Source organism: Neodiprion pinetum, chromosome 1 (assembly GCF_021155775.2).
Source record: "Neodiprion pinetum isolate iyNeoPine1 chromosome 1, iyNeoPine1.2, whole genome shotgun sequence".
NCBI lineage: Eukaryota > Metazoa > Arthropoda > Insecta > Hymenoptera > Diprionidae > Neodiprion > Neodiprion pinetum.
This window is the reverse complement of record NC_060232.1, coordinates 20,278,587-20,388,961: the sequence shown is the minus strand read 5'-3', so window position 1 is coordinate 20,388,961 and position 110,375 is coordinate 20,278,587. Positions and strand designations below refer to the sequence as shown.

The window sequence follows — 110,375 nt, the reverse complement described above, 5'->3', positions numbered from 1 at the left end:
CAAGTAGAGTAACGTGACACTTTTTCGTGCGTGCAGCCGGTGTTCATCGATTTATAAGACGTGACGTTATCACGTCAAAAATTACAGGATTTGGCGAACTATAGAAGTTTATTTCAAAACGATTGTACCCATGGAACCGCTCAATTTTAATTTCCTCTCAACATACGCCTGATGCTTTATACTTTCATTTCTGCATTATAATTATGTAGATAACCATACAATACCTGCATTCACAAAACTGAGCTTGTATGAATTTTGTGAGGCGTTGACGAATTTTGTATGCAGCCCGACAGTGCTATCAACTTAACCCTCCGCCGGCTATCCATGACGATATCGTCATATCTGACTTGGGCACGTCCTGGTATCTCGGGAGGGGGAAGTGGTTACGGCTTCGGACCCGCACCTAAAAAAACTTCATGGTGGTATACGCTCACACGCACAAACACGTTAGTATGCGTCAGGACCTTGCGAAGTTACGACCGTTCGAAGTTTGAAAATGAACGAAATCGTCACCGATAGCCGGCGGCGTCAGTTTTTTCGACTTTTGAGATACGTCTAAAATCCACATTTTCTCGTTGAAAATCAAAGTTTCTGACCCTATTTATCAAGTTTACCTAAATAGTATGTTATGACACTGTTGTGGGAACCGTTTTTTTACCTTGCTCGAGGTTGTTCGCACGAGCAAAGCGAGTCTGAACTTTCATATAACATGTCAACATTCATTTTTTCACCAATAAATTACATATTTTTGCGATAAAAACATTGTGTTTACATGAATACTTAAATTTTATGTGAAATTTCTCCTTTCGCAATAGCCCGTTTTCAGGTTTTCAAAGTTTTTTTGAAAGACCATAGATTCAAGAATAAATCCCTACATTTTTTTTTCTTAATAGAAATTTGGGTTCAAGATATCGATTTTTTAGTGAAATCGTCGAATTTCTATTTGTTAATGGGTAAAACATTTTGAAATGAAAACTGTTGGAATATTGAGATGAGACCCAAAACTGGTTCCCTGAATTTTTTGAGAATTTTCTGATACTCCTAAGTGGGTTAAAAATAGCCGATGCCGATATCGTCATGGATAGCCGGCGGCGTAGTCAAAAAAAGAGATAGTCGGCGGAGGGTTAATTTGCGGCCGAAAAAATTCAAACGCGAAATAGCCGGCCTTCTAACTACACTCGAAATAGCCGGTTATTCAAGCCGTCACATTGAATACAGCACGCAGTCGCACCGGAAATCTGAGGGTGTCGCACGCGTGCGGCGACCACCTTGGCCGCCGGCTTGAGTGGCGCCCTCAGCTGTCCCCGCGGCACCTATTTAAACCGGACCGGAGCCGAGCGCAAACTCACCAGTATTGCCAGTCTTGTACAATTGTACAAGATCTAGTAGGATCCAGGGGAATCTAGTACACTGATACGACTTTCTCCTAACTCGTACGTTTTCGTAATTGCGTTAAAAATTTTTTTTTTTTTTTTTTTTAACTGGGTTAGCCCACTAGGCATTTAAATGCGTCCTTTCCAACTAGAGTATAGTGTAACACAGTCATGGACGTTGTTCGTCTATGGTTGTACTCATGGAGACTAGAGTAAAGTCTCCATGGTTGTACTCCATATGGGTTAACCTGTAAACTCATAGGTGGCACGTACCTCTGTATCATATATTGAATTGATTTATGTTTTGGAGAACATAAAAGATATTATTGACAAGTATGGGTATCAATATGATCGATAATTATTAGTATTCTATTCACATAATCATAATTAAATTTCTTGTACGAAATTTTCCATTCTGGTACGTTTTGTGGCGCCATCTAATACGGCGAAGAATTTCAGTCTGGCAACACTGAAACTAATGATAAAGCCATATTTGTCGGGCTATAGAGAGTAAAAGGGGGTAGAGGGAACGTCTAGTCACGTGACTGGCTCGAGACGCCAGAGCATTAGGCAAAGTAGCGAGAGAAAACGGCAGTTGATAACGAGAGAGAGAAGTGATCGGTCGGCCGAGCGAGCGAGACCGTGGAAGTAAAATATTTGTAAGAGTAAAGTAACGCGAGAATTTATATTACGTCGTATTGTGAAATTATAAGTCAATACTTTGTAGGTCTGTAATAATAAGCCTCCCTCAATTTAAATAAATAAAGATTGAAATATTATTTTGTTTAAAAACTTCAGAAGTGGGATTACCGCGTTCCTTATAGTTAAAAATTAACAAAAAAAAAAAACGTTTATGAAACGATTCGCGGCGCCTCGTGGTCGCGATTTTGTCGGTGTGATCTCAAAAGATGGCCCATGATTGACGAAGAGGAATTTGAGCAGTTTGCGGCGGAGGAAATTCGGAAAATGGCCACGGATCGAACACCGTCATGGAGTCGTGGGAGAGGACAACGAGTGCGAGGTCCACCAGGAACTTGGGCTCTCGACGACGAGATCGCTAGAGCGCAAAATGGCGGCAGAGAAAACGCGACCGTTACCGGTCCTCCTCCGGAATTCGCGCCAAATAATCAGTTATTACGCACGCAGTCGCGTAATGATATCGGTGCGCAAGAGCCTCCATTTCAAAACGTCAATGATGTGCGAGCGGACGATTCGGGTTCGTCGGGACAGCCTCGAGTTCCCCCACCGGGTCAGTCGACGCCGGCAGCGAACGCGTCTCTAGTCAACGCGGTTCGAGATATATTAGCAAATCAAAACAGAGAAGAAGCCATGGCCCATCTATTCGCGGGATTAATGCTCAACCAGCCAAGGTCGATGTCGAATCAACAACTTGGACCTTCGATTCCGTCGTATCACGTGATTCCCGACTTATCGAGAAACATCGAAACATTCTCAGGTGAAAACGATGGTATTCGAGCCAAAGAGTGGTTGCAGAATCTGGAATCGATGCAACAGTTACATCAGTGGCCAAGAGACTATCTGCTTGAAGCTACGCGCATGCATTTGAGTGATGGCGCGAAAGATTGGTTTCGTTGTCGTGCGCGAGAATTGAAAACGTGGGACGCTTTTCGTGAGGCGTTTCGGCAAGAATTCATATTTCAGGACGATCTGACCACGCGTTTCGATAGAATGAGAGCGAGAGTGCAAGGTAAAGGCGAATCTTTAGTAAAATATTTTCATGCAAAGGCAAAAATGTGTTCCAAACTAAGTTTAACGTATCGCGAGTTGAAAGCGCAAGTGCTCATCGGGTTGTGGTCGCGAGAATTGGCGAATGCAGTCGTGCCATCAATGCAATATACGACCACCGAGTTGTTGCACGAATTATTGTATTTCGATAGTATTTTCGCACAACGCGCTGAGCGAATAAGATCGTCACGCGAGACGACAAGCGCGAGACCGCGACGTCAAGTGGAAAGACCGAGCGGAGACGAGTCGAAAAGAACCGATGTGAGTGCGGGGCGCAGGGACACGAGAAATGTGCCAACCGAGCGTGGAACAAGCACGGATGTGCGTAAGTGTTATAATTGTAATAAGGACGGACATATCGCGCGGGATTGTCCGAGCCCAAAGCGTGTGCTTACGTGTTATAAATGTGGTGGTCAGGGCCATATCAGTACACGGTGTACCGGTAATAAAGAACGCACTGTTCAGGCTGTCGGTAAAACAGGTGATACGTCTGCGCAAAAATATTTCAAAAACGCGACAATTAACGGTAGAGACATGGCAGTGTTTATAGATTCCGGAAGTTCCGACTGTACGATGCGAATATCGCGAGTTTTACGAGAACAATTTGAAGTGAAATGGATTTCGATGCCGCTCCAAGGTTTCGGACCACCGGGACATGTGACGACTAGCCCAGGCTTCGTCGAAGCTACCATTATCATCGATGGAGTTGACGTCCCTGGAGTGCCAATAAGGGTTGTGCCCGACGATGTTCAAGGAGTCGACGCGCTCATCGGCCGTACCGTTACGGAAGCGGACAGCGTCGACTGTCACAAAGTTGGTTCCACTCTAACTTTCAGTCGCAATGCTGAATTACCGAGAGATGTCAACGAATTACCGACCCATTTCGTCACCGCGGAAGCAGCGACGCTTCCACCACATACGGTTGGCTTCATAAACGTCGTGAACGATCAACACGATTATGTTTTGCCTGTGTCGAATTTTGGAAACGTTGAGAAAAACGTCGGAGCAAACGATGGAAGATGGGTACGAGGAGGAGTCTCACGAGTGTGGGCAATCGATCGAGCCAACATCAAGACAAGCCCCATCAACGAGGAAGACATCGACGTCGGTCCGGAACAGCCCAAGGAAGTCGTGCAAGAGTTGTGTGAATTGATAAATGAGTATCGAGATTGCGTCTCAACGAATTTGTTCGATTTGGCATTTGCGAACAATGTAGAGATGGAGATTCAGGTAAACGAGGGATCAAAACCCGTGTGTAGCAAACCGTATAGAACGTCTGAAAAGGAGCGATGTGAGACGAAAGAAATGTTACGCGAGTGGAGAGAAGCGGGAATAATTACCGACACTCAGTCCCCGTATGCTAGTCCGGTGCTGCTAGTTAAAAAGAAGTCAGGCGAGTCTCGTTTATGTGTAGATTTTCGGAAGCTCAACGAACAAACAAAACGCGTACATTTTCCGCTACCAAATATCGATGACCATTTAGCACAGGTTCGAAACGGTTCGATATTTATTGTGTTGGATTTGACTCACGGTTATTTGCAAATACCTTTGAGTAAGGATGCGCGCGAGAAGACCGCAATTATAACGTCCGAAGAAACCGCCGAGTTCACGCGTATGGTCTTTGGCCTCATGAATGGGCCCGCTTTTTTTTCAAAGGCCATGCACCGTGCGCTTGGTCCGTTAAGAGACAAGGTCGTGTTATTCTATTTAGATGACATTTTAGTACCGGGGTCAGATTGGGTAGAGTTGAAAGCTAAATTGCGAATGGTCTTGGAATCCCTTCGAAACGGAGGACTTACCATAAAGCTAGAAAAATGTAAATTTTTGTATAAAAAGGTCTCGTATTTAGGGTATGAACTTTCGGGAAACGGAATCGAACCAGGTGTTCATAAAGTCGCGGCAATTCGGGAGTTTCCGGCTCCGACAAACGTGCACGAAGTGCGAAGGTATTTAGGTCTCACCGGGTATTTTCGGAAGTTTGTACCGCGTTATGCTCATATTGCCGAGCCACTTACCGATTTACTAAAAAAGGATAACGAATTCGTGTGGGGAGACGAACAAAATCGAGCGTTCGAAAGTTTGAGGGCGAAACTGACCGAACAACCTGTCCTTCAGACATTTGATCCGAAAGCCATAACGGAATTGCATACTGATGCGAGCGCTGTTGGTTTGGCGGCGATGTTGATGCAAAGAGATGCGGCAGATAAACTTCGATTAGTTTATGCGTTGAGTCGTCGAACGAGCGAACCCGAGCGAAGATATCATAGCAGCAAATTAGAATTACTAGCGATCGTTTGGGCTGTTACGCGTTTGCGAACGATGCTAGCAAATATCTCGTTCACCGTAGTATCAGATTGCCAAGCGTTAAGTTATTTAAACACGCAAAAGACGCTAAACCCGCAAATTATTAGATGGAACGACACGCTAAGTGAATACGATTATCAAATAGTCCATCGGGCAGGAGTAAGGTTAGCCCATGTAGATGCGCTGAGTCGAGCGCCCGTCGAACCGTCTGATAGCGAAACGAACGCAACGATAATGACCGTTGTAAACGAAGAGGATGCGATCCGAATGTATCAGTACAGCGATGAGGATTTAAAAGAAAAGAAGACAATTTTGCAAAAGAAAGAGAATTTGCGCACAGGGCATGAGAAAAGTCGAGTGACCGACTTAGAATTAGAAAACGGAGTGTTGTATAAACGTGTGAAAGATAAATTGTTGTATATTATTCACGATCTCAAAAGTCATCCCGGGGTGGAGCGTACTGTTTCACGAATTCGAGCGCATTATCACTTCCCTCGGATGAAGGCTTATGTTAGACGTCATGTAAGAGCGTGTATTCAGTGTGTTGCGTGGAAAGGTCAACCAGGAAAACAGGCGGGCGAATTGCACCCGATTCCACCGGGACATTGTCCTTTCGAAATCGTACACATGGACCATATGGGTCTATTTGTAACAAGTGCTCGTGGTAATAAATACGTGTTTGTAATTGTTGACAATTTAACGAAATTCGCGATCGTGCGTGCGGTCAAGGACACAAAGGCAGTGAACGTTTTGCGTATACTCGAAGAGTTTGTACGAGAGTATGGCGCCCCGGAACGTATTATTTCCGATCGAGGAACTTGTTTTACGTCCAAACAATTTGAAGAATTCTGCAGACGCCACGGAATCAAGCACACCGTCAATTCACCTAGGCATCTACAAGCGAATGGGCAAGTCGAGCGGTGGAATGCCACCTTTCTTCCTGCGATTCAAAGCAACTTGAGTAACAACGATGGAAAAACGTGGGATCGAGAATTGAGACGAGTGCAGAGTGATATCAACGAGATGAAGCACGCGTATACCGGTAAAAGTCCTTTCGAGTTAGTCTACGGATACTTGCCACGACGAGACGAGGGCGAAATACGAAAGGTAACGATCGACAACGATAGCACGTACCAGAAACCTGAAAAGTTGCGAGGGGAAGCGCGACAAAAATTAGTAGATGCACAGGCGAAATATAAACAACGTCATGATGCCAACCGATTGAGAAATGTAGATTTCGACGTAGGAAGCATCGTATACATGAAGACCGCCCCCAGTGCTACCGGAGAATCAACTAAGTTGCACGTCAAGTATCGAGGACCGCTACTTGTGGTTGAAAAGCTCCTGGGCGACACGTATCGAGTTTGTGATCTCATTGACGACGAAAAAGGACGACGTTATGCGTCTACCGCACACGTAAGTCAGATGAAACTTTGGCGACCGGAAGAGCTTGAGTTCGAAGAGGAAACGGAGTCGGACCACGATTCCGAGGGCTCAGAGGAACATACGAGTGATTCGTGCGAGAAGAAAAATAAATCGAAGATTCCAAACCCTAGAACGGAAAGTGAAAAAGACAAAGTGAACGAACCAAGTGAGAATCAGTGTAACGAGCGTGCAAGGCCGAGCCAAGAGGGAACTAGACGTAAATCAGCGCGAATTACGCAGCGTCCCCGGCACTTGCAAGATTACGAGTGAAACGACTGTAAAGCAGAGAAAAGCGTGTAATGTAAAGTGTGAATGTGTACTGTTAAGAACATTGTTGTCGTGAGTGTGTGTGAACAAGTAACGCTCGAGGACGAGCTTAAATAGCGTGGCCGAATGATAAAGCCATATTTGTCGGGCTATAGAGAGTAAAAGGGGGTAGAGGGAACGTCTAGTCACGTGACTGGCTCGAGACGCCAGAGCATTAGGCAAAGTAGCGAGAGAAAACGGCAGTTGATAACGAGAGAGAGAAGTGATCGGTCGGCCGAGCGAGCGAGACCGTGGAAGTAAAATATTTGTAAGAGTAAAGTAACGCGAGAATTTATATTACGTCGTATTGTGAAATTATAAGTCAATACTTTGTAGGTCTGTAATAATAAGCCTCCCTCAATTTAAATAAATAAAGATTGAAATATTATTTTGTTTAAAACTCACTTGCTCATGGTTCTCCAAGCTGATTAGAGTGAGAAGACTCGTGGACAGTGTATTCGACATATTTGCCGACCAAGCCTTTATCGTCCTCTATTGTATCTAACTTTCCATAATACGTCATCTGAATACATACCGTCTCAATGCTTACACTAGCTCTTCCGCTCCGGCGTCCCTCAATTCACTAACTAATAAAAATTTGCGTTAACCCAAGCCTAATTCGAGATAGCCGGTTTTGCAAGCGAAATTCAACATAGCCGGTTTTCCAAGCGAATCTCGAAATAGCCGATTTTTCAAGCCTGACTCGAAATAGCCGGTTAATCTACGCAACCGTCGGTTTGATGGCCGCTGCTCAACCGCTGTACTCAGTGAGCCAAGTCTCTCCCAGTGTGAGACATGTGTGTGACCGCACACTCATTTCTCCTTACAAAATCTGTCTACTAGTATAATTCTAGTTATTTCGCCGTTTTCTTTCTTTTCGTACTGCGCGATATGAAGTCACAACGAGAACTGCGCAGGGACATGCACGAGTATGAAAACAACGTGAGACGATATCTTTATTTCTCTTTCTTTCAGTTCGAACTGGCTTTATATGTACAGATACTATTCAATTAGATTAGAATAGTGTAAATTCAAACACAAAACACTGCAAATTCTGAATTTTGAATACAAAAAAAGCATATCGTGTAATATAAACGTTACAGCAAAAAATGGAAAGCACATATAAATTCGACACATTAAAGCCTTCATATCTGTAATATTTTTTTAAAGGAGGATTTCGTTGCAGGTCTGTGTATTCTTTCCGTCCGTTCATTTGCATCATGTGTCACATAACTGACGGTTTGTTTACTTAATCGCATAGCGCACTACCAGCTTACATTATTGTCGACCGAGCGCAAGCGATCGACATGCGCTCTCTTGTGCTGTCTCGTAAAAATTCTCGGGTGGAGCCATTTTTAGCATACTTGTGTTTCATATTTACAGTTCAGGCGTATGTTATGTGTATATCTGGTCATAAAGTCGAAAAAGCGACGAAAATTCTTGACGAACTGACGATGTTGACGATGTTGGAAATATTATAACTGGTATATCTCGGCTCTCCGAGCACCAATTACATTGATATAGATTAGAGCTTAAATAAAAGCTTCTTGAAAACTACGTTCTTAATAAAATTGTCAAATGTCGAATTTCATCGTGAGAGGGGAGAAATATATGAAGTAAACATTTTTGAAGAGGACTGGCTCAGCCAGAAAACCATGAGGGATCGGTTATCGGATGTTTACGCTACGGAACAACTCGACTCGAGACCCTGAGGAATGCTCTCGGACGAAGGCGGTCCTGGAGGCATTCGACTATTAGCCAGGACACGAGACGGATCAAGCAAAAGAACTATATTCTCAACAAATTTACATCTGTAAAAATAAAGTACCTTTCTACATGTATGATAGTATTTTTGCCAGCCAGGTTAACGGATTTTCTTTGCGGTGTCATGGAAAATTCCATACGAACAACATGAGGCTTTTCATGATCGTTACCTCAGACGCTCCACCGCTGATAACGTGGAATGGGAGTCGCCTGCATGAGTTGCTTTGTCGTACGCATCGTACGCGTGATTCTTCACCAGGCAATCTTTATCTTACAGCCTTAGCAAACGGTCACGCGGACGCTTACGTTATATTTCCTGCGTGTACACTCCTTAATATTTACTTTACTTTACTTATAATAAGTAAAAGACGATCTGACCATCAATCCACTTGATTCTATAACTTATTGCGTGGTAACCCTCGAAATTCTGTAAGCTTACCTGGTGATCCTAGACACAAAAACGAGGCAGTAAGCCAGTACCAATCGCGTGGTAACACAGATAGATTTCCATATAACAGCGGCAAAAGATAGTGTGTCGGCTCCCGCGCCTTCATTTTTTTTTTTTTTTTTTTTTTAACGACTTTGGCGCAATCGGCGACTGCTGATCTTGATGAATAATAAATTTAGGAACTTTTGATCTCCGTTATCATGTTCAATAATGTCATGTTTCCTTTTGCCTTTTAGCGAAATTTACGTTTTTTTAGAAAGTTTGGCTAATTTTCAGTCACGTATAAGTGGATGGAATTCGTCTAGTGCAAAGAAGTAGGACTAATACATACCTGTTTCACGATATCTATTCCCAATTATTAGAATAATCATGAAAACTTACTTTTTCACCTTCTAGAATAGATTCAAGACGTTCCATAAGCACGGGGTACATACGACGAGATTGTTACCCTTCAATTCAATTCTACAAACTTTTATGGGCTTCAGTGAATTACTCTAAAGTTGTATTCATGTACCCGTAAATGCATAAAAATTTCTAGAAGGTTCTCCATTTTGCTAAATAGTATTTATATGTAAGCAATGCAACATCACATAACAATTAATTCCATGTTTCAGGCTGTCCCAATCATTATTTACTCAGATGTAGAATACAATACTTCTCGACATGGCTATAATTTAAAACTTTCCTTACATTACCATTATTTTCCAATCCAGTTTGAACCGGATACCGGCTTTCAGAGTTAAATAGCGCCACAAGTGCGGTAAGGTAAACGCCTGAGTCTCTGACCCTATCTGCGTTCCTGAAGTGTACTTACACACAATGTTTCTGCCCCCCATCAACTGGTGAACATCTCATTCCCAAAGTCCCAATCGAAAACTGAGATACTAGAACTCTTCTGGTTTATTTATATGAATGTCCACGAGCGAAGTAAAGGCCAATGCATACTGTCGCGGAACCGGACAGGACAGGCACGGCGCATTGACTAACTATATTGCTCGTTTGAATTATCATTTTACGCCTAGCGATCTTATTACGGCTTTACACCAACAGTTTCGTACCGTTCGTCACCGGGCGCAGGAGTGAACGATGGCAGACAGCGTCGGATAGCGCTGCGGAGCGGATCTGTCCGATTCTGCCCTGTCTTGTCCTGTCTTGTCCTGTTCCGCGACAGTGGGCGTTGGACTTAAGATGGTTGCCTCAGAAGATGAGTAACTGAAGCATTTATCTTAGTGCATAAGGCCAGCTTTTAATAATTTTTTTCACTTTATTTCGTTCAAGTACAGCAAATTCAATGTACACTTGAGGACAATGAATCTGACACGGCTAATTTTTTACACTAGACAGTTATGTTGGCAACAAAGAGAAACCTACAGCGCCATAGTCGGCCGAGCGCAAAATAAACTCAATCTCAATAAATATAACATAATCCATGACCGTCGAATCTTAAAACCTTAGAATACCGTTAGGATGCATAATGACTTGTTCAATCCAACATCCAAATTCGCGCACGGCTGACTATGGCACTGTAGGTTTTTCTGTGTTGCCAATATAACTATCTTGTGCAAAAAATTAGCCGTCTCAGATTCATTGACCCCAAGTGTACAATATTTGATTTTCTCAATAAATAAAAATATTTATGTATAGTGCAAATAAATACCTATACGCGCCCACTCCATGTGATTGCTGCAAATCATTTCAAGTACATTACATTGAACCATAAAGTACGGGGCATATTCTCTCTGTGTAAATATGTGTAACGCTTTTTAAATATATATTCATCTTCCTTTAATAACTCTTACAAAAACGGTCGCACGTAGGTATTGATGTATTTTTGCAACTACACGCATGCTCCATCACTTATTCTGAAGAACTTTTGGTGTTAAATTAGAGTGAAATCTTTAAAACTCTCGCGTCCTGAATAATTTATCGTAATCCTCAATACTCCAATACACACATCTGGTTTTATCAAGAAGTCACGCCTTATTATTCCCAATAGCCAGCTATGAGAATTCGCGCTGGGCGGCGAAGGGGCCCAAACTCAATATCCTAACACACATATACGTGATCCGCTCAGTATTACACAGTATCTTTGATTTTGACCAACATTAGAATGTATGGGGAGATAATTCGTCGATGCTGGTCAAGGTGTGATACAGTTTATTGATTTTACAGCGTTTCGGCCGTGCCCGGCCAACCATCTTCAGGAAAATTTGACAACCAGTGTCTGTCTACGTGTTGTAGCAGTGAAATCAATAAACAGTATCACACCTTCTCCTACGAAAATCTGACGGCTCTCCTATTCATCGCATCTCATCGGCTGCCGCTCTGGCTGCTTTCGAGGCTCGATTCCCCGTAGCTACCTCCACTGCCTGTCTCGCCTTTCCGGCCGCTGCTAGCTGTGACTGAAACCTGGCTCCGTTCGCAGATCTCGGACTCCGTTGTCTTGCTACCAGGCCATCACACGGACTGAACTCAGGTCTATCTTGACGCTTGATGTCTTAAACGTGCACTCTATCAGCATCTCTTCCGGATAAAAGAGACTTACTCCTGTTGGCGATTCTTCATTTCGATTTTAGATTTCTCTACTTCCTGCTTCTCATGTTTTTATGTTTCTACTTTATTCTATTTTTATTCTATTTGTTTTTTTTTCTAACATTGTCTTTGCCGTCTTTCACTCTTCCAATTTTTGTATCCTTCTATCTCTATATTTCTACTCCTGTCTATGTCGTAGTTCTCTGTCCTTATTCTGTGCTCCTCTTTACACTAGATTTCAAACTAGACTAAGTTTTTGGATTTGAGGCTCTGAATATAGCTCAACTTTGTATACCTTTCTTGTTATTTCCCAACATTGCCATGGGAAAGATCTCAATAAACCATCAAACCATCAAACCTTGACCAGCATCAACGAATTATCTCCCTATCTATTCCCCTAGTCACGAATTCATCACAAATTAGAATGTATGTTAGAAACACCTCCATACCGTAAATTTCATGAAAGTAATAACATATTGGTAGCTTGCACGTATACATATGTATATTACGGCAGTCCTAGTTTAGGCTGTTGGTGAATTTTTCCCGGGCCGCACCTTAAATCAGCTCGAAATAATTTTTAACAAATACCCTAATTTTTTCAGATTTTCATCTCAACATTGACTAAATCTGACTTTTTTCATTTAGAGTGCTGAGACTGCCTGGTACGATGATTTGAACTTTTTTTCAGATAGTAGCGCTAGTGCCCTCTAAAATCTCATAGTTACAGATTTTTTTTGCATTTTTACTCTGAAAATAGCATATAATAAGCAACTTCATTCATCGTCTACCTATAATTATTGTCACCCTTTCTTATACCTTACTCATAAAATGTTCCTTGTCTTATATACAAAGTTAATGCAACCGTATTGATCAATTTTTTTCCATCACAAATATTGCTTCCGTAATAATAGTTTGAATACAAACGCAGCAATTTTTTCGTAAGCCGAGAACATCAGAGCAGCTGTCAGGACGGTTTGCAAAATCTTCGCCTCCATTCCTTTGTATAAGCCGCTAATTCCGTTTCTCCTAGAAGAAAGACAAAAGGGTACATGCAGCGTTTAGATACATAAACTTATTCACACTGTATTCATACGTATTGCATGGTAATTCAAATTATATTATTGGGGCCAATTGGGCTAACCTAACATAACGATTACTGTCACAATGTATAGTTGATTACCATAAATATACTTACTTGAAAATATGAAGGAGAATTTGTAGGGTACCAGCCTTAGGCGATAAATCAGAATACTTGTGGCCATGCTTAAAACAAAGAAGAAGACATTGTTTCGTTCAATCAGCTTTAACATAAAAGAAGTTCAACGACATCCAGTTACTTGGTCTAAGAATTTGATGAAATCTAAGAGTATCGGAAGGGAATATACCCAAGAATGAAATCCCACAGTTTATATTTATTGAATACTAGCTTTCCAACCTGTGAAAAAGTTACACTTTTTCTGATTATTGATCAAATTATAATTTAGTCAACGGCAAAGCAATGGATTATGGATTGGAATACTCAATAAACTAAACTGCAAGGTGTCTCATCAAGCTTGTCAAATTCACAACTTTCCGATTACTATGTTACATCAATATATAATTTTGGTTAGAGAACTCGATGCTCTTTTATCTTAACTACTGTCTCTTTGACGTTTATTCACTCGCACTCCTTATCATCTTATCTTTCAGCATAAATGGCATTAAAATACTGTGCAAACGATATCACTGATCATCCTAAAGACGATCATTGAATTTAAATAACTTTAACAATAAGTATACTTATTTTACATCCCGAATTGATGTCTTCCATCATTTTATACTAATCGGCATTATATTGTACATTTATATACTATTATGTAAATAGGGCATTCCAGCTCATTTCAACAAGCCAACGAAATTTAAGTCTTAAATTTTTGTAAAAATGAGTATGTTTGATTGATTGATGGATATTTAATGGTTTATGCCGTAGCTCAAATGAGCCATGAGACAAAAACTAGTGGGTTACATAGATGTTCGAGCGCACAATTAATAAAAATTAGTAAACAAGACCTATTGAACAATAGCATTCACGCGCAAGCGCAGAGAGACAAAAAAGTAAGTAGCATAATAAAAATGATAATAACAAAAGTATGACTAAAAGATATGAAAGAATATAGATTAGAACCAAGTAAGAAAAGGAACTAAAAGATAGAAAGAGAATGAAAGAAAAAATAGTAAAATAAAATAGAGAGTGTAAGAACAAAGATAATTTATACTAAAGTAGGTAACAGTGACAATAATTAGGGTAAAAAAAAAAAAGAATATTAATAGAGACGGTGTGAAGATAAATAAAAACAAAGTAGGTAAAAATAAGAGAAAATAAAAGTAATATAACTAATCTATATATGAACAGCTACCTAAAATAATAGCCTTTGATTTATTGACATGCATCTTTAGGCCATTCTTCCAGTCCCAATTCGCCACTGAGTGATTTTGTTAGCCCAACGTCGTTAATAAATATCTCGAAAAGCGTTGGTGTTATGTCGTAGTATTATCGGAACGAGGATACTTCTGTGAATATAAGCTCTCAATTCACAAAACTGCAAAAGACTTGACTAAAAAAATTGTAATTTTTACCGACCGTAGTGGTAGTTACTGTTTCATTATTTTATGTTGAGTGTTAATATTTAATTAATCGAATTGTCGATTATTATGGATGATAAATAACGACACAGTTTTACTTTGTTTATATATATTTTTATTCCGCTGCTTTCTAGACAAGACTAAGGGTACGGCCAGACCAACCTAACACCTAGATGTTAGACCTAACATCATATAGTTAGATTAAATTCCCAGCGCGTCGATGTTGACTTGAGCAACAAATTGCAAAAATTGTAACATGGGTCACGTCCTTCAGGCGCCGAATCGGCAAGCTGTGGTTTGACCTCAGACTCACTACAGCAGGGCAAAGCCATTTGCAGTTTTTCTTGTTTATTGTGTGGATACGGGAGATTCTATTAAACATCTTAAAGTGACTGCAGATGCATAATGATAGTCACTAACCAATCGCTCACCCCGCACGAGCTATCAGCTATCAGGGGCACATTATCAAAATAGTATGGCGGAATTGTAGTGATCATTGATATTATTGTTATGAATTTCGTACTTTTACAATATTCGTAAAAAAATGAGAATACTTAATTTTTTGTGCTGAGGAAGAAGAAGAGTCCTAAAATACGGTCGAATTTTTATCTAAGATTCTACATTATAAAACAAACTTTTTAAGGCCAGAACGAATATTTTTGGAATTATAGTTTTCGATTGATGAAAGTAGAAAATTATAAATTAATTCAAATATTTATTTCGTTAGGACATTTTTTTTCATTATATTCTTTCTTACGTCCTCCAGACCTTAGATTCTTTTTCCACACTTCTAAAGCTACTCTATATCATGTATCCTCTTCTTATCACCTCACTGTCTCAGATCCCATACCGCATCAGTAGAATGCTCCCGCTACTCCTGCACTGCAAGTAGACAGTCTTTCGCATCCTTCCCCCGTATACGCTACTCTCAAATCATCATTCATTCGGACGACATCTAAAAGACCTCTCTTCCTTTTTTTCTCCCTCGCGTCTTCTCATTGCACTTTCCATATCTTTGACAATAAATCAATTGTACACTCAACCATTCAACTCCTTAACATAACTTCTCTTCACTTCCTCTGATTCTCTGTACGTGCGCGTAGTCGACGGGTTATGAACCCGAAATAGGCCGCGATAACATCGCGGCTGGGTGTGGATGCGGTCATCAATAGCCGTTCATTGTGATCACTATCATCCACCCCGTAACATCATATTCAAACTACCAGCGAATATGGATGTTTTCATAATCAATTCATCACACTTACATTTCATGTTCATTAGTGACGAGTATGTAAAAAGTTAGGATAATAATAAGAATTATCATTTTTTTTTTGTAATCTTTCAGAAGAAGGACCGTTCCGACACAAAAATTATTAATATAAATTCAGAATTATTCGTCCAAAAAATGAATTTGTGGCACTTTGACGGTCAGAATAAGTTAGGCATATCCGATACCACAACTCGCAATCCCCGGATAAGAACGCAGAAGGTGACTGTATCAGCCCGTATATGAGGCTTCACGTCCCGTAGAAACAAACTCTGTGAAACCGAGAATCGTGGGATTATTCTTTTGTAGAATCGAACTCTATACCTATAGCGATCTCTATAGAAACGAAACCTGCAGGAACGGTTCTTTCCACCCTCGAGAGCTAAAGTAAGTTTAGCCTCACTTTCTGTAGAAATGAACTCCGTAAAACTGAACTCTGTTAACTCGAATTCTATAAAAATTATACCCTCTCATCTTTTGCAGTCTAGTGAATCAAGAGCTGATATTAATAGAATTAACTTCGCTTTACTAACCTACGACATATTAATTTTGGGAAAAAATTGTCAACGTAAGGTTTGTTGACAGGGTGAGATGAGCTGGAATACCCCAAATGTACAATGCATACGATAGATGTAGTACCTAGTCATTTATGAATAGAATCGACTCATTGAAGAATGTATTGAAAGTTGAGTTACCCTTAATTTGGTTTGAGCCAGTTGTAATGGATAAGTCACAGTAGTGGCGACAGTTTTTGCAATGGCTCCAATTACGAAGAACACAACAGCTGGTGGAGGCACTGTACCGAAATTTTTCGCAATTCGTCTCTTAATAGCCTCGTAGGTCATGAATTGTATAGCGGGATTCGAGACCAAAAGTAAACTCGGTAACGTCCCAGCCCACAGTTTTTGGATACCTTCCGTTTTCCAAATGTAGATGAGACCCTCTAAGATCCAAAATAAATGTTATTTCCCATTGGATTATTTCGTTGCTTTGTCGTATTGGAGAATATTGTATTCTTAAATGAACACGTCTTTAAAAAAAGGAATACAGAGGAGGGGAGGTTTACACATTGTGGTTCTAGCTGTTAATTGTGACGTACGAATGCGGGAGGAAAGTCTTGTGGTCATACCTCGCTCTTCTTCAAATCTGTTCAACCCAAATTTACGTTTGTCAGATTTCAAAATGTTTTGATTCGGTGAACCGTCACAGCTTACTTACAATCTGGAAATTTGAAGAAAAAAAAATTGTCGCGAACTTCTGGTTGATAGGAAAACTATGCTTCTCATATGTGAGAAATCACGATACTGTCAGAGAAAAAAAAATGTCCACATGTCATTCAATTACTTTCTTAGGAGTGCACTGATATGCTGCAAAATCAAATAAATTCAATTGTACGTAGCATTCGGCAAAATACAAGCTGGTTACTTCAGGCTTGCTTGCTTTGAGCACTTATGAGACTTCAAAATTTTTTATAACAAAGAGTTTGTATCCGAAAATTCGATTTCAAAATTTTTATTTGTCTATGATGCTTGCCAATCTCATGTAATATGCAAACTGGTAATTTATGAAATATCAGCTCTGCATCTGCATAAGCCATCATGAAGAATATCATTCTTTTGTTTCTATGTATTGTACTGAAAACTTCTCAGGCCTGTATAAATCATGAATTGAACATTATGATTCATGACTTGAAGGGACCTGCAAGAATTTCTGATATAAGGTAGTCTAAGCTTCTCGAAAGACATTTTTTTTTTGCAACTCTAACGTAAAAATAGACGATTTTGGCCGCCTGCTTCAAATGAACAAACGACGCTATTTCTCAATGAATGACTCAATGACTGAATGGTCTCTCTGCCAGTGGACAAAAACTGTTTTTGCCCACTCGTGGGAAAAATGGTTCGCCATTTCCCAACATGCAAGACAATCATTGTGAAATACCGTCTTTTGTGTATTATTGAGGTAAGCCTTGCTGTTTTGAGAAGAAAGTGTCGAGGAGTGCACAATGATTGTCAGTTTAACGTTAATATTAAATTCTTTATTCTTGACTAGCTCTTAGGTTGGATCCAGAGCGACTGACGCGCGATCGCCACCTAAGTCAGTTTGCCACACAAATCGTCTATTCTTAGATTTTTGTTGTGAAAAATGTCATGTGCAACTCGTGGAAAATGACGAGTCTGAGTGAGCGTGATAATGCACTCACTCACAATCGGGAATAAAATTTTCGAGGGTATAAACAGATTGTTTATTACAGTGGCTAACGTTTGGTTGTGACAAGGTCGACCTTCCTCTGAGCCTTTCTCTGAGGGTATATACTCTTTTATGTAAATATTGGGATATTTGTCCCACATAGCATCTGTCACATTCTGTACAGTCTATATGATACGCCACATTAGCTCAATCTTTGGTTGGTATTTTATCTTTAAGAATCGAGAACAGTTTAGAATTAGTATTTAGATTTTACATACAACCCTTACACCTTGTTTATAAGTATTTTTTGAAGTTGTTCAGTTAATCCTTTAATGTAAGGGAGCACCGAAAAGGATTTAAAATTAGGCAGACTGTTAGTTTTAGCTTCCTCAGATTTAATTGCATTATAAAGTTTATCTACTCTGATTTTCGGTATATTTCTGATGATTTGTGATAGATAACCATTGTTCTTCAATGTGTCAAAAATCAAATCTAGCTTTTTCTACCTAAGGCAAAGTTCAAACAATCTCAATGCTCTATCCACTAATCCAGACGCCACACTTTTCTTATAAATAATTAGTTGATGAGATGAGAAATATAGGTCCCTACCAGACCATGTAGGTTTTCTATTCCAATCGATGACTAAAATGTTATTGCGTTTGATTACTAAGGTATCTAAGAAACTAAGTGCATTATTTACCTCTCGTTCAAAAGTGAATTTGAATTCATGGTGGACATTGTTAAAGTTTTTAACTAAGTTGCCTATGTTCGAAATTTGTACTGCAGTCATAATATCGTGAACATATCTTTTGAAAAAAGTAATGGAGACTCAAACGTGGGTATAGCAGCTTTTTTCAATTTTTCCATTACTAGGTTGGCTACATTTGAACTAATAGGCGAGTCCATCGCTATACTCTCTATTTGTTAGTAAGCCTTCTTATTGAAAATGAGAAAGGTTGAATCGAGGCGTAACTTCACACCTTTTATGAACTCTTCCTTAGGTAAACATATGTTTCGTTCAATTTCATTCCACCTGTCATTGATACAGTCTAAGTCTAAAGTGACAGGTACGTTAGTAAAAAGCGATGCCACATCCAATGATATCAATATGTGGTTGTCAGGCAACTTTTTGTTTCAGATGAATTCCGCAAATGATCAAGAATCCGTAGTGTGGAACTCAGACTTTCCCAAGATCTGTATTAAAGGTGATGCACAAGATTTTACTAATTTATAGGTAGACCCGCCAATGTTAGAAATAATCGGTCGATATGGTATGTTAACTTTATGAATTGTAGGTGAGAAATATATGTTTAGTGATATCGAACTCAATGTCTTTAAGCTTTTTTCTTGTATGTTAGATAGATATTTACATTTCACCTAATGATTGACTAAATCATTGTTTAATCTCTGGAAACTTTTTGTTCGATCTTTTTTCAAAAGTTTATCTGTACTTCTGTCTCTTAACATCGTAGTCACCTCGTTGAGATATACGTCAGTTTCGACCAAAACTGTTTTGTTACCTTGTCTGGTTTTGTATCCATTATTTCAGGATGTTGTTTCAAGAATTGTTTAGTTACGTTGAATTCATGTAAAGCTTTGTTTTGGTCTAAATTTAGTTGTGTATTATTCTGATGTGCTATGATTTTATCAGTCAATTTATTTAAAAATGTAAAATAATAGCAATATAAAATTTTCACTGCATAAAGATGTCATATCAGTTTAGCTGGTTTGACATCAGATATGCCATGCTCTCATCATGGCCACATAATTTCAGTTAAATTCAAAAATTTAGAAATTTTGAACAGATCAAATAAAGCTAAACTTGATATATAAAAACAAGAATATATAACTCGGTGAGTGATAGTAGTTATTTTTTCATCGTAGATTATAAATTACATGTATATGATTTTGTCGCAGGCATATTTTGTTGATTTATGATAAAACAAAGTCACTGTGTATATAATTGAGCTGCTTTTGTAATATTCGTTTTGAGAAAGTCTTGTTAAAAAATCTTATTTGTTATTTAAATCACTATAAATTGATTAGCTTTAATTATTTGTAATAATTCAACTCGATATTATAGACTACTTGACTCAGAACTGTTAGTTTTGTTTATTTCGATACGGGCGTCTCGACATCTGATGGGCCTGCCCATTAGTTAATAGCGTCTTAACTCGTAATTAAGCTCGACCATAGTTTCGCATTATCGTTTTAACCCTAGTTTGAACTTGACACAAATAGTTTCAATAATTATTACCCACCTGAATCGTCTTTTTGCCTTTTTTTTTACGGTCAAGACTTTTTTTGTAGTAACTTTAGTTTACGGTCCAAATTGCATAATTCCTTGTCCTCCTCGATCGAACGTCTTCTTTTCAATATCTCGAACTAACAATAAGTAAGAGCATATATATCATCCGTATACACAACTCTCAAAAACCGACGCCTACGGCCGTCGAGACCCGTAATGAAGACGAGAAGTTATGACGCAGGAGACGAGCTCTGAACGTGACATCATATGGTGGCAAGTAGCGGTACTGCACTGTTAATCTCGAGAACGAGGAGCGAAATATAACAAACCACACACTCTGCATTGTTGAATCGCTGATTACAAATTTAGGGTGAAAATGCCAATATTCTTGCAATGAAGCACGAAAAATCCAATGGATTACCAGAACCAACAGAAGAGTTGGAAAATTTTTATCGTGACGTATTACTTTTTTTTTTATTTTCCTCAAGAGAGTGAAACAATGGATTTAATAAAAATCGCTATTACACAGAAAACTCGGAACGTCGTTTCTCTATACCATCAAGGTGCACCTTGAAAATTTGGGGAAACCTTTAATAATAAAAAATACTTCATCACAAAATGGCAAAATTATTTTCAAGTTCTCATTTGTCCTTCATGTTCAATATACATAGACGGCAATTGAATAAGACAGTAGTAGAAAAATATATTTTCATCTGTTTTCTATCATTTTTTCACAAATAAGGAAACAGAAGTGATGGGGATCCAATAAATTTTATTTCACGTTCCGTCGCGATCAAGATTGAAATGTTATCAAAGTTCTTGATTGAGGACAGAATTCACGTATACCCATCTTGACTCGCATGAGGCTCTTAGAGGAGATATTTCTTTTTAAGAATGTAAAATTCTCACCGTAAAGTGTATCGAAGTTAGTCCTGTTGTGTTCGTGGTGAGATTCAATTCCTTTCATCTTTAGCCTTGTGTTGACGACCCACAGTGGAGTTGTCGTTAAAACGTTAATTATACCTGAGAGCAGGGTCAATTACAACATTAATTGGGAATTAGCATTTACGTCAAATTTATATTCTGTCAAAGAACTATTTCTTTGGAAGTTGTTCGTGACCAGGTAGTTTTGTAGAATGAAAAATTCGTCGAATGAATTCGTCGTACTTCCATCCATCATGGCATTTAATTAACATCTAAGCCAAAAAGGTTGTCTCTTATTTCCGGAAGATGGTCGGCGGGGCCCAACCGAATGGTTGATTTTACACGTTATATAAATTAAATTGTTTGACCTTCATTCGACGAATTTTTCATGCTACCAAAGAACTATTTCCACAGCACTGTCCTTACGGGAAAAACCTTCAAGTGTGGTGTGAATTCGCACCCTCAACTTTGTTCTTATTTGAATTTAGCATTATCTACGAGTTGGGGGTACTAATTTATACGCAAGTTGAGGGTTTTTTCCATGAGGATGGGGCCATTCGCCAGGACCTTTTTGATGTTTAGCTTTATATGCAATTTTTAATTTAACGACTGCATTCCAGGAGGATTCTTTAAATGTCAACGATTTGAACGACGATTTTCCGGCAGATAGGAAACCGAAGTTACTTCATACATGCAGTAAGTACCCTAGATGTAATTTCGGTTGCCTGTCTGCCGGCGACGCATGTTCGTATCGTCAACTTTCAAGGAATCTTTCTGCTATACATTATTCATTGGTCATTTTTTCTACTTTTATTAGGCCTGCTTGCCTATAGTTCTCGATTGCATCGTAATTTTAGCGATTGCACAGCTATTGAACGTAACCGAACATCATAGACTTTTTCGTATTCAAATCCCAGTACTAAATAAATCCCACATTGATGGTCGAGTCTTGTACACTCCCGAGATGGATTCTGACCGATGCAAGCCGACCAGTGTTGTCTGCTACCATCTATTTGACTTTTAGTCAAGTTTTAGTCGAGAAAGGTCAAGAAGGACTAGCAATTTTTTTTGAAACGTCGTAATAAACCAAAATTGGTAGTCCTTCTTGACTCTACCCGACGAAAACGCTACTAACAGTCCTTTTGGGTCGCCAATCGTCAATTATTTATTTAACCTGCACATCCCGTGACATTGATAACCTGGAATCGGTCAGAATCAAATTCGGGAGATCTGCACTAAATCATTCTCTAGTTGTCGCTAAAATGTTCCTCTGTAACTGCAATATTGATTCAATCCTATTGTTGTTACAATTTTGTAACCATGCGTTGAACATATATAATTGGAATTAGCATCTTTGTAGAAAGATTGCGAAGACACAGATACAGACAAACCTCAACTGCCGTAAGGCACCAACGGTCAAGGTTAGAGAGTAAGGTACACACGATATTCTACATTATATGCTCAAAAATTTCAACCACGATTCTAGACCCCAAGTTCACGTTTTTGGATTTTTAGTGTATGTTTGTACTCATCATTTTTTCTCGTTTCATTCGTTTTAGATAAATTAAGATCTGGAAAAGCCCCAAACTTTTGATTTAAATGTTGTAACTATAGTCAAAGTCATTTCAAGAAATCCCCGCGCATACATTATAGACAGTCGAGGCTACTTCACATGGGAAAGTATTATTGGTAGATCATAAAATTATTCTGTTATCGGAATTCAATGTGATGAAAACTATTATTATTATGATTATACGTATTTTGAAACATTAACGTTGCCCTCGTATAAAATTTTTGGGTCAAGGAGCATAAGAAATAAATTCGGCCGGCTCAAGTCTTGAAACATTTATTAACGATGTGGCAGTTATTTCGGAAGATTGGATCAGTCGTCAGCATTTTTAAAACTGTAATTTGGAACCATCATTAGAAATTGGCATCACAATTAATGATTTTCAAAGAGTGGTTAAAAATACTACTTTACCAGCGATTGAGGCCATAAGCAGGTCATTTCCAGCATTCTGACCCCTAGAGCTTCGCAAGATCTTGAGGCCGTGGAAAGTGTAAAAGTAGACAAAGTTACTGGCGCAGAGACTCTGAAGTACCGGTATCATTCCTCTGTACAATGTCGAGCTGTAAAGAACGTCCAGAATTTTTATAATCCACAATTTAGTACGAGTCTCAACCTGCGGAACAAACATCGTGGTGAAAAGAACTGCGAAGACTTTGGTGAGATTCCAAAAGTCTATCTGTTGACATTTCGCCTTCGTGACATACATACTATACGTATGCGCGTATGTACATTCTATAAGGTACACTGTAAGCATAACATTAGCGACTGAAACACGCTGCCTATGGAAAATAAGTCGCATAATACAAGATTTATTTATCAAAACTATTCGTTGCGATTTAGCACCTAACGTTGCTCAATCTTTACTCTTTACTCGTTACTCTTTGTCAATATTCGAAACTCACACACTGAGTTTACCCATCTGGTGATTTATTGTGCGGAAGAGTGTTGTACCTTGGATGTTTTCAAATCGTTACACTTTTTTTTGCGGTGAACAGACCCTCACGAAAAACGTGTCAAGTATTCATATGTTTTCACAAATATTACTCACTTGAGGTTATACTTTTCTATTTTGAAAAATGATAAACAGTCTATGGTTCCTGTATCTTGGACCGTCTGCATTTTTTAGTAAAACGCAGATTTCGATAGGCGGAATTTTTTTTCGTATTTTAGAAATTATTTTAAACTAATAATTGGTAGACGTAGATAAAAAGTTTATTTTGTAAAATTTCATAGTGGCACTATCATAATTATGACTATAACAATACAGGAGACTTTGCCGCATGTGAATGGTATACTTGACGAAAAAATAAATAAACTTTATTATCTCTTATAACATTATAAACAATCGTAAAATCTTGAACATGTTATAGAATAATTACTACGTCAGCAGTCGACAAACTTTCAGCCTACAGAAGAACACTGTGCTTATATCAGAATACTCATTTCCGAACTACAAATTCAAAAAATGTGATTTCAAAAGTCATTCAAAATCACAATTAACATCAACTAACAGATCAATGAAGGTTCACATTTACAACCTGTCGAATTCTTGATAGATGACACTTTTTCAATGGCTATATCACGGTTTAAGTAATCAGGTGTACTATAGCGTAGCTTTTTGGATGAACCAACAGAAATATTCCGTCAGTTGATGTCACAACAAGTGGTCGATTTTAAACCGTTCAAATATCTCGAAATCGGTTAGACGTTATAAGAATACACATGGAACGCACATGACGTCGACTGATACATGCGTGATTATTTATTCTAATCGTATCTAAGATTTGATAATAATTATAGCCTTATACTTGAATTGGAACATTTTATTATTCTTGCGAAATTTTAACCACCCACAATAACTTGACGGTCTTCGGTGATTCGAAAATACGGAATATTTATATATAGATCAAAATGTTCCACCACGATTCGTAACGTGTAGTTCTGGTTATGTTATATTGTGTAGGCACTGAACTTTAATGTACCTGGAACGTGCGTTTGCTATTCTAAGGTGTAGACAGGCAGCGAGCCGAGGGAAATAGCGTCATGATGCAGTTTTGTCTCTGCCTTATGGCGTCGCGCATGCGTTCGTCGCTGTATCGTAAAGCATCTGCAAAAAATTAAGCCATCACCACGGTCAAAATATCTACGGTTCAGAAATACAGTGAATTTTTGTTTACTGGAATTACTTCATGACGCCATCTCTCTCGGCTCGCGTCGAAGCATCGGAGCACGTCCAGTTATATTATAGTTCAGTGTGTGTACTCACCGTGTATGCATGCAAGCGTAGGTCACGCGGCGGCGCCGTAGGCTTACTGTGCTTGGCCGGGACGTTAACTAGCGAAATGCACAAAAATGTACAAAATTGTACGAAAATCGGTCCTCTATCAAGCACATCTGGCTCCTTACACTGTGGGTTATACTATGCCCGGAGGTCGGCCTAGGTACGTAATGCGATAATACGAAGAAAAAACTACACATGGCGCAATATCTGTCGATACGCTTCCTCTCTATTATGGTAGCGTGTTCAGTGCAGTTGACCACGGTGAAACACTGTTTTCTATACATACGTAATCTTTCTTGTTGTGATAGATAAAGTACAAAAATATTCCAAGAATTGTTTTGCAATATGTGCTCAATAGATACCTGCTTTCACATTTGCGACCAAAAAACTAATCTGAAAACATCCTGGGTTTGTATTATTACCATTGTATTTTGTAACAAACATAACGAATATTTTTTAGTATCTTGAATGATATTGTAAGGACTTGTAATCGCTTTGAGATTAGGATATGTACACCTATCTATTATTTCAAAAATAACGTAGGTTTAAGGGAACTTACAATCCTTCCTTTCTAATCAGCTCCCGAATAATGGTCACCGTGTTCTTAGCTTCACGGCCTTCTTCAACTGTAAACAAAAAAGAGATAAAGTACGCATTTTTCGGTAAGTCTCAAATGGATAAATTTTGTGATTTTTATCACAGAGTATGATAACATTCCGTAGGTTCGATTTTCAGATTTTTAGTATGCATGGCTAAAAATTTCTCTTAAGAATCGGAGTTATATTTCTTGCTGTCAAAGACATGGTAAGTTTTATTAATCAAGCATTAGTACTACTGTCCAAGTGCACTTGTCTTTAGTAAACATATAGAAGATGCCACTGATAGTGCGCGCACCTGGTGTCAGGTAACTTACGCTTAATGACACAGTGCGTGAAATTGAGTAGTCTGAAAGTGCGCACGCACCAAAGAAAGCTTTAGTGTGTGAAATATCGCATTTCAATTATGCGTATGCACCAACGTTGAAATACAGTACTGTCCAGAAATGAGACACTTGGCACTTTTTACAGGCTTCGAAAATCCAATTTTCCTACCAAGTGTTGAAAAAAGTAGTTTATAAAGTGATATAACAGTAGGTATATTACGAGGGGGTAACCACTCGTGAAATTGTTGGAACAGTCGACTATGAAATACAATGAAATGCTTTTGAAATGCTGTGGAATACTGTGAAATGCTGTGAAATGCGTATGATATGCTGTGAAGTGCGTATGAAATATGTGTGAAATGCTGTGAAATGCGTCTGAACAGCTTTTGAAATGGTACGAAATTCGTGTGATCCTGATCAAAATATTCTGAAAAAATTACTAATATTATCTTTCGATTGTAGAACACGGCCCCGTTTCAACTTTGGCGTAGCGCGGCTTCATTGATTATTAATTAATTCATTTTATTATTTAATCTAATTAATAGTGTAATTAATAATTTAAGTAATTATAATATCAACCGTCGGCGGCCAGAGGGAAAAGTCAAACGCATGATCCAAAAATTCTGAAAAAAATCACCAACGTTGACTTTCGATTGTAGAACACCATTCAGGTTGAATTTTGGCGTAGCATGGCCGATTGTTTATTTATTAAATAAGTAAAATTAATAATTAAAGAAAAATTAATAATTTGATTAAATAAATAAAAAAATAATTAAATAAATAATCGGACCGTGCTACGCCAAAATTTAACCTGCATAGTGTTCTACAACCGAAAGACAATATTTTTCTAATGAACAATATATTTCGTGAACTAAATTGTGTTTTTTTTTCTTTGAGTTTTCCTTCTTCAAATTGAGATCATATCACCAATATCAATTGTGGATGACGAAAAATCGCGTGAAACTGTATGCGGTGACATGAAATGCATGTGAAATTCTATGAAATGCCTGTGAAATTCCATGAAATACCATGAAATTCTATGAAATACCATGAAATACTTGTGAAATGTGAAATGCTTGGGACACCATATTTTCGAGTAGTTACCCCCTCGGTGTATTATGTTTCAATCGCGAAACTGAGCTGATATTTGAACGACTGTGATCAGATATCGCCCATTCGCACGAGCAACACATAATATTTTTCTGTAATAACTTTACGAAAACTTCGATTTGAGAAGCACCTTTGCCAATTAACTGTTTTGTTGTGTTTCTTGTAATTTCGTCACTATCAAAGATTAGCAGTTTCCTAATATTGAATGAGCTAATTGCTAACTAGCAAACAAAAATGATTCAATTGTGAAGTTTTTAATTTTTGCCTGATCACTTTTACTGATTTTTTTCTGCACGACAAAGTTTTGTACAAAATATTATTAGAACTCGAATTTGTCGTTATGTGGGAATAATTTCACGAAGTATGCGGGAATACAAATTTTGCACTTCACGGGCCTTTCATGTCATTTGACTCATATGTACGTACACTTGGGGACAATAAATCTGAGACGGCTAATTTTTTACACTAGACAGTTACATTGGCAATACCAAGGGACTGGTCACTTAAGGAATCATTGAACCATCTCATCCGAAATCAGACAGGGAATCGCTAGAAGTCGCTAGAAATCGCTTGAATCGCATGATTCCTGATTTCCTCGCGATTTCTCAAAATGTATAAGAAATCATGGGAAATCACCAAAAAAATCATGTGATTTCGGGAATCACTGGGAATCACTCATCCACTTTCCAACTAAGCAAGCATTTGTATGCATTTATCCAACGTCTATGTATATACATACATTTTGACTATGTAAAACTGAAAACCCGTTCAAACGTGGCTCGGGCAGAGATCAGAGACTTCGTTCGTAAAACACCAGTTGACGTTTGCTCGTGACAGCGAGCGTTTCGGCGAGCGCAACAGAGTTACGCGGGTGTTTCTTTATAGCTCGTAAATCGTAACCTATCTCCTTTATATTATACGCATTTTGACGTATATTTGTATTATAAGAACAGTTTTGAGTCAATATTATTGGTAAGTTTTTAAATATTTCTACTTTGTTATAAAATTAAATATTGCATAATAAGTAAATTCAAAGGATATTAGGTTTATAAGTTTAAAATATTTAACAATAAAATTCTCGTGAGAAATTCCAATTATTCAATTTACGTTTTGTTTCGGTGAATTTTTTTCTTTTTAGATTAATTATGGAAATTGAATAATAATTCGAAAAAATTTATCCTCGTGGATAATTTTTCTTCCGGTTAAGCTGTTTATAGTACTCGTAGCAATTTTTTTTATAAATCACAATTGAGTACGGAAATCATATTTTGTTTGTCAAAAGTACTTTTTTCAATTGGTTCTCAGAGAATTGAAGCCCTTAGTGTAATAAAAAAATGGAAGACGAGGAAAAGCGAGAAGAAAAGAGGAACCGCGATAGCGCTTCATTTCAAGACAACACAGAGCAACTTTCCCGCTCAGATTACTTTTCGAAATTATTAGAAGCTGAATAGTTGTCAGTGATTCCTCCTTACGTTGAAAATATTCTACGCTTGAATAATTTTCTCATCCCAATGGCATTTTCTCACATTTCTGAGGATAGAATCAGGGATACGGAAAATTCTGCTCGAGATGATATGCAATTGTTCTTGAAACAAGTGGACCAACGAGAAAATTTGTATCACAGCTACCACACTTGTCCATCAAAGTATCGATTCGTCATGGGAGACAAGCATTTACTTCTGGAACTCGCCAAAATTGTGGAATAGAAACCCATGGAATTTTGGAAAATACCGGAAAGTCCTATTGCTCCGCAACAAAAACGTCCTATTTAAAAATTATTTGCTTCGTCAACGACATCCAGCTTGAATTCTCGAGCGAATTCTTCAGAGCAGAAAGAAAAAGGTGATACTGAGAAAGAGCGGAAAACTTTATCGAAAGTGGTGAAAAAAATTTTGGAGAATGGCGATAGAGAAAATATCGAGAACAATACTGAGGAAATTTCTGTACAAGATCTTGATATTCGAGTCTCAGTGAGTGAGAATTATGGAGAAGATGGCTTTCTAAAGTCGTACACTTACCAGGCAAAGATCAAATATCCTGAGTGTTCATTTGTACGAAATTCACAAAATGTGGACACATTGGAGGACAGGGATCAAATCGGGTTCTATCATATTTTCGGAGACATGTGAAAACTCATAGAAACGTTGCAACTGAGAGATCCAGAAAACGAAAAAACATTTCTATCGTAGAGATCCTTCGAGCATCCAAATGCAATACATCAAAAGAATCAAACACTGTCGACGTTGTATCAAATCCAACTGAGGAAAGACCGCAAAACCACAAAATGTCTGAGTTCATCCTAATCTCACATTCACCAGAAAAAGGCGAGGAAAAAGGTCAAGAAGGAATGGACGCCATCGAAACATCCGAGGAAACGTCGGAAATACTATCATTTACAATTAGTGATGCATCTGGGAATAAATCAGGTAAATTGTTTTATTTATTCAACGGTTTTTCGTTTTTATTATATAACTATTCAATTATTTTTTAAATTTAGGAGATGAAATGTATGAATCGACCATCATCGCAGGTACAGCTTAGGGGACGAATTTGACGTCGTTAGATTCTCCATCAACTTCAGCAGAATTCATTTCCAGTTCTTTCAATATTCTCTATGATCAGAAGAAATTGTAGAAGTCTTAAGACGAGATAGTCATCGGACGGACTGTCTCGACAAAAACATCTCAATAAAAGTTCGTAAAGGAAAGTATTCAAGGATTTATCGTAATATTAAAAAATTGCATTCATCAGTAGACTCGACTCAAACTCGAATAACTGCTTTTTATCCAGTTTTGACTCAAGTTCAATTACTAATCGAAAAAAACAAAAATTTAAGTGACACGTTTTTGACCGGATTTTGTCAAATCACAAAAGGTGTTGACAACGAGCAAATAAATACTGAATTTCTTACGAAATTATTTGAGAGTGCTGAAAAACAATGCAAGACAAAAGTTCAAGGTAGAAGACATGATGAAATATTGAACCTTTTCTGTACTTACGTATTCACTATAGGTGGTAGAATGTTATATGAAACACTTGACGCTAATTTACCGATACCATCTCTGTGAACAATCACTAGAGTAATGTCTAAAAATAGATGTAATATTATAGAAGGTGCGGTGCGAGCGAAAGAGTTGAAGGAATTTCTAATTTCAAGAAATTTAACATTGACCGTTTAGTTGAGCGAAGATGCGACTCGCATCACAGGACGTATATAATATGGCAGTATTTCCAATCAGTTTGTCGGTTTTGTATTACCGTTAAATAAACGAGGGCTACCGATTTCAGGTGTTTACGAAGCCACCTCTACTCGGAAGATACAAGAAAGCTTTGAGATTGGTACTATATCTAGTTTAGCATATGTAATAATTGCTCAATCTCTAACACATAGTGCCCCAACTTTTTTTCTTTGTTTATTCGGCATAAACAATAAGTTCTTTTACGATGATGTCTCGAAACGATGGGCATATATTGTTGAATGTTTGCAAAAAGAGGGGATCACAGTACTTGGCTTACCTTATGATGGTGATCCAAGGTTGTTGAAGGGAATGCGTATAAAAAGTCAGTTACTCAGCTGGAATGAGTAAGAATCGAGAAAATGAGGGGTGCTTGTTACCGAAGTAATACAGATGATATCAGGAAGATAGAAAACGCCAAAAAGAATGCATTTTTAAAAGTTATATCTGTAGACATGAACGTGAATTCCGAGGCTGGTGATGAAATATCTCCTAAATTATTAGAAATCGTCTGTGATGATTTTGAGGATATCGATACTGACGATTAAGTGATAGATGACGATATAAAAACAGATCAAGAGAATGATCAACAAGAACTATGTGAGGATTTAAGCACTCTCTCAAATGTACAAGGTGGTCTGGATTTGAAAACTTACGAAAAATCTCGAGAAAAATCCAACTTCATTCGAGGAGTCCTTTCGTTGTAGTCAGAGATCAGAGAAAGAATGAGTTAGCAGTAAGAAAATCGTCCCTTTGTTGGTTATTTAATACAAATTCATTTAGTTTAAGCAGTGATCGATTACAGAGAGTTCGAGATTCTGAGTCAACAAAAAATTGTATAAAGAAACGAACGAATAGTAATGTTAATGATGAAAGTATTGTTTTCATCAAAGTTAGTGATGAAATTCATATCGGTGACTGGTGTCTATTTAAGAAGTAAAATAGTTTTAAGTGTTTTGTTGGATTCATTTTAAGTTTTACTTATTCAGAAGGAAAGACATTGAAGAGTCACGAGTACTCTAGTTCCTATGTTATATTTCACAAGATTTTTTTGAATTTTTTCAGCTTTTAGAAAGCGGGGGTTGTTGGCAGTTTCTAGTGTTTAAATCATACTTCAGATATGCTGGTTCGAAAAATTCTGAAAAAATGCTATTGCGTATTTCGTCATGTACTTTTACAAAAAATCTTGATTGATACTCTAATTGACCATGCCGATGAGTTGTCCAGAATTTACTATTTTCATGTTTTCGAATTTCACTCTTGCCTCTTGCATTAACTTTCCGCGTACCTATAATCCGAATCTGTTCCGACGCGAGTGAGGTAGATTTTGTTTGCTGTAGTTGTGTTTCCGAGTTTAACTTTGCATTATTTGTCAACCTTGACATAATTATAGTAGGAATTATTTCGCGTCGCGTGTTAAACTGTAGATACGTAAGTTGAGTTGTCAGAAACTAGGTCCTCTTTCTGAGTAATCTCGGGAAACGAAGTGACGCAAGGTATAAACTGGTATTGTGTTATCATGCCGGCTCGCGCCCGCGCGTATCCCTCACCCACACCGGTCGTCCAGCGTGCGTTGTTTGCTAGGTCGCCCACGTATTCTATGAGGCTATTATCTGTTTGATTTATCGATTATTTTGTGGTAAGCTCATGTCGCACACCTTACCTAGATTTTAATCAGCTACTAAGTCTTCTTGTTACCGATTTTAAGAAATAATCAGAGCTCACGTCGCTCTGCGCCTCATACACCGCGTTCGATATTCCTATCGGTTATTTCTCTTCTCTTCCGTGTTTAGATTGGGTTCAGGGTTCAATCGTTATTCTGTATCGCATCGAGTTATTCGGCCTGGTATATAGCTGTCTATCCGTGTCCTTATATGTGATGCCTCGCTAGGTGTTAGATTCTCGTAGCTTTAAGGGTGATGTCGCAAATCGTCAATTATGATTTAACCCCTTCCCCTATTTAGCATATACTCTATGTTTGTTATTGCAAGAAATTCCCTCGGACCTAGGTATGTCGCGTTGTAGAGTCTAATATTATTACAGTATTCCTTTTGTGTTAAGCGTTTCGTTCATGTAGAGTTTACGGCGAACCGTTTGTATCGCTTCTAATACTCTAGCCATGGAGACTAGAGGTAAGGAGGCCGAACGCAATGCTGGCAAAATGGACTGGGGAAGTGATGAAAAATCCGCGGATTTTACCCGCCTGGCAGCGCTACCAAAACCGATCTCACGTATGTATCCTATTCGTAACCAGGCGCTGGTATCGCTTGCGGATACATCCCGAACTACAAGATCTTTCATCGCTTTCACGTTCCACTTTTCGACGATTCCGCCATATGCGTTCGGCCTTCTTACCTCTAGTCTCTATGACTCTAGCGTTGCGTTTGTTTCTGTTTGAAATTAATTACTGTTGAGAGGTTTTTGTAAGAGCCGAGAAACTTCGAGACCCCGTTCTATTTCCTCCGAAAAAATCGAGTAATATTTGTCGCCCCTCCCCATTTGGGATTTATAAAAGCGTGGCTAAACCTTTCCCTCCCGGCCTACCTACGTTCTCCTCTGCCAAATACTGAGCTACCGGGTCACCTTTCCCTTCCTATATTGCTTACTTCCTTTTCCGTTAGTTACCTGGCGCTTAACCTCAATTCTCTTTAGTATTCGAATGTTATCGTTACACAAATAGTGATTGGGGGTTACAAAATACAGATCATATTACATGTTGCGTACGCCATCAGTCGTCATTCTGCCTATATAGTTAGCAAACCTGTAATAACCACACTCAATAGAGAACCCTCGTTCAGTCGTCTCATTAATATAATTGCAACTTTTCTCACAGTTCTGGTTTGTGGAGACATTTCTAAATTTGAAAACTAAAAACTAGTATGCGGACAAACGTCAACGATTTTTTGTCTATTCTATCATACGTTGATAAACAGTTGTGCAATCATTTATCATGCCACAGAAATGAAAACTGATGTACGACTGTACAAAAATCTATGGTTCAATTACTGATAACATTGAAAATTCATCAAATTTTCTTATTCTGGAATGGCAATGATGAAATTTACAAGCTAAATAACGAAACATTTTGAAAAATGAAGAACAAAGAAAAAATACATTATGCAGGAGGATCCATTAAAGTTGACACAGCACAATATCCTAAGAACAACATATTTTAGAAAAAAATGTATGGAATAAAAGTCTCCTAGTTCAAAAGGGGAAACGTACTTTTTATTTGGTGGTGGTTTGCAAGGTCATTTGGAGGTCAGGATTGTTGTTTTTTTTTTTTTTTTTTATTACTAAGAACGTATACTTTTGTTTACAGATTTGCATTTTATAGGAAAAAATAAAAAACTTTAATTGCATATTATTTTTTCTTTCTCTACAATTAATTTAAAAAAAAATAATAATGAATCTGAAATTAATCTAAAATTAATAAAATCGGTACAGTATAAAACAGTAAACGATGAAAAAATTATAATTCAATACATGCTCATAAGTATGCCCGATAATTTGAATACACTTTTTAAGACGAATTATAAAAGATGCATGACAGCGTATTAAATGTCCTCTGGAGTAGTTAGTGTCGTAGTATCAACTCTTTTCGGAAGTAGCCTCATAAAAAAATCACGACATGTAAGATCTGGTGACCTAACAGTCTAATGTACCGGTACGCTCTGCCACTCCAGTGATTGTTATTAATCATGATTCAATATCTGTCTATATAACTTTGAATACTGATTGTGAGCCGGAAAAGTATCGTTCTGAAACCACATACTTCAACTTGTTTCAAAATCCAAATCTTTAGTCAGTCCCGGCAATTGTTGATCTGAAAAACGTCAGTATGTTTGTTCTCCATCCAATGTATCATTGATGAAGAAAGCGCCAATTGATTTCTCATCAATAATTCCGCACCATAAGTTTACATACTTACTACCTATTGTAATTATTTTCAAATATCGTGGAAAATTAATGTCGTAGAAAATAGAATTTGGGATATAAGTTTTTTTCTTTATTTTTATGTGTTCCGTCCTCCAGACCGCAAATTTTTTTTCCACAGCCTTATAGTCACTTTACATCCTGCGTCCTCTTCTCATCTTCACCGAGTCAGCAGATACATCTCTGAGCTGCAACTAACGAGTCTCCTACATTCTCTACACCCGTCACTTTCATCCTTGCTTTCGCACAAGTCACTCATAAGTATGTCTTGCCATGCCAATCCAAGTTCCTTCCCTCCAATCGACTCCTTCACATTGATCACTGTTACAATTCAACTACTATACCTTCAACAACAAATCAACTGTACCATTCAGATCGTCTACCTCCCTTAAAACCGATACTTCCCTTCTGCTACCCTTTCTTGCATTGGGAGTAGTGACACGTAAGTGCATAAACGACGTGTATAAACCCTAAAGTAGCCAAATAACACCTTGGCTGGACGTAGAGTAGGTTTCGGTAGCCTCTCACTAAATCCTACGGCTGTCACCATTTTTCCTGACATATAATTCACTTGAAATTTTGCATGCACGGGCTTTTGGGATCGCTTATTACGAATCTGAACTTGAAATTTGAAAATTCAAATTGGTGGATCCAATATGGCGAACAAAAAAGAAGAAAAATTTTGAAAATAATCTATAAAATTTTTTGGTGTGTATTAAGTTTGTGTAAAAATTAGCATTCGGATGTTCTTGGTAAATTAGGAGAACATGCTTTTTTTAGGGAATAAATACGAATTTCGACTATTTGGTTACATGTGCCATTTTTTCAGTATATAAATAAATAAATTAGATTCTTTTCTTAGGCTTGGAAATATTTCAGGGACCATGTGGAACTAAAAAACTCGGCAGTTGTTACCAAAAAATCAAGTATAATAAATAAAAAGATGCAAAACAAAAGGGTGGATTAAAGGGTTCAGTGAAAATGGTCAATTATAGCAAACCAAGGGGTGATTAGCTAATCAGCAGACGAATACACGAAGATTTTCGATATAGATCCGATGTATTTGGGATGTACGCGAGATTTTTAAATTAGTAGACACTATGACTATTCCACTTGTTGCGGTGCCGGATTTAGGGAGCAGGGGGCCCTGGGCAGCACAGTTGTGGAGGCCCACAATCCTGTGTAATTTCCATCGTACCTGACTAAATTTTTCTCTATATCTACAAATATTAAACCTACGAAAATGGGACTTCACCAAAATTCATTTTTAAGATCTCAATACCAATATTAGCGAAAATGGTTGAAATTGAAAACAGATTTTTTCACTTATAATTATTACATTACACACATAATATACATATATAGGCATATAATACTTTTATAGAGAATGGTTGCAGGTCTCAGGGACCAGGCACCTTTCATGATTCGCGATAAGCAAAATTGTCTATCAACTGGTGAAAGTCCATTTCCTGCAAAATATCGTTTTCGATACTCATAATAGTCAAATTGTTCAGTCGGTCCTGTGTCATGGTGGTACGAAGTCTATTCTTTATATATTTCAGTTTAGAAAATGAACGCTCTCCACTACAGTTTGCTACCACAAGAACTAGAAACATTCGCAATGCAATTTCAACGTTAGGAAACGTATCTTTGATCCCCTTATCGAGTAACAATCCATATGGGTACTGTTCGTTACTTATATTATCCCCTCTCTCATCTTTGTAGAATTTACTAAACTCAACGAATTGAATAAGTTGGTTGCCGAGGCATTGGTCCAGATCATCCTCGTGAATATTTACGGTGCGCATCGCCGCATCTTGGATCTCTTCGTGGCTAAGACAGTACAGCTGACTGAAGAATCCAAATCGAGAAGTCACTTGCTCATAGGCAGAGATTCGCTGCGTCAAGGCAGTAAGAAATTTGTCGATGAGCGGTATGAAATTTTCAATCCGAAATTTTTCTGAAACCGTTAGCTCAACTCCCGACGCTTGGCCATAATCCAGTGAATTAAGGCGTACATTAATGCGACGTTGACGAGCTTGAATGTATGTTGCTATTCCAGATAGGCTGACACCGCGCTGCTCGTATTCATTGAAGCGCTCACGTTTGGCCTGAACAAAACTCTTTAGCGATTTCATACACGCAACGGCCGTATTCAAATCAAGTTTTGGGTCTTGTAGGACTAAACTTGTGCCATTCACCCCATCCAGACGCTCATATCAGAAAATTGAGTATATAGCATTCGCTAATGTACACATCCGCTCGTGTAGACTGTTTGCATTAGAAAGCGATCTAGACGTTTGTTACGGATCGTGAGCAATTTTAGCCAGGGTATCCCGATTTTGAGGAAAGCCTTTCACAAATGCTTTTATGGCATCAGCCCTGCACGACCAGCGTGTTGTCGTTATCCGTTTCGGCACGTGGGTCTGAATGCTAGTTGACTGAAGGGAAGCAACCAATACCTGATATCGGTTGGTTGATGCAGTGAAAAATGCATAAATCTACTCAAGAAAATCAAAAAAGGTGACTGTTGCTAAACAGCATTCAGCAGCTGCTAGCCCGGCCAAGTTCAATGAGTGCCCTGCACAAGGTATCTATGCCGCTAAACGATTCTCTGACATTACTAACGCTTGCAAGCTGTTATATCTTCCACTCATGGCTGATGCATTGTCGTAGGATTGCCCACGACAATCTTTTTTCGTCAATTCCATGCTCCTTATAAAATCTTACTAAACTGTTGAACATATCCTGTGCTTTATGGCCTTGATTAGGCATGAACTCAACAAACCGTTCAACTGGAGTTGCAGTTTTGATACATGAAATAATTTCATTGAACACTTGGTCTCCCATAAGTTGTATAAGTTCTTCACAAATTGTTGGTGACAAATAATTTGTGCGGCCACATCCTGGATTACCGTGTTTTTGCATATGTTGTCTAAGAAAATCGTCGTACTCGGCTGGAAGCTCCAATAAACCGGAGATAATTTCCATTATAGGCGGATCCAAGTTTCCCATTCTCTCCACGGAACGCTAGTCCACGTTCAGATGAAAATTTAATTACACTACGCCGGTATTTCGGTGCCTGTTCCGCTTGTTGTGTAACCTCGAAGTTTATCCGCCCTGTGTCTTTTGAACGTTGTACAAAAGCTATGACAGCATTGAAGTGATTCTTAGATTGTTCGTGATCTTCCAGCCGACTACCAGTATGCTTCCAATCGCAGAAACCACCGTGGGTGAATTTTGAGTGCGTTGAAGCTACAAGCTTACACACGAAGCAGTAAATCCTTCCATTCGCAGGCGAAAAACATAACCATGATCGCTTGATAGTTTCTCCATTATGAGTCTTTCGCTCAAGCATACCCAGTTGGCATCTACGAACACGATCGCCTTCAATCTTCTGTTCCACAGAGCGTGATTTTAATGAGTCATCATCATAGTGTTGGTGTTGTAAACATGAACAATCACTTTCAGCCCAGGAATTGACCATTTCTGCCGATGTATGTTCAGGCCACAGGTCATCCGCCTCGGTACCGTTTGGTTTTGGCACAATAACTCTCGCACCTGCTTGCAAATCGATCAAGTCACACTCGTAGGCGTCTTCAGCAACGGAGTCTTTATCCGCAGGAATTGTTTGGTCATTTTGTAGCATTCGCTCACAACGATTTTCTCGAACGGTACGAAGCCGGACAGTTACAAACTCCGATATGCTACGTGTTTTTGCAAGCACTTGTTCTGTCTTTTAGTCTTGCTCTTTGGCTAACTTCCATTTTTGTGCGCCACTTTTGAATGCACGAGGGGTCTTATACCGATCTGTGCTGGTGCTAATTGTGAATACTTCTTGCGAAAAAAGTAACGTAACAAAATATACGAAATTGATTTTGGTTATTGGCAATCAAAAATGTATCGAAATTGCAACTTTGTTGACGAGGTCAGCTCCTACTTAGACATCATGACATGCGTGTTGGCACAATTTTTCTTCATCCCAATATAATTTTTTTTGTACATAGGGTAATCTACACTATTACTATCACAAAGTAGAATACATCTTCTTAAGCTTGCACGATGCTGGCTGCGCGCTTTGCATACTTTATAAACAATCTTGAATAATAGGTGTGGTGTCAACATGACACATGTAATGAACTGGTTCGAATTAGGCACTGCTGCGTTACCTTAAAGTCACGCTAGACAGCGCTATGAATATACGTTCTAGGTCTCCATGTTAGCTCCGCCGACCGTACGTAGTGATGGAGTAACAATATGTTTTGGGTCACGGGTGGCCTCGGTGGAGTACATGCAAATGTGCGTCGTGAGAATTCACTAAATCGTAGTCCATTGTGTTCATGTATATTTATGCAATTTATCTGCGTTTCAAGCAGATGGAAAAATATGTATTTATCAGATGAATACGCAAATCTTATGTACAATTTGATCGGTAGTACATTATGTTGTGAAAGAATTCCAATCTCATTATTATATTTTTCAATTCCAAAAACGTGAAAACCCGAATTTTGTGGCGGCCGCATTTCTGTGGGGGCCCCTGGGCAGCTGCCCCGCCTACCCGTACCTAAATCCGGGACTGTGTGGGAACTGTTTTTGTACCTTGCTCGAGGTTGTTCGCACGAGCAAAGCGAGTCTGAACTGTCATATAAGATGTTAACATTCATTTTTTCACTAATAAATTACGTATTTTTGTAATAAAAACATTGTGTTCTCATGAATACTTTAATTTTATGCGAAATTTCTCCATTCGCAATAGCCCATTTTCAGGTGGTGAAATAAATAGGTTTTTTGGAACCGAGCCCAATGTGAGTAGGTTTTTTTGAAAGACCACAATATCAAGAATAAATCCCTAGAATATTTTTTCTTAATAGAAATTCGGGTTCAAGATATCGATTTTTCAGTGAAATGGTCGAATTTACCCGTTTTGCGTTGTTAATAAATATCTATTTGTTAATTGGTCAAATATTTTGGACTGAAAATTGTTGAAATATTGAGATGAGACCCAAAACTGGTTCCCCGAATTTTTTGGGAATTATCGGATACTCTCAAGTGGGTTAAAAATAGCCGATGACGATATCGTCATGGATAGCCGGCGGAGGATTAAATATTTGACTGTCAGTGACACACGTATGGGTAGAACAAAGTTGCGCCACTTTTACGTCATGACACATATGTGGACGTTTGAAAAAAACATGTTTTTTCTACATCGATTTAACTGTAATTTGGTAAATCATCGTTTTTGAGGTAGCTAAATTATAGGATAAATGTGTGACATTTTTTTTCCAACACAAAAGTGGTACAAAAATTTCAATATTGTCTGACCCCTTTGAAAACTCGCCAATTCATGCACGTTAAACTTGCGCGAAGTAGCGCGTTTCAGGCCAATTCGGAAGCGGGCAGACTTTCCGTCCGGCTCTAGCTAAAATTCTCCTTTCCGCCCTTGCTATACAATATACTGTTTCGCCTAACGGCTAAGGGGTTAATTCGGAATTTTTTTTTTTATTTTTCAAATTATTTTTTGTTAAAAATTTACTTTTCTTATTTCAAATTTTGTTCTTTATTTCACATTATTTCATTTAATTCAACTTATTTATTTTTATTTCAAATTTATTCATGCATTTCGATATAATTTTTTTATTTAAAATTAATTTTTTTATTTTGATTTACTTTTTGTAATTCAGATAAATTTTTTCGATTCAACTCAATTTTTGTCGGGTATTTTCTATTGATTGAACACAATTCACGATAATTTGTTTGCTCTCTAATTAATTTAAGTGTAAAAGCTCGCGAATTTGTTATACATTCCACAGCGAGTTCCACAATTGACAGACTACGCAAGTAGTAAATGACTTTCTATAATGTGGTGGAAAGTGTCATTTGATGTGCCGTTATTTCATTTATTTCTGATTATTTCAGTTATACCCTGGGTCATCTCTCATTATTTCAGTAATTCCCTGGGTTATTTCTCAACATTTCACGAGCTACTGACACGTTATTTCAACGAGTTATATCCCCCTTGGTTTATAACTACGTCGAAAGACCGAGTTGTATATCATATAAGTCAGACAGGAGGTGTAACATTTTCATAATTTACGAAATAAGAGTACATGTTTATACACTCACGTTGTAGTCTGCTGCGCACCGTGTCGAGCGGGAAAAACGTCGTCATTGCCACAACACTTCCCTATAAATAATATCAGCCAACAAATTCGTTTTTAATTCCAAGTATTCGGGCAACAGCAAAAATATACTCACCGCTGCCCCCGAGAGAGCATGAACCAACGTCTCGTATGTAAACACATTCTCGCTGTTAACGCGTCCCGGCATTTTCAAAATCGATGTTCTCCGAATGAGCAAAAAAACAACCGTTGGCAGGATTTGATATACTGTTTACTGACAAGTAACAAGAACTAGTATTCATGAAATATACAACTCACTTCAACTTTAAGAGATCATACAGCATTGAGAGAAAAATAATCATCGATTATTGCACTATTTTATAATTTGCACTGTTCATTATCAACATAATCTTATGCCAAGTTTGGTTCGAAAGTAAAAGTGAATGAAGCGTGATAGATGCAGATCTGACACGATACTATTACATTGTACATTGTCGGAATTTTGACCAAAATCATTGCGATACCCTCGGAGTTTTGCCAATAATTATCACCAAATTAGTACCTTGGCTGTCTTGATAGTAAGTATAAGTCTGCTGATGCGCGTCCACGAACTGGCAATCAATGACGGTCAGAAACAACATTAAAACCGCTTCTCACTACCCATTACGTAATATCACAGTGGCGTTTGCCATGACCCGGCAGTGGCCTGCACGTCAAGAGCCTATAGATACGTCGCCTTTACAACACTGTACTGTCGACTTTCACTAGCTGATTGACAAGATACAGCATAGATACTTCCCCACACTACGTGTCACATTTCCTTGCTCTCATCTTCTCGTGGTATACCTAACTAATTATAATCGACGAACCTCACTATTCAATATATACTCTGCTAGTGCAGCACGATATCAGGCGTATTGTTTTATTGTAGAGTTATCACATTGCGCATGCGTCTAGCACCCGCTTTCTATGTAGGCATACTTGCTTGCGGCAGCAATACGTGTGATTCAGGCATGTACACAACGCGCGGGCGAATTTAGGCACGTGTATGACGTGTACATGAATATGCTTGTGTGTCCCACCGTAGGTGTAAGATGACAAAAAAGATGCCTAAGTTATTCGGAAATTCTGTTCTTCTATTTATTGGAAATGGGAAAATATATAATATAAAAACGCACCGAATTTGCTTTAAGTTTGAACTTTTATTTAAATGCTACAGAAGAGTCCGTCTTTACTATTCTAATGTCGCCAAGAGACTAAAAGCTGTTAGGTCCCACTGGCGCCTTGGAGGATCTAAAAGCCTCGGGTTTCGACGCTGGGTGGCAAAAGCAGCGAGTAACTTGAGAAAGAGCAGACAACCGTATATCATGTAGAGGCTCTCTGTTTATATTTATATTGCCTGCCCGGCACTCTTCACGTCAGTTCGCTTTTGTACCTATGGTCTTATAGTTATTTTCGTGGTAATTAAGACTTCGAACTTTACCAATTCTCTGTTTGAAAGGTTTACTTTCGTTATATACACTCACAATTGATAAGTATTTATTTAATGTATAAGAAAATTATATTTATATGCAACAAGATCGTGAAAAAGCGACGCACTGCTCATTGTGCGAGTTAAATCGTCGATCTCATTTTTCCCACCAAGTTGCCAGACTTTACCTCGGAACCTTTCAGCTGAAAGTAAAGATGGCTTTTACATACAATGTGTTTACGTAGTCTTAAATTTAGAGGTAATTATATTCGATATATTTACTTACAAAATAAACAATTAGGCTATTTAATAGAAATGTTTCATTACTATGTCGTGAAGTAGCAACGTTGTATTTCATTTAATATGGGTGGCACAATGCCCGAGTCGAAAATTTAGAGCTTCGTGTACGCCTGCAAGTCCTACGTTTAGTAGGACGTAGTAGGACCTGGGGAGGACTAACTTTGTATTGAAAACAGAACCTACTCTAAACCTAAGCTTTGTCGATATTTCCGTTTCTTCCACGTTTAAATTCGAAGTAGGACATCTTTAAAATCTCTACATGTCCTCTACAGCTTTAGGACCTCTATGGGTCCTCTATATCCTCTATACCCTGAAGGCTTCTGCAGGTCCTTAACCATAGAATGTGCAATTTCAGTCATCGAACATTAAGATCAATACTTCCAAAAATTCGATGCAAGAAATACTCATCACTTTGGTGATAATTAATGTTTTACTAAATTAATACTTTTGATTGATAAACTAACCGTAAAGCTACAAATAATTATTTGAGCTGAATCGTGGAATCTGGAAGAATTTTTTAATTCAATTGGTCGCAATATTCACTATAATGGTAGTACAATTAACAGAGCTGGCGGCGTACTAGTTTATATTAAGGAAGAAATTTCGAATGAAGCGGGGATAATTGAATATGGAAATTTAAAAATTAACAACTCCAGAATTAAATTAGAAAATTATAATAAACTGGAAATATTATCCTTATATAGATGTTACGATTTCCCTAAGGCTAAATTTTAGCATACTTTGAATAAATTTTTAGACTTTCTTCGTAAGATGAACGTCAAAAATCACTTAGTAATTGACGACTTTAATATAGATAGCTTACTATCAAATAGTGTTAACGAAGAAACATGCACCAATAACATTTTTATGGGCAGATTCATTACTTTTTGACAAAAGCATGCGCACTTGGGTCCGCGATTTTGATACTGATTTTTTCTTCGAAAGTAGGGTAGAAAAGGAGTCGCTCCTGAAAATTTCAGCTCGATACGATGAAATTTGGCAGCTGAAGAAATTTTAAAAATTTAAAAAATGTCGATTTTTTGTAATTTTTAAAAACGTGTATCTTACAATTAGGTTCTAATTAACTTAAAGACTCGTTCGAAACGGCATTCTTCAGTGTTGACCTTATATTTTCAAGAATGGAATAGATTTCTAGTTGAAACTCAAATCCGGCTTGGCGGGGAGCTGCCAATTGAGTCTCTGTTTCAGCGAAATTTTACCTGTTTTTGAAAGGCTCTAAAATCTACAGCTTTCAATGTAGAGGGTTGACTAACTGGTGATATTTTTCATTGAGGTTTGTTCTGTCGATATATGCCTCATATTTCATTAATTGGTTCTATTTCTTTAATATATAGCCACAGAAAGCCAATCGATTTTTGAAAAATCGCTACTTTCAGGTAGCTGTAACTTTTTTCTTAAAACTCCGATTTGCTTCAAATTTTCAGGAAAGTCGGTCTATTATGTCTCCAACAAGCCCTGAAACTTTCAACTTTGGAATCGAACCAGGATAAGACCTATGAATTTTCAAAGTACCCGAAAATTGCATTGAAACCGATAAGCATTTTACTCACGTATTCACGTGAAAAACAAGTAACAACTCCATTCAAATTGTACGAGTATGTTTCAAGTGAAATAAAAAACATAAGGTACATGGATAAAGTTAAAATTTTCAAAGAATCCTTGTTAATAATATTATAAAATAAAAATAATATATCATTTTTTTGGAGCCATATGGGTAGCCCATGCCGATGTTCAGAAACATCAATAGAAATTAAAAAAACGATTCGAAGCAGTAAAAACAATTAAGGACATTCGGATTCACCATTCTTTTACACCTATCAATAATAATGCTCTAGAAGTCAGAGTTACTTCTTTCGAAAAAGATTGTAAAGTATTCAACTGAACTTATAAACAAATATTTTTTAAATATTCTAAAAAGTCGCTAACATCATACTTCATTACAACGTTATAACGTGAAATAAAAATAATTTAAAATTAAGTTGTTATATTACTTAGAATTTTGCTCTAAAATTATTATTATATATGTTTGAAACGGCGTCCCACTTGATGTACGCGAATAAAATGCTTATCGGTTTCAATGCGATTTTCGGGTACTTTAAAAATTCATAGCTCTTATCCTGGCTCGATTCCAAAGTTGAAATTTTCAGGGCTTGTTAGGGACATAATAGACCCACTTTCCTGAAAATTTGAAGCAAATCGGAGTTTAAAGAAAAAAAGTTACAGTTATCTGAAAATAGCGATTTTTCAAAAATCGATTGGCTTTCTGTGGCTTGTGACGTGGTATTTCGTACCCCGTCACATGGTTCAATTATCGCACTTCCCTACGTACGGAATATCGCTAAAAATAACGAAAGCACGTCTGAGGCCAATACTCCAAAACTAACGACTAGTTATCTTTAAGTGAAATTCTCTTTATTAAGCTAATTCTATTCTGTTTTCTAATTTTGTGACGCTCTACGAGAACCATCTACAAGACTTCCGCTTCAAGATACCATGACACTGCCTGACAGGGGTCACGTACCAGCTCAACACCGACCACCACCGACTACAGACGAACGAATACCGCTGAAACCACTCCCGATGGATGCCTATCTAAGTTGTGAACAGGGTCGTGCGTGATGCACAAACAGTACCTCCAACTATTTAAGACTTATCGGCCAGGAGCCGAACCACGAATCAATGTTTCTACAGCTCGGATGCATCGCCAGACGGCGTACAGGGCTGTGCGTCAAAAACACAACAAAGCCTCCCGTCGACGATACTTATCAGCCTGGAGCTGAACCGACCACGACATCTACTAAGTCGTTGTCTATCAAATAGAGGACGGTTTTCTCTTATTGAACCGTTCTATCGAAGGGCTGTGGCGTGGAATAGGCTAGACTATGCTGACCACGTGGATCTGGTGGATATAGTGTGGGGATCCGGGTCGAGGGCCATCACCACCAGATCGTTCCGGCATGAGGGCTCCGATGAGAGAGGGCCGGGATACAGCGCCAACGAAATAGCTACAACGGGGAATACCAGTAAAGCAAGGAGTGAAGTACAATCGGTCGCAAGTCCAAGAGATCGGTGACGCAATATTATCGCACACCTCAATATCGCAACACATGAGCGGTACGACCTTCCCTCTCACCAACGATACAGCACAGCTGAGGGAAAACGTCTCCGACCACCTTCCGACGTCCCGATACCTCAATACCTGTCAGCGAGAAAGAAGAAAAACTAGCGGCGAGGGATTATCGCCGCCTACCTGTAGACCAGACCTACGCAACCTGCTGGCCCAATTAGAATAACGCAAATTTCAGGAAGAATCACGTGACAGCAGCACGACGAAAATCAGGATCACCGCTCGTTTCCACACTCTACGTTGAGTCTTCTCTAAAAACAGACGTGTTCTTGTTACCTTTAACAAAGTTTATCGTACCGTTATCGCATCTTCCGTACCTGTCATATCTCTTTTTCACGTAAGTGAGGTTCCTTTTCTATTTTGTGAAGCCACGAAATTACTTGCAATATATCGTATCTTAATCTCTCTCTCTCTCTCTCTCTTGCAGTTGGACTGCGTGAGCCACGTGGGCTCGTACCTTATTCTCTACTATTTCTTATCTTATCACTGCTATTTCTTATTGCAAGTAATTTCGCGACTGGTTGACTCTTACTTACGCATCGTTAGTGACTATTGCTTTATTTTATTATCTCTCCCTTCTAGAATACCTAAATATCTAATATCGCTGTATAGCAGCGTGTTCTGTTAAGTTATCAATTCTTACCTCAGCTATTGAGCATTACTAATTCGTTATACTTTTTCTGATTAATTCGTAACTGTTTCTTCACCTATTATCTTTGATTAATTTATCTTAGTGATTGTACCGCGTGAGCGATCTTACATCGCCGCGCGGTCTCGCTCGTCGTTCTTTCGACTTTGGAGTATTGCGCCGTATCGAATAACATCTTTTTCATTATTTTCTTCGCTAATACCGCTGATCGTAGTTGTCCGTAGTCTCTTTGGTTTGTTGTATGTTGCGTATTAATTCTCTTGAGTATTATTTGTCTTAATCCCGAAATTATCTTTTACCGTACCGAATATTATCTCTCTTTCTTCTCGCACTTACCGCAAACTAGAGACTACGTATTATCTGTTAGTTTCTATATTTTATAATAATTCTCTACTTGACCTGTTTCTTTGAATTTACCTCGTAATCAATAATTCCCTGCCTCTGTTATATCTCTGATAATTCTGGTAATGTGATGACTATTACAATTTTTGTATTTCGCATGTTCCTTATAATTGCTTCTCATATTTTATGGCTTGCTTCATCAATGCTTAATTTAAGGACCGTATATCTTTCTCTGTTCTGCCTATTCATTATAAAACCGTGTTAATTATTATCTCGAATCATAGTATCGCGAGCCTACGCATATCTCTCGTTTATTCTGAAAACGTTCTCTTATTTGTTAAATCTCTCGCTTAACTTTTCTCTGGCTGTAAATTAATTATCTCACATATCTTAATTGTATCTCAATCTCTTTAGTTGTTTGCTAGTTATTAAGATTTATCGCTTCTTGGCCAATATGTTTGATATTATTTCTGCTTCACCTGCTTCGTATTTTATCTATTGGATTCAACCCCTCCCCTCTACCATTATCTTGTCTATACTGAGCAAGCTGTGCAAAACCGTCGTAGAACCTGATCTTGTCTTTATCTATATCTCTTTTTTCTAATTATCTATTTTCTGACGCAGTTGCGTCTGGCGCCCAACAATCATATCTTTCTCTTTTATTATCTCTCAATATCTAATTATTCAGGTTAGTAACTGCGCCGTAACCGTAACCAATCTCATTTTCAATTAACCCTCACTCTCACAAAAAAAAATTGGTTACAGGATATATTAAAAAATATATAAGGATATAATAAAAAATTCGTCAATTTCAAGGGCTTAAGACTGTATGAATGCGTGGAAAAAATAACTTTTTGTGGTCATAATCGGATTGCTTAATCTCGGAAATGCTTCTAACCCATGCTTTTGAAACTGAATATCCACGGAATACACGAAAAGCATTGAATTATTTTATGACGGCATTTCGCGATATTTGGCATGTCACGAGCGCGCTTGACGCCGCCATGACGCCTTGGCACTTAAGTGAACCTTTATTAAGAACATGAATTTTGGACGTTATTTGAAGAAATATCTAGAAACGAAATGAACACCATAGATTCAAACAAGCCGGATGTAAATATTTTTTTCGTGAAACTTTGTTGGCAGTTAAAGCTTCAATTGGATTAAAGAGTTTGGAAATCAGTGATATGTTCCCCTTGGAGAATAAAAATTTCTCTCCAAACTTATTTATTTGTTTTCGACGAGTCACTTTCCATAACTGATTCCTATTATCTGTAGCTACACTCCGGGAATTGGTGTTCATAAGGTTGACCTTCCAACGGCTTCTTGGATTAACGCTTGAGTGAAATGTCGAATCGAAATTCATCGTTAATCTTCTGGCAAAAGCGGGTCATATAGTAAGCAGAAATATATAAAGCGGTATTTATGATTTGTGCCACAAAAGCGAATGGTGTCAATGTAATATATTATTAGTTGTTCAAATGATTCGGGACAATCAACTAGGACGCTATATTAAATCAAGAGAGAGTTTATTCAGAGATGAGCATAATCATACCATGCATGGTTCAGTAGTGCCAACATATGAAATGAGTATTAAAATAATGATTTTATTGTTACCGTCATAGTTGTCTCTAGTTATTTCTTGACATCCTCCCGTAGGAGCAAAATGTTTGTTTTGGATCTACACTATGAAAAGTTATCCAAACAATATTTGACTTAAAACTATAATGGATAACATACTGTAGATATTTCGACAATAAAAGAATGAAATGTCACATATTCAAAACAGTCTTATATTTAAAATCAAATACTTTCCTTGGGTCTATACTTTGGACCTTGGGTTAAAATCAATCATTTTCTTTGGACCTATTCTACTTTTCTCCTTAACAGAACACCTTTGAATTTATTAAATTTAGTAGACATTAATGGCGTTGCGAAAATGTCAGCTACTTGGTCATGGGTCGGACAAAATTGAAGAGAAAACAATTTATTTTTGTAGTTCTCATGCAAATAGTGATATCTAACTTGGATGTACTTTGACTCTCCCCTCATTTGTCCTGATTTCACCAACTTTATAGTACTTTGATTGTCTATGTTTATAACAATGGGAATAGACTTTCCTGTTAGTTTTTGTATCAGATATTTCAGATACTCTAACCCCTTACAGCAATCTGCTGCAGCAATATATTCAGCCGCTGTGGACGACAGTGCCACAGCAATCTGCTTTTGTGACCACCATGTCACTGGTCCACCTGCCAACATTATGACATAGCTTGTAGTGCTCTTTCTTTTCTCATGATCACTACAAAATCTGAATCACTGTATGCAACTATTTTTAGATCTTCATTTATTCTTGATGCATAGTGAATTCCCATCAGGGTGCTTCCTTTCAGATATCGAAACGTTCGTTTAACATTTTGTACATCTTGATCTGTTGGTTTCTCCATGGACCTGCTTTCAAAATTCACACTGTAAGCCGGGTCTGGTCTCGTTTTACATGACAAATATAAGAGACTCACAACAGTTTGTCTATATGGCTATTCTGTCTTCACGCTGTCTCTGTTGCACCTGTTTCTTCATTTTGATTTATTGGGGTTTTAGCTTCTTTGCATTCTTGCATGTTGTAACGTTGCAGCACATTATGATCATATTTCTCTTGAGAAATGAAGATACCATCTTATTCTGTTCTGTTTATATCCATCCCCAAATGAGTTTTGGGTTTACGAGTTGTCTTCATATCAAGGATTCTCTCAAGTTTAGAGAGTAGCAATGTCATTTTCTGGATGTCTTTGCCCATCATGATGCCATCGTCCACATGGATTGCCAGAAACAGACTTTTTTCAGCATTCTTGAAAATGCAGGAGTCTGATCTAGTTTGTTTCATGCCTTCTTGTTTCAGGAACTCTGTGAGAATTTTATTCTACCTGCAGGGGGCCTGCTTTACACCGTATAGGGCTTTCAGCAGTTTGCATATTTTCCCTTCATCCTTATAACCTTCTGGTATTTTCATTAGATGTCTTCGTCTAGGGTTTCATATAAAAAGGTAGTCTAACACCAAATGTTTTTATGTGTAGGTTGTAGTGTGCTGTGATAGCAAATAGAACTCGTAGTGAAGTTGTGTCTACAACTGGACTGAAGATTTCATCATAATTTATGTTTCTACTCCTTTGCTCACAGCCTCGTACTACTAGTCTGGCTTTATATCTATTGTCTTCCTTAACTTTGAACACCCATTAACTTGACAGAACTTCGTTTCCCTTTGCTTCTTCAGGGCTTACTAATTTCCAAGTTTCATTTTTCTTTAAAGAGTCTTTTTCTTCTTTAATGGCTATTTCCATTTTTCTCTGTCTTCATTTGTCTGGGACTCCCTGTATGTCTTCATCGCTTCTCCATCTTCTCCGCTATCCAGTTGACAGTCATCGTATTACTCAGGTTTCTTTAATGTTCTTCTTGATCGTAAACCAAGTTCATGACATGTTTCTTCTCGCTGTTCTTGATCTGGATCTATATAGTCATCATCTTCTTGTGATTCATGATCTGTTTCTTCATTTGCCTCAATCACATTATTTTCGTCATCTCTTCTATCTTGATTTTAATTTCTTTCATCTTGATCTTCTTCTGTTTCTTCAACATTTGCTTGGTTGATTTCTATTTTGAGGCTATATTGATTTGTTTTCATTGCATTTTTCTCAAAAACCACATCTTTTGAGATGAATATCTTTTTGCTTTCTTCATCCCACAGGCGCTATCCGTTTGGTGTATAACCTTCAAAAGTGCACTGCTTGCTGCGGCTATCAAGCTTCTTGAGATAACCCAAATTCTTGGCATATGCAACACAACCAAAAATTTGTATATTAGACAGATTTGGTTTCTTGGGTGACCATTTTTTAACTGGGGTTGTGTCAACAATACCAGTGCGGCTTCTATTTACCAGATATGCAGCTCTTTGTACTGCTTCTCCCCAAATCTCTTTATCTAGGTTAGAATCAAAGAGTATTGATCTTGTTCTTTCCATAAGAGTACGGTTGAATCGTTCTGCTATTCCATTTAATTGGGGTGTATATATGGAATTGTGTAGTCCAGCATAACACCTTTGTTCTTACACCAATCTTTCAAATCATGTGAGGAATACTCTCCTCCATTATCACACCTTATTTTGGTTACTTTCAGGTCAAATTTAGCTTCAGCCATTGTTATATATTGTTTTAAATAAATGAAAACTTGACTTTTGTTTGACAACAGATAGCTGACACAAAAATGTGAGTAATCATCTACACAACACAGAATGTACCTGTAGCCATCATGGGTGGATGGGACTAGAGGTCCACAAACATCTGTGTGTAATATTTCTAGCAACTTTGTTGCCCTAGCCGTCTCTATGCTGTACGGTAACTTGACTTGTTTTGCTTTTACACATACTGCATCTATTTTAAGATGAGCGACAATAGGGGACACACCAACACAAATATTTGGTAGTTTATTGAGGTTACTGTAACTTAAGTGACCTAGTTTTCTATGCCACTCTTTATTTACTTCATTACCTTGTGCACAGAGTGCCTCATTTTGCATATTAGCATCAAGGTCAACAATATACAATCCTATTGCATTTTTCTTACATCTTAGTATCACTTTATTGTCTTTGTATATTTTAACATCATCTTTTGAGAACATAACAATGCCATCATTTTCTGATACCTCGCTTACTGAAATTAAATTTCTAGACAATTCAGGTACAGTGGACATCATTTAAATCACATTGCTTAGAGATGAAGGTTCCTTTACCTACTAAAGACATAGCATGATTTTTCTTAGCCACTAATATATTTTGATTGCAGCTCTCAACACCTGTCAGCACATTTTTATCGCTAACCATGTGACATGGACTTCCACTGTCTAGTATAAAAGACATGGTTTCATCTAGCATAGCATTGTATGAGCCCATGCAATCAGCTGCAAGAAATGACACTCTATTTTCCACCTTAGGATTATGTTTATCCTTGAAGTAGCAGTCGTTCTTATCATGATTAAACTTTTTACATATTGAGCATTGTTTCTTATCTTTGAGAAAACAATTTTTGGTTTCCTGGTTTGACTTTTTACAGATCTCACACTTTCTACTGTTTTTATATTTGTTTTCAGGTTTTGATTTACCTAGTTTATTTTTCAACTCTGCTTTAAAGGCTACTACATTTTGTTCTTCCGTCGAAGTACGCTTCAACTTGCTTTCTTCCATCTACAACCTCGAACACAGGTTGTCTATGGTCCTGGACGTCTCTGGGGTTCAGTCCCACGCTGTGCTGAAATGGGTATATGCTTCAGGCAGCACGGACAAGATCTTGGTAATCAGCATCATTTCATCAACTTTCGGGTCCAGTTTGTTCGGTTTGAAGGAGATGTTTTGGAGATCACTTATGTTGCTCATCATATCCTTTTTCGCATCAAATTGGAAGTTGTAGAAGTCTCGTAGCAGCAGGCATTTTTGTTGGCTCGAGTCCCTCTGGTAAATGTTTGGAGAGTGTCGAATATCTCTTTAGAAATTGTGCAGGTTATGATATGGGGCCTAACTTGCTTGTCAATGGTTGTGACAATGTAGTATTGGGCTCTTGCATCTCGAGTCATCCATTGGTCTGTTGAGGCTTGATTTCTGGGTGGATCAGTCACCAACACGTCTGTCCCGTCGATGATTTTGGTCAGTTCGTTTGCGGCTTGCAAGATTTTTAACTCAAACACCCACATAGAATAGGTGTCAACTCCTGTGAGTTTCTCGACATGTGCTACGTCCTCTGATCTTGTGGTCATCTTGAACTGCGCTTGCTTCACTTCACTGGTTTCACTTTTTAAATGTTTTTACTGTCACCTGTTTTTACTTTTACTCGTATTTTAGAGCCTTCTGGGTCCATAACCTGTCAATGTAATATATTATTAGTTGTTCAGATGATTCGGGACAATCAGCTAGGACGCCATATTAAATCAAGAGAGAGTTTATTCGGAGATGAACATTATTTACACCATGCATGGTTCAGTAGTGCCAACATATGACATGAGTATTAAAATAAAGATTTTGTTGTTACTGACATGGTTATTTCTAGTTATTTCTTGATAAATGGCACCAGGGCCAACCCAATGACTTGGATCGAAATGAGCGTTGTGGAGCGATCAACATAGCAGACGGGAAATTAAGCTACGTAAATTGCACCTCTACGAAATGCAAATTCGTTGTACAATCAGATATTGATATTATTATCCACGTTATGAATTTATATTACATATACGACATAATATTGGCAATATAAAAAATAAAATTGAAATAAATATTTGTAAATACTATTGTGTGGTTTAACTACTATTACATGGTCATAAAATTAGTATTCCTTTCGCTATTAAGGAACACGTCGCCAAATGTGGCCACAATCAAAAGTGTAGGTTGTAACGTTTGCTGTTTTTGGAGAGCCTTCGGTAAGGGGTAAAAATGTTATTGTGACTTGTTATGTCCTCAAAGATGGAAATATGAGTGAAGGTATAGGAACTTCTCTTTGGGGGTAAGAGAAATATTGATTCAGTTTCAAAAAAACAGCTGCTGGTTAGCTAGTGAGGAATCCTGACGCATCGTTGAAACTCTCACACCCACTCCCGGACGGCTGAAGGCGACATCAAGATCAGTGTAAACATTGATATTGTAATGCAGGATTTTCCTCAGGTACGATATTTGAAGATAGTTTCGAGGGCCCCTACCATACTGCGCAGATACTGACTTACATAATACCGGTTGTGTGCGCCGAGAACTGATTTTGTTAGAGTTGCATCCGCTGCTGCTCCATCTTTAAAGAAGCTCGGGTTAAGCTCACCAGCTTCAGACTCACTGAAGGAGAGGAGAGGCGGAGTGATATAGGCGTTGCGAATCACAGACGTTTTATCAATTTTCTCTGAAGGAGTTTATTAAACTTTCAAACTTAATCTCAGCTAATTGAACAGAAAAGATAATTGCGACGCTGGCAGTCGTGTCTTTACAAAGCGAGATAGCTAACTCCGACGCTGCGTAGTTTGTGGAGCGTCCGCTTGCTATAGCCGCCGAAACCAGAAGAAGAAAAAAAAGGAGCGCAGCTTAGACGGAAAAACGACGACTGCGGCGCGGCGTTCGCTCACGCGATAGCGAGAGAGACCACGCAGCAGGGCACTAATGCAAAGTTAGCCATATCAAGCTGGAACCGCCACATTCGAAAATCGAAAAACCTCCTATGGAATAATTAAGGGCTAATTAAAGGCTAATTAAATGCTGTATTTTCGAATTAAATGCTCCGCGTTTTTTACAAAAAACCTGTGGCGGTGCCAGCTCGACATAAACCTGGAACCGCCACATCGAAAAAAACGGAATACACGTGAAATTTCGGAAAAGTGTTAGGGTTATAATTGAAGGCTAATTAAAGGCTCTTGAAATTTCTCATCTTTGAATTAATTGCTCGGCGTTTTTTAAAAAAAACCTGTGGCGGTGCCAGCTCGAGATAAATCAGACTTAAAAAAAAACGGGAACGAGGTCAATTTCAAAAAAGTGTGAGGGTCATAATTAGAGGCTAATTAAAGGCTCCCGGAATATCACCCGCTCGAATTAATTGCTCCATCCCCGAGGGGTGGAAACCACCGAAAAACTCGAAAAATCGGTGTAACTCTTGGACGCAACAACTTACAGAGTTCGTACGAGTATCAAAATTACTCCGGAATTAAACGCTCCAGGAAAACCACCCGATCGAATTAACTGCTCCACCCCCGAAGGGTGGAAACCACCCAAAAACTAGAAAAATCGGTGTAACTTTTGGACGCAACAACTTACAGAGTTCGTACGGGCGCTAAAATTACTCTAGAATTAAAGGCTCCTGGCAAACCATCCGCTCGAATTAACTGCTCCACCCCCGAGGGGTGGAAACCACCCAAAAACTAGCAAAATCGGTGTAACTTTTGGACGCAACAACTTACAGAGTTCGTACGGGCGCTAAAATTACTCTAGAACTAAGGGCTGCTGGAAAACCACCCGCTCGAAGTAACTGCTCCACCCCCGAGGGGTGGAAACCACCCAACAACTAGAAAAATCCGTGTAACTCTTGAACGGAACAAGTTACAGGGTTTCTAGAGGCGTCAAAATCACTCTTCAGTCAACGGCTCTCAATACACTGCCCCTACAAATCAAATGCTCCACAGTCCACCCACAAGAGTGTGATTGACACACGAACTTTACGAATCAACGTAGCAGGTGGATGAAACAGAAACCAGGATTTTCAATGCGAAAAAATGCTCGTGTCGCGTGAATTCGTTACGCAATTTTTGTGTCTTGTACTTTGATTTCAGCATTGTCACCAACGAACGTCATCCCAGCGCAAATGAAGCATTGTTCTTGCAGTTCTTGATTTCACTTGTCTGGATTGCAGGTGAGTGATGGAGATTATTTTCTATGTACCTTTCTCCACACTATAAACATTATTCGTCACCGCCACCGACGTCACCATCACAGGAACTTTCTTCTCTTTTCAGACACTATCTAGAAAGATAGACACAATGGTCTAAATTGTGCTACAGGCTTGGGAAAGTGAATGCGTTCTATAAAGAAAACTCCTACTCCAAATTTCAAATCTTCAGAAGCTGCCGATCTTTTTATGTCCTGGGAGTCAACGATAGCCGGGTCGTTTTGGCAACATCAATTTATTTAATGAATCATCCGTGTAACATATAATAGTAATATGAACATTCTCCAACGCACCACCGTGACGAGGGTTTACGGGGGATCTTTATTCACGATTAAAAATCAACAAAAAAAATTCATAGACGCATATGCGAAAGTGTTTTTACACATTGATTGGAACATAAGAATTTCACAAAATATCGTTTTCCGCCTGAATATCACGACTGAACTCGTCTTTCACCGATATAAGCAGGCGTAAAAAAATCTAAAAAAATTTGTATTATCAAGGATGAAATTAATTGCGATACTTTTTTTTATAACAACAAACACGAAAAGAATAGTGTTTCACCTATAAGATACAACGACGGTCGTCCAGGACTGTGAAACTGCGTTGGGCATGCGGCACATGAGCGACGAGGTTAGAACGCTGTATCTCTACCTGCCTTAAAGACGATCGTTGGTATTCTGAATGATTGGAAGACCATCGTGAAGCTGTTTTTTCCATGTTATACGTTTACTCAGTGAATAAATTCAAACTCTGGCGGATAGTTGTAATAGATCTTTTACCGTAAGAATCGAGACTCAAATATACTGGTAAAATTCGCAAAATTCCACCACTTATGTGGGTGGAAGACAAGCGTGTTGTAGAATTCAGGCGGAAGATGATATTTTCCTAAGTTTCTCATGTTCCAATTAATGCGTACAATAAGTTTCGCGTATACGGCTATAAATATTGTTTGTCAATTTTTTTGCTGTAATTGTAACCTTCCCGTAACTTCCAGTCGTGAGGGTGCGTTGGAGGTTGTTCATATCACTATCAGGATAGAGCCCTTACGCGGATCTCGGGGTGTGCATAAGGCATTTATTATATATATGCAACAGTCCTACGTCGTTTTTACGCTTTATCAACGAAGTGTTCCACAAGCTTGAGCGAGAGGGAGTGGTATTTACATACATGGACGATTTAATCGTACCTGGAAGAGACGCAGAAGAAGCCTTGGTGAATTTGAAAAAGACTCTCGCCGTCGCAGCGGAAAAGGGACTCTCGATCAACTGGAAAAAGTGTGAGTTTCTGAAGAGTCGAGTCGAGTATCTGGGCTACGTGGTCGAGAATGGTGCTGTTGGTCCGTCGCCTACGAAAATTAAGGCCGTAAAAAGTTTTCCGGTGCCAGGTTGTAAGAAAGCCATTCAGAGCTTTTTGGGTTTGACCGGCTATTTTCGCAAGTTTATCCGAGATTACGCCAAGATCGCGAAGCCCCTTTTCGACGTATTGAAGAACGATCAACGATTTCGATTTGGAGACAAAGAAGAGCAGGCTTTCGAAGAGCTGAAACGACTGTTAACTAGTGAACCTGTGTTACGGATATATCGTCCTGACGCGCAGACTGAAGTGCACACAGATGCCAGCAAAGACGGATATGGGGCGGCGTTGTTGCAAAAGACTGACGACGATGACCGTTTCTACGCAGTTTATTTCATGAGCCGAAAGACGTCAGATGCAGAAAAGAAATTGCACTCCTACGAACTCGAAACGCTAGCTGTGATACAAGCCGTCAAGAAGTTCCGCGTTTATTTACTCGGCATTAAATTCAAACTGGTGACTGACTGTTCCGCGTTACAGAAGACGCTGAACAAGAACGATATTTCTCCGAAGGTGGCCCGCTGGGCTCTGGCTCTCGAAGAATTTGAATATGAAGTCGAGCACCGCGTCAATTCTCGCCTTAAACATGTCGATGCTCTAAGTCGTTACCCCGTGATGACCATCATAGACAAAATAACTCCGATGATACGACAACAACAAGATGGTGAAGAAAGACTGCGAGTGGTCAAGCAGATTTTGGAGAAGGGGTCTTACGAGGATTATCTTTACGAGGACGGTATTTTGAAGAAACAAGTAGACGATCGAAATGTCATCGTGTTACCGGCAAGCATGCAACAGGACGTGATAAGAAAGGCGCACGAGAATGGTCATTCTGCCGTTAAAAAAATTATGGAATCCATAAAATCCGAGTACTACATTCCGAGTTTGGCTCAAAAGCTCGACGAATACGTAAGTTGCTGCATCCCCTGTATATTGGCGGAGGCAAAGCACGATAAAAAAGAAGGTTTCTTGAGGCCGATACCGAAAGGAGACGTCCCTCTAGCGGTCTATCATGTGGATCACCTCGGACCAATGGATGCGACCACGAAGATGTATAAGCATCTCTTCGTAGTCGTCGATGGCTTCTCTGAATTTGTATGGATTTATCCAACGAAGTCGACGACGTCCAATTTTGACACTCGTACGAACTCTGTAAGTTGTTGCGTCCAAGAGTTACACCGATTTTTTTAGTTTTTGGGTGGTTTCCACCCCTCGGGGGTGGAGCAGTTAATTTGAGCGGGTGGTTTTCCGGGAGCCTTTAATTCCGGAGTAATTTTGATACTCGTACGAACTCTGTAAGTTGTTGCGTTCAAGAGTTACACCGATTTTTCGAGTTTTTTGGTGGTTTCCACCCCTCGGGGGTGGATCAGTTAATTCGAGCGGGTGGTTTTCCGGGAGCCTTCAATTCTGGAGTAATTTTGACACTCGTACGAACTCTGTAAGTTGTTGCGTCCAAGAGTTGCACCGATTTTTCGAGGTTTTTGGTGGTTTCCACCCCTCAGGGGTGGAGCAGTTAATTCGAGCGGGTGGTTTTCCGGGAGCCTTTAATTAGCCTTCAATTATGACCCTAACACTTTTTTGAAATTTGACCTCGTTCGCGTTTTTTCTTAAGTCTGGTTTATCTCGAGCTGGTACGACCACAGGTTTTTTTTAAAAAACGCCGAGCAACGAGTTCAAAGATGAGGAATTCCAAGAGCCTTTAATTAGCCTTCAATTATGACCCTACCACTTTTCCGAAATTTCACCTATTTTCCGTTTTTTTTCGGTGTGGCGGTTCCAGGATTAAGTCAAGCTGGTACCGCCACAGGTTTCTTTTAAAAAACGCGGAGCATTTAATTCGAAAATAGAATATTTAATTAGCCTCTAATTAGCCCTCAATTATTCCATAGGAAATTTTTCGATTTTCGAATGTGGCGGTTTCAGCTTGATATGGCTATCGAATTGAACGAGTAGAGCCGGCCTGCGTGAATCAATATCATAGTAGACCAGACGGCTTTCCCCTGAAAAAAATAGCTGATTTTCAAAATTTTGAACTAGATCCCGACCGTCAGGAATCATTGGTGAGATGAAAATTGCGGTTTCAAATATGTGTGCTCATATATGTATAGATATAGCACATACTTTCTGGTTGTGATTGATATGAATAATTTTTGATTGGGTATTATCCTTGTACTCCACAAATGAAAGTTTGTTTATTATATCAATTTATTCTTCTTCAAATTTCAAACATATTCCAATGTATCTGAGAAAACTCATCGTCAATATATTTTTTCCTCGATAAATATCACCAAAATGAAAAGTATCGTATCAACTTGGTCAATTCTGTCAATTATGTTCTACACTATTTTTCTCAGAGATATTATCAACACTTATTGTTAAATGTTATTGCAGGCGTCATATTTAAAATTCGTTGGTCAGCTAACACTCCCAGAAGCCTTGGCAACTTTTCAGTGAGAATCGATGTTGGAGCAATTATTGAAAAGATTCACTTGGTGGGGACGTGGTGATCAAGTCTTGCCATTCTACAAAACCCAGATGTATCGAATTTACTTTGGTGCGTGCAAAAAAATTCGACACCTCCGTATACGGCACACTATGTTCCGTAAAATCAATTTTCTTGGTTTAATATTATGTAATAAAATCCCTAATCAATGTTTTCGAACGTAACGTTTATCTTTTCGCAGAGGCCACATGTAAGTCCAGCAACGTTCCTCGACCAAATCGCGAACTATTCAAAAGAGATGTATCAGAAGTTATAAGGGTGGCGGAAAAACAACATTTGATCAACCAAAAAAAAAAATCTGACTATCTTAACTCGGACAAAACACCTAGTGGTATCGTTGCAAATCAAAATCGCCAGTTTCGGGATATGTATCCCGGCACATCAAATGAAGATAATGATAAGGACACTGATGAGTCACAATCTGACGAGTAAGACGAAAATTACTCATTGTCAGAGGCGGAAGGTGAGGACGACTATGATGGGGCAAGGGACGAATTTCTTTAGATACCCATATGGAAGTAAAGCGAAACAGAAAAGCCGAAGGAGTTAAACATTACTTTGTAAGAGAGAAATTGTAATGTGGACGTGATCCAGTTTCGAAGGGTCATGGAGTCTCATAATATTATTTCATAAAGTAGATATTATTATCACGAAAGGAAATACGTATTGTGCCAGTATCTTTCAAGATTTTGATTACCCGTACTATTATTCACTATATGTTCCTAGTATCATACCTGAAATATGTTTTATATAATTTTTATATTATTGAGAACTGTTTCCGGTTGCATAATTTTATATTTTTCAACTTGAGTATCTCAGACGTGTTTCAACGTACAGGCCCAAGTGCAATATATAAAGGTTGTAATTACATATAATTGAAAGCAACACGTCTAATATCTAGTCTTTGAATACGTTTACTACTATTACCGTATTGTTCCGAGTATGTCTCGAGCCCTAGATTTCAGATTATATTTCAGGACTTTTTTTTCTATTGATCTTGAATGATAAATCAACTCCCAATATTCGCTGTGAGCCTCGCTCGTGCCGCCACCTAGCGGTTTCAAAAGCTAAACAGCCAGTGTGTTTATTTACATTAGAGTAATACTGATAAATATTGAAATAAATAAAATATTATTAAATAAGTGATATTTTCATTGTGATAGTAAACTGAAAAGTTGAAAATAATAACAAGTTGAAACGCCAGTAGAAAATATGTAAGTATATAGTTATGAAGTAATTAAAACTGAGTTTTCAGTGATAATTTGTGGGTTGATAAGTTCAAAACAAGTATATTTTGACACATGGATGGATGGACACCATTGATACTTAAAAAACTGTCATGTATACTATTAATACATAATAAATAATTTTTTAATGGAAAAATCCGTAGTCATGGATGTTTTAATAAGGACAGGTTTTGAAAAAATCACACTCGAAATAAACTTTCAACCTGCAACGGAACTACCAGGCATAAAATTACTTAAAGCCGATCATGTTCGCAGTGTGCAAGAATACAGGCATAATGGAGAAAGTTTGTTTATTCAAGCTGAAGTTGTTCGACAAGCATCCGTATCTTCTGAGCCATATAAAGTACAGTTGAAAGTTTTTGTTTGTTCGATACCAGTAGAACTTACAAAATCTACTTGACACTCTTGATCAGTTTTTAAAATTACTTCGGCGCTGCTTACATCCATAGGTTCACGTCCACTATTATTGACAACATTGTTAGAATCGTCATTAACTTGAATGGAATAGAATATATAAAATAGAAGAGAACAGAGTTGGCGCGTAGCTTGGACTCGCAGGATCATTTAATTTTTTCTTGCCAATGAAATGAGTATTACATATTACGTGATGAGTTTTTGGAGTCCACTTTGAACCATCAGGACTGAAAAAAACAATAACACTTATGTATTTATATAGTGTTTCATGCAGATAGCATAACAGTTCACCTATTGATATAGTTGGCTTGATTTTAAAAATGTAGAAAACTAAGCCATCGAAAGTAAGGTTATGTTACTTACTTTTTTTCTTTTCACAGCAGCAATCCATTTTTGCCTTTAACCTATTTTATATGATGCAGTTGGAAACTTGTAAAATATACAATCACTAGTTTTACCGTTATTTTTGCAGTTAACAACACAACAAGTGTAATTCCACATACTGTCTATTATTTCTCATACAAAATGCTACCACACACAGGCTGGCTCAACTCACTACTCGCCACCCAGCGCGCTGCGATCATTTCGCAGCTCCCCTCCAAACGGCGGCTCACAGCGAATAAGTCGAGTACGACTTTTGCAGTTAACTTCAGTGACAAAAAACCTCGACTTATACTCTTATTATTATTATTATTATTATTGTTGTTGTTGTTGTTGTTGTTGTTGTTATTATTATTATGATCACTATAATTATGTTTTTGCGATCGTATACTTATAAGAATATAAGATTTGCAACAAATGAATGTTTATTTTCATATATTTTGTTTAAAATTCATTTAATGCGTGTCGATATTAATTCAGCACCAAATTAGTAAGAACGGAAAAATATTACACAAACCTTGTTTAAACGTTGGTTCAAAGTAGCATAGAAGAACTGCGTGTGACGTTTGCGCATAGTTTGCTTTTTTTTTGCATACTACTCAAGTTGCATGACTTGCTGCTAATTTGTGCTTCATTACTGCAATCATCTTATGATCGCAAATCTAGCTAAATATGTGGAAGTAAAATTAGCTAATCTGCAAACAACTTGTGATATGTCTTGCTTGCAGATGGCATGCAATTTGCAAACATTTTGTTATGTGGGCAGATTGTACTCCCACCTTATGACTTACGATCACTTTACACCCTGTATCCTCTCCTTATTTTCACCTAGCTGCCTCGGTTCCCGCGCCGAGTCAGCAGGTTGATCTCTAAACTCGAACTAGCGAGTCGCCTACATTCTCTGAACTCGTCACTTCCATCCTAGTTACGCACGAGTCACTTCGAATTATATATCTCCATGCCAATCCAAGCCCTGTCCTTGCATCAAGCCGACTCCATTACATTGACCACAGTTCAATTACTTGATCATTAATAATAAATCAACTATACCAATTAAATCGTCTACCTCCCTTAAAACTGATCCCTTCCTTCTTCTATCATTTCCTGCATCGGGAGTAGTAGCACGTAAGTGAATTATCGACGTGTACAAACCCTAAAAATAGCCAAATAACACGTTGGTTGGGCGTAGAGTAGGTTCCGGTAGCCGACTGTCGAATCAAGGTGCTCATAAGGGATGTTCAAACCGTTCTGCAAGCAGTGGTTGATACCGATATTTTGTTCTGCCAATAGAAACGTACACTTGAAACTGTTACCATAATAACATATCAAAAATTGAAGCTTGAATAAATAATAAAAATTCCATCGTTCACACGACACGTTTGGAGTAGTCTGCGAGCCTTTTAATACCGGCCAATCAATACAAAACAATACAAAAAGTTGCAACCTGGAACAAATGATTATTGTGTCAACTTTTTTTTTTGCAAATTGGGGATAATCTGCCTCCCTCCCATACTGCTGTCAGGGATAATCCTTACTGATGAGATTTACACATGTCTCCGTCAACATTTTTACAAAAAATAGCCCTTGAAAAAAGTATCACTGAAAAATGTCACTGGCTCCCCTACTATATGCGTTGCCCTCTCACGCTAGAGAACAAGAAGTTACGCTGAGTCTACTGCATATGGTACTCGTTAAATTTTCTATACGGCCACGATACTTCCAGTACGCACAGTATACCTCTGTGTGTACATATTGTGTAACAGGATTAGCACATTGGTGGTGAAAGTAACTTTCATCTCTAAATCCGAAATAAAGAACAAATTTTCACTTATATTTGTTGAATTAAACCTAAATTAGTGAACCGAGCACCGCATCAAATCTTAAGTTTATAGCAATAGTATAATATATACATATCTTCACAGATTCATCGCATTATATTACATATTAAACAAGAACAATCTTTGTCACAATTTCTTAAGTACACAGCAATTATCAGTTAATTTCTTTTTTTTTAAATAAGAGTAAAAGTATACTGTTTCAAAAGCAGACGGCAAATACTTTAGCAGAAAAATTAACTCATATACTAAGTATAGAGCCATGTCTCGGGTGACCAGTTTTCTTTGGCTTGTTGTTACTGGTGCGTTGACGATCATCACCAGTGCTGAGATTAAGTTGTGCCGTTGAAGCTGTCGTTGACATTTCGTCTTCCGAATCTATGGGGCTGATTCTAATTGCCTGATACCATTGATTAGTAAGATCTGTCATCTGGGATTTACAATCCTTCAATTCCTGCTGTGTAAATCGTCGAGTGAAGAACGGAATGAAAAACTTCAAATCCCACCGTGCAAAGCCACGGATTCGAGATTGTAGAAATGAAACCTCCATTTCTTCCTCTGTAAGCTCTGACAAATGTTCTGAATCGATTGTTTGACCCTGGAAAATACAAATGAGTGTTAGATTTCAAGTTGATCTGATACAATTTGAATTGTAGAAATTGAAATCAGCCTACTTTCAATAGGAAAATTACATAATATTAAAGAATTGATTCACTCATCATATCCTGAATATAAAGTGGGAGAGAATGTTTTGATTTCAACTAATGATCCTGGACCACTTACGGATTTTGATGTGGATAAAAAATTGGGTCCTACAGCCGAACCGCCACCACTTGTTGTGCTCAATTTAATGATTCATGCGGATATAATCAAGTTCGGCTAAAGTAAACCCGACAAAGTCAAATTCATAAAGAATAGTAACACTTTTGATCTGTGAGATTTTAGATTCGAATTGAAAGTTTGCATACATGCTCTCTGCAATGCACGGCGGCAGGGAGGGGGGCGCGGGGGGGCAATACAAGTCACCACATTCAATCAACAATGTTGGTATATGGTGAATGAGTTTAATAAGAAAATGAAGTCTGATTATAGGGAACTCATTCGATGAAAAATAAAGGTATCATTGCCAATTCAAAGTATAATAATTATTCGTCCGTACTTTTGTGCCGTTCATTTTGAACCTTGCACCTGCCGTTAAAAAACAATGGGTTTATGTATTTTATTCATTTTAAATACAATAAGAAGTGTTGGTATGAGGTAGCCCATGGAATCCGGAGCTAATTAAATGCCGTGCCTTTGATCTTAACCCTAGGATCCTACACACGGGTACCCCTAACCCGACATAACTTTTAAGGCCTTAGCGTTCTGGCAGTTTGGGTAATTATGTAGAATTATCAATCGCATTAAGAGGGGGTCTAGAGTAGGTTCATATAGAAATAACTGCTAATTATAGTTTAGAAATGATGTAATGAGCATTCTCTGACAGCCTGGGGTTAGCGTAAGCCCCACAGTTTTTGCAATATTTTCCTCTGTATAAGTATATAATTACTTCTATTGTTTTTGTCATTTATCTCTTTGAAATCAGTGTGGCATCAACAGAGATGACATTATAAACGTTTTTATACTATTTTAAAATTGGTTGTATTGGAATAAAGTAATGGAGACGAGGTCGCGAGTACCAAAGGATCCGGAGGATGCTGCAGGCGCAAACTAATGAAGTGGAAGCTCAGGCCAATGACTTTTTTGGGGTTTTGGAATTTTTGATCAAAGATCAATAAGTACGTTCTTTATATTTCCATTCCACGAGGATAATAATTCAATCGCTTATCGTAAATTTAATGAAAATTTAGCGTAGTATCTGGTCAGGCCATTTTTGCAACGCCGACTGATGGTTTCAACTTTACGCCTTTAAGGGGGGAGCCTGCTTTAGAGGCTTCAAAAAATCTATTTTTTTTTTTTTTGCCTAAATGTCTTCCCAAACTATCCAAGAATGTGTCCCTAAAATTTCAGACGCAAATTCGAAATATTTTCGGAGTTACAGAAGAAATAGTGAGCAAGCGTCGAGCAGGTATACGAGCTGTTTTTTGAAGTTTTCAACCAGTTTTTTGAAGAGTCTGAACCAGTTTTTTGAAGTTTTGAACCAGTTTTTTGAAGAGTCTGAACGGCAACTCTATGGACCAGGAATCGCTGATTAGCATATTAATGCGGTGAGTTCAAGAAAGTTACGATTTTTTATATACGAAAACTTTGACGCACGATTTCACGGTTTTTCATTTTTACGATTTTTCTTAATTGGCGGGAAAGATAGGGAAAAAACTAAACGTCCTATCGAAACGAGACAAATTGCATTGTACTCGGGATTAAATTCTCTTCTAGTTGAACCTAAAAAACCTTAAGAAAGTTAAGATTAACCCACCTTTTAAACAATCTAAAGTGAATTTTTTTTTTAATTTGCAAAAAATTGTTGAATTTTTCACTTTTTGTTGAATTTTCTTGGTTTAACTAGAAGTTATACTATTGAGAAGTAAAAATTTTTTCGTTCCATTTGCCCGCAAATTCGGCATTACGCGTCTGTTTTCAGACCGGATAAGGTTTCTGAGCTGGCACTTAAAAACAAACCTTATCCGGTCTGAAAACAGACGCGTAATGCCGAATTTGCGGGCAAATGGAACGAAAAATAGAATACGCGGCTCGCGCCGTAAAGAGGTCGAGCAGGACTTGCGTTTTACTCGCCTTCGGCTCGCCCGGTAAAATCCCATGCCCTGCAACGACCTCTTTTCGGCGCTTGCCACGTAATATACTATTTTGGGTTCTTTGTTTCAGATGGAAATTGCGACCTGCACCTTTCCCGCCGCACGACAAATGCACACTCGAGACGCCTCGGTGAAATGCTTGTACCAGGCATGATATGACATATATCTTAATGAAAAAATTTAAGAAGACTGCTGAAATATATAACAATAAAACCTGAAAGTTTCGTTTCAATCGGATATTTCTTTCCTTGCCAAAAAAATCCTTGAAAAAATCGATTTTGTGAAGCCTCTAAAGCAGGCTCCCCCCTTAACTGCGCGCTTTGGTTAGATTGGTGTTGGGCATAGATTTACTGGTGACTTAGTTCCTAACGTTATTGGTTACACTTTGAACGAACAAACACGGTGCGCCTTTTGTCTTCGGAATAAAGATAATACCTCTGTTCAAAATGCCGACAGCCGTGTTGCCAAGATCATCGCTCGATGCAATGCTTTTAATGTGCACCGAACTGAGTTCATGTTTATTTTTATTTTGTGTTGAACTACACTTATGCATTTATGTGAGACTACAAAATGCATTAATTTTTCTTTATTTATAATATTCTATGTTGAACTACATGTAGTGATTTTTCGACTATTATTATGTAAAACCAGTTCAAGAACCTGTACGTTGAGCTGAATATATTATTTTATAAATAATTTCATGAATAGTCAGATCAACATTCTTTAATATGTTTCTCTGAAATGAAAAACACTATTTTAAAATCTATCAGCACACAAATCAGATGGAAATTTAAAAATGAACTGCCATGTTTACCCTTTGTGAAATTCTTGAAAAACCTCGAATTTTTTGTTTGCAATTTTTTTTAAGTTTGGTCCATACGGTCTTTACTCAAGAATCAACGAAAAATTGTCGCAAATATGCGTACAAAAAGTATTAGAAATTTTTTATTACTTTGAGTGAGAAATGCTACATCTCGTTTTTACGCTGATAAATTCATATTAGGTTTGTATTGTAAATCTTATTCAATTCTTCAGAGTAGTATAGCTATGCCGGTTCTACGTAGAAACACCTGCTTTACCGGCATGCATCCCAGACGCAAACCCTTGAAGGTTATCCCCCACCTCTCATAAGATGAAATGCGCTCTGCCGATCGATCGTCAGTGAATAAATCTCCCAAATCACCATGATCATTGGTAAAAAATCCCCCAAATGACCATGATCGCTGGTAAAAAATACCCGAAATTGTCGTAGTTTTTATCCCTCGTGCGTTCTTCGTCGGTAAGAAGTGCTTGAAATTAGCCGATAGTTACCGTAGGTCTTACTCTTACCAGATAAATAGCGCTCTCGGTTACCATGGTCATCGAGCGGGATCGAGTAACTGCATTACCGAACGCACTCCGTGAACCCACAGGACAGAGGTTCTGAATTAACGGTTGATATTGATGATGAAAAATATTTTATTGAAAATAATTTGAAATTACAGTTTTACATAGAATTCGTAACGCTGATATATGAGTGCATTTAGATCAACGGTATCGTAACCATGCTTTAGACAATGGGTATGAAGAACTGTTCGAGTAGACACCGATCGGCTTTTGTATTTCGACAGAAAATTTCGCAGTAACTATACGTTTTGAGCTGCACAATTTGGACGTAATATAGCATGACGCGCACAGTTTGAATTGATTTCTGATATTTTGTTCAATTTCTGCAACGACGGACAAGCCAAATCCGTCAAATCAACGACTTCAGCTTTTTCACCCAGAATTTTGTGCAGCCAACTTTTCTTCTTCAAACTTTTTACGTAAACTGTTGAAGCATCACGCAGCGACATGCATTCGATGGTGAAATCAAGCTTCTCAAAAGGAGAATCGCCACCCTCCCAGGATTGTCCGTGATAATTCCGTGACAGCCACAAATTTTCGCTTTTGAATAGAGCGAGTAAAGAATTCCAATCGTACGGAGGTTCAAATAGAAGAATCGTTGTGTAGGTATCTTCCTCGAGTGATACAACTGCAAACTCTTTTGGTGTAAAACCGGGACCCGATCTCCTGATCTCTGCACGTCGACTATGAACTCCATCGTGAAAAATACTGAATCGACTGTCGCAAACTTCAATGTTTTTATACCAGTTTCCTCACCCCCCCACTCAGCGGATTATATTCAATTATACGATCTTGTAAAATCAAGCAGCAGGCAGATGTACCAGTAGGAAAGTTATTTTAAGCTTCAAATTCGATACGAATATCTACTGGTCCAGATTTCAGAACCTCGTTTTGTTTCGAACAGTCGATGAAAATCAAAGGCTCGTACAGTAGAAATTCGCTCTTCGCCAAGAAAGGCTCGGGTTCTTTGCCGTGATAGGTGGCTTAAAAATTTGCGTACATCTCGTACAGCAATGCAAAGCGATTGTGACTAAAATCCAAGTTCAGGTTACCGTACAGGTAATACTCGGAATTCAAGAAGAGCTTGACGTCAGTAATGTTACAGAGATCATAATGACTAGCATTTTTGCCGGCTTTGTTCTCTCGATTCATTCGAAAACCGAGCATCACAAATCGTGGTTTCTCCAAGTGGGTGGACGTTTTTACAGTCCAAACATGTTTCGTGATTGCCGGTAGCAAAGGATATTCGTACAGTTCCGAACTGCGGAAGTTCATGGAGACAGGTGTATCTTTCTCGACGAAATTCAACAGTGCGATTTTTCATTGATCCGAGAGCTTCACGTACGGTACTAACCATTTCACTTGATCGATCACAATTCTAAAGTCTTCGTCTTGATTTTGAACGATGGCATTTAAATCACTTTTTGATCACGTTGTGATCGCCGCTGCAGTGCCGTCTGATTCAACCAATTTTCCAGAGATATGCAGCGAACACTTGCTCGGTAGTATGCATAAATCCTGATGCTGAACGGTGATTCAAATATCATTGCTGTTGAAGGTTGACGATGCGTACGATTTGTGTGCATGTATTTCTGGGTGTGCGATTGATTCGTTGAAGACGACAGGCGTTTGAATGCTCAAGATATCCTCCTCTGTGGTACGTAGCAGGCAACGAAACAGCAGAATCGCAGTTTTATTTATCGGAAATTCCTTTTCCAAAAGGTGTCAGCTTGAAACCCAGAGCTATCAGGAACTTCACGTTCTGACATGTTAGCGGTTCAGGATTCGATAGATGACTGACTTGATCGGGACATGCTGACTTACTAATATAACTCTTCCTGGGTAATCTGTTATAGGTATACAATACCCATCTTTTATTGCGATTTGACGTGCAGTCTCACAGTTATAACTTCTCCACGAAAATTAACCAGGTCTCCGTCTTGATCGACTAACCGAAGCTGTACGTGATCTATGGTCTTGACAGTGATCGGAAGGTAAATGACGGGCCACAGCACTTCCAAGATCTTTTATCCCGGCGCGGCGGAACGATAGGGAAAAATTCGTGAACAGTATGCACTTTGCGCTCGTTGACGTAGGCACCCGTTGTAATGCGGCATTGGTCTCGCAACGTGTTGACCTTGAGAATAACTACAGGCATATCCGATTGGTGAGTTTGGTCAGCTGCCAATTCGCGCGGTGTAAATCCGAGAAGCTGAGCAATAGAATCGTCAGGTTCAAAATTTATGATGTGGTTACATTTGATTTCACTGCATAACGTATTATTGTTGGGCTTTATGCTGATTTCAATGTCGATATTTTTTAACGCGTTTTGAACATACTTTTCGATATCCTCACTTTCGTAGCTGACAGTAAATATAGTGACTACTGTATCAGCTATGTATATTTTATTATGACCGACGTCAACGTTGGGAATGGAATTGATGGTTAATAGCTCAACGAGACCGAGGACATAATTTTGGTTTAGAGCAAGTTCAATCGGAGAGGAATATTGCGTCTGTCGCAGAAATCATTTCCAAATTGGACGCCAGACTGAGAGCATTGGAATATGAACGAAGAAAAGCTGGCGCTAGTGATAGAACTGCATAAACCTGCACAACGGAATTACCGGTGTCGACGTGTAGACGTGCGCCGCATCGACGAGATGTGGCAGGCAGATCTTGTTGATATGATGTCGTACGCTGGACAAAACAAAGGCTACAAGAATATGCTCGCAGTCATTGATATTTTTTCAAAATATGCGTGGGTTGTACCGATAAAAAACAAGTCCGGGGATGATGTTACAAAGGCGATAGAATGTGTGCTAGTTCAACGACGGGAACCAAAAAAATTACACGTGGACAGAGGAACGGAATTTGACAACTCAAAATTTGAATCTCTTATGACACGCTATGGAATCAAACTTTACTCCATGTACAGTAAGTTGGAGGCTTCGATCTGTGAACGCTCTAATCGTTGGCTGAAAATTAAAATGTGAAAACGCTTCAGTATGCAAGGAAGCTATAAGTGGCCCGACATTTTATCTGATTTGGTATCGGCTTACAACAACACCAAACACCGAACCATACGAATGAAACCATCGGATGTCACCATTGCGAACGAAATACATTTATTACGTCAGGCGTTCGGAGGGCTTCGAGCGATACCTAACTAACCGGTAAAGTTCAAAACTGGTGATAAAATTCGAATCAGCGAATTCAAAAACGTCTTCGAGAAAGGTTACACTCCCAATTGGACGGCGGAGATATTCGCGATAAGCCAAGTAGGCAACACCCATCTTGTGACGTACAAGCTCCAAGACTATCGAAATCAACCCATCGCTGGCGGTGTCTACGAACAGGAGCTTCTCAAGGTTGAACATTTGGACATCTATCTCGTGGAGAAGGTTCTCAAGAAACGTGGGAAAAAATTATATGTAAAATGGTTAGATTTTGACAGTACACACAACAGTTGGATAAATGAATCTGACATGTAACAATATAAATTGAATAAATGAAATTTTTCTTATTGTAATAAGTATATCTTTATTTTACACCCTATATATTGAGTATGCGTTGTTATTTGAGGCTATACATATATATTATATTATATACATTACTGTACAATTTCGAATCATACCCTATACGCTACGATGCAGTAATTATAAAGCTAAAGCATATCTCATAACTTGAGGTCCAGTTTATTTACATGGCCTATAGCCTCACGGAAGCGTGTCGGTCGTGTTGTGGAACACGATTCGCTTACCGTCATTCCAGCTCAGTGCTACCTTCTTTTGTTCCACAGTATAAACTTCATGTTTTTGACTCAATATCGAATTCTGATTTTTTCTTACATTTTTATGTTGTAAAGCACATTCCTTATAATCATTTAAGGTTATTGTTTTCAATGCTGATCCTTTTACACCCTTGGCTCGCTTTTGATCTTTCTTACCTCCTAACACTCGGAATGAACATAATTTAGCTCTTAATCCAACAAATTCGAACATTATCTTTTCATTATTCTTGTCTTTCAGTAAGCCGAGGCCTTTTTTATTTTTTTAAAGGCATTCCATAGACGTTATCGTGTGGGTAATCGGACGTGTCGAATTTGTGCAAGTCCTCTTTCATACATTGGTATACGTCAGGAACAGTGAATTGATAAATTGAACTATCTATAAGGGTGTACATTAATTTTGCATGGTTTCCAAATTTCTTTTTAACATAATTATAGTGGAAATCGTGAATGTAAGATTTCGAAAGATCTAGAATGGAGAATCCTACATAAAATGGCTTCTTCAATTTGACTTTCATTTTATTTAATTCAACTATTATCATATCTTTCTCGAAAATCATGCAGCTATGGAAATGCAGTTTGGCAATAGCAGCTCTAGCAACATATCTTCCATCCCATCTCGTGATTGGCCTGACATCTCTGTGCTTCCTAACATTTCCCATCGTTTTACCGAAAACTGCGTTATTCATTAGGTTATAAAAGTTTTTTCGAATTTGTTGATGGATTTTTTCCATAAATCGGTATTCAAAACTATATAATTTTTAAGCCATGGTGTTTGCCGGAATTTAATAACTTTGTGAATTTTAACAAACTTTGAGCCTAATTGCAAACATTTTTTCAAAACGCAATAATGAATAGCATAGTTTTGTTTGGAAAGTAGCGTAGTCGTCAATTTCGGCTGTTTACTATTCGAAATCGGAGGTATGTAATGCTCCGGACACAGTGGTAAATCTTAATGCATTTCATGCAATTCGTTACGATATTCCAAATCTACTTCTAATATGTAACCGAACTCCGCTTCGTCCGAGGTGGAAAGAACGTCGCATTGTCTGAAATCTGATAACTTGTTAATCGTGATAAATTTCGAATCCATACAAAATGATGTGTTACTTTCTGTTCATAATTTTCCATATCATCATCATCATCATCATCATCATCATCATCATCATCATCATCATCATCATCATCATCCATAATTTCAGTCTTTAACACTGAAAGATGAATTACATGTTTATCAGACTTGTTTCGGCTTAAATAAACGGGTACACTTTCATTGTGATTTTTTTTCAGTACATTCGATACCATAGACGTTAATCGAAATTTCGTTAAGTTTTTCAATTTTTGGAATTTTATTTAAAGATATTGGAAAATTCAAACCATAGTACCGTAGCACTGAGCTGAACTGTGGGTAAGAGCTGACTTCGTTGGGATTCTTGTTGTTGGTTGGAAAGACGGCTGCGGTGATCGACCAAAGAAAGCAATATGAGTCGTGGTTACGAATGCTGACGACAACCTTCTTATCTTGAATATCCTTAGATAGTGGTGTGTATGTGAACACACCTCCTCGTAATGGCACGTACTTGTTAATATTTACAGTCAAATTAATTATTTCGGTCAACGAACAGCCAGAGTCTTTTCCTTGGAAATCCTCTATTTTGGCCAACACTTTTTGTTTCACGTTCTCTTCAAACCACCCGTGTATATCCGTTGGTTTGAGGATGACGTGATTTTTAGTATTAAGAAATTTTATTTCTTCTGTAATTTCAGCGTTTTTCGTTACACTGAATTTACAGGACAAGGCACTGTTCGCTTTTAAACTTCCTGTTTTTTGCAGTATCTTCTTCTGTCTTGCAATGACGAGGTGTTTTGCATCTTCCAAGAACCGGCTGAAATCTTTATGCCGCAGATTGATTACGGCTCCCGTTCAAACAGGGCTCTCGAAAGCTGTCTTCAAATCTTCCCACCGTACTCGATCGCTTCTTCGTCGGCTTTGTAATCCGTTACCCACTTTTTGAAACTGTTTAAATTTAGCTGCCAACGATTTCAAGATTCCAATTGTGGTCGAAATTCGTGTCTGCTGTCCGATCGTTGAGGCACTGTTTAGTAAAATTTTATTCAAAAGTCGGGTATTTTGGGTTCCAAATCCGAATCCACTTTTGAATATCTGTCGGTGAAGATTTCTCAGATAAAATCTTAAACACTGTCTCTATGATTTTTATTAATTTCAAGCACTTTTCGAAATCCATGTACAAACATGTTGTTTCTTCTTCTTTCGATCACACACTTGACAAAGCTATAGTTGCAAGGCTTGCTTCAGAATGACTGCTCTACGCTGGCACGGTCCCTTTTATGGGTAAAAAACAACGTGACTCACACATTGTCGAAAATTCGTGAACAACCGTATGCAATATTCTTTAACGAAAATTTCAAGATATTTCTCGAACGAACCTGCAGCGCGTGTAAGATGGTAGGACAGTTCTTGGAACTTGGCGAAGAAGTTTCGCGCCCTCACGTACGAGAGAGAGCTGTGGTAGTGAACTAATCGCAGGAGTGATACATGGAAGTGTGTAGCTTAGTAGATGGGGATGTTTTACTTTGCAATATAATACCTCAACGGTTGATCCTACGACTAAAAACGGTCAATACAAACTTGAAGGGAATAAAATTTTACACATTTTTTGTTTCAACATTTTTTTTGTAAGTCTCACACGTATCGAGTTATAGCAGCGTAAGATGAAAATTTGTGTACAAGATCGCCAAATTAATTTTTTTATGGTAAATTTCGAAAGAACAAATAACATTATATTATTTTTACCACTTTCCCACACCAAAATAAGATTATATGGCAAAATGTGTTCCAAATAAAAAGCAAATTCAATCTTGCAGCTTTACCCCTAACGAAGGATGCTACACGACATCATGCGTTTAGAACGTATCACCAGGTTCAGAAATAATATGGAATCCAAAAAACTTGGCATCAACGGGCTTACTCTATTAACAATGACAAAGTCACCAGCACCCGAGACCATATTGAATTTCATTTCATGCAAATGCAAAAAAGGATGCGGTGGAGCATGTGGCTGCAGGAAAGCTGGGTTGAAGTGCTCTATTATGTGCGGATTTTATAATGGTGAATTATGCGAGAATGCACCAGAAGTTATCATCGAGAACGAGAACGAAGATGGCACAATATCAATGGAAGCCCAATTTCTTCTGGGTACAGACAACGAGTTAAAAGATGACATTGAGGACGAAAACTATAACGAAGCCATCAACATCAACCAACCCGGACCGTCAGAAATGAGAAAAAAATAATGATATTGAAAATACAGACAGTGAGTTGAAAGATGAAATTGAGGACGAAAACTATAACGAAGACATCAATATCAACCAACCCGGGGCAGTCAAAAATGAGAAGAAAATGATATAATAATAATGATAATGACAAATGATATAAATGCGAACATAGATTAAACTTTCGGCTCAGGCGCTAATTTCGTTTTAAAAATCGCGCAACTGGGAATTTGGTGGATTAGGCCTACTGGGGAAACCACAATAAAAAAATCGCGCCATTTACTCTACCTCATGGTGGTGTGGAAATGAGTTTTCAAAGTTATCATAATAAACTAAGGAATAGCTACAAGTAATAAAAATAAATCCAGAAAATTGGAACGATTTTGTAAACAAATTTTCATCTTTACGCTGCTATAACTCGATACATGTGAGACTTACAAAAAAAAAATGTTGAAACAAAAAATGTGTGAAATTTTGTTCTCTGCAAGTTAGCATTGGACGTTTTTAATCGTAGGTTCAATCGTTGAGGTATTATATTGAAAAAAAAACAGATTTTAGCACCTTTCATCCAAGATGGCAGCCCGAGCGACCACTCCTCGAAGTCACAAACTTAGATTTTTCATCAGAGTACAAACCTAACCAACATATTTCAAAATTGTAACTACATCACCTTTTGTAGGGCAAAAATCCTCACTGACTGGAATATCGGTCGAACGTACGAGGATTCACGGGATACACACGAACGCCTGAAAATTCACGGTGTGCGCTCGGTAATGCAGTAACTAGATCCCGTGCGATGAGCATGGTAACCGAGAGAGCTATTTATCTGGTAAGAGTAAGACCTCCGGTAACTGATATCTAATTTGAAGCACTTCTTAACGACGAAGAACGCACGAGGGATAAAAACTACGGCGATTGTGAGAATTTTTTATCAACGATCATGGTCATTTGGGAGATTTTTTCACCGACGGTCGATCGGCAGAGCACATTTTATCTTAAGAGGGGCGGGGTAGCCTTCAAAGGTTTGCGTCTGTGGTGCGTGCCATTAAAGTAGGTGTTTCTACGCAGAACCGGCATAGCTATACTACTCTTCAGTCTTTCAGCTTTTGAATGAAAAAACAAAACCTACTACAAACAGTCCGTTAGCAGCTTTGATTTGAAAACCTCTCTCAAGCTGGAATAACCACTTCAGCAAAATCAAAAATGACCTACCCGAGGATATAGTGCTATTTAGTTGCTAATTTGTTACCCAAATTTTGATTTTGTTGCTCCAGTAGTTTTACCGGAATTGAGAGCGATGTCAAGTTCAAAAAAAGTTGGCAAAGCCAAGCCAACGGAAAACGGAATATTGAAAATAGAATTATGAGTATTTGTTGCTAATTTGTCGCACTTATTTCCGACCAGAATACTCCATCCCTGGTCCAAAAACCACCCCTGAGTCGATAACGTACAAGCAATCTGCTTGGAATATTATAATACTTACAGCATATTTTGTTTTCAATAAATGAATCAATGAATTAAGTTAGTGCAACGGATTTTGTTACTCAACCCCCAATACGCGAAACCCACCCCCACGTCAACGACGTCACAGAGATATGACAGAACACGTGTTTTCAAAAAATTCATTCCTCGAGGTATCGATTAAACGTCGCAAACGCGAACATGTTCGTTTACCAAACAGTTGAACAAATTTATATACCTGACCGGATTTCGACTAAACCTTCTTCATTCTTTGGTATCGATTAAGTTCAGATTTGCTCTAGAATTTTCTTGTATGAAAATATTGGTTGAAAAATACAGCTCCATGTTTAAGGAAAAAATTTCAATCATCCTATCTGTAGTATAATTCAATTTAATATTTCCAAAGTACCTGCATTGTCTGAAATCTGAAAAAAATCAGAATAACGTAGCAACTTGTAATATTACTATGTAATACGAATATGATTTACGCTCCTTTTTTTGGCCCATTTTACGTACGTAAAATAATCGTCTAGCGACGGTTCAAAAAAAAAAACCTCGAAGTACGTCAAAGTGCTATTCCACGTTCTAGTATTCAAAATTGTTTTTTTTTTCAGTACTTGACTTTAAAAGAGAATTGTAAACCACACTTTTGTTACATAAAGTATCATGTTCCGACATGGAGTGAAAGTCCTTTCAGCCTCTTGTATTTGCAATACTCATCTTTCGCTCACACACGCGCTCTCCTCTAACGACTCATCGTGCAAACTTACGCTCAGCGTGAAAAACCTACTTTGCCTGCTTGGTGCACAATCTTCTATTGTTTCCGTGTTGAAAATGAAATTTCCATTACAGCAATAGATATGTAATTTCGCAAAATCATTAATATTTATAATAATGAATATCTGATGTTACAACCTGTTCGATATTTTTGTAATTCCTCAATATGCTGTTTTTGCCTTACAATGTTGGACTTTTTCATTGCCTATTTTGAAATCGGAAATTCATCTCGTCTATTTTATATTATTATTATTTTTTAAATTTACGTATCTTTCGCTGTAGTAGAAACTTAATTAGCAACAAAGGCTCAATATTTTCTTTTTTAAATATTTTATCAAATAGTGTAGTTTTCTTTCGAAATTCAGAAATTGAATGTCTGGGCAATGACAAATCAGAACATATCTCAGATAAGGATGGTGAGGGATGTATTGGCTATGCATTCTCAACGAAAAGTGAGTCTTGTTGATAATATTGAATACTTTATGATGAGATAAAAATTGGAAAAAATCTACCACAATAAAGATGATACGAAAATTAAATTTGAATGAAAATAATGCTCAAAGTTATTAATAAATTGTTTAAGCAAAACATTGTTCAACAAATTTTCAGGCGATGCTTCCTTTTTGTTATGTGAAATGAATTCATTAATTTTGTTGAATGCACATGAATTTTCAAACAATTTGTTCTTAATTTTGAAATTTCTGTTCTAGAAAATTTGTAAATGCTGTATTTATGAAACTATTCGTTCAATGCTCCGGAAACTTCTTAATTATAATATACAACGTTTTTATGAAAACGTATTCAAAATTTACGATTTTTCCTACATTTTCTAAAATCGAAAATTTTCGAAAACGGAAATTTCAAAATTACGAGAAAATTCTTTCAAATTTCATGTGTATTCAGAAAAAACAACGAATTCATTTCACTTATCAAGAAAAAGCATGCCCTGAAAATTTGTTAAACAATGTTTTGTTCAATCAATTTATTGATAACTTTTGGACATTATTACTATTCAAGTTTAATCTTCTTATCGTCTGTATTGTGGTTGACTTTTTTCCATTTTTATCTTATTATAAAGTATTCAATATTGTCAACGAGGCTCATTTTTGGTTGAGAATGTATAACCAATACATCCTTAAGCAAATTTTGTTAAACCTGTAGCTCCAGTTTTTGACCAGTGCTTCTATGTGAAACATTTTGTGGTGAATCTGAGATCTTAACTTTTGATTTTGATCGATACCGCGAGGAATGCCGTCGGCATATCGAGCCATGAGTTTCGATTCCATGTACACAAATGGTAATGTTTTGCACTCTCCTTCCGTTAAATATCTGAGTTGTTTTGACTGCGATATTCAATACGCTAATTTTGACAGATTCGAGTGTGGCGATGTTATAATGTATTCCATTGCATCGTTGATTTTCGCCTTCCACGTTTAGTCAATCACACCGCCGTCTTTTCACCGCGATTCCCCCACCTAATTTTTTATGGGTCTTCCATTGTACCTCTGATTGTTCGTCACATTTTACATCCACGAAGATTCAGTCTTCGAAAATTTAACGTGGTGAACACATTGTTTCAAGCAATGGATCTGGGGCGTGGGAGACTTTCAAAAGTCAATAAGTTAATAATTATTGATGTGATTTTGAGCCACAGGGAAACAATGTTACTACCGAATAACAAAATAATTAAGAAATCTCATCCTATATGGAATGTGATGTGTAAGGATCTGGATAGCAAGATATCTCAGAGTTTTTTACACGTGTTTGTCACAAGTAACAGGTACAAACTGTGTGACAAGCTTTTACAGAGCAATACGAAAATGTTTAGTATGCATATATCAACGAGTGATAGGGTTGAGCAACAAAATCGGAGTTTGGGTATATCAAGAGCAACTAATTCAGAGATCCGAAATCAATTTTTAGTGAATTTTTTAAAACATGCGTTCTGTCATTCCTCTGTAACGTTGTTGACAAGAGGGTGAGTTTCGGGCATTGGGGGTTGAGCAACAAAATCTGAGATACGTCGCATTGACTTAATTCATTGATTCATTTATTGAAAACAAAGTATGCTGTATGTTTTATAATATTCCAAGCAGATTGCTTGTACGTTATCGACACGGGGGTGGTTTTGGAACCAGGGGTGGATTATTCCGGTTTGAAGTGAGTGTGTTAATCGAAAAACTACTTAGCAACAAATTCTTATAATTTTATTTTCAATATTCCGTTATTCGTTTTCCCGCCCTTGCCAACTTTTTTAAACTTGACATCGCCTTAAATTCCGGTGAAACTATTTGAGCAACAAAATCAAAATTTGGGGAACAAATGAGCAACTAAATAGCATTAATTCTTCACGTAGGTCAGTTTTGAATTTACTGAAGTGGTTATTCCCGCTTACGAGACGTGATTTGAAGTGCTGGGGTGCACGTAATCCCCATGTAGGTTATTTGTTTCGTACAAATAGTGTAGGGTCCTAAGGTTAGAGGGCGTTCCCTTATGGTCAAAATCGATGGCGATGTTAGGATGAGGCTGAGCTGAGATTGCCACAAAAATTAATGAAACTAAAAATTGAAAGTTGAGAATTTAGAGTTAATCAGGTGTTTATTATCTGCTGTAACGCTGATTCCAGAGCCTTATTTCCTGCTAACTTGATAACTAATTTAATGAAAATTTCAAAAATTCGTAAACGTTCTTTCCTATCCGACAGAATGCGGTTTTCAAAAAAACGAAGCAAATTACACATTTATACTTGACATTTTAACAGGTACGCTACATTTTGGCAACTTTTTCTCAGAACGAGTATAAATTTTAAGGTCCGTATGATGAATTTCGTTATGGCTAAGCCACGTGTCAGATTTGTCTGCAAATATTTCATTATTACACCATTTTCCCATAACAGAAATTATAATACGAAAAAGGTGTTTTTCGTGAATATACAGCGGCCAACATTTAGATATAGCTTTCCGGAGAATTATTTTTAATTCAGATAAGAATTGTAATGTGTTTCGTTTGCTTCAGTCATTAGAATTTCATTATGCTTGCCAGAAAAAGCATTCGTTATTTTTCTTAAATTCTTGTCTCAATTTGTTCTCAAGTTATAAGAGGATGACAGGGTAGGAATAACCCAACCACCCAGGTTTTTTTTTAGGGTTTTTCTCAATTCTAAAGCACTTATCATTGATTTACATTAGAAAAATTACTCTAATATGTAAATGTAATATCATAGCTGAATATCGGAAAAAGTAAATCAAAATTGGTTATCCTATAAACCACATAATGGTTTTTTAAATAGTTTCATACAACACTCTGCGATATATCTCGTCACATTTGGGATTGAGTGTATTTTGATTAATCTCAATAGTATATATATAATAACCTCTATCAAGCTGGCACCACCACATGAGCAAAATGAAGTTTATCATATAAAATAATTAAGCGCTAATTGGATGGTAACGAAATCCTGTGCCACATCGAAATATCTACTGAACGGGGTGACAAATTCGTGAAAATAATCACACAGTAATCAAATACTAATTAGATGATCTAAGAATATCCGAGGCCTGAAATTGATACTCGTCATTTTCAATTTTTTTCCGTTTTATTTCTACAGTCTGGAGGTGCTGACGATGTCAGCGGGCGAATCCACACTAGGGGTGTCAAATTCGAGAAAGTAATCACACAGTAATTGACTGCTAATTAGACGATTCAAGAATATGCAGAGCCCAAATTTGATAGTTATCGTTTTCGATATTTGTAATACTTTGTGTGGAGCTGTTGACTCAGTCAGAGAGCGAATCTACACTACGGGCAGCAGATTTCAAAAAGAGGTTAAGTAGTAATTAAATGCCAATTAAATACTCCAGTAATAGGTAGAGTAGAGTGACGCAGTAGAAAATTCATGAATATTCCGAAAATATTATGTTGATTAAATTGACGTAAACTTAACTGAAGTAAGCTAAAGCAGACCATATATACAAGTAGGCATGACTTATTACACATTAAACAGGAAACGGTTCAATTGTTGCGCGACTTAGAAGGGCCTTGAACGTGCTGATAGCTAGAGCGGAAGTAGTGAAGTGATCAAGCCTATTCCAGAGTCTCTTCAACTTAGAGATATGTAGGACAGTAAAAGCCCAGATTGGATTCAGAAAGATTTTCACAGAAAGTACGTGGTTGTCCAATCGAATAACAAATGTTTTTGGAAGAAAATAAAATGACGAGATCATTACAGGGACTGTGGCTATTAATTATTTTATAGACAAAGACTATTGATTGGAAATGCCGAATGAGTTCAACAGGTCTAAGATTATATTTCGGCATTAGACCTACGTTATCGTAGTCATCCACAGCTATTGGAGAACCACTCTTATTGTTAGAGGCTAAGATTCGAATAAATTTGTGAGACACACTTTCCGATTGAGCCGTGAGATAACCGAAGTGCGGGAATCAGACAATAGCGCCGTACGATAAAATTGGAATAACTAAAGTATTATAGAGATATATTAGAGACGTAGTGTCCCTAAAATCGACAGTAGATCGCCTTACGTAAGGAATGCGGTTCGATTCTACAGAAATCATTTCTATAGAGCAAATGTTCCACAGAATATGTCTTACAGACTCGTTTCTACAGAAATATTATTCTATAGAAAGGAATTCGAAATTCGGATCAGAAATAATCTTGCATAATTTATTCTACAGGAAAATTGTTCTATTCTAGAATATTCTGTAGAACATTTTTCGTGTAGAACTTTTAAACCATCAGCAGTAGCAGTAAATTAGACAGCCAGAAAAACTAAAACATTGTGGAAGATAACTTATGAACAAAATAAAGAGAATAAGATCGATGTATGACACTCGTCGAAGGCCCCATCCGATTATGAAAGGACAAAAAACATTGGTCTTCATTCTCACATACTGCCTACTATTTGTTAAATAAGTAGCGATCCAGCTGAATAAGCTGGCTCTAATACCGGAGTTTCACACCTTCTGTTGTAACCTGATCAGACTTACCGAGACGAAAGCTTTGTAGAAGTTAATGTAAACTGAATCGATTTGCATTGAGCTTTCCAGCGATTTGGAAATCCGATCAGAGTACAATGGAAGCTTGGTGTATATACTCATTAATTAAAAACGTGATTAATGAGCACTAATATGAAAGTTCCTACAGTGTATTTAGGTCTCGTTTCCGTCAGGAAACATATTAAAAAGAAATATTCTATAATTTTTTCTCTAGGGTTTTTTAGGATTTTTCATGTTTCTTTTTTTTATGGCAAGTAAACTCAGTAGATTAGATTGGATAGGGGAAATTCTGTCCACCTTGGAGGATGAAGATCTAAAATTGATGTTACAGCACTTTAATCATCACTTAATTAGTTTTTGATTTTGGGCTACCTCATACTTAGATTCTTTATTGTGGCAGTGCTGGCTTTAGAGACATCACTAACCGAAATTCTCATTTTTGCCAGACTGTCAAGACGTCAAGGCCACTCAAACTTTTCAAAGAATTTTTATGTCCCGCTCGGAATTTCTTGAATAGTTTATATTATTCAATTGTATCAATAATGTTGTAATCGAAAATGTCAGTAAGACTTCTTACCCATTCCCTAGTTTTACTGAGTGAAATTTCTTTATCTCTTCTCTTTCTTCTGCTACTGTTAGTCCGCGTTTTCTTCTCTGCTCTGAGGAATTTTAGTAGAGGCATTGTAGATCCACCAAATATCAAGGTGGTGAATAAAACTATGATCAGCGTCGTTGTTATGATTACGTGACGAGTTTCGTCACTGAAATCTAAATGAAGGGACAAAGCATACGAAATTGCCCCTCGTAGACCGCTGAACCACATTATGAACATCATTTTCTTTGTTATTTGATGTTCTCTGAAGCGGTTGACCAGAAGTGCAAGTGGGAAGATATTCGCAGCTCTCCCAATCAGACACAGAATTACAGACCAAACTACTAATGCCGGCTCTACCTGTAAAAAACGGTGAAAAGTTTTTTATCGTACAAAGTGAGATTTCAGAAGAGCTAGGAATTTGGAAATTGCTTCGTCTTTTTTGTACATCGTTAAAAGAACGAGATTGAAGTTAGTAACGTTATTGTAACGAAAGTTTGGGGAAAAAATCAATATTTGTTATATTTACAATGACTTTAACGAAATGAAAATTTCAAAATATCAGTAGATTTTGTTTTATTACGGTTTACTGCATTTCAAACAATTCCAAATCACAAAGTAACGGTTTTACCTCAGCGTGAATCGCTGACTTCAATACTAACTTCAATATGGTAAAAAAAAAAAAAAAAAAAAAAAAAATGAAAACGCAACTTAATAAACTCGTAGTACATGATATATTTAATTTGAAATAGATTATTGAGGTCACAGATCTTTTCAAAACTTTTTACGGAAGTAGACCTCAACGTCAGACTAAATTTCTAAGTTGACGGATTTTTCTTATAAGGTTGAAGTTCATAGCGTTAGAAAAGAAAGTTATTTCACAACGTTTGCATCGTCTGAAATTCAGTCCACTGTAATTAAGTAAATTTACAAGTCATCGAGGTAGGTCATAAGTGAAATGTCTTTATTATAACGACGTTTCGAATAGACAGCTACCAGTCATATTCAGGATATAAACAATAAATTACATTTGTCTGTAAATCTATTTGATGACAAGTAGTAAATTTTAACAATATAATGATGACTGTGTGAATCTTGGATCTTGATTGGATAGTACATGTTCATTTCAACTTTTAGGTTATGTACATCAACTTTTTTAAATTAGACAAATGTTGTAAGACATTACAAAATTTATAACGGTTTTTAGGAAATTATAAGATGAATATCAATCTAAAACAGTTAACATCTTGATACCAGTTTATTATTATTGATTACTCACTATTTTTTCACATCTTTTAAACTAGGATATTCACGCTTGCGCCATTTGGGAGGAAGTGAAAATTATCGGCAATGTTAAAGATAATCAAGTGGATTCGAAAATTCACGCCTCATCATATCATTTGGCTTCACGACCTATACGTGAAATTATAAATTGATTACCTTTAACATTACCGATAATCTTCACTTCCTTCTAAATGGCGCAAGCGTGAACACCCTAGCCTGAAGGATGTCAAAGAATAATGAGTAATCCGTAATAATAAACTGGTATGAAGAAGTAAACTGTTTTAGATTGATATTCAGCTTATAATATCCTAAAAACCGATGTAAATTTTGTAATATCTTATAACATGTGTCTAATTTAAAAAGAAGTTGTTGTAGATAACGTAAAAGTCGAAATGAACTGTGTAATCCGATTGAAGGTCCGAGATTCACAGAGTAATCATTACATTATTAAAATTTATTACTTCTAATCAAATGACAGATTCAAAATAAAATGTAATTTATTGTTTATAGCCTGGAGGTGGCTGACAACTGCCTAGCCGCAAACTCGTTATAATAAAGATGTTTCACTTATGACCTACCTCGACGATTTGGAAGTGAATTAACAAACCTGGTCACAAACTTATCAACAATGTAATAAAGTAAAACATAGTCATACTTTGCAATCCCCGTCATGTTTAAGTTATACTCAATTTACAAAATACTAATTGTTTCAATGTTCTATTCCGCTACAGTTACTAGTTTCATTTGTAGAGAATTAAATTCGGACATTTCGACGACTTGAAAAGTTAACGACGGAGCCGGGAATCGAACCCGGCATCTGAGAATGTTTGACGAAGTCTCGCTCCACTAAACCACCTAGCTACCCTGACTACATTGTCGTCAACTTTTCTTATCACCTTGTATCCGAACTTTTAATATCAATTTCGTCGCTTATAGCACATTAAAGACCATACTGTTTGTAGGCAGATGAAGTACAGCTATATCACATAGAGATATTATATTTGCAGGAAGAGTGCAGCTACAGTACAGTACTTTAACTAAGGAACGTACTCGGACGTCCATGCAATGACATATACAGACGATATATCAATTGTTCATGAGAGTAAATTTGTAGAGTTATATTCGAACATTTTGGTGACTTGAAAAATTAACGATGAATTCGGGAATCTAACAATGTTTCTATAGAATATAGCTGTACTCCATCTGCCTACAAACAGCATAATCTTCAATGTGCTATATGCGACGAACTCGACACTAAAAAAAAAGTTACTAACTTCGACATCGTTGTTTCTTAAAGTAAAAGTTCACACTGTGATTGCCGAAGATTGGAGTCAAGTAGACTATTTGTTCGCACTATAAATACATCATTTTTTATTTTGACCAGGTACTACTTTTTAGGTTTCGTGAATACTTTAATCTTATTATTAGTTGTGTAGGACAAATTGTATCAGTAACATATTATTACAGATCCTAAACGGCGTGTAATAGAATACTATTCTCAATAGAGAAGACATAAGTTGCCAAACGATGGAAATGATCTCTTTCGCTGACGGAGGTATACTAATCCTGCTGGCAGTTCATTTGTAGGAGGAAAGAAAATTGCATTCAATTCTTATTGCGAAAACTTGCGAAAAATGAAACGCTCCCAAAATAATTTCAAAAATAAACTTGACTCTCTGACCACGTATACTGTATAATAAAAGTATTAAAAAATTCCTGAACTATCTGATTCGTTTCACATGATATGATCTTTAAATGAACTGCAACCAATATTTCGTTTCTCGTTAACCAAGTTTCGATCATACTGGATCTTGTACGTACCCGATGTCTAAAGCTGAACAAGGCCAAGCCTAAGTATGCAAAGACACATGTCTCAGCAATGAAGGCCAATGTTCGCATCGTTTGTTGCATCGTTATCTGCGTTACAGTTGACAAATTGAAGTGAGTGTAGTGCGACATCACGATCCCATTGAATAGGATGGCCATGATTCCTGCAATGCAATATAATGGTATAACGTTGAAAGAATGTAAAATTCGAAAATTTGGTGATTTTGAAAAATTAACGACGGAGCCAGGAATCGAACCTGGCGTCTAGAGATGCTTTACCGGAGACTTACTCCACTAGACCACCTAGCCGCCCTGACTCTGTTGTCGTTAATTTCTCTCATCACCAGTGAGTTTCGAATTTTGTTTTCATGTGCCCGGGTATGTATGTGTTAAGAAATTTTCGTCTTTTCAAGCACCAGTAAGAATATAATGTGTAGGTGAAATGTTTGCATCTGAAATTCTTGCTTCTTGATGGGACGCCACGTAAGACAAGCAAAGCCGTCTAATGAACGATATGCGGATGTGCAAATCATTTTTTTACGAGAAGAATATTGTTGAAAGAATGTAAAATTCGAAAATTTGGTGATTTTGAAAAAATAACTCTAGACGCCAGGTTCGATTCCTGGTTCCGTCGTCGAAGAGACGAAAATTTCTTAACACATAATGGAATAACCTTTGAACTTTGGAGAATGCAATGTTTGATAACGTACTTTAAGTTTTCATTAATAAAACTTGATCAGAAACTCTTATAAAATACTGAAATTGAGTACTGATAATCATCCAACAAATAATTCAGTGCCTCAGTATTACTATTTCATGTTCCTGCAAAGCGAACCAGTTCACTGTTATCTCTCCAGAATCAAGTGTTGGTGTTAGCTTGTGTTTTTAATTAAAGTTAATCGATCGAAACTTCAAATAGGTGTCCCATACGCGGATACACAAGAGATAGGGTAACCGTAGGTGAATCGAGTCATTTACGTGAAAATGCGGCGTCATTAATTTTAATGCAAATCTAATGTGATTATATCAATGTATCAAATGAATAACATGCTATCTGAAAATGCGACACAAAAAGACGTCATCCCAAACGATAACCAAGAAATACGCTGGTTCTAAACGGGACCGAAGAAAAAACTTTATCTTAAATTGTGGACGAAAAATATGCTATCTTGAGATATACATTTATTTTCTTCGAAATTAGGTTGGCAACACTATTGCGGGCTAGATATTGATTAAAAAACTTGCATAATATCCAGTAAAATTTTGAATAAATTGTAACGGTCAGCTAAATACATGAGCTGAACTGACACCTGACGGTCAAATGCATAGATAACCGCAAAGGCTTTCGAAACGCTTTGAAAATGCCCAAACGATGAGAGACAGAGACGATTGGACAACGGACCGTAGACATATAAGAATAGACCCCGGGTGGCCGCGAATGCACGAGGCACGTATTTGCGTGTCCGTTGAGTTTATTATATCCATATTGCCACCAAATGTTGTTTAATGTGCTTATGACTTAATGAAATACCAATCAATATGACAAAAAAATGCCTTATACAGGGTGTCAATAAAGTAACGGGACGGCTGAATATTTCCGCAGGTAGGACAATTTCCCAAAATGTTAAGGTCGTTCTTGAAGTGACTTTTTCCAAGGAATTCAATGGTGGCCTTCATTTTGACCTTGGCGATATCCTTCAAGGTTATTTCAAGGTCAACTTTTGTTTTTCGAATAGGAACCCCCTTTATTGACATCGGCAATCGATAGAGCGAGAAATTTTACGTACAGAAATGTAATCAATTCACTGGCCCTCATTGACCTTGAAGATCACTGCAGGATTCTTTAAACTTAAACATAGTATGGATACTTCGGACAAGAATAGAAGCTTCTTAAATTCTATCGTTAAGACCAAAGTTATGAATTTTAACAAGGCGTATCTAGTGGTGACCACGATCATGACCTTCAAGGTGATTTCGAGGTCAAATTTTTTTTTTTTTATAATTTACTACGTCCACGTCGTTGTTCCTGGGTTATGCTAAAAGTGAATCAAATTTTAACCTTCAATGTCAAATTCGACCGATGACTTGAGTACATATCCGTATGTCGAATTTCTCGTTCTATCGATTGCGGTTGTCAAAAAGGGAGTTTTTATAACAAAAAAAGTTGACCTTGAAATCACCTTGAAGGTCATGATCGAGGTTACCACTAGATACGCCTTGTTAAAATTGATAACTTTGGTCTTGACGATAGAATTTAAAAGCTTCTATTCTTGTCCGAGGTATCCATACTGTGTTTAAGTTTAATGAACCCTGCAGTGACCTTCAAGGTCAATGGGGGCCAGTGACTTAAGTACATTTCTGTACGTAAAATTTTCCGCTCTATCGATTGCCGATGTCAAAAAAGGAGGTTCTTATTTGAAATACAAAAGTTGATCTTGAAATAACCTTGAAGGATATCGCCAAGGTCAAAATGAAGGCCACCATTGAATTCCTTGGAAAAAGTCACTTCAAAAACGACCTTAACATTTTGGGAAATCGTCTTACCTACGGAAATATTCAGCCGTCCCGTTACTTTATTAACACCCTGTATGTGAAGCACAACCAAGTCTATTTTGCAAACGCACTTTTCACATGCGAGTATTGTATTTGTATTTGTAGTATAGTCCTAACCTGAAAATTTCATAATAATACGTTGATTCCTATTGTTAATGCAGGTTTCTAATATTTTATGGTTTATTACAGTATATGATAATACAGTATGTACTTGTGTATTACCGTACTCCCATGGTTTATTCTTATACGTCTATGCAACAGACAGAGACAGGAGAGGTTCGAAACGCACACGACAAAAAGTAACTCGCGGTCGGACGCACGAACGACGCGGACGAGAGCAGCGACGTGGTACCGATGTATGTGAAGTTGGCCCAGCACTTTGAAAAATGTGAAGTTATGAAAGTTGTGCTGAACTTGTGCCAGTATGTGCCGTGAATCCCGATTTCCCGGCTTATACGGTTTCCCGGAAAATTCAAAAGAACGAAAATTGGACCAGCCCAGCACTTTTGCGATATCGAAATTTTGAGATTTGTGATGAGTTGTGTTGGGTTTGTGCCAAATTGTGCCGTATTTAAATTTGAAAAAAAAAAATTAAAAATTTCAGAATTATGAAAAAAAAACATTAAAAAATGAAAAAATCCACGACTTGTACTGAGTTGTGCTGCGCGAGTATATCAACGTCTCTTTCTAACAAATCGCGATTCGACCAACCCTTGCACTTGTACAATGATTTTCTGACCTGACCAAAGTTCAAATTTCGAAAATTTTCGCAATTCCAGAAATCTGCAACTTGTGTCAAGTTATGCTGGGCGAGTATATCAACTTCTCTGTCTGACAAATCGCGATTCGACCAACCCTTGCACTTGTAACAATGATTTTCCGTCCGAGCCGAGACTCGAATTTCGGAAACTTTTGAAATTTCGAAAATCCGCGACTTGTGCTCAGTTCTGCTCAGCCCGTACATGAACTTCTTCCTTTAACAAACCACGATTCGGCCGACCCTTATACTTGTAACAATAATTTTCCGCCCGAGCTGAAACTCGAATTTCGAAAATCCGTGACGTGTGCTGATCGTGAGTTGTGCTGGACGAGTACATGAACTTTTTACTCTAACAAATCGCGATCCGACCAACCGTTGCATTAGTAACAACGATTTTCCACCCTGACCAGGATTCAAATTTTTTAAATTTTCGAAATTTAAAAAATCCATCATTTGTGCTGGAAAAGTATATTAACTTCTCGTTCTAACAAATCGCGATTCGACCAACCCTCGCACTTGTAACAATGATTTTCCGGCCGAACTGAAACTGGAATTTCGAAAATTTTTTAAATTTCTAAAATCCCCGATTTGTTCTGAATTGTGCCTTTCAAAATTCCCGAGCCATAGGCTTATGCCCCCCCCCGCAAAAGCCTACGCGCACGCAAGCTGGCAGACAATCACGCATTGCGTTCTCACCAGTCACGGCAACCCACGCTAGTCTCTTGCGTCGTGCAATATACTTATGCTTACCGTACTAAGTAACCAATAATAAATACTACTCGTATATCACACACCATATCTGTGCTTCTTTACCACCACCGGTCCCAACAACTGGCGCTGCGGAAATAAATTCGATCAACCTATGTGCGGGAAATCAAACAGAAAAATTGTGTGCGTGAGACAACATGGCGAACACCGAAGAAATCAAGGCTCTCACAGCCGCCGTCACCTCGCTTCTTCAACTACAGCTTCAGAACCAGAACGACGGGGCTAGACCGAATCAACCTAGCACGTCACACTCTGATCTCTTCAATCAGCTCAGTGCTCGTGTCAAAAAATATTCATATGGCTCCGGGGACGAAATCAAACCGTTCTCAAAATGGCTGCTGCGTCATGAATACACCGTCGTCACGGAATCAGTGTCGCTACCTCCAGAAACGCGAACTCGTCTCGTGCTAGACAAGCTCGGCCAAATCGAGTTGGACAGGCTAGTGAATCACGTTGCCCCTGAAAACCCGACAGCCATGCCGCAGGACGGAGTCATCACCACGTTGAAAGACTTATTTCGCGACAAAGTTCCTATAACACGCTGGCGAATCGAGATCCTCAACTATCTATACGACAAAGCGACCCCTATAACGGAACATATCGATCGTATAAATCGACACGCCTCAGACTTTGATCGCGCGAAACTCACGGACGACAACCTACGGATTTCACTACTGCTACAATCCTTCTGCTACTCAAGCGAAAACGACGAGTTGAAACGAATAGCTCTCGCGTAGTGGAAAAAAACGCAGATACATCGCTTAAGTACATAGTTGCAGAGTTAGAAGCTGATATGAACGTGTCAACTAGCCTCAAAATGCTGGAAAATCCGGTCGCAAATTCGCCTACCACAGCGATAAACGCCGTTTACGCGAAGTCTAAGGGATAATTCGAGAAAGGTGGTCCGAAGCAAAAACCGGTGCAGCCACCATCGGATCAAAAGTGCAACGGTGGCGGAGGTGATCATCAACGGTCAAAGTGCCCTTTCAATGAAGCTGTGTGTCATCAGTGTTCGCGTAAAGGACGCATCGCCAAAGTGTGCCGTTCGAAACAGAAAGACGTAAAACCCAGTGTCAAAAGTGCGAGTCTCGTGACGCAATCACTTACCTCGGTCGGTAAGCGTCGTCAAAAATACGTAGCAGTGACTATCCTCGGTAAAGTCACGAATCTGCAATACGACTCGGGTTCAGACATTACGTTAATCAGTAAAGACGAATGGGAGCAATGCGGCTCTCCAGACCTCGTCGCGAGTGAAATCGTCGAACACGCGAGCGGGAGTGAGTTCAAAATGATCGGCAAATTCAAGTGTGCGGTACAAGCTCTCGATCGTAAAGCCGAACTGGAAATTCACGTCGCAAACCGTGCGGGAGTAATCTTATTCGGACTAAACGCGATCGACAGTCTCGACTCTCGACCTATGGTCCGTGCCACTGAGTGAATACGAAAACCCGGAAATCGTATTTCGTGTCCAAAGTTCGGAAACTCCTAAACCCAAGTTCGCGGTACAACCGACTGTACACCCGGTTGTACACTCGGCTAACGGACAATCATCGCACGCGGAGCCGACTCAACATAGCGAAGGCAACCGGTCTGTCGCGACGTGGAAGGTATCATCACCAAACTAAACGGAAATCGCTTTTTCAGCGTACTCGACTTGAGCGATGCTTTCTACCAACTGGAAATCGCTGAAGACCATCGAGAAATAACTACTATTACTACACCCAAGAGACTCTTCAGGTTCAGACGACTACCCTTTGGCATCAAGACAGCACCTGCTATGTTCCAACAAGCCATGGATAGTACGCTGGCAGGATTGCAAGGAGCTCACGCGTACATCGAAGATGTAATTGTCACTGGCTCCAACCTCCAGGAACACGATGTACACTTACGCCAAACTCTCCAACGTCTGGAAGACAGAGGCTGGAAGCTCAGACCTGAAAAGTGCTGTCTCGCAGTAGAGGAAATAAAGTTCCTCGGCTTGATCATAAGCGCTAAAGGTATAGCAGCTGACCCGGAAGCTACTCGCGCTATAGCTAACATGCCCAAGCCTACGAACGTCTCGGAAACGCAAAGCTACCTAGAAATGGTGAACCACTACGGAAAGTTCATCCCTCACCTACACCAGCTGAAACAACCCCTAGAAGTACTTACCCGAAAGGATCATCCATGGGACTGGAACCAACAGCACGACCTGGCTGTCGAACAAATCAGGAAGGTTATGCTCAGTTCACTCCTTTTGGAGCACTACGGTCCATCGAAAACTAGTCGCCGCAGCAGACGCCTATTCTACGGGACTAGGAGGCGCTTTACTGCAACGAGACGACTCAGGACGAGAACGCGCTGTGTACCACATGGCATAAAGCTTTACGGACACTCAACGAGGCTTTTCATAAATAGAAAAGGAGGCTCTAGCCCTGGTTACGGCAGTCGAGCGTTTTCACAAATTTCTGTGGGGACGAAAATTTATACTGCAAACCGACCACAAACCCCTTGTTGCGATGCTCCAACCTGACGATACGAAGGTCTCAAACTCACTATAGCCGCACGTCTCAAAAGATGGGCGATGAGACTCCTAGGATACAACTTTCGCATCGAACACATCCGAACGCAGGACTTCGGCCAAGCGGACGCGCTATCACGCTTGATAGAAAAATTCCGTTGCGACAACAGCGAAGAACTTCAAGTGGCTAGCATCCGGACTGTAGAAGAAGAGGTCCAGCAAGTCAGAAACCTGTCTATCGACACCTTCGGAAAAAATCTACGAGACAAACTCAGATCAGCAACATTAGAAGATGAAGACCTTGCATCTGTAATGAAAGCTATCGCAAACGGATGGACTTCAAACCCTACGACGGAAGTCATCGAACACTTCAGGAAACGTCAAGACAACCTCAGTACCGTCGACAACACATTGTTGATGGGAGACAGAGTAGTCATCCCAAAAACGATGCAACCTGAAATCCTAACGGCCCTACACAAAGGCCACCCAGGTATAAGAAGAATGAAGCAACTCGCCAGAGAATATGTTTATTGGCCTAAAATATCCGAAAACATCGAGCGACTTGTTCAACAATGCGATGCTTGTACTCTGACACGAAGAATGCCAACCAAGGTACCACTCAGCCCTTGGCCGGAAGCCACACGTTCATTGGAGCGGGTACACGTAGATATTGGTTACCCTCCAGACGGCCAGTATCTATACATCTTCGTGGACGCATACTCCAAGTAAGGTACCACTCAGCCCTTGGCCGGAAGCCACACGTCCATTGGAGCGGGTACACGTAGATATTGGTTACCATCCAGACGGCAAGTATCTATACATCTTCGTGGACGCATACTCCAAGTTCCTGGAGGTGGCGATAGCCTCGTCAATAACAGCACCACGCACAGTAGAACTGTACCACGAAGTCTTCTCAAGATATGGACCCCTAGAAATCCTCATCAGTGATCACGGAACTCAATTTACTTCCGGACTTTTCGCGAATCTCTCCGAAAACCACCAGATCACCCACCTAATGTCACCGGTAAGCCACCCTCAATCAAACGGACAAGCCGAACGTGTGGTTGATACTGTAAAAAGAGCCATCGCCAAAGTTGCGACCAACTGGAAGACTCTCTTCGACTTCCTCCACAGCTATCGTTACACGCCATGTGCGGCAGCTCCAGGTGGTAAGTCACCAGTGGAACTCTTGTTCGAACGACAAATGAACACCCCGTTCTCCAAGCTGTTTCCGAAACCGAAGGAAGAGGAAAGCGGGCCAAACAACCTCGAAGAAAAACAAACAAACGTGGAAAAACAGTTTAACCGACATCATGGCGCACGACCACGCCAACTCGCAATCGGCGACCGTGTCGTAGTCCTTACCCAGTTCAAAAAACGGAAACAAGGGAATGTCTCTAAAATCATTTCCAACGTCCGTTACGCCATCCTCTTGGACAGCGGCAAAGAGGTCGAGCGACACATTAACCACATCTGAAAAGATAGTTCCAACGCCTCGAACCCTGACCAAGACGTGGAGGATGATTGGACTCCCACCGAATCCAACGACATCCTGGTTCCAGCGATCAACAACCCGGACGCTGACGAACCGCCAGCTCAGCCTAGGGCCCCTAGCCCTAACCGAGATGCTGGAAACCCGGCAGGAGTAGAAGTCCTCCCCTGGAGATCGGTACGCGAACGAGCCCCACCCCGACGACTGGAATCGGACCCGAACGCCAAGTCGTACACCAGGAGGTGGCTCTCTAGAGAAGGGAGATGTTGGGTACTCCACGGTACCGCCAAATGGTGCCACCGCCCGAGCTACGGGCCTATGCCCCCCCCCCCCAATAGCCTACGCGCACGCACGCTGGCAGGCAGTCACGCATGGCGTCCTCACCGGTCACGGCAACCCACGCTAGTCTCTCGCGTCGTGCAATATACTTATGCTTACCGTACTAAGTAACCAATAATAAATACTACTCGTATATCACACACCATATCTGTGCTTCTTAACCACCACCGGTCCCAACAGAAATAGAAAAAGACAAGTTCAAATTAATCGGGATAAGGGTTGCATTGCTGTTTGACATGATAAGTATTAACAGTATTAAAACAAAACATGGAATAAAAAAATAAATAAAAAAAAGAGTTACAGAATGGAAGAAACAAAACTGAGAATTTTGTTTCTTGAATTGGAATTCAATTGAAATAAAACAAGGGAAAAAATGAGATGGACAAGGATTGAGGTTCCATTGCTGTTCTAAAGAAAAAAATTAAATTGAAAAAAAAATCGGAAAAAATTATTAATAAAAAAAAAAATAAAAAATGAAAAAAGAATGAAAGAAAAACCTTTTCGACAACTGACACTTTGACGCGGTAAAAAGGCTTGAGTGCTACTATATCATTTGATCGAGAGTTAGCCAGACGAAGTTCAGTCAATATAATTCGCTGCCGTGAATCTCGATCTTAGGGAAATCGGGATTTACGGCACATACTACCAAAAGTTCAGCACAATTCAGCACAACTTTCATAACTTTACATTGTACAAAGTGCTGGGCTAAGTTAACACACATGTGGTACCGACCTCCGTAAAGCTGCCCCCTCCCCCTCGATCAAAAAAATTTGCAAAAATTATATAATAAAGAGCTATTTATGAGCTCTGTACTGCCGCGAACCGGGATTTTTGAGCCCGTTTCTATTAGGAGAAAATCAATTTTGAATAGTGGGGGGAAGGGGGCAACTTACTGAAAAGCTAACCCCCTGAAGTGAAAAAATTTTTTTTAAATTATTTTCACCACGTGAGAATTTGAAGCTAATTATGAAGCCCTAATATACCTTGAAAACAATGTCGAAAGGACAACCCTTATGGATATATCCACGCCCAATCGCGATGAGATGGGTGAAAAAATATATTTAAATGATGAGTACTGGAGGGTTGTGTGTATTGTCGTAAAAAAGAATTCGCTGCGATAAGTTTTAAGGGTAGGCAGGGGTTAGTTTGGGAGGAGTAGCTCAAAAATCCAATTATGCATATCCTGTTAGCTCTTAATTCACTGAGAATTTTGCCGTAAAAAAAAGTGATTCTGTTTTTGTTATTTACTAAGGATTGAAAATCAAAAATTGTCACCGCTGATATTTAAAAGCTCTTATATCATGCAATCAGCACCTAAAGAGCACCCAATTTCTGAATCAACCAATTTTTTTCTACCGCCATTATTTGACGATTTTTCGAAGTGGAAATACATTTTTTAAGATAATAAATTCGAGCACTTCATTTTTGAATAGAGCACCTATTTAGCACCTAAAGAGCACCTAATTCTTGCGTAAAGTAATTTTTTCCACAGCCAATATTCCGCGTTTTTAGACTATGCAGTGCCAGCATGACATTGCGTCAGCAGTGCAGAGTGAAAATTCTTTTTTATCGGTAATAGTATCGAGCACCTAATTTTTGAACAGGGCAACTAATTAGTACCTGAAGAGCACCTGATTATGGTATCGGTAATGATCGATTTTCCAACATGGTTCTGCTAACATTACAGACGCCCTGCTTTTTCGCAGGTAAAATCCTAGCTAGCCGAGAAGCAGAAGACTGACGAGGCTTGTGCCTCAACATGTGCTGTCAAAAAGCAGTCCAAACTTTCATAGAAAAATCACAGAACGTATGACGCCCTTTTACAAAGTAAGTTAACCAAAATTCTGATTATAAGAAACTGTCACAGTTCCAAAGGTCACGTATATAGAATTTCATTTTCGAGATGACTCAACAGTCATGCACTTTCTACAAATTTAAATTCAAAAAAATGTAAAAAATTTCATATATGTACCTACGTCTAGTCCACAGTCTACCTGTTCTAGTACTAAGATAAATTTCGTTCGTAAGGTGACTGGAAAATTGTAATCAAATGGGCACCGTTACAGTAGCCGTTTAAATATTATGGGAATTAGAATAAACAATACGAGTAACGATTTGGTAAGGTGATCATACTTGTCGATACTATATTTTGTGGTTATTGCCATGTTAAACGTATTTCACCAGTTAACTACAATTTTTCAATTATATAAGGCCTAAACCTTAATTTAATTGTTGCGCAAAGATCAAATAATTGAAAAGATCAAAAAAAAATATATAATAACACATAAGCCGGGCACAGGAAAACAAATTCGAACTCACTGGTGATGAGAGAAATTAACGACAACAGAGTCAGGGCGGCTAGGTGGACTAGTGGAGTAAGGCTCCGGTCAAGCATCTCTAGACGCCAGGTTCGATTCCTGGCTCCGTCGTTAGTTTTTCGAAATCACCAATTTTTCGAATTTACATTCTTTCAACAATATTCTTCTCGTAGAAAAATGATTTGCACATCCACATATCACTCATTAGATGGCATTGCTTGTCTTACGTGGCTTCTCATCGGAAGCAAGGATTCAAAAGGGTAAACACAACATCTACACATTATAGTCCTCCTTATACACAGTGCTTGAAGAGAAGAAACTTCATATTCATCAAATAATTGCATTTGTCATGAGAAAATAAAGTACGGATAACCATCACAAGGAAGTACTCGATCTTTTGGGTGCGGCTATAAGTCTTGTTTGCATTTTGTACGCAGAACTATTTTTTTTGGTTACGCTAAAAGATTAAAATATTTAAAGACAGTAACTACGATTAGTCATTTGTTGAGGTGTAGACTACAATATGCACCATGGTTGACAATAATCAAACGTATCGACTAATTAATTATCTTCACCTGTAACTGTATTGCAGGCCGTAAAACTCGGCGATGAATATTCGTTTTCGAATACTTGCGGTTTTGACAGCATCGTACCCATCGTACCCATCATATTGGCATGTGACTAGTCGGAAGTGGAGAAAAGCATGATTAGTGCAAAGGATGACGTTCCTTTATTTGGCCTGATTTTATTGATCATGCAAAAAGGCTCAAGATCACATGCATACCGCCAAAAGACTTTGATTTTGAATGATAATTATCGACATGAAATAAAACAGATATTCGAGCGCAGTTATCACGTCGATTGTCGCGTTTATGTATACGGCATCGTCACAAAACTCTTCGACAAATGCCCAAGTATTGAAGAGATTTCTACATGTGACTGTGGGTGCTCACCGCGATAAAAAAAAGTTGCGCGTTATCCCTCTTCAATGCAACGTATTGAATCAATCGGATTTTGAAGATTTCCTAACCTTCCAAGTTCCGCTGAAAGGAAAACGAAAATATAGGAAAAACTGCTCTGGCTTCGTGAAAACATTTTTAAAAACTGGTGAATTTCGCATGATTACAAAGGTTTAAAAATTGAAGGGTGGATACATCGGAGTTTTTAGTTATAATTCTACCCTGTACATAAAAATTTGTTAATTTCCTCACATCACCCGTATGTATTTTATTATGTGATTCCTTATATATTTTATGGAGTTTACAAGACAAATCGTGTAAAAAATTACAGGCTGAATTCATTCATAACATTTGATGTTTGCTCAAATGGACATTTTTAGTAAGGCAAGATTTTCTTTAGTACACGCGCAATTTTGAGCGAATCAATTTCACGCGCTGTGCCATTGAGAGTAAGTTACCTAATCCCAATTTTAGGTGCCGTCAGTTATGCCTTCGATGCTTCTCAACTCAAACTTTCCTGATAAATGTTGCGAGAAATAGCATGTGTTTGACTGATGTGATTACAGCACTCGTCTTCTGTTTGTGCCACTAATTCCGGACTCGTCTTTGTGTGGACGCAATACTTGCTTTCAACTCACGCTGTAAATTTCACATTCGTCAGAAATCGCCTACTTTCCACACTTGTTACCCGATGGTATATTACTCTCGTTTTCGGCTTGAGCCGCAAACTTCACACGCGCAAAAATCGACTAATGTTCGCACTTGTAACAGTTGCAACCCAATATACTATTATCCAACAAAATGAAGAAATATTAATAAATTCACAGGACCCTTCGTATTCATCAAACTTGACGATAGTAGCCAGCTTCTATTGCGCAAAATTCCACTGCGGTTTCATAAACCATTGGGATCTGGTATCACCCGCTATTTGCTAGTTGAGCTTTCTCATTTTCGAGCACAGGCACCACGAACTCGTTTGTCAGGTGACGACGATAAAAATCTCCAGTAGGGCATTACGCAACAATGAGCTTACGACCACCACGCTCTTGTATAGAATACGATGATACGTGCCAAAAAGAAACATCGCCTCGTCCGCCCAAGCATACGCTCATCTGATTATAGACGCCAAAACATATATAATAAAATTTAACTAGCTTGACGATAAATTGAAATTCCGATTTCCTCTAACCCTACCAATATGTAATCTATTTCGAAGAGACTAAAGTGCTTTCCATATTTAAAATATAAAACTCTTACGCCTTACGTGGCGTAAGTCAGATATTGCATTTCGATTACTGTAAAGATCAACCTTCGTTTCTATATTTTATAATGTTTTTGTACATGTATACGTCCACTTCGTGGCTCGGTTCATCACGCATGTTTTACGTCTCTCTATTTTATAATATTTATGTACTCGTCCATTTTGTGGCTCTGTTCATTACTATTATTCTACATTTTAGATTCCATAATATTTATATATCCATATACTTCGTGCTGTATTTACAATTCTGGATTTTCACCGGCTCCTCATATGCCATTCAATAAACATCCAATCTGCTTTAATTTTTCTCACTAACACGCTCCCAGCGGCATTGAAGTAATCACTGAATTTTACACACTAAGGCTTTCTTGACGCATGCGCATTTTTCAATAACTTAATATTACGCATGGCCTTTACGCACCTAAAATGATTCATGGGTTCAACCTGAAGTTAGCGCGATTAGTTTGGGATTCAGTAAGACGGGTCTATGGCTCTGGTTCTCTCAAGTGCCCTTGATCTATTTTTTGTAAATTATTATATTACATTCGTTTGCTTCTGAAATCAAACTTTCCTTCGCAGGTGTTAGCAAAGTGGTGTCACACGTGTGGATGGGCGATGTTAAACTCATGTGTTTACCACACTCATCTTTGCTTAGGGCTGACAGCATACCTATAAACATGGAAGAAGAATCGATGCCGAAAAAGTGTTCGAGCTGGAGAGAGAGAGAGGGACGTAGTAAAATTAGATAGTTAGACACCGTAAGAAACTAGTCTTATTACTTCCCTCTCTATGCCGTTTTCACTTACACGAAAGGGGATGTATTCCGCCAGGGAACTATGGCAGTCCAGTAATAGTATATTTTGAATTTTCTAACTAGTGGTTGGTACTATTTACTGGTCATTTACTGCCAAAGTGTTCCACCATGCTGGGCAGTAACAGTGACGGATTTGATCTTCAATTTCGGGTGAAGATTAAAATAAAATATATCATTTATATCGTCACTATCACTACTACTAGATGAGGTGAAAAAATGATCTACGATTGTGAATACTTCTGCGTTATCCATAATAATTTCCTGAGTATAAAAATTAAGTGGAATTCCTCAATATTTTGACGTGCAGCAATAATTATTAATTAGGTTAAGTTTGTTAAGTAAGAATTAGGTTACTTGATTTATTTTTGTAAATTATTTAAACGGAACACTGAAACATTCTCACAAAAAATTGTCTATAAAGATAATGATTATATTTGAATTGTGAAAGATCACAATAAATTATATTTATTTCGGATTTGTTCGAGAGGCTATTCTAACGACAATAACACTTGTTTACTGTCCAGCACGGTGGAACACTTTGGCAGTAAATAGTACCAACCACTAGTTAGAAAATTCAAAATATACTATTACTGGACTGCCACAGTTCCCTGGCGGAATACACCCAGGATATCCCAGGGTTCCTCCATGTCCCTATGCTCTAAGGTCTTGGCGCATGCTGTGTTTACACTAGACTCGTGCGATTACAGATCTCGTATTCGTATAAATGAGGCACTCGACTTTGCCGCTCACACTCACCAGAAATCATCCGCTATTCGCACTTTTAACACAATATACTATTCAGTGCAATCTCTCAATAGGGCCGTTTCGCCGCTTCCATATGTCTCTAAACCTGCACTGACCTCATCATTTTTTCGAAATGAGACCACCACTCTAATTTGGTGCTATTATTGTACTCCAACCACCATTTTAGTGCTCCAACCCCTTCCGAGACATCCGTGGTTAACCTAACCTTATGTAAAGCAGGACCGATCACAATATTTTTTCCCGAATGCGATTAAATATCGGAACGAGGATGCGATGGAAATTTGATGGTTTTTTGGTGTTTCGAGAATACATAAGTGCGAATTTGAACCAACTATCGCTCTAGAGAAAAAAGCACGCTCAAGCCTCAAATACAAAATAAGCACACTTCGTACCACTACAAATATTGGACAAAAAACATTCTTTGTTGATACAAGTTTAATACAATATGTTCAAGCAACATAATTCGACCAACCCTCAATATAAAAATCCACTCCTTAGATACGAAGATGAATATGGGCAAATGACATTTAATATAATATTAGTCAGCAACAAAGTAGAACGCCAGAAAAAAAGATCAATGAAAATATTCGAATCGGACTGTCACAAACCTTGAAAATTGATATCATTTAAGGTTGGTTTTCTTGCAATAAGAGAGCCCCAATTTTCGGAGGGATGAAAGTTGAATAAACTAGTACGAATTCACCATTTCCGTGCTCTCAGGATACTTGCATATTTATCCGCACTCCCTCAGGGCGAAAACCCGACGGAGATGTTTTGGGTCACGACTGAAGGACCCCTAATGTTCGAGCAATTAAACTCAAATAATTTGGAACTGTTTTGGTAATTTTGGTCCTCTCAAAATATCGAGTCGTTGATTTTGATTTTCAACTCTGAGCAGCTAAATCTCGAGAGGGATCGTTTGGCTTACGAGTAAAGTGCCTCTGATTTTCGTGCAATCAAATTGAAATAATTTAGTGCTCTTAAAATATCAAGCCGTCGATTTTTATTTTCAACCCTTCGCAACTGAAACTCGCGAGGTATGGTTCGGCTCATGAGTGAAGTACCTCTAATTCTTCACTAATCGAATTCAAATAGTTTGGTATTGTATCGACAAAATTAATTTTCTCAAAATATCAAATCATTAGTTTTTAGTTTCACCCCCTAGCAGCTGAAACTGGGCAGGGATGGTTCAGCTGCGGAATGAAGGACCCCTTATTTTCGAGCAATTGAATTGTAATAATTTGGTGAAGCCTCGAAAAACAAATTACATATCTGATAGTTCCATGAAATCTGCGGGAATGACGTTTCACTACCTATAGATTCGACCCTGTGTTTTGATTAGAACATAAATGAATGAGAAAGAGGCCAGGTTTTATTTGATGTACTCGAAATTTACACAAACCAGTAAATGTGACTTACTGTGATAATAGTATTAATTCGATTAATTGGCTGAAGCATTTTCACAAATGAAATTCGACGACCGGATATTTTCAGAGCATACCAAACTATGTGAATTCGGTTGCTCGAAAATTGAGGGTAATTTACTCGTGAGCCAAATAATCCCTCTCGATTTTCAGTTGCGAGGGTTTGAAAATAAAAATAATCGACTCGATATTTTACTCAGAGCATACCAAACTATTTTAGTTCGATTGCTAAAAAATTAGGGGTACTTTTTTCGTGAGCCGAATCATCCTTATCGAATTTCCGCTGCGAGAGGTTAAAAATAAAAATCGATGATACGATATTTTAAGAGCACCAAATTTTCCGAGACAGCACCAAATTATTTCAATTTAATTGCTCGAAAATTAGGGGTACTTCACTTGGAGCCAAAATTACCCCGTCGGCTTTGCAAGTATTCAAGTATCCTGAAAGCACGCAAATCCGTCAATTCGTACCAATTTGTTTAGTATTTCGGGCGGTCTCCGCCAATTTAGCCACTGTTTTTTTATCCACTCGGATCTGTTCCATATCTGTTCCATCTGGTTGTATAATAGTACTACTTAAAGGTACTCTCTGTGATTTTTTTTAGATTTTTCAACTTATTCGTTTCAGGAATGGTTTTTTTTTCAACCCGTATATCATGGAAGATAAAAGTTGGACAAAAAAAGTTTGATACAAAAAAGTTTTGTTGTTACATAAACTATAATTAAATGCAACATATGCTATATTTTTTATGGCACCGGAAGGGCTATAATCAGCACAAAAAGAAATGGAAATTATTTTCTTTCTCTGAATATGACACCTTTAATTTTGCTGTAAATTTTACAGCGTATTTGGCAGTGTACTGGGGACGTATAACAAAAATTGGCATTGTGGAACTCGACATTCTTGCCGAGTAGAAAAAAGATTTCACCGAGAAAGGTGAATTAGGTACATCTGAGTTCCTCTTTTCCACGAACTATTTAATGCTATTATCGACCTATGTGAAGTTGGGCAACCCACTAAACGAAAAGGCATTTTTTTAAATATTTTAATCGATTGTACTAGGCGAGGGGCTGCTCACTCGCTTATTCCGTGGTTCATCGATTTCCGAAAGGAATCGATTTATTGTGATTTCGCGATTTTCGAAACGCCTGAATCAATGAGATTTCCAGCGATTCCTAGCGATTGCCTATCTGATTTTTTGGAAAATGGTTCAATGATTTCCTAAGTGTGCAGCCCCTCGGTACTAAGTGTGTACCTGATTGTACCACGTTAAATTTCGTTTGTACCTTAAGGGGGAAAAAATATAAGAGGAAGAAAAATTGGTCCGCAACTCATGTTGAGCTAAATATTTTGCGTTAATGCTATTGTAAAAAGCATCGTTTGTACCCGTTTGTACCAACGATTATATCGTTTATACCTCATTGTACCACCGAGAAATCGTTTGTACCTCCGAAAAATCGTGTGTACCCATTTGTACCAACGATTATATCTATCTATTTATTTATTAAGGAAATAAATTGGGGAAAAAAAAATTGAAATAAATTAGGGAAATTGAGGAAAAAAAATCTAAAAAAATCGATTTTTTTTTTTTTCAAAATAACATCGGTACCAACGAGTACAAAAGATGCTTTTTACAATAGCATCAACGCAAAATATTTAACTCAACATGAGTTGCGGACCAATTTTTCTTCCCCTTATATTTTTTTCCCCCTAAGGGGTTATATACAGTTAGAATTTTCAAAAAATCGATTTTTTTTTATTTTATTTTCTTAATATACATATATTTAAGAATACACACAGAAAATTTCATATCATTCCGGTGAATATTTTCGAAGTTACACGCAAATTTGAAAAGGCGTTTCAGAGTGCTTGAAAGTACAAGGCCGGAGCGGAAGCGCTTACCTGGAACGCTGTCCCTTTTATGCACCTGCCTATTGTAAATGTTCCCTTCTAAGGTATTTAGATGCATAAAGCAACAGTGTGTTCTTGTTTTTTTAATACCTGAAAAGTAAATTTTTATTTTTCTCTCCCTAAACTGGAAAATATTTAAGAGTGGTAGTCAGTATAAGCAGCTAAGCCAAGCAGTAAACTTGTGAGTTCGTTCATATATTTTTCTGTAATTTTTTCGTGAAAATGAAGTCTTCTAGAGAAATGAGAAAATCTCTTAATATACGTAAGTCGAGAACAAAAAAGCGCAAAAATGTTTTTAATCCAAAAACAACTGAAACGGATGAAAGTAGTTTCAGTACCTCGGCGAAAAAATTTAAAGAACAAGAGGAAATCTCAGTTCCGCGTGATCCGTCTGTTGAGTATCGCATTTTAAATTTTACAACAGTGTTTGCAGCAATTTCTGAATATGTGAAATGTAAGATCTGTGACGGAAATGTTAAGTTTCAAACTGCTTCTGAACGATGACTTGGTTTTAAAATTTTTTTGCTGTGTGATAAGTGTGCAGTAACATAAATTCTAGTCCTTTTGTCGCGCACTCTTATGAAATAAATCGTCGACTTTTATTTGTCATGAGAGTCCTCGGATTAAGGTTAAAAGGTGCAGCAAAATTTTGTGGATTAATGGACATGCGAGCTTTTATATCACAGCCCACTTACGATTTAATAACGAATAATATTCACTCCAGTGTAAAAACAGCCACCGAAAAACTTTTTCAACAGGTTTGTACTGAAGAAAAAAATTTGACTTCCGAACATCAAGGTGATGAACATTCGACAGAATTAACTGTATCTGGCGATGGCACATGGAAAAAGCGAGGGTTTACTTCCTTGTACAGTGTGACATCATTGATCGGATACTATTCTGGTAAAATCATTGATATTTTTGTAAAAAGTGCCTACTACAAACTGTGTGAAACTTAGAGGAAGAAGCTCGATACCGAAGAATATAATGAATGGTATGCAGAACATAAAAATACTTGCACCGCAAATCATTCTGGTTCTTCTGGTAAAATGGAAGTAGACTCAGTCGTCGAAATGTTCCAACGTTCATTGGAAAAACTTGGAGTCATGTACAAAAATGACATCGGATACGGTGACTCCAAAACGTACTCGGGAATTTTAAATGCTGCACCTTACGGTGATCAAGAAGTTGTGAAAAAAGAATGTATTGGACACGTACAAAAACGAATGGGCACGCGACTCCGAGATTGTGTCAAAAAAAATGTTGAAACAGTTGAAAACAAGAAACGAAAAAAAATACAAAAAAAAACTCTCGGTGGAAAAGGCAAACTTACTGGAAAGATGATCGATAAGTTGACAGTTTATTATGGCTTAGCAATAAGGAGAAATTGTGATTCCGTTGAAAAAATGTATAATGCTATCTGGGCCACATATTGTCATTATTGTTCAACTGACGAAAAACCTCAACACGATAAGTGCCCGGACAGACCAGACTCATGGTGCAGCTGGCAGAGGGCTGCAGCTGCCAATCAATTATCCAATTTCGAACATGATTGTGAGCCATTACCAGAAGATGTTGCTGAGGCTATACTTCCGATTTATACAGATCTCAGCAGTCAGAATTTATTGGAAAGATGTGTAGGTGGTTTTAACCAAAACAACAACGCGAGCTACAATCACCCGATTTGGAAAATCTCTCCCAAAATTGTTCCGGCCGTTTCGAAAACTGTGGAAATCGCTGCATAAATAGCTGCCGGCATATTTAATGAAGGAATGGCATCACTATTGTATTATATGAAGGCAATAGGAATTAAACTTGGGCCCAATGCGTATTCATATGCCGAAAAAGAAGATGAGCAGCGCATGAACATTTCCGATCTCAGTAGCGCGTGAGAGCACCCGAGATGGAAAAATGGCCCGCAGACAATATCAGCTCGAGTTATTAGAAGCTGCCGAAGCGGCGGAGGGTGTATTACATGGTCCTGGAATAGACGACTCCATGTAAGTTGAAAAAAAAAATTTTATCCTATGTAAAGTGCTTTTCAAACTTTAAACGCGTTTTTCTCAAAATGGTGTTTACAAAGTCGGTGACCAACATTACTCGAAAACGGCTAAACCGATTAGTCTCAAATGTTAGCACGAGCTTCTTAAATATATTTTTTAGTAATTAATCGAAGATTTTTTTCTCAACGATGAATATTTTTTTTTATAAACAATTTAAGGCCGAAATTTTGGTCAAAAATCGATTTTTTTTTTTTTTTTTTTTTGAGAAACCGCCATTTTGACAAAAAAATTTATTTTGCTTATTCCTTCGATTAATTACTAGATTTAACATTACTTCAACGAAATCTGTTTGGTTTTTTAATTTCAGAGGATCCAGTTCAAAGATATAGTGGTTACCGCAAAACGTCTTTTTTGAGAGGAGTTCCCGGAATTCAGCTGTAGCTCCTTTCCAAATAAATATTTTTACTAATACTAAGTCTTAAAATACAGTTAAAAGATACCATAATATGTGTACAAATTTTTAGATCAATAAATTTATAAGTTTTCTCAGAAAAAATTCTGGAAAATTCGCTTTTTTTCGGCCTTCCAACTGTATATAACCCCTTAAAAGTACAAACGAAAATTAAGGATCTAATTTAAATCATCTACAGATTTACGTTCCCGCTATTTTGAAGAGCATCTTATTTATGAATTCTTAGAATCGTTGAAGATGCCAGTCTGCTAACAATCATTTATAGAATATAATTATTGTCTTTTATAGTATACAAAATATGTACACTGCAACAGGTTTTTACATTTATACAATCTTATATTATACGCTTTTATTTACATACTTACCAATTTGACTGCCAAATTTTATTATTTGTATTTTTCTTTTATTTTTATTTTATTATGTTTTACTTATTCTTGTCACACCAAATTTGTAACCTTTTCATCAGGTACACACCGAGTACAATCGATTAAAATATAAAAAAAAGTGTGTGTGTCAGCTCCGATGCACGACTGGAGTTTACTCCTTACGAACGATAATTATGATATATGTCGAATAGAAAAAGAGGGTAAATTAACGCATTTTCCAAAATGATAAGAGAAACAAACATATATCTGTAATTGTTCGGATTATTTTAACTTTAATCACTTGATGATTTGTTTAATAGTACATAAAAATACACGTATCAATGCTAGAAGTACAAAAAAACTTTAAAATCAAAACACTAAAAGTTGATGGTTAGATTGCTGTTTGGGTACGTTGTATCGATACAATGAATGCTACTATATGTATTTATTATACAGCATGCATACCCTGTACTCGACAGCAGCATACAAGTTGCGGCAGAACTTCGTAATACGCAGGCACACAACACACACGTACAAACATACGCACACATTCAACTCTCAGACCAGAGGTAGTTAACTATACAGTGAGACTACGAAGCATCGCACAAAGAGGAGGCCCCGAGGATAGGATACGGTTTCTTTTGCAGGTTCAATACTACAGATATATATGTTTGTCTCTTTCTACTTAACGCCTCAAGTTTCCGTGTTACACTTGATTTTACTCCTCATAAAATTTCCGTACCGGGCCTTATAACTCAAATCGTTTCTCAAGGAATAAACTCCAAAAATGCCTTTCCGTTTAGTGGGTTGCCAACTTCACATAGGTCTATTATCGCATTAACTCATTCACATCACATTCTTGCCGATTATCGCTTTAATTCATTCACATCACATTCTTATCGAATATCGCATTAAATAGTTCATGGAAAATAGGAACTCAGATGTACCTTAACTAACCTGTTGTAGTTCCTGTTTTTTTCACTAGAGCGATGGTTGGTTGAAATTCGCACATATGTATTCTTGACGCAGTAAAAAAGCATCAAATTTCTATCGCATCCCCGTTCTGATAATTTAATCGGATTCGGGAAAAAATATTGTGGTCGGTCCAGCTTTACGTAAGGCTAGGTTAACCACGGATGTCTTGGAAAGGGTTGGAGCGCCAAAATGGGGGTTGAAGTACAAAAATAGCATCAAATTTTGATTTTTGTGTCATTGTGATTCCTGTATTCCGTCAATGTAAAAGTTTTTTGTGGTCGGTCCAGCTTTTCGTAAACCTAGGTTGACCACACGTATCTCGAAAGGGGTTAGAGCACCAAAATCGGGGTTAGGACACAAAATTAGCATTAAATGAGAGTTTTGATATCATTTCGAAAAAATTATGTGATTGGTCCGGGTTTAGAGACATCTGTTTCATACTCGGTTGTTGTCCCCCATTCCCTGGCCCAAGCTATTCCTTAAAACACAAGTCTCAATAGGGCCGCGCAAAAAAAATTAAATTTACAAGCTCAAGGATGACTGGCGGTGGGCCTCCGATTCGTGGAAAATCAATTTCCCTCTTGTCCCGTAGCGGCCCTATTCAGAGAGGGCACTATACCTTAAAAAAACAGTGGAATATAAAGATAGTCACAGGTAGCCAGAAACCACAAATTTTTCAATAAGTGTGCACCTAGAAATTACCTTCCGCATACTCTGCAATAAAAAAACCGTTGAAATTCGTGTAAACTTTGTTCAGGTGATTAAAGAATGAACGATAACAATAGCATGACTCGGTCGGTAAGGATATACAACTGCTACACAATTTTAAATCGATTTAAGGATTCAAAGATATTGTAGTTCTTTGTTCTTGATTTATTTAATTCCTTCCCAATTTTTTCGGTAATAAAAAGATTATTACGTACAACATCAAGAATACCTTTCACGATACTATTTAATTAGGTGCATTAAGCTTCGAACAATAACCCCAATTTTCTTGCTTGTCCAGAAAACCTTGAAATTTCGAGTTCAATTCTAATAAAATGGTCTTCTAAATTAACCGCCATTTTGTCAGCAATGAAAACTTTTTTCAGAAAGCTCAGATTTTTTTACATGGTGAAACATGTAATTTTTCTTCTGTAAATTTTATCTCATGAGAGTGCATCGATTTGTGACGTGCTTCAGAAGGATCAATTCAGCAACAAAGTATATCGAAATTTCTTTTCCGTGATTCCTTTTGTAGACAGATTTTCATTGCAAGGACTTTTTTTTGAAGGCTTTTACTTCATATAAGTCGTAATATATACCACACATAATAATCAAATGCAGAGAAGGGGGTGGAGACACACCGATTCCAATCCAGCTGCAGCCATTTAATGAAATCCCACGACTTAGCTACTAAATTTTTAAAAACCCCACTACTTTTAACATTGAGATGGCAAATACCTAAATCTCGAAAAATTTTCATCTTCAACAAGTATCGGTGAAATTTATATTCTAAAGTTTAGATTGTGTGTCTTCTGCTTCAATATTCTCATATCACCAGAGTCAATGTAAAGTAGTTGGAACCGATTTTTGCAATGACTTTATTAATGACAGTAGTTTGCAAAGAATTAAGATTTAGTTTTTCGTTTAACTCTCACCTGATAAATGTATTCCTTCTGCAAGTACGTATGGTGCGTAGGTGAAGACCAGCATTAACCCAAATTCAAGGGATGGATTTCTTCTCAAATCAACATGCTTTAGGAGGAGGGCACTAATGAGGGCAAAAACGACGCCAATACCAGCGGAGGCGAAAAACATTAAGCAGAACCTGTTTATTCCCAATATAATTGCTTCGCTAGTGGTAGCTGCGTTATTAGACTCAAGTACAGAAGTTGTTAAAACAATTGAAATAGCGTCATTGAGAATCGACTCGCCAAAAACCAACATGTTGAGAACTGGATCCACATCAAGTGCATGAAAAATGGCAACTGTTGCAACTGGGTCGACAGCAGATATCAGAGAACCAAATGCAAAGCTCTCAACAAAGCTCAGCTTGTAAGCAACTTCAGCAAGGCCAAGAAGATAAATACCGGCACCAATAACGAATGCCGATATGGCAGTACCAACAATGGCAAATACCAAAATGCTACCAATATTTTGGAAGAAGTTTCCCTTGTGCAAATTGTAGCCAGACTCAAATATAATAGGAGGTAAAAGCACAAGGAAAAATGCAGTAGGAGAGAATGCTTCCTCTTTACGCCAATTAGCTATATTTTGATTTGACATTAGATTGATTATCATTCCAATTGCACCACCAAGAAAAACTATAACCACAGATTCTGGCAAGTACTGGAAATTAGTCTGGAGCATTAAATGGATAAGTAAAATTCCAAGAGCTAAGACGCAGAGTACAAAAAATATGGACATTGAACTATTGTGCTCTTCTTCCGCAGAGCCTTTATCTGGTAAAACTGGTTCAACTGATGCGGCAGTTGTTGTACTGGTATTAGTCATATTTGCTGTTTCTGAACTTTGAGCAACCGTCGTGAGGTCCGAGGTTATGTTTATCGAATTTTTATCTGTTCTCGAATTATGTAGCACGGTCGATATAATTGAATTATCTGTGGTGAGAATTCCTGAACGATTATCCAAGGTCTTAGCAATGTCAGAGGCAACGCTCATCTGTACTGTCTTTGTACCAGTTGTTGACAGCTCGGTTGATATGCTGACACGATTGCTGGCTGAGCCAAGTTCGATATCCTGATTACGTGAATCATTTATCTGAGTGTTTGAAGCATGGAGTTTGGGAACATTCAGATTTGGCAGAATACTTTTATCTTCGAGCTTGGGAATGACCGTTGAAGAAAATATATCATCAGTAGTATTCTGCACATTCACATCTTTGAGGTTAAGGTTGTCATCTTCAGGTGATACAAAGTGTGACTTGTGAAATAACAGTAATATTATGAACAGAGTACAACCCATACGGGAAACTCTAATAAATCTAGGATTTCTGTACATTATTTTCCCGTCACACATCACACGAAACCGTGGAAAGTAAAGATTTCCTCTATTAAACTTGAATTTGACATATGCACGACCACCGGTTATATAATATCGCTTTTCACTGGTTGCACTAGAACTACTAGAAATGCTGTGACGACGCAACAGACAACCTCAGGAAGTGAGACACCGAATTTTATCGCGAAGATATAGGGTGTATTCTGAAATATAAGGCTGTGTTCCCATGGGTCAGAATTCACGGATCCGGAACGGAGTCGGAATCTAGGGAGTTTTCCGAGACCCAATCATAGACGTTCTGGTCATTACGTTCCGCGTGCATTGCGGGCATTTGTCACATGTCAATAATGGGTATGTTCCGATATACACTGCGAGCACTGTAAGGTGTGACGTCAATTTAGTATACTGCAAAGCCGTTCCTTTATAGTTAGCCATGCTGGTTACTGTTTAAAACGGAACGCAGTACAGTATACTGTGATCGACATTTTTTGGCGTTACTTTTATTTCATACGTAATATTTGTTTCACACTGCAATAAACACAATTTCTTCAAATTTTCCATTTTTGTTCTTAACGGCCAGTATTTTTAAATGACAATATTCAATAATAATAATTATCAATAGTGGAAGCTGTTAAATTTGTGAACGCTATTGATCACGTGATTGAAGCACTGAGAGCACCTTACCTCGAAAACACCAGTGTTCACAGTAGAAAAATGGCGACAATTTATGACGTCATATATTTCCCTAGGATACAGCGACTGTATACTGTCAGTCTAACGGAACGATTTCTCCCCAGTAAGAGCACTGATCGCTGTGAGCCGCTGCTTGGAGGGGAGCTGCGAAACGATCGCAGCGCGCGGGGTGGCGAGTAGTGAGTTGAGCCAGCGTGTGTTGTGATAGCATTTTGTATGAGAAACAATATACGGTATGTGGAATTACACTTGTTGTGTTGTTAACTGCAAAAATAACGGTAAAACTAGTGATTGTATATTTTACAAGTTTCCAACTGCATCACATAAAATAGTTCAAAATAGGAAACAGCGTAGTTTCTGTGGTTTTCCATCTATTAAGACCGATGAAGATTTATTAGATA

General features: G+C 38.1%; 2 protein-coding genes and 2 long non-coding RNA genes across 6 annotated transcripts; 1 reads left to right on the top strand and 3 right to left on the bottom strand.

The window, feature by feature from the left end:
• Window positions 1–9,974: 9,974 nt before the first annotated feature.
• On the bottom strand, window positions 9,975–41,262 carry PMP34 (Peroxisomal Membrane Protein 34). Of its 3 annotated transcripts, none has more exons than XM_046625651.2 (8): window positions 40,457–41,255; window positions 40,325–40,385; window positions 25,557–25,623; window positions 23,128–23,276; window positions 21,132–21,245; window positions 16,483–16,730; window positions 13,094–13,161; window positions 9,975–12,924 (listed from the first exon to the last, which is right to left on the bottom strand). In XM_046625651.2, the coding sequence occupies exons 1-8, from the start codon at window positions 40,526–40,528 to the stop codon at window positions 12,783–12,785; spliced, it is 921 nt and encodes a 306-aa protein (XP_046481607.1). In that variant the 5' UTR covers window positions 40,529–41,255; the 3' UTR covers window positions 9,975–12,782. The 3 variants fall into 3 exon arrangements, with proteins under 3 accessions (XP_046481607.1, XP_046481634.1, XP_046481643.1); XM_046625678.2 differs by having other exon boundaries at window positions 40,883–41,255; XM_046625687.2 differs by lacking the exons at window positions 9,975–12,924; window positions 13,094–13,161 and adding an exon at window positions 15,574–16,059 and having other exon boundaries at window positions 40,457–41,262.
• Window positions 41,263–44,892: 3,630 nt separating this feature from the next.
• On the top strand, window positions 44,893–60,873 carry LOC124218944 (uncharacterized). Its single transcript, XR_006883255.2, has 3 exons — window positions 44,893–45,576; window positions 58,431–58,593; window positions 58,724–60,873. It is a non-coding gene; the product is annotated as an uncharacterized lncRNA (long non-coding RNA).
• Window positions 60,874–61,962: 1,089 nt separating this feature from the next.
• On the bottom strand, window positions 61,963–109,432 carry Nhe1 (Na[+]/H[+] hydrogen exchanger 1). The gene is made up of 4 exons (XM_046625437.2): window positions 107,919–109,432; window positions 84,593–84,762; window positions 81,473–81,847; window positions 61,963–63,017 (listed from the first exon to the last, which is right to left on the bottom strand). Exons 1-4 carry the CDS (start codon window positions 109,297–109,299, stop codon window positions 62,661–62,663), a joined length of 2,283 nt encoding a protein of 760 aa, XP_046481393.1. The 5' UTR covers window positions 109,300–109,432; the 3' UTR covers window positions 61,963–62,660.
• Window positions 95,903–97,555, bottom strand: LOC138190923 (uncharacterized). The gene is made up of 3 exons (XR_011177041.1): window positions 96,746–97,555; window positions 96,282–96,371; window positions 95,903–96,009 (listed from the first exon to the last, which is right to left on the bottom strand). It is a non-coding gene; the product is annotated as an uncharacterized lncRNA (long non-coding RNA).
• Window positions 109,433–110,375: the final 943 nt, after the last annotated feature.

Bases quoted from the DNA above. Each gene is read 5' to 3' on its own strand.
- Nhe1 (XM_046625437.2), bottom strand. From the start codon at position 109,299: ATGTGTGACGGGAAAATAATGTACAGAAATCCTAGATTTATTAGAGTT. The intron at 81,848-84,592 runs GTACGTACAAGA...CGTTTTTTACAG, and splicing joins TGTTCAGCTTTAGACATCGG to GTAGAGCCGGCATTAGTAGT. The intron at 63,018-81,472 runs GTAAGAAGTCTT...TGTATTTTCCAG, and splicing joins TCAGTAAAACTAGGGAATGG to GGTCAAACAATCGATTCAGA.
- PMP34 (XM_046625651.2), bottom strand. From the start codon at position 40,528: ATGCCGGGACGCGTTAACAGCGAGAATGTGTTTACATACGAGACGTTG. The intron at 25,624-40,324 runs GTGAGTGTATAA...TTTTGTTTACAG, and splicing joins GGTGCGCAGCAGACTACAAC to TTGAAGAAGGCCGTGAAGCT. The intron at 21,246-23,127 runs GTAAAGTAGTAT...CCCTGCTCTCAG, and splicing joins GCTTATGGCCTCAATCGCTG to GTATAATTAACGTTTTAACG.